General features: G+C 43.6%; 3 protein-coding genes across 3 annotated transcripts in view; 2 read left to right on the forward strand and 1 right to left on the reverse strand.

The window, feature by feature from the left end:
* Window positions 1-4,796: 4,796 nt before the first annotated feature.
* Window positions 4,797-21,561, forward strand: GHITM (growth hormone inducible transmembrane protein). Its single transcript, XM_081953554.1, has 9 exons — window positions 4,797-4,934; window positions 9,602-9,766; window positions 11,700-11,799; window positions 12,575-12,686; window positions 14,103-14,244; window positions 16,316-16,424; window positions 17,492-17,680; window positions 18,512-18,689; window positions 20,604-21,561. The coding sequence occupies exons 2-9, from the start codon at window positions 9,635-9,637 to the stop codon at window positions 20,686-20,688; spliced, it is 1,047 nt and encodes a 348-aa protein (XP_081809680.1). The 5' UTR covers window positions 4,797-4,934; window positions 9,602-9,634; the 3' UTR covers window positions 20,689-21,561.
* Window positions 21,562-56,192: 34,631 nt separating this feature from the next.
* CDHR1 (cadherin related family member 1) lies at window positions 56,193-119,965 on the forward strand. The gene is made up of 17 exons (XM_081954557.1): window positions 56,193-56,290; window positions 57,020-57,115; window positions 63,922-64,067; window positions 65,926-65,976; window positions 74,041-74,130; window positions 74,859-74,945; window positions 77,424-77,540; window positions 77,709-77,852; window positions 87,498-87,576; window positions 89,962-90,062; window positions 91,185-91,388; window positions 92,152-92,304; window positions 101,405-101,569; window positions 102,517-102,584; window positions 104,409-104,637; window positions 105,905-106,159; window positions 119,140-119,965. Exons 1-17 carry the CDS (start codon window positions 56,230-56,232, stop codon window positions 119,698-119,700), a joined length of 2,607 nt encoding a protein of 868 aa, XP_081810683.1. The 5' UTR covers window positions 56,193-56,229; the 3' UTR covers window positions 119,701-119,965.
* A 19,224-nt stretch (window positions 119,966-139,189) lies between these two features.
* The window catches only part of LRIT2 (leucine rich repeat, Ig-like and transmembrane domains 2), a gene marked incomplete at both ends in the record, with an annotated part of 21,674 nt that continues 16,684 nt past the window's right edge, over window positions 139,190-144,179 (reverse strand). Inside the window, one exon of the mRNA XM_081954113.1 lies at window positions 139,190-139,989. Coding sequence (XP_081810239.1) covers window positions 139,190-139,989 — 800 coding nt within the window. The remainder of the gene's footprint in view (window positions 139,990-144,179) is intronic.

Consider the following 144,179-nt stretch of genomic DNA (forward strand, 5'->3'; position numbering starts at 1 on the left):
AAAGAGGCTTCTTTCACTCCTGCTGGCTGTTCTGTTTCCCCCTCCCCCCTGCTACTAAAAAGGATCCTGCCCGATCGCTGAGAGAGCTGCCAGCACGGGGGAGACAAGCGGCAAGGAAAGAGGCTTCTTTCCCCCGTGCTGCCTGCTGTGTTCCCCCCTCCCCCCTGCTAGTAAGGAAAGAAGAAAAGAGGCTTCTTTCATTCAACGTGGCTGCTGTTGCCCTTTTCTCCATTTCAGTGCTAGGGCATCGAGGTTGCCCCACCCACCATCGCCCAGGTCCTCGCTTCTCCCAAACATTTCTTTGCCTACCTGATTTCCAGCTCCATCGCGTTTCTTGCCATCCTGTGCCGAGAAACAAAGTTTGTGGGACTAAAAAAAACTTCAATCAATTACAACTTGGGGAGGGGGAAGAGATCTCGCAAAGTTGGAATTGATTGATTGAAAGGAGGTTTTTTTAGTCCCACAAACTTTGTTTTCCTGTCCAAAACGGCAAGAAACACGATGGAAAAATGCTACGGAGGGGAAATTAAATAGGCAAAGAAATGCTTGGGAGAAGCGAGGACCTGGGCGATGGGGGGTGGGGCAGGCTCCATGGAGTGGTGCTGAAATGGAGAAAAGGGCAACAGAGGAGCCACCTTGAGGGGGGAAAAGCTGCTTTTCCTTATTTCCTTGCTACTTGTCTTTCCCTCATGCAGATTGGTCTCTTCCTCATTTCCCTTTGGATTGCAGGGACCAGGCAGGATCCTCTGTGCTAGCACGGGGGAGGGGGGGAAACAGAGCAGCCACCTTGAGGGGGAAAAGCTGCTTTTTCTTCTTTTCTTGCTGCTTTTCTTTTCCCTGTGCCAGCCGCTCCCTTCCTCATTTGTCTATTGACTGTAGTGCCCAGGATCCTCTTTAATAGAAGGGGAGAATTTAGCAACTGGACTCACACCTGCCATTGTAAAAAGGGCCCAATCTTTACACAGGAGAATGATAAGGGAAGGTTTTTTGACACAGGAGCACACTTGAGCATCCCCCCACCCCACCCCAATCTCTGCCCGTTAGTGGCAGAGCAACTTCTCCCCTCACTGGGTGTTAGCCAAGGGGAAGCAGCCAGAGCAGGGAGTGGCGAGGAAGCCTTGTGCAATAGTGCACGGTCCACACAGGTGAGCAGGGACATTACGTTATGTGGGTCGGCACTCGAGTTCGTGTGATAGCGCGCACGTATGTGCTTTTGGCACCTGAGGCGAAAAAGGTTCGCCATCACTGCCTTATAGGATGCCGACATTGTCAATTTATAATTTTTCCCCATACTTTTTCCCAGTGCTCCAATTCAATATTATACCCGAGGTTTTTAGCCCAAATTATCAGTTTCCTCACTGTTTCCTCCTCCATTTTGAATTTTAAGAGACAATTGTATGTTTTTGTAATCATTTTTTCTTCTGTTCCTGTTACTATTTTGTCCAATTCTTGTTGTTCGTTTTGAAATCCGTACTGTTCTAAGTCCTTTTTGTATCTTGTTTGAATATGTAGGTATGGCCACCAGCCGAATTTTCTTTTGATTTTCATCCATATTTCTATAAGGCCCCTCTTACCTGATGTCTCTGGAAGTATTTATGGGCTTTACTCTTTCCCTCCCAGATAAAAGTATGCCATCCCAGCAGTAAATCATGACCCTCTATCGTCAATATTCTTTTATTTTGAAGTTACTGGTGCTGCCTGATAGTATAGCTCCCAATCTGGGAGGCCAAATCCTCCTTTGATTCTAGAGTCCTTCTTGTAATTTTAATTTTATCCTCGCTTTTTCCCCCAGCCAAATAAATTTTAAAATTATTTTATTTAGTTCTATGAAAAAAAATCCCTAATTTTACTGGTACAGTTTGGAATAGAAATAAAAATTTGGGTAGGATATTCATTTTTATGGTCGCAATTCTTCCAATCATTGTAATTTAGCCCAATTTTCCAAGTCCTTTCGTATTTGTTGTAATAATTTTGAATAATTGTCTTCTTTTATGATAGAGCATTTAACCATTAGCCAGATTCCAAGATATTTTACCTTTTTAACTATTTGCATTTCCAATACTCTAATTCCTCATTTTGCCTTTGTGTAAGATTTTTAGTAATTACCTTTGTCTTATTTTTATTTATTTTTAAGCCTGCAACTTTACCAAATTCCTCTACTTCTTGAATTAATATTTTCCATTTCAAGGGGTTCTTCTATTATAAAAACCATATTGTCCACAAATGCCTGAATGTAGTATTCTTTTTTTAATTTTTAACCCTTTTATTTCTTCTTTTTCCCTAATCCGTTAGTGAAACCTCCAATGAAAGACTAAATAGAAGAGGCAATAGTGGAGATCCTTGTCTGACCCCTTTATTTATATTGACTTTGTCTGTTAGATCTCTATTTACCATTATTTTAGCCATCTGGTTTGAATATATTGCCTTAATCATTCTAATAATTTTTTCTCCAAATTTCATAATGGCTAATCGTGTGATAAGAAACTGCCAATTTAAATTATCAAAAACTTTTTGCATGTCTACCAATACTAATGCTAATTGTTTTTCTGGATGAGCTTCATAGTATTATGAATACATTCATTATAATTCTTGTATTATTTCTTCATTGTCTCTTGGGTAGGAATCCATTTTGATCCGAATGAATAATTTTATTTAATATTTTTAAGTCTTTCCACAATGATCATTATAAATATTTTATAGTCAGCATTTAGCAGTGAGATTGGCCTATAGTTATGGATCAACTGATTGTCTGTTTCTTCTTTTGGAATTAATGTTATAAATGCCAGAGGCCATGAACTGTTCTAGTACTTCGTTGTACAGTTCTAACATGATTAACTCAAAGGTTTCTTGAAATTTTTAATATATCTCTGCGGGAATCCCATCTGATCCTAGTGATTTTTTTTTTGTTTCTTAATTGCCTCCTTTATCTCTGTTAGAATTATTTTCTCATTTAGCATTTCTCTTGCTTCTTCTGAAATACTTGGTAGGTTTCTCTCTCATAAATAATTTTGGATTTCTTTTTTTTGAGATGTTTTCCTGACTGTATAGAGTTTGAAAAAAGTTTTGGATTTTTTTTCTTCTGTCTTATGGAACAAATTCCCATGTTCGTCTTGTAATTGCTGTATTAGCTTTTGGTTTTTTCTTTCTTCAATTTGTGGGTCAGCCATCTACCTGGTTTATTTGCCAGAGTTGTTAAGTGAATCACTGCAGTTGTTAAGTTAGTAACCCTGCCATTAAGTGAATCCGGCTTCCCCTTTGACTTTGCTTATCAGGTCACAAAAGTGAATCACATGATCTCAGGACACTGCAACCGTCATAAATATGAGTCAGTTGCCAAGCATCTGAATTTTGATCACATGACCAGGGGAATGCTGCTTTGGTCGTAAGTTTGAAAAAGAGTCATAAGGCACAGCAATTTTATCTTACAACATCAAGTTTGAAACCAATCATCTTCCAATCTGTTTTGGATTGAATTTCTAGATTTCCAGCTGGTTCTGGATTTCTGGACAGAATTTCATATTATGCTAGTAGACGTGAATATGGAACATTCTCCGCTAGAAGAGGATATTAAGATAAAATGCAGAGGCAGCGTCATTGTATTGGGTTTCTTCAAATGCACGAATCATTTGGTGATTTGAACCCCTCCATCGTTCAGAGTCCAAAGAGACCATCTTTATTGAGGTTTTTGGTCTTGGTTGTTTATTAGAAAACAAAACATTGCATTTCTAGAGCAACAGTAGAATCAACTTCATTTAACGTCAAGGTCCAGCGTAAGATGATCTGGGTCAAAGTCATCAATCATACAGACGGAGCAGAAAAATGCAACTTATATGAAATAGATTGTTTTGTGTGATCATTTCTTGTCATTGTGTTTTAGCCATGCAACCCCTGAAAGAAGTTTCTCTTTGATGAGCCTCAACAAAACAAAACTACGAAATGGAACGCAACAAGGATAGGAGTCCTTCCGGCATATATAATTTTAATAATAATTGTTTTAGGTATTGATTAACTACTTTATTAACTAGCTTTGCCGTAGGCCGCCCAGAGTCACTTGCTTTGCGAGATTCAGAGATGTAGCTTTGCGAGCTATATAAATTTGACCAATACATAACTATAGCCAGAAACAAGACCTACCGTACAATCCTTTTGAGCCAATCTTAGGTTGACTCTCTTTAAATCAGATATGGGCAAGGAGGTCAATACCAAGCATGAGGGCAGCCTCGTCTGAAATTTCCTAACATCCACGCTTAATACACGCAGCAGCCGCAGAATCTGTTTGCATCACAATTTCTCTGGAGATTTTTGGCCTGAATTTTGGGACTGAAAAAAACCAGAATCCGGGCTTCTGCCCATCCTGCCTGGTGCTTGCCTTCCATCTAGTGGCCGAGGCCATGTTTACAGCTGAGCGTCTGATCAGCCTAATTCAATCCAGGCATTAATTAATTAAATGCATGTCATTAATTGCTTTACTTAAGGCTCTTTTTCGTCCTCTCTCTTTCGCAGCCCATCAGATGCACTCCTCGCGAGCAGGGGGTCGGCTACAAGTAAACCGATTTGCGACCGTGTCTAAGCCGCAGAAGGAATCCCAATGGACCGCGGCCGTGCCCGTGCCCGACATGGCAGACGGCTCTTCGGCTGCCCGCTGCAAACATGGCCGCCCTCTCTCGACTTTCCTCCCTTCCAAGCGAGTGGGACTCTCCCCAAAACTTCCGCCCGGCGGCGGCCATTTGGCGAGTGCCTTCGGAAGAAGCGTCCTTTTGCCGTCACTCAAGATGGCCGCAGACGCCTCGCCGACCCACTCGGGGGCGGGGAGGTCAGACCACGTGAATCAGAGAAACCAATGGCAGGGCGGGAAGGGCGGACCGCCCTCTCCTGGCAAGGACGTCACTTCCTGAAGGCAGCTGCGCCATCGGGAGAAGGACGAGCGGCGGGAGGTGAGTCGGTAGCGCCGGCGAGGACAGCGCTTCTCCGGCCTTGGGAAGCTCCTGGGGCCTCTCCTTTCCGCCCCGCCGGAGGGAGGAATGGCGGCGGCCCTCCCTGGCAGAGCTGACTCTGTGGAGGGGGGGAGGTGTCTGCCTGCCTGGGCCTAAATTCCCCCGGGACCCCCAGGGGACTTCTCTATGCTGGAGGAGGGGGTTGGGCGGGGAGACCTCCTTTCTCAGGCTGGCCCACCTGGCAGGACTGCTGTGGCTGGAAGGGCAGCCATGAGGAGCCCTCGGAGGGGGGGGGCAGGAATACATGGTGGCTGCTGCCTCAGTTTCCCCTGCATGAAGACCCCGCCCTCTCCTCCGGCCCCTCGGGCTTCGCCTGGGGAAACTGAGACAGGAGGGCATCGCTGGGCAGCCCCTGGGCAGCCTCCACCCCCTTCGGTGGGCCTGAGAGCGGGAGGGGTGCAGAGAGGGTGGGATGGATGGCCTCTCAGGATCCCTGCCAGGCTGCTTTGCCACTGTGAGGCGGATCCCCAGAGCCTCCCCTGCACTTCATGGGCATTTCTCCCCCCCCCTCCTCCTCCTGCACGTGGCTCTGAGGGGGAAGAGATTTGGTGAATTGGGTGGATGGGAGACCACCATGAGATCATCTGGTGCCGGAAGACTTTGACCAAGGATGACTCAGCCTGGATGGCGGGGGGGTGGGGTGGGGAGGCGAAGGGACGCTTTATGTCCTAACTGAAACTTTTTTCTCTTCCATCCTTTTCTGTGCTATGAAGCTCCAGTCTTTATTTGCTCACCTGGGGGAGAGTCGCCCGTCTTAAAATGACTGAGTGGCTTTCAACTCACAAAATGGCATCAGTTCATATGGGAAGGGAACTTAACCAAAACTGATGCGAGGACAGTTGTGTGTGCAATCCTGACAAACTGGTGTAAAAGCTTTAGGGACCCTTTTAATTACTTAAACTGTATTTCACTCTGGAAAGACCCCACTCTTCCACCCTCCAGGAACCGGGGACTATTAACATCTATCCCACTATCCCTCTTCACTGCCATCTGATGGGGATTTTATCCTGGCTTTCCCCTGATTTAATGTTTTCTCTATTTTTCTGTCCACACGCTCTGCAGCCATGTGTGAGCTGATGCTTTATTTAAACTTATATCTGTGTTTGTGAGCTATTGATATACAGTCAGGTCCAGAAATATTGGGACATCGACACAAGTTTAACATCTTTGGCTCTATATACCACCATGATGGAGTTGGAATGAAGCAAGCACTATGTCCTTTAACTGCAGACTGTCGGCTTTAATTTGTGGGTATGTACATCCAACTCAGGTGAACGTGTAGGACTTACAGCAGTTTGCATATGTGCCTCCCACTTGTTAAGGGACCAAAAGTAATGGGACAATTGGCTTCTCAGCTGTTCCATGGCCAGGTGTATGATATTCCCTCATTACCCCAATTACAATGTGTAGATAAAAGGCCCAGAGTTCATTTCAAGTGTGCTATTTGCAATCTGTTGCTGTCAACTCTCAAGATGAGATCCAAAGAGCTGTCACTATCAGTGAAGCAAGCCATCATTAGGCTGAAGAAACAAAACAAACCTATCAGAGAGATAGCAAGAACATTAGGCGTGGCCAAAACAACTGTTTGGAACATTCTCAAAAAGAAGGAATGAGCTCAGCAACACCAAAAGACCCGGGAGACCACAGAAAACAACTGTGGTGGATGACCGAACAATTCTTTCCCTGGTGAAGAAAACACCCTTCACAACAGTTGGCCAGATCAAGAACACTCTCCAGGAGGTAGGTGTATGTGTGTCAAAGTCAACAATCAAGAGAAGACTTCACCAGAGTGAATAGAGAGGGTTCACCACAAGATGTAAGCCATTGGTGAGCCTCAAAAACAGGAAGGCTAGATTAGAGTTTGCCAAACAACATCTAACAAAGCCTTCACAGTTCTGGAACAAGATCCTATGGACAGATGAGACCAACTTGTACCAGAGTGATGGGAAGAGAAGAATATGGAGAAGGAAAGGAACTGCTCATGATCCTAAGCATACCACCTCATCAATGAAGCATGGTGGTGGCAGTGTCATGGCGTGGGCATGTATGGCTGCCAATGGAACTGGTTCTCTTGTATTTATTGATGATGTGACTGTTGACAAAAGCAGCAGGATGAATTCTGAAGTGCTTCGGGCAATATTATCTGCTCACATTCAGCCAAATGCTGCAGAACTCATTGGACGGCGCTTCACAGTGCAGATGGACAATGACCCAAAGCATACTGCAAAAGCAACCAAAGAGTTTTTGAAGGGACAGAAGTGAAATGTTGTGCAATGGTCAAGTCAATCACCTGACCTGAATCCCATTGAGCATGGATTTCACTTGCTGAAGACAGAACTGAAGGGAAAATGCCCCAAGAACAAGCAGGAACTGAAGAAAGTAGAGGCCTGGCAGAGCATCTCCAGGGATGAAACCCAGTGTCTGGTGATGTCTATGCGTTCCAGACTTCAGGCTGTGATTGACTGCAAAGGATTTGCAACCAAGTATTAAGAAGGGAAAGTTTGATTTATGATTATTATTCTGTCCCATTACTTTTGGTCCCTTAACAAGTGGGAGGCACATATGCAAACTGCTGTAAGTCCTACACCGTTCACCTGAGTTTGATGTACACACCCTCGAATTAAAGCTGACAGTCTGCAGTTAAAGCACATTGTGTTTGTTTCATTCCAACTCCATTGTGGTGGTGTATAGAGCCAAAGATGTTAGAATTGTGTCAATGTCAATATTTCTGGACCTGACTTTAAATACAGAAAGCAGGCTAGTTGCAGCAATACCCTTTCCTATCATGATGGATGGATGTGAGAGTTGGACACTAAGAAGGGCTGATCCTAGAAGAGCGGATGCCTTTGAAGCGTGGTGCTGGCATAAATGATTGTGCATACCGGCTTGGCACGAGAGGCGGCATGTGAGTGGTAGGCACATGCATGTGTGCCCAGCTCCATTGATGTGAGCGGCGGGCACTCCCTCCCTCCCTCCAATTGCCGAATTGAGCCTTGTGCAGGAGTGGAGGGTGCTTGCACGAGTGCATGAAGCTCCCCTCGTGAGCAGAGAGCGCTTGTGCTTGCCCATGAAGCTCCGCTCACACCCTTCACTTGCACAAATGGAACTTTGCACACACTCTTGCCAACCCAGTTTTGAACAGGCCGCGGCCTGGTGGCTGGGGACCCCTGATGTATCAGTTACTGGACAGCCCATATAATGTATTGTGTTAGTGTTCTGTGTCAGTGATTGCATGACTTTAGGTATGCTAAATAAACAACCAGGCAGCAATCCAGCAATTTTGTTATTTATTTAAAAAAAGAATGGATGATTCTGTTTAAAAAACTCTTATGGAATATTAACCATCATAAGGGCAGCACTTTGACCTTCCTCCTGAGTTTCCTTGCCTGTTGCAATAATTGACATTTTAAGGCGAAGAGACTGGGCACATGCCTGCACACACACACAAGACATTACTCTTTGTGACATCATCCAGCTTTTACTCAGCACTTACCAGTTTGCTGTTAAGGACTGATATTGCATGAAATGTTTAATCTCTTGCCTTCTTCCACGGGCAGCTGTGCCTTTTCTTTCAAAAAGTCCAGAAGAATTAGAAGTCGACTCTTGAGACAAAAAGACCCCATGGTCTCTGTCTTGGGCATCCCGCTTTTTTTAAAAAATGGATTATTAATGTGGCCTCATACATTCCTGCTTGGGTGTAAGTGACATAAAACTAAAGCTTGAAAAGAGAATATTGTTCTACGTTTGCCTAGCAGCGAGTGGACGACATTTAAAACCAAATTATTACTGAATACTTTATTTACAAAACAGTGCTACAGAGTTGTTCAAATGGCATATTCGGCTAGTTCTTGTTCAGGAATTATATCCTATATCTCCCTCTGACAGGAGGATTCATTTTATCTCAGTTACTACTGAGGCTCTGGGTAATGTTATCTGTAAGAGGCATTCATATTTCTGTTCTTTCTGTTAAAAGGTTGCAGTTCTACAACATTGCAGGCATTGGGGCATCTAGATGGTTGTTGATTTTCTCCATTTAATGTGAAATGTGTGCTCTGCTAATATCTTTCCAGCTGGATTTTATTTAAAGCTCTATTGGGGACCGATTGTTACTTCTCAGTGAGTGAATCCTAAGCCACTTAGATTCAGTGCTCTGCTATATGTCTCATATTCTAAGAACCAACTGGAAGACATATTTTGTCCAGCCTTAGGCAGTCTTGAAAAGCTAAGGTGGATTGGATCTGGTTTGTAATTGAATGGGAGATTAGTAGGAAATCCTTGGGCAAGGAGCTGCAAAACAATCTTCCGGGGAAAATTTATGTCCTGGGCATGAGGTCCACAGGGGTCGAGTATCCCAGAGTTTTCCAGTGTGGTCCTGGTACCCTTTACATCAGGGGTATCCAACCTTTTGGCCACTTTAAGACTTGTGGACTTAACTCCCAGGTCTTAAAGCGGCCAAGATTGGAGACCCTTGTTTCGCATCATCACACTGTCTACTGCAACCTCTGATTGCCTGCAACTAAAATTGTGTTGTTGTGTAGCTTTGCTTTGCCGAAGTTTCTCCTGCTTTTCTGGATCAGTGAGCACTGACTTCTTTCCTGTTGTTGCAGGCAGCTGTTGTCATTGACTTGGTTCCCGCAGCCATGCTGGCAGCACGATTGGTGTGCCTTCGGGCTCTCCCCGGCAGCAGTCTGCACTCTGCCATCGCTCAGATTTCGCCCACTGTGAGAAATTCCTCCCTCAAGACCAAACAATGGCTCACGCAGCCTTACCAGGTGTGTCTCCCCAAAATCTCATCCTTCCTTTATTGTTTTCCAATTGGTTTCTATGCACGAGTCCTCAGTGGACTTGTGGAACTTGGCTGAGCTTGAAACAGCTAAGCAGGGTCGGCCTGGGAGAGAATTTGGAAGAGAGACCACCAGGAAGTCTACCCTGGAAGCTAGAAAAAGCAAAAAAAGAAGAGGTTGGAAGGTGTTGATGACCTAACTTCCATTCTGTGCTCCAAAGCAGGGCCCACACGTCTCCATATAGACATTAGGAGGTGAACTTGGTCCAAGGAAGTCTTTGCTCTTTCTTTCTTTCTTTCTTTCTTTCTTTCTTTCTTTCTTTCTTTCTTTCTTTCTTTCTTTCTTTCTTTCACATTTATTCAGCTCATTAGTCACCCCTTGGTGTGAACAACTACATACATGGTGTATGTATTTCAATTTAAAAAGGCAGACCAAGGCTCTGAGTCATAACTGGAAGCCTGGCAGGATCAATTGGCCAGCGTGGACTTGGGCGGGGGGGGGGGGGGGATGTCTCTCTGAAATGCAGCAGAAAGAAAGGGCGGGGCAGGTGGTTTGGGGGGTTTGGACTTAATAGAAATGTAGCTTTTTGCAATGTCAGAGGCTCTTCTGTGCTTTGGGGCTCACATGCTCTGCCTTTGATACTTTAAACATAACCACTTTAATCCCAGTTTAATGCCCCAGGGGGCTGTAGTAGGTTTCAAAGGGAACATCTAAAAAGCCACACACAGCAGGCACTATAAATTCCATGCACGCAACAGCCCATGCTTTGCTAGAGAGAAGTTCCCAGATGATGGGCTCCAGCACCAGTCCAAACGCTCGGAAGACAAAACCTCCATTCTCGTTGACCGACCCATGTTGGATCCTGCGACATAATCCTGGGACACGTAGATTCACCTTCATTCGTGAAAGCCTTCTGCCTCTCCTGGTTTGAGAAAGAAAAGGGGCGAAACACTAAATCAAGGTTTGCGCGGGCTCACGTAGGAGCCATGATGGGTCCAGCCAAGAGCCTCTGAAATCCACTAGCGACGTAGGAGGGGCCCTTAATCAGGATGTGAGCCGTGGTCTTCCTTTCGCTCGCCCACCACACGTGGGTGGAGACATGGAGCTCTGCTCTGCCTTGAACTCTCATTGACGTGGAACTCATTTCCTGGGGTGCCACCAGATGGATGCTTGCACAGGGCTGACTCTCCAGACCTCTTGTCTTTCAGGCGGCGAGAGGGGAGAAGCATCATGTCTGCGTCTCGCCTATCCCGGCAGACAGACATTTGCATTGAAGGGGGGGAGGAGATGGGAACGTAAAGGGGGGGGGAGGGAGGGAGGGAAGCTCCAGCCAGCCAAGGTCATTAACCCACCTGCAGAGCTGGGAACCCAGCACCTGTTTCCTGACCAAGAGACGAGCACCTGGTTGGGCCTCTGCGGATGGGATGGCTCGGCTGAGGGCACTTTCCTCTGTGTCGTCTACAGGGAGAAACCTCCCAGTCGGCTGAGGCTTTCTCGCTAGCCTGTTAAGCTCCAGGGAAGGCCACTCTTGGCAAAACCAAATGGCCCTTCCTTTGCTCCATGACTGGAGAGGGGCCGAGGGAGGCTCCGTGCTTCCCCTTGTCAGCTCCTCAAAAGGGATTGTGAGTGTTCGCAGGGGCTGAAAAAGGTACTAGATTTAACTTCCTTGATCATCCAAGTTGCAAAGCCTGGTTTCAAAATTTAATATGATTTAGTTCCTCCGGAATCTGTGGGTTTTGTGTGGCCCCAAGTAGGAGAGTTGTCAGGGATGCCGGTCAGAACATCCCTCTTGGCAAATGAGCCTCAGCCTGATTTCATTTTCCATCAGGGAAAGTAGGAGGCACGGCTCTCGTGTAGCTCTTCCTTCGGGAATTCCTCTAGAATTTACCTTTCCTGCCCGTTCTGTTGTTTTGAACCTTAGGGATATTCCTCCAGGGTTCGGACAGGGATACGCCAAAGGAAAACTGGTCAAGGAGTGAAAGAAGCAGCTTTTGAACCCTCGATGGAAACGGTCTTTAAAAGTAGGTGCCCATCTATGTCCGGGGGGGGGGGGGGGGGGGCTTAACTGCCAGAGTCAGGGCCGGCAGAAGCCAGTGGAGTCCTGTGTTTTTCCACCCTACTTGTTCTAAGTCCTGATTTAAAAGATGTCCACTGTGCAAACAAAGCATGCCATCCGATTGCTGCTTAAACTCTAGACTTCTTGGGCAGGATTCAACTCTGAACCAAGCAAAGGTACTTTGATCCTGGCATGGGCACCCTTCTTTTCCTCCTTAGAGGAGCACACAGTCCTTTCATGAGGTGTGTCAAACACACACAGAAACCTTTGGTCTTTACTAAATGTAAAATTGGCCCTGTGCAGGCCACCTTTAGGGCCGTGATGGCGAACCTATGGCACGCAGAGCCCTCTCTGTGGGCACACACACCATTGCTAGCTGTGCTTCTGGTTTCAGCATGCACATGGGCATCAGCCAGTTGGTCTTCGTGGGCACCGGAAAATGGCCTGGAAGCAGCCTGAAAAATGGTCAAACACCAGGCCTTTTCCTGGCTCTTTTCCGGGCTAAAAATAACCTGAAAACAGCCCCCAAAATGGCAAAAAAACAGGCATGTGCCCGATGGCCAGCTGGTCTTCAGGTTTCCAGTGCTCCGGCACGCACACATGCATGCGCATGCATGGACATTCTGATTTGGGCACATGGTGCCAAAAAGGTTCGCCATCACTGCTTTAGGGAATCGTCTTGGTGCAACCCTTTCTCAAGGAGAGAAACTCCAGTTAATTGCTCTTTTCTCTTTTATCAGTTCACCAGGCAGGACGATGGATCGTGGCCGGGGGCGCTGCTGTCGGTCTCGGTGCTCTCTGTTATTATGGGTTGGGCATGTCCAATGAAATCGGCGCCCTGGAAAAAGCTTTGTAAGCAGTTTATTTCTAATAGGAACCATCTCTGGCCGTACCGGCCTTCGGGAACCTCAGCGGATATGGAGCTATTTAGTGATCCAACAGCTATGTATATGTATATATCCAAGTCCACAAGGGAGAAAACATGGCATATTCATCTTGCAATTAAAGTAATTACAGTAAAATCAATGTATGGATAGTTCTGAGCACACGCTGGAGAAATGTAGTGGAAGGTGATTTGCGATTCAGACCCTAGCAATAATCTATTTTTAAAGATTCACTTAAATTACTTCAGGGGGGGGAGAACACTTCACAAAGCTGTGTAGTGATTTAATCATCATGCCAAGAACTGGGTTTGCTGAGTGGAAAAACCTTGGCAAAAATAAATAAACAAATCTTGATAAAGAGAGCCCTGGCTTGTTTGAAGCTTTCTTGTTTGTTTTGGTTTAGCATATAATGAATGAAAATCCCGAAGGGGCTTTTTCAAAAGGCAACTGAAAACGTTTTGCTTCTCATCCAAGAAGCTTCTGGAGGAACTGAAGAAGCTTCTTGGATGAGAAATGACACGTTTTCAAGGAAAAAACCAAGAAAGTCCAGCTGCCTTTTGAAAAAGCACCTTTGGGACAACCATGAGCTGGAGGACTGAGAATCTCCCTAGACATATGAACAGGGGGTCCTTGTTGAGCGCAAGGGTTGCCATATTCTTCCAAAGGGACTTCCCTTGACTTTTGTGACATCCTAGATTTACCTCAGAAAGATTGAAACCCAGAAAACAGGCTGCAGAAGTTAGAACTTGTGGGTCTTACTGTAATAACACAAATTTGCTTGTAAGAATATTTCAAATGTATTTTATTTTATTGTTTTGCAAAATTTACGGCATCTTTCCACTTGAATGGAGAGCCTCTGTCTACTTGGAAGGCAGTTCGGAGGGAAGAGGCGGTCTTCAGCCCCAAACTGAGAATCTCTGCAATTGCTTTTAAAAAGAGGCATTTCAGGAGGCTCATGCACAAAATGCCTCTCCATGCATGCGTGATGAACTCACATAGTTATTTTGGACCTTTGCTGGAGCGGGGTGGGTGGGGGGGTGGCTGTGTACTTACAGCCCTTAGGGCACAGCCAAGGGCAGCTTTCGTGGACCTAAAGAAAGAGGCGGTTGCTTTAATGATGAAAGAGGAAATGGCATTCCAGTGGGCTCTGTTTTGAAGGGTTTGCATAACCCTGGCATGGTCCCTCGTTGGATTTGAGTCCCAGCACGTGGCTACAGATAGTCCTTGACTTACAGCACTTTGTCTAGTGACTGTTTGGAGTCAGTTGTAAGTCAAGGACTACCTATATGCAACAAGACCGATACGCCATCAGAAAAGGACGGAGGTTCTTGCCCTATCTGTGTAGAGGGAGGCTTACCCTACTTTTTTTCTGTGGTTTTTCCAGGATTTGGCCCCAGTATGTGAAGGACCGGATTCGTTCCACTTACATGTACTTTGCCGGAAGTGTGGGCTTGACTGCCTTGTCTGCAGTGGCCGTCAGCAGAACTCCTGCCATGATGGGGCTGATGATGAAGGGCTCCTGGCTGGTAAGGCTTCCTCTCTCTGCCCTGTGGGGGAGGGGACGGAAGGACACACACCTGACTTATGGGTGCAGATGAGGTGAAACTTGTCTTAGTGCCAATAGCTGCAAGAGGGATCTAGACAATCGCTTAAATATGAGCCAACAGTCAGTAGCAGCCTTAAAAACCCAACGTAATCCTGTTACGCTGTTACCTTCCCACCAATGCAATCCTAGGCTGCATTAACAGAGGGATAGAATCAACATCATGTGAACTTCTAGTGCCACTTTACAAAACCTTAGTGAGACCATGCTTGGAAATGCTGCATCCATTTCTGGGCACCACAATACAAAAAAAAATGTTGAGACTCTGGAAAGTGCAGAGAAGAGCAACAACGATGATTAAAGGCCAGGAGGCTAAAACATACGAAGAACAGTTGCGGGAACTGGGTATGACTAGCTTAAGGAAAAGGAGGACTAGGGGAGATATGATAGCAGTCTTCTAATAATTGAGAGGCTCTTACATAGACGAAGGGGTCAAATTGTTTCCCAAAACACTAAAAGGCAAAATGAGAAACAATGGATGGAAATTGATCAAAGAGAGAAGCAACCTAGAACTTAGAAATTTCCTAACTAGGTGTGCCCTTTTGCTTGCAGCCAGGCAACAGAAGTTGTGATGGTAAAGTGGGAGTGGGGGTGGGACCATTTGTTTACATTTACTTATTTTTGCCTATTTATTGTAATATTGTTGTGCCACCTATCTCTCCTGCAAGGAGACTACACAGCTGCAGTTTATAGAATAGGTAGAAAAAAATCATTAGAATATTCTGCTTAGCTTAGCTGTCGTTTAATCACTTGTTTAGCAATACCTCCAGCAAGGATGATGTTTAGGAAAGAAACACAATCAAACCTCAACTTTTTATTTTTACCTAATAAGATAAACTAGCCATTTCTAGAACAAAAAACCTATCTCATCAGTAAAAAAACCCAAAAATCAAAGTTTCATTTTTGTCTACCTTTGTCTAGCACAAAAGAAGTGCTTTCCAAGTAGAAACAAAAGTAATTGTGGTTCCCTCCCCCCTTTTAATCAAAGCATTCAATTTGCTCATCTCTGCTACCCCTGTCAACCTTTGCAGCTGTTCATCCATTGTGGGAATAAAAGTTGGAATCCTTTCCCTCCTTTATTTTTCATTTGCTTTTGTATTTTTGTATTTCATATTATAAACTAATAAAAACTGTAAACATGGAAGGAAATGGATTAGAAATACCAGACCTGTTTTTTTAATGCTCTTGGCCCTATTTGGCGATCCATCTGTGTCCACAAGAGGGCATGGTAGTTAATTCTAACTGTCATAGTTTCTTTCAATAAATACACATGTTTTTCTGCAATGAAGAGAACACCCAGTCCTGGGGCTCCTAAGCCTTTACTCGAAGTAAGTAGCGTATCCCAAACGGAAATGGGTGCCCCACTTAGTTTCAAAAGAGGGTTTATATCCCTAGAAGCAGTAGATGCCTAAACTCTTCAAAAGTTCAGGAATAACCCAGTCTTTCTCCTATCCCATTTTATGATACAAGGGACATGATGAGTCTGCATTGAATAAGTGCAGTATTTAATAAAGGAGGCTAATTTTAGATTTCTATCTAAAATTATTGTGTATGTCTGGGAGAGACACTAGGCTGGAGACACCAGACCAGAATATCAGAGTTGGAAGGGACCTTGGAGGTCTTCTAATCCAACCCCCTCCTCAAGCAGGAGACCCTCTACCATTCCAGACAAGTGACCATCCAGTCTCTTCTTAAAAGTCTCCAGTGTTGGAGCCCCCACAACTTCTGAAGGGAAGCCATTCCACTGGTTGATTGCTCCCACTCTTGGTAAATTCCTCCTTAGTTCCAGGTTGCTTCTCTTCTTGGTTAGTTTCCATCCATTGTTCTTGTCTTGTGGGGGCAAGTGGGAAATTATTTGGGATGTTCACACTTGAGGTCATGTTCATAGAAAACGCCCCAAAAGCACAGCATAAGAGGCAAGAGTGGCTGGCAAATCGTTGATCCAAACAAAGCGCCTCTTGTTGGCCTTCATGAATGCCATGTGTTGTTTGTAGGCCATCGGTGCCACCTTTGCAGTGATGATTGGAGCTGGCATGTTGGTTCGATCCATAGATTATGAAGAGAGTCCAATCCCCAAACACCTGGCATGGATGCTACACGCAGGTACTTGCCTTTCTGTTTTTTTAAAAACACGCTGACCGCCTAATGCAATGCATTTTGGGAAAATCCCTGCCAGATGCTTTCCTGTATTTTGCCTTTTTAAAGATTTTTTCTGCAGAAGGATCTCATCAAACCTAGCTTATTGAGTTATCAGCTTTGGAAGCTAAGAAATGGGTGTGTGGGTGGAACGGCCTGGAGTCATGGTGTCCCATTGTGTTCAAGGAAAAGTATACCCATCACCTGAACCTCATTTGTCTAGTATAATTGGTAGCTGAGCTGTATAATTTTAGCACCTTGCATTAGAAGTATTTCTGCACACTCTGCCGTATGGTGTATGGATGACCTACAGTAGAAGAAAAATTAAAGGGGGGGGGAGTTTGAAACATGGTGGAAATGGTGGTTTTGAGACTGAATGTTGGATTTAAACCTACAACCACACACATTCCCAATGCCACAAGAGGCATTTTCTAAGGAGCTTCTCCATCATTCAGGCCACGGTTGTCCCAAAGGTACTATTTTTTCAAGAGGCAACTGGACTTTCTGGTTTTTCTTTGAAGACCTTTCGCTTCTCTTCTGAAGAAGAAGCTGCTTGGATGAGAAGCAAAACATTTTGAAGGAAAAACCAGAAAGTCCAGTTGCCTCTTGAAGAAAGCCCCTGCGGTACTTTCATTCATTACCTGCCAAACCAAAACAAACAAACGAATGATTCCCCACCATCCAGTCAGAGCTCAAGAAGCTGCTTGGATGAGAAGCAAAACGTCTTCAAAGAAAAACCAGAAAGTCCAGTTGCCTCTTGAAAAAGCAGCTATTCCTGGGAATATTCTTGTATTCTTTTCTTGTATTAACTTTTTCCCAGAAGAGGAAGGAATGTCTCAGGTTAGATGAAAATTGATGGGCCCCTGTGACAGTCAGGGTTAGGATGCAGGGTCCATTTAGTTTAATACTTTTAAAGAAATCACAATAAAATAATACATGAGTTGAATAAACAAAGCTGCAAGGAGTCAAGATTTCCCCCCCCCCCTTTCCTGCCAAATTCCCACTGGCATCTCTCTCTCTCTCTCTTTGCACAGGCATTATGGGTGCCGTGGTGGCTCCTCTGACTCTCCTTGGCGGCCCCCTCCTCATACGAGCTGCTTGGTACACGGCCGGCATCGTGGGGGGCCTCTCCGCCGTGGCCATGTGCGCCCCCAGTGAGAAGTTTCTGAACATGGGAGCCCCGCTGGGTGTGGGCCTGGGGCTGGTGCTTGTTTCCTCCGTGGGTAAGTGGGTCGGCTCCCCCGAGAGGGGGGGGCAAAGGGCCCTAGGTGCTCCTGGGTCTGGCGGTGGATCAGATGTGCTGTCGGTTCTGAAAACATTTGAGTGTACAGGTAGTCCTTGGCTTATGACCCCAGTTGGGGCCAGAACCTCCCTTGCTAAGCAAGGCACTTATTAAGTTAGTCAGATCTGGAGCGGGGAGGTGTCCTGATCTTTTCTGTCATGGGTGTTCAGTGAATCCCACCGCTTCTCCCCTCAACTTTGCTTGTCAGAATCCAGCTGGGGAAAGAATAAATGGAGATCACATTGCAATGATAGACAAGTAGTCCTCAGCTTACAACAGTTCATTTAGTGACTGTTCGAAGTTGCGGTGGCACTGCAGTGAGAGTTACGGCCCTTTTTCCGCATGACTGTCCATGGTCACCTTTCATCAGAATTGAGATGCTTGGCAACTGGCATGTACTTGTGACTGTTGCAGCCTCCCCCGGGGTCACCAGATCCCCTTTGGCAACCTTCCGACAAGCAAAGTCAGTGGGGCAGCCAGAATCACTTAACAACCAGGGTACTTCACTTAATAGCTGCAAGGATTCATTCAAGAATTGTGGCAAGAAAAGTTGTAAAAACGGCAAAATTAACAGATGACTCCTTTAGCAACAGAAATGTTGGACTCCATTGTGGTCATAAGTCAGGGACTACCAGTAATTAGCTTCAGGGGCAGCCAGAGATCCTGCTGAAGTAACTTGCATGGCATCATTACTACCATTTTGTGGGGTGGGGGGTGGAAAAGGTGGGTCCCCTACTGACTGTTCTGCCCTTGGGGCCTGCTTGTCTTCCAGGATCCATGTTCCTGCCTCCAACTTCCATCTTGGGTGCCGGCATGTACTCAGTGGCTGTTTATGGGGGGTTGGTGCTTTTTAGCCTGTTCCTGCTTAACGACACCCAGCAAGTTATCAAACGTGCGGAGAGTCAACCATACCTGGTGGTCGGAGTGCGGAAATATGATCCTATCAACGCGTAAGTGTTGCTGCTCGATGGATGCAACGTTAGTCGAGCCCCAGCTGAGGATAATGCGGAGCCTGAGGAGAGAGCCACAGCTAGTAAATGGCATGCCATCTTGCTGATGCTGATGCTGATAATAATAACCACAATATAACTCCCATTAAAAACACAGCCTTGGGCACTCAAAAACCTTGCTTGCCCCTATCTTGGATTGGTCATTGAAAACAGGAAGTTTGAAATCTCTTTTCTGGGCATATGACCAGGTATACAGAAAGAGCTGGAAGGGACCTGGGAGGTCTTCTAGTCCTACCCCCTGCTGAAGCAGGAGACCCTATGGCAGCGATGCCGAACCTTTTTTGGCTCGCGTGCCATAAGTGGGAGGAGCGCGGGGGGGGTAGTGTGCGGGCATGCCGCACCCATAATGCAATGTGCAACACACCCCAGTGCGCTGCAGCACTACAGGCGCGACCCCCCATTTTTTGCATGCTTTTTTTGCCCTCCCCAGGCTCCAGAGGCTTTATAGGAGCCTGGGGAGGGCAAAAACAGCCTCCCCTGGAAGCCCTCCGGAGGCTTCAGAGACCTTCCCTGAAGCCTCCGGAGCAGTCAAAACGAACCTCGGTTTGCTCGGAGGGTGGTTTTGAGCACTCCGAAGGCTTTAGGGACCTTCAGGATCCTTCCCTGAAGCCTCCGGAGCATTCAAAACGAACCTCTGAGCAAATCGGAAGTCCATTCCTGAACTTCCGGTTTGCCCATAGGGCCTTTTTTTTGCGCTCCAGAGGCTTCAGGGAAGCTCATGAAGCCTCCGGGGGGGTGGGGTGAGGGAGGCTCTTTTCGCCCTCCCCAAGCTCCTATAAAGCCTCTGGAGCCTGGGGAGGGCGAAAAATGGCTTTTAAAATCAGTTGGCCAGCGCGCACATGCGTGCTGGTCAGCTGACAGGGCAGCGCCTCGCATGCCCTGACAAATGGCTCCGTGTGCCACCTGTGGCACGCGGCCATAGGTTCACCATCACTTCCCTATGCCATTATCAGACAAAATAGCTGTCCAGTCTTTTCTTCAAAACCTCCAGTGATGGAGCGCCCAGAACCTCTGGAGGGAAGCTGCTCCACTGGTTAATGGTTCTCACTGTCAGGAAATTTCTCTTTCGTTCTAGGTAGCTTCTCGTTTCGTTTCCATCCACTGTTTCTTGCCTTCTGAGGCTTCACTCTGAACTCCTTTGCATTTCAGCCTGATTAAATAAGGCCTTCCTGGATACTTTTTAATAGGATTGTACAATACATGTTACTCTAAACTGTTTTCAGCGTAAACATCCTATTTCAAATGTAAATCGGTCATTGTCCAAAGGGGAGGGGGGTCATAGGTTCTTCCACATCATAGCATTTCTGCATAGGAGGGGGCAGAATTTTCTTTCAAAGTTTTGAGAAGTTTCTTGCTTCGTAAAAGCATGAGGTAAACCTCCTGCCTGCCTATTAATGATTGTTATTAATGTATTAATAATTGCATCTTAATGATTGTTCAAAAGTCAGCCTTTTATTGCTTAAAATTTAAATTCAACTCAAACCCAGCAGATTCTGTCTTTAAAGAGCTCAAAGCTCAATATGGACTGTTAAATTGACGGTTTGTAGCAATGTTTCTCAAACTTGGCAATTGGAAGATGTGTGCATGTCAGCTGGGGAATTCTGGGAGTTGAAGTCCACATATATTCAAGCTGCCTTGATTGAGAATAGTAATTTTCAAGTAGGTTTTTCAGAGCTGAAAGAAAACATATGGGCAAGTCAGCTAGTAAAAATAATATTGAGGAGTATGTTGACTTTATTTGCGAAAGAGCAGTTAAGTGGCTTTAGTTGAAAGAATACAAAACAGTCCAACACTCAAATAAATGTTTTATGGCTGAATTCTCTCCAAGGAATCTCCTTGTATTCTCCTTTCCAGGTGCATGGGCATCTATATGGACACCCTCAACATCTTCATCAGAGTGGCTACCATGCTTGCAGGCGGTGGCGGCAGGAAGAAGTAGATGCAGCTGCACTGATGGGTCACCAGTCAGTTTTTCTGCTTAGTGCAAACTCGAATAAAATGTTCGTTGCGTCCAAGCAACTTTCATGTAGAAGTTTGACATTCTAAGCCCTCGGTCTCAAAATTCTTCTTGGTCAGCATGACTTAGGTCTTGGTTTCCAGTTGTAATTTGTAAAGCATCCAGTGGTAACTGGTTTGCACGTGCCACTCAAATCACTTTACTCGGGTTGGAGAGGTTTTTGAAATGGAAGAGAAGTTCATATCAGTAGATTATATCTCTAGCAGTTGCTAAGTTCGCTTCTCCTTTCCAAAGGGGACTCCCTGCCACTCTGCTCAGGCCTTGAAGACCATTTATACTCTTTAGCAAGAGCTGAATTCAGCTGTGGATTCAGAAACTACAAAAATATTATTTCAATGGAAAATCAGGGAGCTACCCAAGCATCATTGCTACCTGTAATTGGCTTCTTTTGGAAGAGGCCTCGTGGTGGGAATAGGATGTAGCGAAGGAGGAGGGTGGAAGCAGAGCAAAGCGTTATTCTGTCCGGGGCTACATTCTGCCCCAAAGTCCGGATGGACCCTCATCTTCAGCCACGTTTTTTCTCAAAATCCTCCGCCTCTGGCTGGTCCTTCCTTTTGACAACTGGATAGGGATTTCTGAAAGAATATTAAGCAGGACTCTTTATTTAATTCCAGAATTGTAGGCTTGGAAAAAATAATTGTACGTAAATCTACAAGGGAGAAAATGAATACAAAATGATGTGAAGCTCCCAGCTTCTGTAATGCTCTCGTTTCTTTCACAGATAACAGCAATTCTGTGGTGTATAGTGTCAATCTATGCTATCGGGTATTACTAAATAAAGTCCTTGCACAACAATTTGTGAGTCTTGTTGCCTTTGTCATCTCACTCTAGAGCACATCTTCTTTTGAGATCCATTGGGAGGGGGACACAGCATCCGAAATTATCCACCGACATGGTCACAATAGTAGATGCAAGGTTAGAAAATATTGCCCTGTCTACACTGTAATTAATTTATAGATGTGATACTACTAAATGGGCCACAGTGAGCTCTAGATCTAACCAGACCTGAGTGTGATAGTCTCGCTCTCTCTGATAAAATTTCCATGGCCATTTGAATCGGATGATTTAAGTTGGCTTACAAAGCGAGCGGTCTCCAAATGGAATCAACAACGGGACCTCCCTCCCTCCATTGTGGAAGCAGGATTTGTGTCTTGGCCCTTCTGACACACCACAAAATGGCTGGTGGGTGTGGTTTTGCTGTCTTGCTATAAAGAAAATAATAGCCTACAGTTAAGACAGCAATGCAAGAGTTCAGGAATAGGAATGCAGCTTGACCCAAAATATATGTTGCTAAGTGAGACATTGATTTCTCCTGTGCGCTGCTTGGGGAATCCAAGCATGGGTTAACTTTGTCCATTAGCCTAGAGACTGAGTTATGTAAATTAGATGACCACGCCTCCTCTGCCTGGAAGATTCAGTTTTTTAACTCAGTCCAGCCTGAACAGACGTACTTCTAATCATCTCTAGACTAATTGACAAGGTAATAAGAAATTTCTGGATTCCTCCATGCCTGGGATTTTTTTTTTCTTGGACCTTTTAGCAATAAAAATAGAACGGGGCGTGCAAACGGCAGCCCAGCGCAAGGCGCTCATCTTCTAATCTCACCAGCAAGGTTTCACAGCAAAGAAACGCTGTTCATCCCTCCGGCTGTACTGAAGGCTGGTTCGCCGCCTCTTTAGCCGCATTGCTGCGCCCAGGGGTCGGTTCGCCGCCCCGCGCCGCGTTGTTATGGGAGCGATCCGCTTTGTGAAACAAGAGCTTTCTCCCGGGCCCGTTGTCATCGTTGCCTGCCGAACTTCGCTGTTCTCCGCTCCTGCTTGCAGGGCGCTGCAGTTCAAGCCGCGTATTTGAAAGTCCCGCCTAAATAGCGGGTGCCATTTTGTTTGCCTTCTTCACGCGCTTTTACAGGGGGAAGGAAGGCGGAGCCTCCTTTCCCGCCTAATCAGCAACGCTGCGTCAACTGCTCTCTCGCATTTTATCTCACTTGCCTGGTTCGCTCGGCTAGAGATAGATCGTTACAGCTGCTTCTCAGTGCTACAGTTTGCCTTCGCTAAAGGTTTTTGTGAGGAGATTGAGCCTTTTCATTTCATCCGGCTTTAGTATGGCAGAATCCACTATTCCGGGAGGTATTGTAAACACCACCAATGTGGCCCAACCTGAATCCAAGGCGGATGTTCCCTCGAGGGTGGGTAGAGCCACAACCAGGGCCTCCACCCATGCTTCCCGGGCTTCATCTGCGGCCCCAGACAGGGCCTATAGGCACAGGGACAAACCCAGGGCAACATCTAAGGCCCCCAGGGTGGCCAATACCTCGCCTCCGGTGCTAGTCCCTCAGGGGCCTACCTCACGCTCCCCCCTGCATCATCCTGGCAATCAGGGCTGGTTTCCGGATCTCCCCTTACCCCAGGCCCTGGCATCTGAGGAGGGGGAATTAGGGGGCCATTCTCCCCCGATTTTATCAGACGTGTGCATGGCTTCGGCCCATGATCCACCCAGCGCTGGGCCTTCTGCAACCTTTACACCCACGGCTGCAGGCCTCAGACCTGTGGAGGCCCAAGAACTGGGCCTTCCCCCAGATTTGTACCGCATGATTTCTGAAGCTATTTCAAAAGGTGTGGATGCAGAGTTGCATCGTAGAACCAACACCCCCAGGGTTCCAATAGCGCCTAGGGATTCTTCTACCTCCCAGGCCCAACCCTCCTCGCCTTTACCCTCAGACTACAGTGAGGAATCGGCCTTGGTGGAGGAGGGTGAGGTGTTGGATATTGAGTTATCTGATGATGAGGGCCTACCATTGGACCAACCTTCCTCGGGGTTATTTCGCCCAACTCTGTTTAAATCCTTATTATTTAAGGCAAAGGCTACCACTAACATGGGTGGTCCCACCACCCAGGATAGTACAGCTGTGGGATTGGATGCCACTGAGCGCCTGTTTGCAGAGCAAGTCTCGGAACAGGAAGTCATTCCCTTTCCCAAACTCTTTATTGACGTTATTCAGAAACAGTGGGCGCAACCCACGGCTGTTGCTCCTCCTAGCAATGGAGACAAAAAATTATATATTTCCACCCTGGAATTGGAAAAGATCCTTCAATTTCCTTCCGTGGATGCGCCCATTGCGGCTCTAGCTTCCCCAGCACTCATTCCTTCGGAGATTTCTGAAGGACTGAAAGCTGAGGACCGCAAGGCCGAACTGGTTATTCGTAAAACTCACCAAGCCGTGGCCTGGGCCCTACGCGCCGCCTCTGTGGCGTCCTTCTTCAACAGGACATCTTTGGTCTGGCTCAGGCAATTACAGTCTAGACTTGCCCCTGAAGACATGAGACTACACCAGGACGTCACTAAATTAATGGCGGCCCTGGAGTTCTCAGCGGATGCCACCCTCAATGCGGCCAAGTTTGCATCCCGAGCTGTAGTTTCTAATGTAGCATCTCGTCGCCTGCTATGGCTTCGCCATTGGCAGGCGGACGTATGTTCCAAGTGGCGCCTGGCTTCCACGCCCTTCAAAGGTGAGGCACTGTTTGGGCCAGTCCTTGACCCTATCCTTATCGAAACAAGGGACAAGCGCAAAGTTCTCCCTTCCACCGCCAGACGTAATGACAGGAGACAACAGCCATATAATAGGCGCCAAAACTTTAGGGCAGGGGACTCAGGTTTTACTACCACTCCATACGTTCCCCAGTATAACAGGAACTTTAACCAGTCTCAGGATAGGAGCCAGGACCGTTTTGGAACTAGGGATAGAGGCCGCCAGCAGAACCAACCACAGGCTCAGGCTAGGCGGCCATTTCGTGGGGGCGGCAACCGGTCCTTTCGGAGGTACCGGTGACTCCCACAGGGAAGGGGCCATAGGCGCTCGGCTTCTGGCCTACGCTCATCAATGGGCGGAGACCACATCTGACGCCTGGGCCCTTCAAGTAGTGAGGCAGGGCCTCACTCTGGAGTTTCTGTCCCTCCCCCCAAGACGCTTTATCCGTTGCCCTGTCCCCAGGTGCCAGGAGAAAAGACGTCTCATGGACGCAGAAATACAGCACCTCCTATCCATTGAGGCAATAGAGCAGGTTCCAAAAGGGCAGGAGGGGCTAGGATTTTATTCAATCTTGTTCCTAGTGTCCAAAAGCTCGGGAGGATGGCGGGCCATCCTCGATCTGAAACGGCTCAATCTATTCATAAAATACCAAAAGTTCAAGATGCAATCCCTCAAGAGCATCTTAGCATCCATACGCCAGGGCGACCTAATGACATCGGTCGATATAAAGGAAGCGTACCTCCATGTCCCAATCCATCAGGCACACAGAAGGTTCCTACGTTTTCACTATGCAGGCCGCCACTTCCAATATCGGGCCCTGCCCTTCGGCCTGTCAACGGCCCCTCGCACGTTTACCAAGCTCCTCGCAGTTGTGGCGGCCTCGCTCCGTACGGTTCCCATACGGGTCAACTGTTATCTGGACGATATCCTTCTTCTTTCAACAACTCATGCCCAGGCGTTACAGGACCTGGCGGTCACGATGGACACTCTGCAATGCCACGGATTTGTCCTGAACCTCGCCAAAAGCCACCTGCAACCGACCACGTCGTTGCTTCACCTGGGCACGATCATCAACTCCAGGACGTGCGAAGTGTTCCTGTCCCAGGACAGACGACAGAGTATTCATGCTCTGGTGAGTCACATATCATCTCAAAGACTCATACCTCTGGCCACTCTCTCCCAATTACTCGGGAAGATGATATCGTGCATCGATGTGGTTCCCTGGGCCCGGTTCCATTCTCGCCCGCTCCAGTGGTTCCTGCTCCCCTTCCAGAGAGCTCACACCAGTCACACCCAGACCAAGGTGCGCTTACCACCCAAACCACTCAGGTCCCTCCGGTGGTGGACTTCCTCCAAACTCCTCAGGGGGAGTCCGTTCAAGGAACCAGACCGCATCCAGGTGACAACGGATGCCAGTCTATTCGGATCCAGAGCTCATGCCCTGGATCGTGTAGCTCAGGACCGGTGGTCGAGTCAGGAACTCAGAAACAGCATCAATTGGCTGGAGTTGTGGGCCATTCGGCTGGCCCTACTGGAATTCAGGGACATTGTGTCACACAGCCACATACTAATTCTGACGGACAATGTGGCATCCAAGGCCCACATAAATCGCCAGGGAGGCATCCGCTCCAAGGACCTCATGTTGGAGGCGGAGAAGTTACATCATTGGGCAGAAGCCAGACTACTCTCACTGAAGGCGGAGCACATTTCGGGGGCCTCCAATACGCAGGCGGATTGGCTGAGCCGGTCGATGGTCGACCAAGCGGAATGGCAGCTCCACCCCACCCTCTTCCGGGAGCTAGCTTGCCGATTCAGCACACCGGAGGTGGATCTTTTTGCCCAGCCCTGCAATGCTCAGACATCTCGTTTCTACACCAGATTCCGGACTCAGGGGGCGGAAGGCACGGATGCTCTACGCAGCCCCTGGCCGCCCGGCCTTCTGTACGCATTCCCGCCTCTACCAATTCTTCCACTGGTCATCCAGAAAATACTCTCGGAACAAGCGGAAGTCCTGCTAGTGGTGCCAATGTGGCCTCGCCATCCCTGGTACGCTGATCTCGTCCATCTGTCAATCGGCCGCCCTTGGAGAATCCCGGACAACCAGATCCAGCTCAACCAGGGGGCTCTCATCCATCCGCACCCCCAGCTGTTGCAGTTAGCTGTGTGGCACGTGAGCGGGCTATGCTAACCGGTCTTCATTTCTCCAACAGAGTTATCGACACCATTCAAGCGGCTCGCAGGCCATCCACCACTCGTATTTACGAGGCCACCTGGCAGGCCTTCTGCAGGTGGTGCCGTTGCAATTCCATCATTCCAGTCAGGGCGTCGGTTCCGCAGGTACTTGAATTCCTGCAAACGGGCCTAGAGAAGGGCTTGGCACCCAACACTCTCCGCCGTCAGGTCGCCGCCCTGTCCACAGTCCTCAGTGGTTGTCGGGCCCGCCCGTTGACTCAACACGCATGGGTCAAGGCCTTCCTGAAGGGCGCTGCTAACATCCGGCCCCAGACCGTTCACCGTTATCCTACCTGGGATCTCCCGTTGGTGCTCAGGGCACTTACATCCTCACCCTTTGAGCCCATCCGCTCTATCAGCCTCCGTCTGCTCACGCTTAAGACGGCATTCCTGGTGGCCATTACGTCAGCCAGGAGAGTCTCCGAACTAGCTGCTTTCTCAATTCGACCTGACCTGTGCATATTTCATCCCAACAGAGTGGTCCTTCGCTTAGACCCGTCCTTCTTGCCCAAGATCAATACCTGGTTTCACAGGGCACAGGAACTTATTCTCCCAGACTTTTGTCCGCATCCCTCCCATCCACAGGAGCGGCAGTGGCATCACCTGGATGTTCGGAGAACTCTTCACCGCTATGTGAAGCGCACGGCTGTATTTCGCAAGTCAGAGGCACTCTTTGTCTCTTTTCAACCTTCCTCCATGTCACAGAAAGTCTCGCCTAACACCATAGGGCGTTGGCTAAAGGCATGCATTGCGCTCGCTTATGACACTCAGTCCCGGCCGGCTCCCAGGCGTATCACTCCCCACTCCACCAGGAGCGCAGCTACAACGGCGGCCTGGGCTACTCAAGCTTCGGTCGAGGACATTTGCAGGGCAGCTACTTGGTCGTCGCCATCTCCATTCATTAGACACTACAAGGTGGACTCACACGCTTCAGCCGAAGCATCCTTGGGCGGCGTGTGCTGCAGCAGGTGCTCGCCTCCTCTGCGGGCCCTGACCAGCCTGCTTCCCACCCTTAGGTCTACTGCTCTGGCATGTCCCATGCTTGGATTCCCCAAGCAGCGCACAGGAGAACGACCGTTGACTTACCTGAACGGTCCTTCTATGTGCGCTGCGAGGGGAATCCAATCCCACCCGCAGTTTCAGCTGGTCCGGGTCTCCCTTGAACTCTGATTCCTGACTGCTCTTTTTTCTGGACGTGACTTTTTGAATACTTTACTCTGGACGTGACTTGTTGATACCTACCAACTGCAGTCGTGATTGACATTTGATTCACATCTCCAATGGCTGTCCTTCGTACAAAACTGAATCTTCCAGGCAGAGGAGGCGTGGTCATCTAATTTACATAACTCAGTCTCTAGGCTAATGGACAAAGTTAACCCATGCTTGGATTCCCCTCGCAGCGCACATAGAAGGACCGTTCAGGTAAGTCAACGGTCGTTTTGCCTCATTTTACAATCTTGTTAAGTGAATCGCTGCAGTTGTTAAGTTAGAAACACGAATGAATCCGGGCTCCCCCCTTGACTTTGCTTGTCAGAAGATGGCAAAAGGGGATCACTTGGCACACACACACACACACACACACACACACACACACACACACCGACAGTGCAACTGTCAAGTCAGTATGTCTGGATTTTGATGACTGCAATAGTCAGAAGTGAAAAATGGTCCGCAGTCCCTTTTTTCAGTGCCGTCGTAATTTCAAACGGTCACTAAATGAACTGTTGTAAATCGACTCACTTGTTATAAAATTAGGGTTTTGTGTCTTAAGTAAGGATGGGAAAGGAGCAGCTTTGACCTCACAGGACCCCCCCCCCTTCCATCCTTTGCCCCTGGGGGGCTCCAACCTCTTGGCCCTGCCCATCTCATGGGTGGGATCAAATCTTTTGGCCCTGCCCCTTTTAGACTGGCCTTCAACTTGCTTTGGAAACAGCGTAGACCTTGAGAGCATAAAGAGCTTCATGGACAATGAGGAAGTGGACACCCCCAGGAGGTCCTGAGGAGCAGGCTGTCTTCTGCCAGGGTCTACCCTCCTCCGAATCCATAAAGGGTTGACCTTGTCACACCTGCACAACCGTGGTGTTCTCAAGGGTGGGTTTGTGTGTGAGTCTCATACTTGGACCCTCAGCCTCACTGCCTACCCTTTACCTTTGCCCCCTTTTCTTTGCCTTCAAGGATTTACAAAGGTTCCCTTCCATAGGAGCCAGAAACGTCTCCCGTGGCTATGTAGGGATCTTCTCGCATAGAATGAATGCCTCAACCCAGTCAACCACTCACCCTGGGAATAGATTCCTGACTCTTGGAAAGGAATAAAAATGCTTTTGTTTCCACCCAGAGACCCCTTCTGAACTCTGTGCTTGAAGTGGAAAAGAATGAAACATTGATTTTGGGTTTTGCCGATTAGACTGATAGATCCTTATAGAAATGACTACTTTCATATTATTATGAAAAAACAAAAAGTGATTTGATGTTAATGCCTTATTTTACTGCAACAGAGAGAGTCAGAAGTCAACACTTCTTTTTCCTAATCCTCACTTTTCTTTCCCCTCTTCCTCCCCACTGTTTTCCTATTTTGTTTTGTATTTTGCATCTTATTTTATCTTATAACTCAATAAAAATGTTAACAGAAGTACCAAGAGATTAGCCATCTTAATGTAACATCACAGCCTTATCAAAGATGGATTGCTTCCCTTTTTCTCTGTGGGAAAAGATTCCAGTCAAAGGGACAGGGAGGATAATTATTTGAGAGCAGCAAAATGTCTGTCGGCCGTCATCACGGGAAGATGGGCCAAAACTGCTGGGACAAACTAAATGGTGAAAAAAGCCCAAATCTTGGCATCAATGGAGGTTCTCACCAGAAAGTCAAAGTTATCTAGTCTGACCCCCTGCTCAAGCACCATTCCGGACAAGTGGCTGTCCAGTATCTTCTTAAGAACCCACAACGTCTGGAGGCAATTGTCCCCAAAGCTGGGCTCTTGCTTGGTGTTGAAGTAGATAAGTCACCGGACACAAGGTGTGATATAGAATCATACTTTTATTTTGGTACCAAGATATAAGGACCCCGGTTTGAAAAGCTAACCAAGGGCCAAGAGTAGAATCTTACAACGGTTTTTATAGTCAAGGGATGGTCGCGTTCAACTCTTTGCCCTTCCCCTAATAATGCATGCATAACAGATAATATTGATTGGTTATTTGGATTTCACGCCACTTGTTTTTTACCCCAGCTCACGGGTATCTTGCAAAGTGTGCCACCTCTATGTGGGTTTGGGGGATTTTCTTATAAGCGAGTTATTTTTGTTCCTAACATCCTGGCTAGTGGTTTTAAGGTGCTAACTTTTGTCTTGCTGTTCATGTGCAGTTCCCCTCCTTCCTATTGTAGAGCAGAGTAAAAGAACAAACAGTTTTATCTGAGGCAGCTACCCTGTGACCCCCACTCCCTCTGCAGTGAGAGAGATAGGAAAGGAGCAAAGTTTGTAATATTCAAGGCAAAGAAATGAAGACAAAAGTAAATGTTTTATCAGAATTCATATTCCTCACTCACATGTCCATTCCATCCACACCTAGGTCTTATCACCACATATGACTCTTCCTCTGATCCCCAAGGCCTCATCAGTGCATACATTCTATCATCTGATCCTTCACAAGCAGTTCCACTGGTTAATTGTTCTTCCTGTCAGGAAATTTCTTCTTAATTCCAGATTCCTTCTTTCCTTAGATTAGTTTCCATCCGTTGCTGCTTCTTTTTTTATTTTATTTTTAAATTTTATTTACAAACGTAAATATACACACACAAAACTTAGACGTATACCACATTTACACAATACAATACGAACAGAAGCTTCCTGTTCTTTTTAATAGCAATTGCCAATTGATATCGCTCACCTTATATTGTTTCCCCTTTTATTATATTTCATTTGTATTTCACCATTCTTAACTCTCTTTATTTTACTCCTCTGTCTGCTATATTGGCTGATTACCTCTAGTAAGTTTAAACCACTTGGATACATATATATGTGTTAATTCTCCTTAACTACTATTTTGGGGCTTTGTTATCTTCCTTCATTGATTCTTGTTTCTTTCCTCCATCCACCTATACCATTTATCCCATATCTGGTAGTATTCTGTTTCTTCTTTTCCCTGGATTTCTTTTGTTAATTTGTCCATTTCAGCACAGTCCATAACCTTTTTTATTATTTCATCTTTGCTTGGAATTAATTTGTTTTTCCATTTCTGGGCAAAGGCAATCCTCGCTTCTGTATGTGTAATATTAAATACTGAATTTCTTTTTTATATTTTGCAGTCATTAGTCCTAATTAAAAAAGACTTCAGGTTTCCATTCTATTTTAACACCTGTTATTACCTCTAGCCACTTTTTGATCCTTTTCCAAAAAAATTTAGCCTCCCCACAAGTCCATCATAAGTGGTAGTATGTTCCATGTATTGATTCACATTTCCAGCATTTTGGGGAGGTATTTGTTGAGATTTTTAGCTAACCTTATTGGTGCCAGGTACCATCAGTAAAACATTTTGTACTGGTTTTCCTTGTATGCAACTGATAGTTTCATTTTTAAGTTTGTTCCCGAAAATTTTTCCCATTTATCCAATTCAATATTATAGCCAAAGTTCTGGACTTCCGCTTCCGGCTACAGTACGCGACGGGCAAGCTTTGCTCGCCCCGCGCACTCCTGGTGGGCTCCCCTTTGATCGGGGGAGCACAGGACGCCCTGGAGAGGCTCCTGCCGAGGGGGCGGCGTAGCGGGGGACCCCCTGTGTTGGCGGCGGCCGGGGGGCTCCCCGCATTGCCCTAGGCACCGGGAGGCAAGAGGGGAGGCGCCGCGGCGTCTTTGCGTTGAGGCAGCTGGAAGAAAACTCAAGATTTGAAGGACGCAGTTGCAGTGCGGTGAGATGGAGATTCCCCCCCCCATTCCCTTTTATGAGTGAAGGAAAACAAAAGACTGTCAGCCTTTTAGAAAAATTTTCAACCTGTTCCTGGGAAGTGTGATTGGAGGGAGGGGGATTCCCCCCCCCTTGGACAAGCGGCTTTAAACTGTTTTGCTCTCTGCCCCCAGAGGAGGGGGGGGAGCCCTGGAATGGAATCACCCTCATAGCAAACAACAGATTTCTTCTACTGCAATTGTGAAATGAGGTGATGATCTGTTTTCTTTGAACTTTGAAAACTTTTGGCTTGTTGTCCTCTAATCCTGGAGCTGGCAGGGCAAGATGGCACACTTCCGTCGTCTTCATGTACTTTGAAACTTGACTCCACCCACAGAAGTTGCTGGCATTTTGTCTTTGTCTCCATGACACTCAGAGAAATCTCGTGTTACATTTTACCCTGGACTTGGAACAAAGGATTTTATTGCTTTATTGCCCGGAGTTAGAACTGAGAAAAGGTCCCTTTCTGCCTAGACTCCTTGCCTCGCGATCTCTCTTGGCTATCCACCTTCCCAATTGTTTCTTCTCTGTACTGACATTGTCATCTTTGAGCTTTGTTTACCACAATGCCACCTAAAAGACCACCACCGGGGAAACCGGGTTTTGCTGGCTCCGCCCCGGCATCTTCGACGTCCAGCCCCAGCGGACAACAGACACCAACTTCTTTGTTCCAGCCTAAGCCCCCTGAGGTGGACTTTCAACAGATGTTTCAACAACTCGTAAAGGGGCAGGAGGACTTAAAAAATCAAAATCACCTGTTCCAATTAGCTGGCCTGGCCTAACCGTAGTTCTAATCTTCAATCCTTCTGGCCGGTATTTTAAATTTTCGGGGGTAGACCTTTTAAGCTGCTTTTTAATTTTTATTATTATTGTACAGGCTTTATATTTAATCTGTTTTTAATGGGTATCTAATATTTTCTACTGTGTATATGGTTTTTTAGCTGCTGTCTGTACACCGCCCCGAGTCCCTTCAGGGAGAGGGGGCGGTCTATAAATTCAATAAAATAAATAAATAAATAAATTGAAGGAAATGAATGAGCAGCTCAGAGAGAATCAAGAACGTGCGATCCAAAACTCACAGAGACTGGAACTTTTGGAGGAGGGGACGGCTGAGATGAGGAGAGAGGTGAAAGGGGTGCAGAGAGGAAATCAAGAACTTGAGAACCACCAGATAAAAACAGAATTTCAAACGGATGTCTTTTTTCCTTAGATTTCAAAATGTAATTGAGGCTGATGATGAAGATTTGAGGGATATTATGACAAATTTATTGGCTGAATATACTAAAAAAGACAGACAACAGATGGGGTGGGACATGGACCTGGTTTATAGAGTAAACTCAGCATATGCCAGAACACACAATGTTCCAAGGGAGGTACACATCAAATTTCTCAGAAAGACCACAAGAGACGAGATTCTGAGTGCACAAAGGGGGCAAGCATTAAAATATAAGGATAGAGAAATAGCCATTCTGAAACAGATCCCAAAGAAAGTTAGAGATAAAAGAAAAAACTATTCGCAGTTAGCGAAGAAATTATACCAGAAAGGGGTGTGGTTTAGATGGCTTTTGCCAGAAAGTATGCTAATATTCTGGGAGGACACGAGAGTTAGAATTAACACAACTATGGAGGCTGAGGCTTTCATGGAAAAAATAAAGCCCTCCTAGATAAACCTGATGACACTACCCCGGACATACAGGACACGGGAGGTGCTGGAGCTCTGCTGGAGGGGGGAGAATAGGCAACATCTAGAAAACTCAGATCACAAAAATGAACTAGAAAATCTGTTTGATATAAAATGATTGAAATTATTTGAAGATAAAAGTTTATATGCTGACAAAATACTATTAAGTAGTAATAATCTAATGTGTTGATAAATGAAAGTTATGAGAATGGGGGAGAGGGCCATTTCCTGCATAATGTAACTGTCAAAATTTGTAACTTTATCCATTACCCCTTTCCTTGACTATTTTTTTTAAAAAACCAATAAAATTTTGTTTAAAAAAATAATAATATTATAGCCAAAGTTCTGTGCCATTTTATCATTTGTTCTTTCACGATTTCCTCTTCCATTTTATGCTTCAGGAGAAATTTATATATTCTCCCTATCATCTTTCTATCTGAGCTGTGTATTATTTTATCTAATTTGTGTGGTTCTGTTTCAATATCATATATTTTAGTATCATTATTGTGTTTAGTTTTGATTTGCAAGTAGGTTAGCTAGTCAACTTTCATGTTTTGTTCTGCCAATTCTTCAATTGTTTTTAAATTTCCCTGTCCATCAATTATGTCTCTGTATCTTAGTATTTTATTCATATCTATAAAATTTGGATGGATCGTCCTGTCGGTGATAGCCAATTCGGGATTTTCACATAGTGGATTTTTTTTTATTTTGAGCCAGTTTTGCAATAACGCTCTTCTAATTAAATGTTTTTGAAAGTATTTGTGCATTTTATTTTTATCATCCCATAGGAATGTATGCCAGCCTGCTTGCAAATCATGGCCTTCTAAGGTCAAAATTCTTTAGCGCTATCCAATCTTTCACCCATGTTATTACTGCTAATGTGTATAATTCCCAATTTGATAATGCTAAACCTCCCCTCTCCTTGCTATCTTGCATTGACTTTAGTTTAATCCTCGCTTTTCATCCTTGCCAAATGAACCTGGCGGTTATTTTGTTTAATTCTTGAAAGAAAGTTTTACCCTGGTTAATAGGTGCGGCTTGCAACAAGAATAAGGTTCTTGGTAAAATATTCATTTTGACTGTGGCTATATGTCCCATTAGTGATGGCTGAATATTTTTCCAGCTTTCTAAATCTTTCTTTATTTGTGTCACTAGTTTATTATAATTATCGTCCTTAATTGTGGAACATTTTGCCAACATCCAGATCCCCAAGTATTTCACTTTCTTAGTTATTTGTATTCTAGTTGCTAATTCCAGTTCCTCTTCTTGCTTTTTTGTCATATTCTTGGTTATCATTTTTGTTTTGCCTTTATTGATTTTTAATCCTGCCACTTCGCCATATTCTTCTAACTTTTTAATTAATTTCAGACTGGATTCTAATGGATCCTCTAGAACAAATACTAAGTCATCAGCATAGGCTTGGGCCTTACATTCTTCGTTTTTGAGTCTCAAACTTTTTATTCCCTGGTCCTTCCTAATTTCATTTAATAAAATTTCCAGGGTTAATATAAACAGCAAAGGAGAGAGGGGACATCCTTGTCTGACTCCCTTTTTTATTTCGATCTTCTCTGTTAGTTCTCAATTCATCAGAACTTTGGCTCTCTGACTGTTATAGTTTTTCTAACATTTTTATAAATTTTCCCCTGAATTTCATCCTGTCTAATAGTGTTATTATAAATTTCCAAATTACATTGTCAAATGCTTTTTGTGCATCAAGGAAAACCAGTACCATTTGTTTTTCTGGATGCGCCTCGTAATATTCTATTAGGATAATAGACATACTCTCGTATTATTTTTAATGTGTCTGTGAGGTAAAAATCCATTTTGGTCCGGGTGTATTCGTTCGTTTAAAACCTGTTTAATTCTTCCTGCCATAATTGCTGCAAATATTTTATAATCGGAATTTAGTAATGAAATTGGTCTGTAGTTTTGGATTTCTTGTAGATTGGTTTCTTCTTTTGGGATTAGCGATATTATTGCTTCCATCCATGATTCAGGCATCTTGGCTTTTCCTAAAACTTCATTAAACATTTCCACTCCTAGTTATTCCAATATTATTTTATTATATTTGTATAGCTCCATCGGTATTCCATCTGGTCCTGGGTTTTTTTCCTGTTTTTTCAGGACTAATTCCACTTCGGCTAAAGTTATTGGCCTGTTTATCGTCTTCCTTTGTTCTTTTGAAATTGATGTTATCTTTTCTGTGTTTAAATAATGTTTTATCTTGATTTCCTCCATACTATCTTGCACTAATAGTTTTATGAAGTATTTATGAGTAATATTCTTCTTTTCTTCCACTTTGTATAGAATTCTTCCCTCATCATCTTTTAATTGGTATATCATCCTTTTTTCTCTTTCATTCTTCAATCTGTATGCCAGCCATCGTCCAGGTTTGTTGGCTTGTTCAAAGTAATTTTGTCTCGCTGCTTTAATTTTCTGTGCTAATTCCTTTTGAGTTATTAAGTTGATCTTATGTTTTATCATCTCTCTTTTTTCTTCTTTAATTTTATTCTTTGGGTCTTTCTGTAGTTCAGCTTTGGCTTCCATAAGATCTTTTTGCATACATTCTTGTTGCTCTTTTTATTTTCTAGTGGGTTTCTCCTACCCGCTGGGGGATTTGCCTTATCACCCCAGCGTCTTCAGAGTTTCCCCCTTAATCTGTCGGTCCCTTCAGGATTCGCAGCGCTCAGAAATGAGCTCAAACAAAGAAGTTAGAGTTAGAGGTTACAAGAACTCCCGTTCCTCAGCTCCAAGCACGATGACGTCACCACAGGAAGTCCTCCATCCATTGCTTCTTGTCCTCCCTTCGGGTACTTTGGAGAATAAGTTGACTCCCTCTTCTTTGTGGCAGCTTCTCAAATATTGGAAGACTATTGGTATCACCCCTCGTCCTTTTCATTACATTAAACATACCCAGTTCCTGCAACCATCCATAGTATGTTTTAGTCTCCAGCCCCCTAATCCTCTTTCTTGCTCTTCTCTGCTCTCTTCCCAGAATCTCAACCACTTTTTTTATATTGTGGTGACCAAAACTGGATGCTTTATTCCATTGCTAAGGCTTTGTTAAGCGGTACCAGTAGTGGGTTTCTACTGGTTTGGATTGTTCGGGTGAACCGGTAGTGGTTTGGCGGCCTGGGTCACTGGAACTGGCAGCGACCCAGGACTGCCAAGCCCTCGAACTGGTTCTCCGAGATGCACCTATGGTGCCGCCATCTTAATTTTTTGCTTTTGCACATGTGCAGAACAATTTTAATTGGACTGTGCATGCACACGCGTGAAATGCATGCGCACACGGTGCGCACACGAGCAAACCAGCAGTAGTGCCTGCTGGAACCCAGCACTGAGCGGTACCGATACTTCATGTGATCTTGATTCCATGCAGCCCAGGATTGCAGTGTTTGTTTTGTATGAAGGGTTTACAGTTGATGGCTGTAAGTTCTTTTCCAAGTCATAAATTCTATAACTTTGTGAGTCATTAAAGCAGAGTCGGACACGATCGAACAGTAGCTATCAGCTCCAAAGTTCCCTTCGCAATGACATTTTTGGCAGATCTCCAGCTCTGAATAGAAGGATGGGTTGGCCCTCTTCCTGTTCTATACCCCAATATAAAAAGAAAGGTTCTTTCCCCCACTTGCAGTCACGCAAGGAGGTTTTATAGGCCGTAAAGATAAACAAAGCCTTGTGTTGAGTCCCTCAGATTTCTTCTAAGGAACAGAAGTTCCCACATTAGCTGAAATCATGAGGATTTGGAATGCTTTTGCCTGGCTGTTCATCTTGATCCTTTGCTTTGGGACTTTCTCAGCTGATGGTGCCGGTAAGCTTTGGCCTCCGCCACATTTCCTTCATAAACCTTTGATTTCCCAGAGGTATGGCAAGCCGAATTGAGAAATGATTTGGATTCCTTTGGCATGCTGGTTCCAATCATGGGACAATTCCTCTGAATGGGAACTTTATCACTTCACATCAGAAATTATGTACTCGAGGTTTGAAAAAATGCTTCAACTTTGTTAGAAAAAAGTATTCAAAAATCCAGATTTCAGTTGCACACAATTGTGTTAGTTATACACAACTAGAGATTAATTTCTGTTTGTAATTGATTCTGCTATTGGTGCTGTTAAATGTTTTTATTGCACTTTTAATTAACATATCTTTTGTTGCAACTTTGATGTATTAGAAAACCCTTGGAGCACAATATGGAAGAAATTCATTTATAAAATAAGCAACATTTTTAAATCAAGTACAATGGGCATTAATGGGTATCAAAGATCTATATCAGCAATGGCGAACCTTTTTTGGCTCGCGTGCCACAAGTGGGGGGAGCGCGGGGGGGCGTGTGCGGGTGTGCCGCACCCATAATGCAATGCACGATCCCCCAGTGCGCATGCACGCACAATGTGCCCCCCCCCAATTTTTACATGCTTTTTTCGCCCACCCCAGGCTCCAGAGGCTTTATAGGAGCCTGGGGAGGGCAAAAAGAGCCTCCCCCACCCCCCCGGAGGCCCTCCAGAGGCTTCAGGGACCGTCCAGAGGCTTCCCTGAAGCCTTCAGAGAGCTTAAAACCACCCTCCGAGCAACCCGGAAGTGACTTCCGGGTTGCTCGGAGGGTCATTTTAAGCGCTCCAAAGGCGTCAGGGAAGCCTCCGGACAGTCCCTGAAGCCTTCGGAGCGCTTAAAACGACTCTCCGAGCAACCCGGAAGTCACTTCCGGTTTGCTCGGAAGGTGGTTTTAAGCACTCTGAAGGCTTCAGGGAAGCCTCCGGACGGCCCCTGAAGCCTCGGGGGGGCAGGGGAGGCTCTTTTCGCCCTCCCCAGGCTCCTATAAAGCCTCTGGAGCCTGGGGAAGGCGAAAAATAGCTTTTAAAAAGGTAAAGTCAGCTGGCCAGCGTGCTCATGCGTGCTGGCCAGCTGACAGGGCAGCGCCTCGCGTGCCCTGACAAATGGCTCCGTGTGCCACAAGTGCCATAGGTTTGCCATCACTGATCTATATCTTAATTGTGGCTTGCAATATCAAGCAAGAGAAAACACATATACAGGAAAATATACTTACAACCACAATTGGGACTGAGACTTTAGTCACTAAGCGAGATGATTGTTAAGTGAGTTGCACCCAATTCTACCACCTTTTGTTGTAAGCAAATCACCCTGGTTGTTAAATAAAACACATCCTTTTCCTTTCTCCTCTTTCTCTTCCTCCCTCTTTATAGGATTCTATTATTATTATTATACAATTGTATCACAGCGGCCAGTTGTTTCGCCGGATTTGGCATTGATTACTAGTCGGGCCCAACCCAGGGGCCTAGGACGTCGTAACGTATTTTCGTAATATACGTGCAGATCCAAGTAGTGCAGCTTTTTGCATTTGACTGATGGTGATTTTGTCAAGTTTTAACTGTTTTAAATGTAATTCCAGTGCTTTTGGAATAGCTCCCAGTGTGCTGATTACCACTGGAATTACCACTGCTGGTTTGTGCCATAATCATTGAATTTCAATTTTTAGGTCCTGGTATTTCGCGATTTTTCATGTTCCTTCTCGTCGACCTTGCTATCACCTGGTATTGCGATGTCTATGATTGTAACCTTATTTTTCTCAACCAGTGTGATGTCTGGTGTGTTATGCGCCGGTATTTTGTCCGTTTGTATACGAAAATCCCATAGGATCTTGACCATCTGATTTTCGGTGACTTTTTAGGCTTATGTTCCCACCAGTTTGTTGTTGTTTTAATATTATAATTTTTGCACAAATTCCAGTGGATCATTTGTGCTACTGAATTGTGCCGCAATTTATAATCAGTCTGCGTGGTTTTTTTACAGCAGCTGAGTATGTGGTCAACAGTTTCACCAACTTCTTTGCAGAGTCTCCATTTGGCATCATCAGAGGATTTTTCGATTTTGGCCTTAATGGCATTTGTTCGGATAGCTTATTCTTGCACAGCCAGGATTAGTGACTCTGTTTCTTTCTTTAATGTACATGTTGTTAACCATAACCAAGTTTTTTCACTGTCCACTTTATCTTTATATTATTATTATTATTATTATTATTATTATTATTATTATTATTATTATTATTATTATTATTATTATTATTATTATTATTATTATTATTATTATTATTAAAGAATTTTATTGGTTTTTAAACATTTATAGGGAAAGATAAAAAAGGTACATAGAAAATTTTGGCAGCTCCCGTGCTAGTGGTAGAAATCCTCCCAAATCTCACAATTTTTACAATGTTAAAAACAACCTATAAAAGATAAGCATAAACAGAATCTTGTTTTACATTATATCAACCATGTGTTCAATCATATCTTTCTTTGACTCTTTCTAGTATATCAACAATTACCATAGTATTTCAAATATATTTATTTTTGCGACCTGAGCCTTTTCGATATTGATCCCTCCTCCCTGTTCCCAGATGGAGCCACAGCCCGCCCCCCCCCTCCTTCATATCTTGCACATTGCTACCTTTTTCACCACCTCCCCTATTTTTGTCCTCTAGGAGAGAACTATGCTTTTTAATGAAGGCTTCTGCCTCCTCCACTGCATTAATTCTAATTCTATTTCCCTCCCAAAAAATCAACATTTCCCTCTGGCAATAACCATCTAAACCAAACTCCTTTATTGTATAATTTCTTTGATAAGGAGAAAAACTTCCTCCTTTTTTCCCTTTTTTTTGGGGGGGGGATTTGCTTAAGAATGGTAATTTCTTTATTTTTATATTTTAGTGGTCCCTCCCTTTGGGCCCCTAGCACCTCATCCCTCGTGGTCCTCCTAAGAAACTTAACATGTACCTCCCTTGGAACATTGTGTGTTCTAGGATATGCTGAATTTATCCTGTAAACCAGATCCATATCCTACCACAACTGTTCTTTATTTCTCTTAATATATTCTGCTAAAATTATACTCACAATATCCTTAAGATCTTCATTTTCTGTCTCTGGTAGGTTCTGGAATCTGAGAAAAAAGGACATTCTTTCAAGTTCTATTTTTGCCATAAAATTTTCCAGTTCTAAATTTCCCTTCCGGACTGCCTTAACCTCCTCCCCCAATCCAGCTGCCCCCTCTTCCAACACCCCAATTCTTTGTTTGTTTTCTGTTATATGATGTTGTACACCTCTGAGTTCATCTTTGAGATCTGTCACCTCTTTTTTCAACTCATTTTGACCCCAAACTAGTACAAGTTTGTTTGTTTTGTTTGTTTTTGTTTTTATTGGATTTATATGCCGCCCTTCTCCCAAAGGACTCAGGGCGGCATACAACATTAAAAAAAAACATCCCAAAAGTTAAAAAGAAATTAAATACATATCCAAAAAAAAAAAAAAACCGAATTTATAAGACAATACATTTAAAAATGAATTAAAATTAACAGGCCAGCTGGCTGGAAAAGCCAACATTTTAGGGCACGTCGGAAGGACCGGAGGTCAGGGATTATGCGAAGCTCCGGGGGCAACTCATTCCAGAGGAAAGGCGCTCCCACAGAGAAGGCTCTCCCCCTAGGGGTCACCAGCCGACACTGTCTGGCCGATGGCACCTGAGGAGGCCAACTCTGTGGGATCGTACTGGATGGTGGGAGGCTACTGGTGGCAGTAGGTGGTCTCGCAGGTACCCTGGGCCTAAGCCATGGAGCACTTTAAAAGTCATAATTAATACCTTGAATTGCACCTGGAAAACAACCGGCAACCAGTGCAGGCTGCCTAAAAGGGGTGTAACATGGGAGCACCTAGGTACCCCCATGACAGCCCATGTGGCTGCTTTCTAAACCAGCTGAAGCCTCCGGGTGCTCTTCAAGGGCAGCCCCATGTAGAGAGCATTGCAGTAGTCCAGGCGAGAAAGGACAACGGCATGAGTGACTGTGCACAGAGCATCCCGATCCAGGAAGGGGCGCAACTGACGTACCAGGCAAACCTGGTGAAAGGCCCCCCTGGTCACGGCCGTCAGGTGTTCTTCTAAACTAAGCCGCATATCCAGGAGGACTCCCAGATTGCGAGCCTTCTCTGAGGGGGCTAAAATTTCTCCCCCTATCGTCAAAGATGGAACAAGATGTACAAATCGGGATGACAGAAACCACAACCACTCAGTCTTGGAAGGATTCAGCTTGAGCCTGTTCCTCCCAATCCAAATCCGCACAGCCTCCAGGCATTGGGACATCATGTCGAGGGCATCATTTGGGTGGTTTGGGGTAGAGATGAAAAGTTGGGTATCATCAGCATGATACCGTACCCCAAAACCACGGATGATCTCGCCCAGCAGTTTCATGTATATGTTGAACAGGAGGGGTGAGAGACCCGACCCCTGGGGCACCCCACAAGTGACGTGCCTGGGGGTCGATCTCTGCCCTCCAGTCAACACAAACTGCGACCGATCCGACAGGTAGGAGGAGAACCACCGTAAAATGGTGCCCCCCACTCCCAACCCCCGAGTCGTCACAGTAGTATACCATGGTCGATGGTATCGAAAGCTGCTGAGAGGTCGAATAGGACCAGGACAGAGGAGCAGCCCCTGTCCCGGGCCCGCCAGAGATCATCGACCAATGCAACCAATGCTGTCTCCGTGCTGTACCCGGGCCTGAAACCTGACTGAAACAGATCCAGATAGACAGCTTCATCCAGGTACTGGGGAAGCTGACATGCTACCACACTCTCGACAACCTTCGCTACAAAGCGAAGGTTGGAGACCGGACGATAGTTGGCAAAAGAAGCTGGGTCCAGGTAAGGCTTCTTAAGGAGGGGCCTCACCACCACCTCCTTCAAGGCGGTGGGAAGGAACCCCTCTCTCAATGAAGTGTTGGTAATCGCCTAGAGCCAGCCTCGTGTCACCTCCCGGGAAGCCGAAACTAACCAAGAGGGACACAGGTCCAGCACACAAGTGGCAGCACTGAGTCTCCCCATAATCCTGTCCATGCCTTCGGGCGTCACAGGGTCAAACTCATCCCAGATTGTCTCCTCAAGATTCATCCCTGTCGGCTCGCCCGAATCTACCCAGTCAGAGTCCAAGCCTGTCCGGATCTGAGCGATTTTATGCTGCAGACACTGAACAAATTCTTCAGCCCTACCCTGCAAGGGATCTTCCGCAGTTCCTTGGTTAAGTAAGGAGCGGGTCACCCTAAACAGGGCGGCTGGACGGTTATCTGCGGACGCAATAAGAGCGGAAAAATATTGCCGTTTGCCGCTTCTATCACCACTAAGTAGGATTTAATATGAATTCTTACTAGTGTTCGATCAGATTCGGACCGGCTGGCCCTCCAGCCACTCTGTAGGCATCTTTTCCAGCGTTTCATCTCCCGGAGCTCCTCGATAAACCAGAGAGCCACCCGGGATCGACACCGGGTCAGAGGCCGCAAAGGCACAATGCGATCCAAGGCCCCAGCGGCAGCCCTATCCCAGGCTTCCACTAGGGCTTCGGCGAGTTGTGAGCAGGTCAACCTTTATTCTCTTTCCATTCCGATATAGAGAGAGATAGTTCAAATGCCTTTGAACTATCTTTGTCCGAGGGGGGGGGGTAAAGAGAAAGAAACACCCCCCTCTAATCTTCCAGTTTCAAATGGATTGAACAAAAACTTACAATAGTCTGCTGCATATGTGTTAACGATGATTAAGGAGATTAGGGTGGATCTCTCCCCACCGGCACTTCAGCCGCTCTTCTTTCGCTTAACTCTTTCCTCCCGGAGCCCATTCGGCAAAAGGGGAGATAGCCAGCAGCTGTTTCATGCCACCCCTCTGCTCCCCGGTTCCTGGGGTGAGGCTGGAAACACCCCCGCCAGCTGCCGCCAAGTCTGGGGGATTCCAGCAAGCCGCCCTGCGGCAGGAGACCCCTCCAGGGCCCCCTGTGCTCCTGAAAGGAGCCCACCGGGGAGACGAGCAGCGGACAACACGTCCGTCACCTACAGGAACCGGAAGTGATCCATTATTATTATTATTATTATTATTATTATTATTATTATTATTATTATTATTATTATTATTATTATTATTATTATTATTGCATCAACAGAATTGTATCAAAGTGGCCAGTTGTTTCACCGGATTTGGCATTAATTACTAGACGGGCCCAACCCAGGGGCCTAGGACGTCGTAACGTATTTTCGTAATATGTGTGTGGATCCAAGCAGTGCGGCCTTTTGCATTTGACTGATGGTGATTTTGTCAATTTTTAACTGTTTTAAATGTAATTCCAGTGCTTTTGGAATAGCACCCAGTGTGCCGATTACCACTGGAATTACCACTGCTGGTTTGTGCCATAATTGTTGAATTTCGATTTTTAAGTCCTGGTATTTCGCGATTTTTTCATATTCCTTCTCCTCGACCCTGCTATCACCTGGTATTGCGATGTCTATGATTGTAACCTTATTTTTCTCAACCAGTGTGATGTCTGGTGTATAATGCGCCAGTATTTTATCCATTTGTATGCAAAAATCCCACAAGATCTTGACCATCTGACCCTCGACGACTTTTTCAGCCTTATGTTGCCACCAGTTTGTTGCTGTTTTAATATTATAATTTTTGCACAAATTCCAGTGGATCATTTGTGCCACTGAATTGTGCCACCTTTTATAGTCAGTCTGCGTGATTTTTTTACAGCAGCTGAGTATGTGGTCAACAGTTTCATCAGCCTCTTTGCAAAGTCTACATTTGGCATCATCAGAGGTTTTTCGATTTTGGCCTTAATGGCATTTGTGCGGATAGCTTGTTCTTGCGCAGCCAGGATTAGTGACTCTGTTTCTTTCTTTAATGTACCTGCTGTTAACCATAACCAAGTTTTTTCACTGTCCACTTTATCTTTTATGTTTTCCAGAAATTGGCCATGCAATGCTTTGTTCTGCCAACTCTCCATTCTTAATTTTATCACATCTTTTCTGTATTCTTGTTTCGTCTGTTGGGCCTTCAATAGATTTTTGTTCTTTACTTCGATTAATAGATGTTCTTGACTTTCTTTTAAATAATCAGCCAGTGCATGTTTTTCTTCTTCAACTATTTGCTTCACTTGTAATAATCCTCTGCCACCTGATTTTCGGGGTAGGTATAGTCTATCAATATCGCCACGCGGATGTAAACTGTAGTGCATTGTCATTAGTTTCCTGGTTTTTTGGTCCAAAATGTCCAAATCAGCTTGTGTCCAGTTAACTATACCAGCTGTGTATCTTATAACTGGTATTGCCCAGGTGTTTATGGCCTTGATTGTATTTCCACCATTCAATTTAGATTTCAAAATTTTCCTAACTCTGTTGATGTACTCTCCCCTGACAATAGTTTTTGCTTCTCCATGCTTGATGTTATCCAACTGCAGAATGCCTAAGTATTTGTAGGCTTCATTTTCATTGCATTTAATTAGTTGGCCATTGGGCATTTCAATTCCCTCATATGCAGTGATTTTTCCCCTTTTTATGGATACAGTGGCACATTTTTCCATGCCAAACTGCATTGAAATATTGGTGCTGAATACTCGGACTGTGTTTGTCAGTGATTGGATTTCTATTTCTGACGTTCCATAGAGTTTCAAATCATCCATATATAATAAATGCGAACTTTTTCGGCTTCTTTGGCTGTTTGGTAGCCTAGTTTCATTTTTTTTTAAGATTACTGATAGTGGGATCATCGCGATGATGAAGAGAAGAGGTGAAAGTGAATCACCCTGGAAAATTTCTCGCTTGATATTAACCATTCCGTAGTTCTCATTCCCTACTGCCAACTCGGTTCTCCATTGTTTCATCGCCTTTTCAGTAAAGGATGTAATATTTTTGCTAATGCCAGTTGTTTCTAAGCATTTTATGATCCAGCTATGTGGCAATGAGTCGAATGCCTTTTTGTAATCAATCCAGACTATATTCAAGTTTGTTTTTCTGTTCTTACAATTTTCTAATATCATTTTATCAATTAGGAGTTGATCTTTTGTGCCCCTGCTCCTTCTTTTGTTGCCTTTCTCCTCTACTGGCAAGATGTTGTTTGTTTCCAAATAATCCATAATGTTATCTGCAATAATGCCTGTGAGTAATCTGAAGGTTGTTGGCAAGCATATTATTGGTCTGTAGTTTTCAGGTATTGTTCCTTTAGTTGCATCTTTCTGAATCAAGTATGTTTTTCCAGTTGTCAACCATTCATCAATTTGGCCATATTATTATTATTATTATTATTATTATTATTATTATTATTATTATTATTATTATTATTATTATTATTATGTTAATCTTTGGTGAGATACACAGCCTTTGGGGCTGGTTGGTAGCCTAACAGCTCGAGTCCTAACCAAGGACCTAGGAACTGTTAAGGTAATGTCGGAGGATATAAGTTGTTCCAAATAGGGTAGTTTTTTGTAGAGTCAGAATGTTCAAGTCAGGTAAATTTAGAATTTTCAAATAGCGAGGTAGCCCTTTAGGTATTACTCCAAGAGCTCCAATTACAATTGGGACAACACATGATTTCTTTTTCCACAGTCGCTCAGCCTCGATTTGCAAGTCCCGGTATTTTGTGATTTTTTTTTTTTTGCTGTTTATCTTCAATTCGTGCATCACCAGGTATTGCAATGTCAATGAACCATACTTTTTTCTTTTCAATTATTGTTATGTCAGGTGTGTTGTAGGCTAAGTGCCTGTCTGTCTGGATTCTGAAGTCCCACAAGATCTTGCCTTTCTCATTCTCTAAAACCTTCTCAACCTGATGGTCCCAGTCGTTTTTGCTGTACTCAAATCCAAACTTTTGGCACAATTTCCAGTGAATAATCTTAGCAACGCGGTCATGGCATTGTAGGTAGTCAGTTTGTGAAATTTTGCTGCACCCGCTGATCAAGTGGTCGACTGTCTCATATTTCTCATTACACAGGCGACATTTGCTGTTGGTGGTAACATGTTGAATTTTTGCCTTCATGCAGTTTGTGGCTAAGGCTTGTTCTTGAGCTGCCAAAATAAAGCCTTCTGTTTCTTTTTTCAGTACTCCTGATCTTAACCAGTTCCAAGTTAGTTTTTGGTCAGCTTTGCCTTTAATACTTTTCAAGTATTGGCAATGCATAGCTTTGCTTTTCCAGTTTTCAGCTCACTTCTCAATTACTTCTTTCTTATATTCAGTTTTTAACTTAGTTGTCTTCAAAAGGCCTCCTTTATTTACAGAACTTCCTTAATCATTGGTTCTTCACTTTTCTGGATGTAATCATTCAAGCTGTGTCTTTCTTCTTCCACAGTCTGCTTTACTTGTAGGAGTCCTCAACCACCCTCTGCTCTTGATAGATACAATCAGTCAACGTCACTTTTAGGGTGCAAAGCATGATTCATTGTCATAAGCTTCCTTGTTTTTCTGTCCAAATTGTCCAACTCTATCTGGGTCCAGTCAATTATTCCTGCAGAGTATCGAATTACAGGTATAGCCCAGGTATTTATGACTTTTATGATGTTTCCTCCACTCAGTTTGGACTTTAATATCTTGCAAATTCGTCAAATGTACTTGGCTGAGGTTAATTCCTTGTCTTTATTATGCATTAAGTCAGAGGCCTCTAAAATCCCCAAGTACTTGTAGCCTTCTTCTGGTTTTACTGCCTTTATCATTTCTTCATTCTCAAGTTGTATTCCATCATCTTCTAGGACCTTGCCTGCCTTGGTTGCCATTGTTGCACATTTGTCAATTCCAAACTGCATATCAATGTCTTGACTAAATTATTTTGTACTTTCAATTAATAAATTCAATTCAGCTTTTGTTTTAGCATACAGCTTCAAATCATCCATGTACACCAAGTGTGAATAATTTTATTATTATTATCATTATCATTATCATTATCATTATCATCATCATCATCATCATCATCATCATCATCATCATCATCATCATCATTATCATTATTATTATACGATTGTATCACAGCAGCCAGTTGTTTTGCCGGATTTGGCATTGATTACTAGTCGGGCCCCACCCAGGGGCCTAGGACATCGTAACGTATTTTCGTAATATACGTGCAGATCCAAGCAGTGCAGCTTTTTGCATTTGACTGATGGTGATTTTGTCAAGTTTTAACTGTTTTAAATGTAATTCCAGTGCTTTTGGAATAGCACCCAGTGTGCCGATTACCACTGGAATTACCACTGCTGGTTTGTGCCATAATCGTTGAATTTCGATTTTTAAGTCCTGGTATTTCGCGACATTTTCATGTTCCTTCTCCTCGACCCTGCTATCACCTGGTATTGCGATGTCTATTATTGTAACCTTCTTTTTCTCAACCAATGTGATGTCTGGTGTGTTATGCGCTAGTATTTTGTCTGTTTGTATACGAAAATCCCACAGGATCTTGACCATCTGATTTTCGGTGACTTTTTCAGTCTTATGTTGCCACCAGTTTGTTGTTGTTTTAATATTATAATTTTTGCACAAATTCCAGTGGATCATTTGTGCTACTGAATTGTGCCGCAATTTATAATCAGTCTGCGTGATTTTTTTACAGCAGCTGAGTATGTGGTCAACAGTTTCATCAACTTCTTTGCAGAGTCTGCATTTGGCATCATCAGAGGATTTTTCGATTTTGGCCTTAATGGCATTTGTTCGGATAGCTTGTTCTTGCGCAGCCAGGATTAGTGACTCTGTTTCTTTCTTTAATGTACCTGTTGTTAACCATAACCAAGTTTTTTCACTGTCCACTTTATCTTTTATTTTTTCCAGAAATTGACCATGTAAGGTTTTGTTCTGCCAACTCTCCATTCTTGATTTTATCACATCTTTTCTGTATTCTTGTTTCGTCTGTTGGGCCTTCAATAGATTTTTGTTCTTTACTTCGATTAATAGATGTTCTTGACTTTCTTTTAAATAATCAGCCAGTGCATGTTTTTCTTCTTCAACTATTTGCTTCACTTATAATAATCCTCTGCCACCTGATTTTCGGGGTAGGTATAGTCTATCAGTGTCACCGCGTGGATGTAAACTGTAGTGCATTGTCATTAGTTTCCTGGTTTTTCAGTCCAAAATGTCCAAATCAGCTTGTGTCCAGTTAACTATACCAGCTGTGTATCTTATAACTGGTATTGCCCAGGTATTTATGGCCTTGATTGTATTTCCACCATTTAATTTAGATTTCAAAATTTTCCTAACTCTGTTGGTGTACTCTCCCCTGACAATAGTTTTTACTTCTCCATGTTTGATGTTATCCAACTGCAAAATGCCTAAGTATTTGTAGGCTTCATTTTCGTTGCATTTAATTAGTTGGCCATTAGGCATTTCAATTCCCTCACATGTAGTGATTTTTCCCCTTTTTATGGATACAGTGGCACATTTTTCCATGCCAAACTGCATTGAAATATCGGTGCTGAATACTCGGACTGTGTTTGTCAGTGATTGGATTTCTATTTCTGACTTTCCATAGAGTTTCAAATCATCCATATATAATAAATGTGAAATTTTTTCAGCTTCTTTGGCTGTTTGGTAGCCTAATTTCATTTTTTTTTTAAGATTACTGATAGTGGGATCATCGCGATGATGAAGAGAAGAGGTGAAAGTGAATCACCCTGGAAAATTTCTCGCTTGATATTAACCATTCCGTAGTTCTCATTCCCTACTGCCAACTCGGTTCTCCATTGTTTCATCGCCTTTTCAGTGAAAGATGTAATATTTTTACTAATGCCAGTTGTTTCTAAGCATTTTATGATCCAACTATGTGGCAATGAGTCGAATGCTTTTTTATAATCAATCCAGACCATACTCAAGTTTGTTTTTCTTTTCTTACAATTTTCTAATATCATTTTATCAATTAGGAGCTGATCTTTTGTGCCCCTACTCCTTCTTTTGTTGCCTTTTTGCTCTACTGGCAAGATGTTGTTTGTTTCCAAATAATCCATAATGTTATCTGAAATAATGCCTGTGAGTAATTTAAAGGTTGTTGGTAAGCATGTTATTGGTCTGTAGTTTTCAGGTATTGTTCCTTTAGTTGCATCTTTCTGAATCAAGTATGTTTTTCCAGTTGTCAACCATTCATCAATTTGACCATTTTGTAATATTTCATTCAGTTGCCTGGCCAACATTGCATGTAAACTGGTCAGATATTTGAGCCAGAAACCATGTAATTGGTCATTTCCAGGTGATGTCCAATTCTTTACTTTTTTTACTCAATTTTTGACCATCTCAGTTGTTATTTCTAATACTTGCATTTGTTTGTTACCAATGCTTTCCTCAAAGTCATGTATCCATTTTGCTTCCTTATTGTAGTCCTTTGCATTTTCCCACAATTCTTTCCAGAATTCAGCTGTGGCCTGCTTTTCTGGTTTTTCACTTTTGGTGTCACCGTTCACATTAAGACTTTGATAAAAACACCGTTGGTCTGATCGAAATTGTTGATTTTGTTTGTATTGGATGATTCGTGCTTCATATCTCTCAATTTTTCTAGCTGTTGCTGTTATCTGCTGTTTTACAATCTCTACAGCTTCATTGATGTTTCTTGTATCCAATCTATATGTTCTGATTAGCTGATCTATGAATTTTCTGTTTTTAAGCCGTTGCTCATGCATGTTCTTTAAGTTGCTAGCATCTGCCCATAATTTTTTGACTTTTTGTTCCAATCAGATTTTCCACTTTGGCTTTGATGCTTTTTCCATTGTGTGATTAGGTACTTTGATTTTAATGCCTAGTTCATTAGTGACTATTACAGCTGCACTGTACATTAACTGATTCATTTCCAAGATGGATCCCGATTCAATTGTTGAAAGCACTGCATTAACCATTTTCATGATAGGACCCAAAATTTTCTTAGGGACAGTTTTTAATGATGGTAAACGTTGCCTTTCCTCCCTAGCCAGAAAATGCTCCATGATCTTGTCCTTCAGTTCATTTTTGTTTTTGAGTTGGTTCATCAGTTGGTTCAATGGTAACTGGTTCTGGTGGTAGTGTTGTTATTTCCTCTCTGGCATCTTCCTCTGGGAGTTCTCCTATGATTTCTTTAGTTGTGTCATGAGTATCAGTTATTTCCTCTTGTGATGCTTTTTTTTTTTTTTTTTTTGCAATTTGCCTGAATTTCCTCAAGTTCAACTTGGCTAAACACTTTATTCCGTATAATAAATCGCCTTTGATCTGCTAGTCGTTGTTCACTAAAATTTGAATCTGGATATTGTTGTTTCCATAAATCATACATTCGCTTTAAATAGCCTCTTTTTTTTGGCTCTGAGTTGTAATAGAAGGTCATTATGTCACGATTTTCATCTGCACTATGTTTCTGTGGTTTTGTTGGCTGGTCCACTTGTAGCCCACTTGTCGATGGATGTCCAGGGACCTCAACATCCGCCGCGGCCCTTGTTAACCCGCGCGACGACCGATGCGGTATAGAATTTTTATTCATTTCTTTCACCATGTTGTATGGGTTGGTGAGGTTTTTTTATGGGGCCAGGTTGCCAACCTGACCCCAACCCTCCTCCTTTCTCATCCGGGCTTGGGACCGGCAACGGCGGAGTTATTGTTGTTGTTGTTGTTGTTCTTGTTGTTGTTGTTGTTGTTATTATTATTATTATTATTATTATTATTATTATTATTATTATTATTATTATTATTATTATTATTATTATTTAGGGTCAAGATTGAGAAGAAAATGCTTGTGCAAAATGAAGAAACACCTGCCTGTGATGGACAGAAGTATGTTTGCTGTCAAATCTCCTTGTTTTAGAACTTTGAATGCTTTGAGTATTTTTTGAAATAATTGCTTTGGACCTCAGGTGACCTCAATACCTCCCACTCCCAATCATTAAAGCAGCCCCTCTTTCTTTCAAGCTTCCAAGCAAGTCTGAGAAAATATACAACTGCTTTAAGAGACGCAATATTTTTTATTCATTGATTTCCCAAAGCAGAGTTAGAAATCACCTTGGAGGTCTTCTAGTCCAACCCTCTGCTCAAACAGGTGACCTTATAGTATTTCAGACAGGTGGCTGTCCAGTCTCTTCTTAAAAGCCTCCAGTGATGGAACACCCACAATTTCTGAAGGCAAGTTCTGTTTCACTGTGTTCTGACCGAGGCTTCCCAAGAGCATGAAGCAAACTCCTAGTCCTGCAAAAACCCCTTTTATTAATTTGCTGTGAATTCTGCTCATTCTCGTCCATCAAAGTCTTTTAAGTGAGGATTTACAGTCACAGACCTTATCTGGCTTGGAGGGGTGACATGCCGTTATCTGCAAAACTTGGCAAGGAGTCTCGAAGAGCCATAAACTAATGAAGTGAACTAATTGTCTCCTGCAAACTCCACTCCCCTTTCGCTCCTCCTTTATTTCCTCGGGAGGGGCCATTCATCATCCACCTGTGGCATTACTCCCAAGTCAACCCCTGTTCTTTAGCTGTTCCCTTCGTCTGTCAACTCTGCACACGTGCACACTGGGAACAGGTTCCAGCTGTTCATCTGCCTCACTGATGTCTGACTCCGAAGGCAGCTGATAACTGTCAGATGGCTCTGGCTTTCTCTCTGCCTCCGACACAGCCCTCATCTGAGCCTTCTCCAGACTCCAGGACTGGCCCATGTTCCTCCCCAACCTCTTCACTCTCCGAATCTGCTGCCAGCTCCACTGGCCGCTGGCAGGCACAACACATTGATTAATTGTCCTCACTGTTTCTCCTTAGTTCCTCAAGGTTGCTTCTCTCCTTGATTAGTTTCCATCCATTGTTTCATTTCATTCCATGTAGCCATTTCAGACAAGTGGCTGTCCAGTCTCTCTTCTTAAAAGAGCTGGATATTTCGTCTGCTTGGTGTCAATCTCTGGGGAAAAGAGGGCCTGTTTTAATGAGCAGCAAAAAGGTGTCAGACGGTCCATACATGAAGGTCCAGTCAAACTGATTTGTTGCTAACAGCCTATGGGCAGGAATCTTCTCAACCAATAGGTAGCACTTGCTTGGGGTTAAATATGGGTTAATGGCATTTGGGGGAGGTAGGGGGGTTGCTTTTAGTCTGGCTGTGTACCTGAATAGGTATTCTAGGCTGATCCCTCTTTTAACTCTGCCCCGAGTTCTGCCCCTGGTATTTGAAACCACAGCCTATCCTGAGATGAGTGTTATTTGTTATTTGGGAGGGAGGGAGGGAGGGAGGGAGGGAGGGAGGGAGGGAGGGAGGGAGGGAGAGAGAGAGAGAGAGAGAGAGAGAGAGAGAGAGAGAGATTTTTTAAATATGATTCTCGAAAGCTGTTAATTGATAGATATTTGTGCACCTAATATTATTTCAATTAAGTTTATTCTCTCTCTTTTTGTCTTACAGAGATTGTCGGACAACACAAGAAATGTTTCTGTAAACCTCACAAAACAAGAAAACGTCCCAATTATTTTTTTGTTCCTGGACCGCTGCCTCAAGTGTGAAGGGAAGGCTTAAACACAGTACCAGCTGCAAATTAGCTTGTTGTTGTTGTTGTTGTCATTATTCTGGTCTCATGATTTTTGGTTTCTGTCAAGAGTTCGGTCCTTCTGAAGCGTGTCACTTTGGGGAAAACTGTGTCGAGAGAGAGAGATATATATGCTGCAATCCTCCTAAATATAATCTGGTTGCCAAACTCACGGATTCTACAAATTTTCCCCCTTTTCACCCCCCCCTCCACACAATATAAATCTCATACAAATCCAAACTCACGGATTCTGATCATGTGACCCCCTGGGGTGATGTGATGATTGTCATCATATATGTGCAAGAACTGATCGTAGGTTGCTTGTTTCAGCCCTGTCATAACTTTGGATGGTCGCTAAATGAATGGTTGTAAGTTAAGTCTGACTCCAAGCTGAGCTATCTGACTCTTCCATAACTTGGAAGCCTTGAACCCGGTTTCCCTTCGGGCGAGGGGGGAAGACGCAAGGCTGGTTTCTCAGGATCAGTCCTGCCTTCAATGCTGGGAAAGGGACCCATCCCCCGCTCCCCCCCACACACATTTTGACGGGGGTTCCTGTGAGCAGTGGGGAAAGTTTAAATTGGACTAACAATCATTGGCAGAAAGACATTCAAAATTCAAAACATACATCAGCATCATAAAAGATTCTCAACTTAGAACTAGACAAATTCTGCCTGCTATCATAATGTTAAATTTGCACATTTCTTGCACTCTGTGTGTGTGTGTGTGTGTGTGTGTGTGTGTGTGTGTATACATATATACATATATAGCAATAGCCCTTAGACTTATGTACCACTTCACAGTGCTTTACAGCCCTCTCTAAGCGATTTACAGTCAGCCTATTGCCCCCAATAATCTGGGCCTTCAATTTACCCACCTCAGAAGGATGGAAAGCTGAGTCAACCTTTTGCTGATGAAAATCAAACTGCTAAATTGCAGACAGCCAGCAGCAGAGGTAGCCTGAATTTTTCAATAGCATTATAAAAAAAGGGTGAACTCTTGAGTTCTGACAAGTGTTAAAAGCAATAGCTCTTCATTCATGCACTTCAGGTCGTTGCATCCTTTTCGAGTGAAATTTTCTTTCTTCCAGAATTCCTCAGAGTGATCAGAAATACATAATTGGAATATAAGATTCAACCTTCTGTGTTCATCTTTTTATCTGGAAGTTTCTGGTTTGGATCATTCACAATTTTGTTTAAGCCCACACTAGTTTTCTGACCTGATGGGGGGAGGGAGTGCTTTGGGACTTTGGAATTGGATAGGTCTAGTTTAATGAAAAGAAGGACCAGGGGAGACATGATAGCAGTGTTCCAATATCTCAGTGGATGCCACGAAGAAGCAGGAGTCACGCTATTCTCCAAAGCACCTGAGGGCAGGACAAGAAACAATGGATGGAAACTAAGTACAGAAGCAACCTAGAACTATAAGAGAGTAATTTCCTGACATTGAGAACAATTAATCAATGAAACGACTGGCCTGTAGAAGTTGTAGGCATTACAACATTGGAGATTTTTAAGAAGAGATTGGTCAACCATCTGTTTGAAATGGCCCGGGTCTCCGGTTTGAGCAGAGGGGTTGGGCTAGAAGCTTCCAAGGTCCCTTCCAACTTCATTATTCTGATCTGATCCAATTTGTATCTATGATTCAACGTAATAAATTGTGGTGGTTCAGACAGAGTGAACCTTCTATCAAGAACAGGGTATATGTGTCTATCCAACCTGAGGGGCTTTAATACCTCAGCATCTATTTCCACTATTAAATGCAACTGTCAAAGCTTTCTAAGAAACCCTCCCTTCCCCTCCCCTGCCCTGGGTCCACTCGATTCAGCATCCATCTCCAGCAACCCCAAAGTCAAGAGACCTGTCTCTTGTCATTCCGTGGTTCCTATTGGCACAGAACAACATAATTCCTCTATTGACACTTTGGCCTGGGGGACAGATGGCGCTGGGCTTCTGAGGAGGATTAGCAGGCATCACTGAAGGTTCTTATCCAGTCCGAGCCAGAAGAGGTATTTAAATTTAAAAAAAATAGGAGCACTAATCTTTTGCACCTGACAATATTATCTTAAGTGCATAAGGAAATAGAAGTTGAACAGTGGGGTAAGGGACAACGTCTGCTCTGAATTTCTTATTTTATATCATGATTTTAGACCTGTCTTTTCAACAATTGCTGATGGAGGACCGTGTTCTCCTCCTCTTCTTCATAGCTTGCCTCTAGATTAATATTTCTCAATCGTGACAACTTTAAAAAGTGTGGACTTCAACTTCCAACATTGACATCCTTTCTAACTCATTCCTGCATTAGCTGGGTTATTATTATTGTAAAAATAGCATCTACTATTCCACATTTATTTTCATAACAAGTTTCCTCCTCAAATATGCATTTTTCTATCTCAATTTCCCTGAAATATCATTTTTTGTCCTAATTTCTTACTGAACTGTAGAGAAATTAGAGAAATGTATGGCCCAGAACATTTCTCCTGAAGTGACTGGAGCTAATGAATTTATTCTTCATGACAACACAATGTTTTCTTGATACAAACCACACTTTCTGGTGATAAGACCACAGACCATTACAATTATTCTACTAATATGGTTTCTAATTTGAGGTTGGTGCTGAGATCGCTAAGTGTCTCATGTTTGACTCCTATCCACTAAATAGTATTTATCTTAGGGCAAAGCACATTCCAGAAAGTCTTTGTTAAAAAAAGATTTATTTAAGAATCTTTCTGATGATTTCCAATAAATACATATTTAGATTAATAGTTTGTCGGTTATATTTTCAAAATAAAAATACAGTTTAGACTTCTCTGTTTACCTGTGATTCCCCTGATTCAGTTAAAAATTGTCGTTAAATAAGAAAAATAAAATTATTTAGTCATTTGTGAAGATGTTTTCTCTCCAAACTATAAATTCCAGAATAAGTTGACTTCGTGACAATGAATTCCCCATTTTAAAAAATGGGTTTATCTCAATCATGAGATTCCAAAATATCCATTTCTTTAAAAGAAAAAAATAGAAAGCCAAAAATGAATTTAGGAATAAAAGCCTTGCTTAAATCATCATTGAAGAGATCAATTTTGATTTGTATTCTTACAGCTCTCTGTGCTAATGGAATGCTTTGTTGTCTTTTCAATGAAGGATTAAAGTTAAAAAAGGATCTCCTTATTAACAAAATAATTCTAAATAGTGAGCCTCTTGATCAATTCCGAATTGGCTGCCTTTACTTCACGTTCAATGTATTAATTTCCTCATCCTGGAAAACAAAATATTATGTACAGCTGCTAATTCAAGAATATCAAGATGAAATTCATTTAGTCCTGAGAAATGACTCCTTAGGTGTTTTGGTGAGGAAAAAAATGCAAAACACCCTGTCAGTTGTTAAACTTTTTAAAATTTATTTAGAAGAAGTATGGGTGGCGTTGGGAAGAAGAAAAGCGAAAGCACCAGGGGGAAAAAGAGAAGTTAAGGAGGGTTTCTTTGGACAATTGCAAGCACGCTGCTGAGCAGAGCTTGCTCCAAGCAACGGAGATGCTGAATGCTTGCAAATAAATCTCCCATTGCTGGCAGAATAATTGGACTAATTAAGTCGAAGGCAGGAACGCCTTTCAGTGCTTCCAAAATTAAGTCTGGTCATCCGCTTAACATCTTAGCAACTATTCCTGCCACTCTGCCAGATTCCTCATTCCCCCCCCCCAACTTCTGAAGAAGGTTTCAAGCAGGGAATTGGAAGGGTATTTCTCCTACCCCTCCTTTCCCCAAAATTAAGAAGAAACGGATCCTCTCTCTGAGGGGGAATGAAGCAAGAACGACATTTGCCAACCTCGTTGTTTCTCAATCTGGTGCACGTTTGCCTGGGTAAGTAGAGCCAAATCTCTCAAAACTATGCAGGTTGGAGCTGAGGCAAATGTTTAAAATTTCGGGGTGTGTGGGTGTCTTCCTGCTAATAGCGACTTTCAACTCAAGAATGGCATAAATAGAAGATGATTTACTCATTCCCATCTTTTCTTTTCTACCTTTTGGCTGTTGATGTATTTGCAACCTCAAATGGGCTATTTAAAAAAACAAACAAACTTAAGGATGGAATGATATCTAATGGGTCTTTCCTTTTTTTCTCCCTCCCCCTTGGGTTCTGCTCTTCTCTTGTAGCAAGTAAGTAATTGTTTTCTTAAAGATTTGGGGGGTAGGCGTCCCTTTCAAAATTCAGGAGGCATCGTTTAAATCGCTTAGGAATTCCTTGGAGGTTGAATGGAATATGGGACCCTGGTGCAGTTCAGGGGGATTTGATGAATTTTAATTAGCAAACATTTTTGGGGGATAGATTAGATTTCCCTTATTTTCTTTCCTGTGCCTAAATTAAATTCTGTTTGAATTTAAAACATTGCCAGATTTGTAGCAATTTGTATGGTTAATGGCATAGTGGTTTTTTGAAATGTTCAGAGTTTTCTCAGATACGAAGGGGTGAATTAGACCTACAGACCTGAGGGGTTGAACTGGGCTTTGTGTACAGACGAAAAGAAGTCCATTCACTAACTTTCCACTTATTGAATGCTTCTCTCTTGAATTCTGCTTTCTCTTAACTTACAGTTCAAGCAAATTATGCACCCTATTTCTTTGACAATGGAGCCAGCAGCAATAATGGGAATATGGCCCTCTTCAGCCTCTCGGAAGATACAGCTGTGGGTCAGTGTTGTGATCTTATGCCTCTCTGGGTGTTTAAAAACAGAAATGTTGAGATTTTGTTGGGGCTGTAATGGCATCCTCTCCAAGTTGGGATCCTCTGGGTATTTGATGCTATTTTATCGATTCATACTGACTTTTCTTTGGGGACTCATTCATATGAAGATTTTCCTTCATTTTATCCCCACAATAACACCTCTGAGTTAGATTGGACTGAAATTCACACCAGAAGTTTCCAGGATGGACTGAAATATAACTCCCTGGTCCTACTCCAATCCTTTAACATCTACATAGAATATATCTTCCAAGAGATTTGTTGCCAATCTAGAGAAGCTCCGTAGAGTTATTGATCCTTTTGCCTTCTATACTGAAGACCCCTTGATGGTGGCCAATTTAGGTAGCCTAGCGTTCTGTCTGTACGCAAAACTGGTAGGTTTACATTACCTTTCAATGTGGTCATTGATAGGTCTGTGATTTCTGGATAAAGTTACTGCTGGGATTCACACATTCTTTTGTGGAACAACCTATCCTGATCTGGATAAATTATTCTAGAACTCTTTTTCAGTTTTCACATCGGAACAGCTGACTTCAGATACAGTGCTAAAACACAACTAATCATCCGAACCTCATGCATGAACCTAGTCTTTCTGTATTTCTCTGGATCGATATATTAGAGAAAAATTTAAGGGTGTTTTTGCTAAATATTAGGGCTGTGTGAAGTTTCAGAGGAGGGCTTCATTTAGATAAAAATTCTTCAAGCAAAGCATTTTTTTCAAATGTACTCCATGAAGCACTGGCTGTTTCTTGACTTTTTAGAGCAAAGCAATCATTTTTCTTCCTATTCAGAAGGCATCTTCCAGGCTTGGAGGGTCCAGCTATGAAGTGTAGACACTTCTGGACAGCTCACTCAGCTGAGGCTGGGCAGTTTTATGGAAAAGCTTCTTCCATGCCTCTGAGTTCTTCTAACTCTTCTCCACTGCCCTCATTTAGAAGACATGGGTGGAGAAGGACTTTTCTTCTCTCTCTCAGTGACCACCTATTATCAGGAGGTCAGGTGTGGGAAAGGAATAAGAGAACTTTTTTAGGGAGTGCTGCAAGGAAAAAAATGGGAGAGTTCATTTTCCAACAGGGTTAGCGAAAGTGCTTCTAGGCTGATAGATTGTAAAGATTTCCCAGCCTGGAGATCCCTCAGTCTGGAATCCTTTAGCATGAAGGACATCCAAGTGAAGTCAGTTTGCTTTCCTGGTGTCTCCTAACATTGGTCCATAGGACTCTGAGGAATCCACATGGCTTTGTCACAATGAATTCGATGTGCCGCTTCATGTCAACAAAGTAAATCAGGGTCCAAACATCTATAGAGATTTTCAATCACCCACATCACGGTTGTCCCAAAGATGCTTTTCCAAAAGGCAACTGGACTTTCTTATGTGCTTTTTTATTTTGAAACCTTTTGCTTCTCATCCAAAAAGTTTCTTAAGTCCAGAGACGAAATTGCTTTATTGAAGTGTAATTTCATACAGGTGTAAATTCACAGAGAATGCAGTGATTTTTGCCATAGACATGCAGTTGACTCTGGAACAAAGCAAAGGATTTTCTTGCAGTGGTAAAAGTCTTCTTCAAGTCAAGCTAAAATCCAGTTGCGTACACGGATATTTGGCTTCCCTGACCACATTGTATAAACCCGTGATGGCGAACCTACGGCACACATGCCACAAGTGGCACGCGGAGCCATTTGTCAGGGCACGCGAGGCGCTGCCCTGTCAGCTGGCTAGTGCGCAAGCGCGCGCTGGCCAGCTGAGTTCACCTTTTTAAAAGCTATTTTTCACCTTCCCCAGGCTCCAGAGGCTTTATAGGAGCCTGGGGAGGGCGAAAAGAGCTTCCCCCGCCCCCCCCAGAGGCTTCAAGGACCGTCCGGAGGCTTCCCTGAAGCCTTCGGAGCGCTTAAAACCACCCTCCGAGCAAACCGGAGTGACTTCCGGGTTGCTCAAAGGGTTGTTTTAAGCGTTCCGAAGGCTTCAGGGACCGTCTGGACGGCGGAGGGAGGGGGGACTCTATAGCCTTCCTGCCATGCGTCCCGCACAGGAATCCGTCCCCTCGGGGCGTTGCGCGGGCATCGCAAGGATTAAGCCAAAAGGGAGGGGGACAGGGAAAGCGAAGGGGGCTTTGTTGTCCTCCTTCTCCTTCTCCTCCTTTCCCCCTCCGGCTCGAACGCGGCGCCGGGGCCCAGCAGGCAGCGAACGAGTCGGAGCCTGCTGACTGGAGGAAGAGGGTGAGAGGCGGGTCCTGTGAACGGCGGCAGCAGCGGTGGCAATAGTTGCAACTCGGGGGCGGGCCGCCCCGGCTGGGAGACAAAGGAGGGGAAAGGCGGCAGGCAGCAGAGTTGCGACTATTGAGCGCGGCGTGGCGCCGCCTGAGGCCGGGATCGAGGCGGCTGCGCGGCCTGCCTGGCATGGCGCGGCTAGAGGAGGAGGAGGAGGAGGCGAGGGCGGCGCAGCCGAGGCCTGACGGACTTCTCTTCGGCCGAGCCAGTCCTGGTGGCAGCGGCGGCGGCAGTGGCAGCGATGTGAAGGCTGGGCCCTGGCGAGCGCGCAGAGGCTGGGCGGAGCGGCGCAAGAACGTGGAGGTGGAGGTGATCCGGGCCCGGGCGATGGAGACGCACGTCTCGTGCCTGTTCAGGGACCGTCCCGAGGCTTCCCTGAAACCTTCAGAGCGCTTAAAACGCTCGGAGGGTGGTTTTAAGCGTCCGAAGGCTTCAGGGAAGCCTCCGGATGTTCCCTGAAGCCTCCGGAGGGCCTCCGGGGGCCGGGGGAGGCTCTTTTCGCCCTCCCCAGGCTCCTATAAAGCCTCTGGAGCCTGGGGAGGGCGAAAAAAGCATGCAAAAATGGGCGCGTTGTGCGCGCATGCGCACTGGGGGGGCGCGTTGCATTATGGGTGCAGCACGCCCACACACAACCCCCCTGCGCTCCCCCCACTTGTGGCACGCGAGCCAAAAAAGGTTCGCCATCGCTGGTATAAACCTTTTTGGAAGTGGCTTGTTCTTACCTCCTTCTTGAGGCTGAGAGAGTATGATTGACCCAAAGATACTCAGTTGGGTTTGTCCCTAAAGTAGAACTAGAATTTCTGCTCTCCTGGCTTCTAGCCTGACACCTTTAACTATTACACCAAATGGCTTCTGTTCCTTTTGGTAGCCTTTACCTTCGTCTGAGCTTCAAAGCCATGCCTAGCCATTAGCTGCTGTCAATCTCTGTTACCATTTGCTAGTGTCTGGTACCAGAAGATAGAAGGATTCTACGTCCACATTCTGGACCAAGAGGACCACTGATTTGAAAGAGGGGTCAAAGAGGCCATCTACATTAAGACTGAAAAGCCCCCCCCTCTCTCAACAGAGGGGCAGGGATATGATTCCACCTATCTCCTGTTTACAATACAGTCCATCCAGCCTATCCAAGAAGATCCCTCACCCATTTGCACTATTCAGGTGACCCTGAGGGCACAGATAAACCTCCAAGTGGCCTCAATGACTCTCAGAAAGAAAGATGAGAAGACTGCAAGGAACATAAATCCTTCCATCCTCCACCATTTAATCAGAACCGAAGAAGCTTCTTGGATAAGAAGTGAAATGCCTTCAAGGAAAAAACAAAGTCCAGTTGCCTTTCAAAAAAGCACCTTTGAAATAATATAGAATGTTTTTTTCCAAAGAAAAAGTCAGGAAGATATACATGTTCTATATCTCCTAGAAAAATAAACTCATCCGAACGAGGTTTGATAAAGCAGTTTTGATATCCTTTAATGTAGTAGGAGAAAAATCTTTTTGAGTTTAGGAATTTTCAAGCCAGGCAGGCGGCTTCTGGGAACAGATGTAGATGGTGCAAAGCTACCAGCTTCTTAGCCTGTGGCAGTCTACATTTTTTTCCAAGATGGAAGGACCTGTGGTTTCTAAAAACACTTTATGCATTTCTTCCACCCTTTATTGGATCCTTTATAGCTTGCTACATTGGGAATGTGGGTGAATTTACACCATTAAATCTTCATTGATGGACAAGGGAGAAAAGTTCTCTGCTCCATTGGTGAAGACTTTTTCGTGAACATTTTTCTCCAGGAGTCTCACTTGGACTCATAAAGATAAGCCTTAATTTTGATTTTCTCTTCTTTTCAGCAACAGCTGCCAAGGATATATTTTAATTGGTGTTAATTCCATGCAGGAAAATGTTCTCAGAGTGTTAATGATATGGAGAGTCGGTGCTGAGAGGGTGTAAAAATTATCAGCCAGACACGTCTGATCTAGAAATAGAGAAATCAACCTTTCCAGTTTTATTAACGTTCTGATTGCATGTAGCCAGTCTAACATCAAGTGCAGGAGGTCACTTTAGCAAAACCAGTGGATTTCATTGGGCTGTAATTGAAGAACAATTTCCTTTTTTGTGTGTGTGAAAGAGGTCACGCAGATTAACCTTTCATATGCTCCCGTAGTTTTCATCACGTTGCTAAGCAAACCCCTTCAATGCAGTGAAGGTAAAATATTTCTGCTTCCCTGTGAGTATTAGGGTCATTCAATCAATCAATCAATAATCAGAATAGAGCTGGAAGAGATCTTGGTGGTCTTCTATCCAACCTCCTCCTCAAGCAGGAGATCCTATACCATTTCAGACAAGTGATTGTCCAATTTCTTATTAAAAACCTCCAGTGATGAAGCACCCACGACTTGTGGAGGCAACCTGTTCCACTGGTTAAATGTTCTCACTGTCAGGAAATTTCTCCTTAGTTAAAATTTGCTTCTCTCCTTGGTTAGTTTCTATTCATTGTTTCTTGTCCTGCCCTCTGGTGCTTTGAAGAATAATTTGACCATTTCTTCTTTGTGGCAGCCCCTCAAATACTGGAAGACTGCAATCATGTCTCCTCTGATGTCTCCATGAGGGCCAAACCGAGACTGAGTCTAAAAAGCTTCTCACCATGCTTGAACTACACTTTTTGATACATACCTCGATTTATCTCTTACAACATTTTTCTGCCCCATAACAATACAATACAATACAATACAATACAATACAATACAATAGGAGAGTTGGAAGGGACCTTGGAGGTCTTCTAGTCCAACCCCCTGCCTAGGCAGGAAACCCTATACCATTTCAGACATGTTGGCTATCCAACATCTTCTTAAAGACTTCCAGTGTTGGGGCATTCACAACTTCTGGAGGCAAGCTGTTCCACTGACGAATTGTTCTAACTGTCAGGAAATTTCTCCTCAGTTCTAAGTTGCTTCTCTCCTTGATTAGTTTCCACCCATTGCTTCTTGTTCTACCCTCAGGTGCCTTGGAGAATAGTTTGACTCCCTCTTCTTTGGGGCAGCCCCTGAGATATTGGAACACTGCTATCATATCTCCTCTAGTCCTTCTTTCTCTTAAGCTAAACATAACCAGTTCCTGCAACAGTTCTTCATATGTTTTAGTCTCCAGTCCCATAATCATCTTTGTTGCTCTTCTCTGCACTCTTTCTAGAGTCTCCACATCTTTTTTACATCGTGGCGACCAGAATTGAATGCAGTATTCCAAGTGTGGCCTTACCAAGGCATTATAAAGTGGTATTAACACTTCACGTGATCTTGATTCTATCCCTCTATTTATGCAGCCTAGAACTGTGTTGGCTTTTTGGCAGCTGCTGCAAACTGCTGGCTCATATTTAAATGGTTGTCCACTAGGACTCCAAGATCCCTTTCACAGTTATTACTACTGAGCAAGGTACCATCTATACTGTACCTGTGCATTCCGTTTTTGTTGCCTAAATGTAGAACCTTACTCTTTTCACCATTGAATTTCATTGTCATAGTGCCCAATGTTCAAGTTTGTCAAGATCCTTTGAAGGTTCTGAAACCTTTCTTTGTCAAGTGGAAAGAAATTATGCTTGGATAATTTGGATGGAAGTGTCTTTCTCCAAAGAGCCAGCTGACCACAAGGAGTTCATCAAATAACTGAGGAACCATTTCAACTGGCCTCAATTATCTGGGAGATAATTTCTTATGAAGACACAATTCCTCTCATTTTGAATGTTCTGATCCAGCTTTATTTTTACTCATTGTTTTTTTTAAAAAATAATAATAGGCAATTCCAGACTGAGCCATTAGAAGACGGGAGCAGGAGAATCAGTGTGGTGTAGTGATCAAGATTCGGACTCTCACCCCAGAGAGTGGAAACCTACTCTGAGATATGGAAGCTCTCTCTCTCAGTCCAACCTATCTCAGATAATGATTGTTGCAAGTAAAACTTTGAGGAATGAGTTCCACCTTGAGTTCCATCTAAATACTAACCAGTCATGGCCTTGTTTAGCTTTTCTGTGGTCAGTCAAGTTCAGTTGGCCGATGGAACCAGTGAAGGCAGTTTGGTGCAGTGACTAAGGTGTCAAGCTAAAAACTGGGACACTGTGAGTTCTAGTCCCATCCTAGACAGAAAGCCAGCTGGGTGGCCTTGAACCAGCCATACTCTCTCAGCCCTAGGAAGGAGGAAATGGCCAATCCCTTCTGAGATCTTGCCAAAAAAAACCTGCAGAGATCTTTTCAGAGAGTTGCCAGGAGTCAAATCAGACTCTATGGCAGAGAAAGATGCACCTGGTCAATTAAGTGCTACAGAAATAATCCAAAATAGATGGAGAACTTCAGAACTGACTTTCCAGAGTGATGGACATTACAAATTAGTGATTAGCATAATTTCCATAATAGCTGTCTTAACAATAATAATGTCAATTCATAACCAAAAGATTTGAAAAACCTTTGAGAAGCTGTACAATGAAAATAACAATCAAAAATGTTCCTGTTGTAGGCACACATGTTTATACACTAAATGGAACAGATCCAGAAGGAGATACGGTAACCTATGGCGTTACCTTCGATGCCGGAGCAAGAAAATACTTTTCCGTGGATGAAAACTATGGAAATGTTACCCTGATTGCAGAGCTTGATCGGGAGGTATGGCCCAGAAGAATCTTTTTCAAAATCTTATTTTCCCATGGCTGCGGTAGGGATCTTGGTGTGAATTAGGCTATTTAACATTCAAAAAGGGATGGAGCTGAGGAAATCAGATTTCCTGTTGTTTGAAAGAAGTTCCAGAGCTGCAGTCTAGAACTCTTCTCCCTGTTACATTCACAGGCATCATCCTTGCTGGAGGAGAGGAATGCTCAGTCAATCTCCTGTCTCGAGGGGTTTGAGCCAAATGTACCTTCGTTGCTAAAATAAATACTCAAATGTCTTTTCCCCATTATTGAGCCCTGGGCATCCTCACTTCCACTGCTATCCACAGATGAATCTATGGTAATGATACCCCCAGCATCCACAGATCCTCCTTATGACAAAAATTTGTGCTATTTTTCATGGCTGCCTCCTTTTGTGGAGTAATTTTGTGGAGTAAAACAAGGGAGTCCTTGTAGTTTGGTTAGTGACTGTTGGAAGTTACAGCAGCCCTAAAAAAAGGGACAGGACAGAAGTTCCCACTTACAACCCTTGCAGAATCCCCAGGGCCACGTGATCAAAATTCAGATGTTGGGCAACTGACTCATATTTATGACGGTTGAAATGTCCCGAGATTGTATGATCTCCTTTTACAACCTTAAAGGGGAAACCAGATTCATTTAACATCTTATCTTAACTTAACAACTGCAATGATTCCCTTAATGACTGGGGCAAGAAAGGTCACAAAATGGGGCCAAACTCACTTAACAAATGTCTCACTTAATAACAGAAATTTCAGGCTCAATCATGGTTGTAAGTTGAGGACTACTCGTATGGAGATATTTGCCTAGAAGTAAGATTAGATGGATTTTTCTGTTTTCTGTCAGGACCTGCTTCTCCTCCTTTCCCAAAAAAGAGTGGACTCTTGAAAACGTGGTATTTCAGAAGGAGCCTTTTATTGAGAAGAAAGGATAGCAGGACAGGTTAAGCAGACTCTAAATTCCCTGCACAGTTAGAAATAGGGCCTTAGAATCCCTCCCTCCAGGCCGGATGGGGATTCAGCCAATCCACGGGTGTGAAGATGTTTTTGTAATGGCGGTCCTGAGAAACAGATAAGGAGCCCTTCCCTGAATCTTCTTCCGCTTTCAACTAGGCTGTGCCAGGGGGCGACGCCGGGGGGAAGGGCCTTCTCTGTGATGGGCCCGACCCTCTGGAATGACCTTCCCCCTGATATTAGAACAACCACGGACCTCCGCTCCTTCCGTAAGAAGCTCAAAACCCACCTGTTTAATCTAGCCAGCTTGGCCTAATTCCAGCTCTCCCACCTCAGTCTGTATTTTTAAATTTTGGTCTTAGGCTAAGTTTTTAATTTTTATAAATTTGTACAGGGGTTTAAAGTTTAATTAGATTTTAACTATATTTATGATTATTTGTAAGGTTTTTAATTTGGTACCTGTACACCGCCCCGAGTCCCTTCGGGGAGAGGGGGCGGTCTAGAAATCGAATAAAATAAATAAATAAATAAAATAACAGCCTGAAACAATCCACATGCCTCCCCCTCCTTATCACATTCCAAAGAAAGTGAGAACCCTGCAGGGGGCTCAGGCGCCAGGAAAAGGGTTAAAAAATAAAGCTTATCCCCATGCTCCTCCCTCCCTCCATCTGAATGGCAGGATCAGGTCAGGGATCTGAAAGCCCTGTTGAACTTCCAGGGCTTGGTTCTGGGGAGACACTCAGACACTCCTGTTGTGAATTTGCACTGTAGCATTTATGTTGCGGGATCGCATTGCCTATTTTTTATTAAATCCAAAGTGAAGAGAAATCAGGTGTTTGTATGTTATGAACAATTGCTAAAATACACCCTTCTTTACATCCTCAGACACAAGATGAGATCGAAGTGGTTGTTAATATTTCTGATGGATTAAGCACAGTGAGTATAACAAGAGAAATGGGCTTTCAATCATTACAGACATTCCATTTCATAGAGATGAAAGTCTGCTTCATACCTAAGCTACTAAACAACCAAGACGATTAAAGCACAGGAAGAACGGTTGCATGAATTGGGTCTGGCTAGTCTGGAGAAAAGAAGGACCAGGGGGGACATGATAGCAGGTATTCCAGTATTTGAGGGGTTGCCACGAAGTGGCTCAACTTATTTTCCAAAACATCTGAAGGCAGGACAAGAAACAATAGATGGAAACTAATCAGGGAGAGAAGCAACCTTGAACTGAAGAGAAACTTCCTAACAGTGAGGACAATTAATGTGTAGAACAGCTTCCCTTCAGAAGTTGTGGCTGCTCCATCACTGGAGGTTTTTAAAAAGAGACTGGACAGCCATTTGTCCAGAATGGTATTCCTGCTTGAGCAGTGGGTTGGACTAGAAGACCTCCAAGGTCCCTTCCAGCTCTACTCTGATTGATTGACCTTAAGCCCTGTTCTAAGATGACTAAGGTCTGAGTCTGGTCCCAGCCTTTTTTTCACCTAGCCTCGCTCCATCTTCACTGGGTCACACATCTGCTTGGGCTGCTGTTCTGAAACTGCAAATTGAATCATCCCGTATCTATTTTCAAATCTGGGTGACAATGAATCCTTGTTTTGCTACCTGGATCATTGCCAGGATAAATCTCTTAAAAGCCGATTCCATAGTTATAAATTCAGTCCAGCTTCTGATTATCAGACAGAAGCCAAACATTCACATTAGAAGATCTTTGTGACAAGAAGCTGTTTTACTCAAGGAATGAAAGAAGATCATTAGAGGGTAACATGGTTCAGGCAATGTCTCCACACAATCCAAAATTCTTTGAATTTGTTGATACGTATCTCTTTGGGTGAACATGAGACTATCCTGAAAATTCAACGCCTTATGTCCATCCGATCTCATGCTCTTTAATCCACTCGTTCATTTGGTCTTCAAAACTATTAAGAATCTAAATTTATTTTTTGCATATATGCATATTGGAGTGTGTGGACCATGGGTGAAGAACCTGGAGTTTTCCCGAATCCTTATTGAGCTACTTTCTGACTTCACCTGGAAACCCAGTACTAACTGGGTTGCAGTGACGTGCGGTCAGGGGAGGCAGGGGAGGCAGAGCCTCACTGCTCTCATCATAAAAAGAAAAAATGGGGGGGGAAAGGTCCCCTTCATGTTGATTTGGGCTCCGGTCCAGCTACCACCAACCAACGCCTGGAAAACACAGCTCCTCGGAGCTCCTCTATGCAGCCACCACCCGCCCTCGCTGTCCTTTTCGTTGCTTTCCCATTCAGGCAGCTGCGCTTTCACCCTGCTCAAGCCTTGCCGCCTGCAGCCACCGCCCGCCCTTGCTGTCCCTTTTGTTGCTTTCCCATTCAGGGAGGAGGAGGAGGAGCTTCCGGTGATGGCGGTCGCCTCCTGAGCTCCGGGAACGCCGAGGAGCTCCCGATGGAGGAAGGGGCTGCAGCCGGCCCTCGTTCCATCTGAGGGCCGAAAGTCAGGCAGCACGACCACCCTGGCTTGCTTTGGACCTATTTTGGTCCGCCAGGGTGGTCGGGAGGCCGGTGGAAAGGCCGGAGGAAAGGCAGAGTGCGGAGCAGAAAGCGATGCGGGGAGAGGCCGGTAATGGCGATGGCGGCGGTGCGCAGCATGCGACGTAGAGAGAGAGAGGCTGCGGCGACGCAGAGAGAGAGAGGCTGGCAAGAGAGGCTGGCAATGGCGACACAAATGGGGGCGACGGCGACGGCGGCAGTAGGAAGAGTGAGAGGAGCGACGCCGCTGCCAGGGGGCTCCGCTGCGGTTCTGACATCTCCCGGCAGCTCCTGTGCCCTCAGGCCCGCCGGCGCCAGCAGGAGACGTTGAAAGAATTGCTATGGACGTCAGGGTCACCAGGACGCTGAGTGAGAGCCAGGAACACCAGGATTTTGGGTGAGAGCCATGAGAGAGCCATGGGAGAGCAGGAAAACGTGTAATAGAGGCTGGGGGAGGCCTAGAACACCGGAGGCCGCCGGAAGCCCTGTATTAGGGCCATGGTTAGGCCGGAGCGGCGGCTGGACCAAGAACACCTGCCCCCACCCAACGAGGACTCCAGATTACCACCCAATGAGGACTCCAGATTACTCCAGATTACCATCTATGAACTCCCACCCACCCAGGATCATCTAGGACTGCCACCCACCCTTTGCCATCTCCCCACTACTTGGACATTCGATCACTTTCCACCCCCCTTTACCCAAGTATAATCAGGACAATGCCTTCTACCTTCTGCCGAGACCCTGACCTACTGACTGACCACTTACCATCTGCGGCACCTTGACTCCACCGTGTCTTTTAACAATATTTATGTGAGGTCAGACCTGCTCCGCCTGCGGGAGTCCCCTCTCTCGCAGGCATGGCCCTTGGCTCTTGCAAGGGCCCGCCTTGATGACGGGTTTTTGAACCCCGAGAGGTGGAGGAAGCGGAAGCTAAGGGGATGTTTAACAAAATGTTTTTTATCTTTTTTAGGGGGTTCCAGGGGGGGTTCCAGGGTGGGGGGGGGTTAATCAGGCCAGGAGGGGGGCCAGTGCCAGGCGAACAGGTGAGTCCAGGAGGGAAGTGAGTGTGGTGGAGGGGGGGAGGGAAAATGATACTTCAACAGAGGGTTGCCTTATTACAACGGTCGCGGGGAGGGGGGATGCGAGGACAGGAGAAGATCACAAGGTCGGTTGGGAGACCGTGGCTGTTGGATACGCCCGGTTGTTTGTACCAACCCCCGCAGTCTAGGTGGTCAGGAACTACAGAGCCAGGGCCTGAGGCTGATGCTTTGCAATGCAAGGTCCGTGACCAACAAGGCCCCCCTCATTAATGAGTTGATCTCAGAGGGGGAGCTGGACCTTGCAGGGATAACGGAGACCTGGCTGGGCCACGAGGGTGGTTTACCCCTCGTGGAAATGTGCCCACCGGGTTTCCGTGCATTCCATCAGCCCCGGGCCCTGGGTAAGGGTGGTGGGGTGGCGGTAGTTATACGGGAATGCTTAGAGCCGAGGGAGTTCACTGTACCTCAGATACCCGGGTGTGAGTCCCTTGGTGTGAAATGGGGCCCAGGGAGGCAGTGGGGTCTGCTGATTGTATACTTGGCTCCTCGCTATGCATCAGCAGCCCTGCCCGAGCTCCTCGAGCTGATCTCAGAAACGGCAGTTGAGATCCCCAAACTTGTGGTTATGGGGGATTTCAACTTGCTGTCGACGGGGGAAGCATCCGAGGTAGCTCGGGAGTTCATGGCTTCCATGACAGCCATGGACCTGACCCAATTAATTCAGGGCCCCACACACGAAGGTGGCCACACTCTGGACCTTGTTTTTGTATCTGAGCAGTGGACGAGTGATCTGGGAATAGGGGATTTAGTTATCACTCCCCTGTCATGGTCAGATCACTCATCTCTCCGGCTGGACTTCCCTGGCGCTACCCCCCACCGCGAGGAGGCGGAAACAGACTGTCCAAGTTGGTACCGCCCCAGGCGCCTGATGGAACCGGACAGGTTCCAGACGGAGCTTGGGCCATTCCCTGTAACCCTGACCCGCTCTCGGTCGGAGGACCTAGTGGCCGCCTGGAATAGGGCGGCCGCTGGGGCCTTGGACCGGGTTGCGCCTTTGCGGCCTCTCCTGCGGCGACGACCCACCCGGTCTCCTTGGTTTACCGAAGACCTGAGAGTGATGAAGCGCCATAGGAGACGCCTAGAGAGCAGGTGGAGGTCCTCACGCTCCGAATCTGATCGAACACAGGTAAGAGCCTATTCACGGACCTACCTTGTGGCATTAAGAGCGGCAAAACGTAGACACTGTGCCGCTCTTATTGCGTCCGCCGATAACCGCCCTGCCGCCCTGTTTCGGGTAACCCGCTCCCTCTTATCACAGAGGACGCGGGAAGCCCCCTTGCAGGGCAGAGCAGAGGAGTTTGGGGAATATCTGCAGGACAAAGTCGCTCAGATCCAGAGCGGATGGGCCCCCTTCAGTGGACCAGAGGAGCCGTCAACAGTGAGTCTTGTGAGACCATTCTGGGAGGAGTTTGATTCTGTTGCCCCCGAGGATTTGGACAGGTTGCGTGGACGGCTGCGACCCACCACATGTTTAATGGACCTGTGTCCTTCCTGGCTGGTACTGGCATCCTGGGAAGTGACACGAGGCTGGCTCCTGGGCCTGGTGAACGCCTCGTTGGGTGAGGGGTCCTTACCTGCTGCCTTGAAAGAGGCGGTGGTGAGGCCCTTACTCAAGAGGCCTTCCCTCGACCCGATGGAGCTAGCTAATTATCGTCCAGTCTCCAACCTTCCCTTTTTAGCGAAGGTTGTAGAAAATGTGGTGGCACAGCAGTTTCCGCAACACCTTGAGGAATCCGAATATCTAGACCCACGCCAGTCTGGCTTCCGACCTGGGCACAGCACGGAGACGGCCTTGGTCGCGTTGGTTGATGATCTCTGGAGGGCCAGAGATAGGGGTTGTTCCTCTATCCTGGTCCTATTAGATCTGTCAGCAGCTTTTGATACCATCGACCATGGTATCCTATTGCGCCGGCTGGAGGGGATGGGAGTCGGAGGCACCGTTTTGCGGTGGTTCGGCTCCTACCTCTCCGACTGGACGCAATGTGTGTTGGCAGGGGGGCAGAGGTCCACCCTGAGGCCACTCACCTGTGGGGTGCCACAGGGGTCGGTCCTCTCGCCCCTTCTGTTCAACGCATATGTGAAGCCGCTGGGGGAGATCATCCGTGGTTTTGGGGTTGAGTATCATCTGTACGCTGATGATACTCAGCTGTACATTTCCACCCCAAACCACCCCAACGAGGCTGTCGAAATGATGTCCCGGTGTTTGGAAGCCGTCGGGGTCTGGATGGGGGACAACAGACTCAAGCTCAACCCCTCCAAGACTGAGTGGCTGTGGCTACCGGCACCTCGGTTCAGCCAGTTGACACCATCACTGGCCATAGGGGGCGAGCAATTGCCCCCTGTGGAACGGGCGCGCAATTTGGGCATCCTCCTAGATGCCCGGCTGTCGATGGATGACCATGTGGCAGCCGTGGCAAGGGGGGCGTTCCACCAGGTTCGCCTGGTGCGCCAATTGCGCCCCTTACTGGAACGGGATGCCCTACGCACGGTCACTCATGCGCTGGTGACGTCTCGTCTGGACTACTGCAATGCCCTCTACATGAGGCTTCCCTTGGGACGCGCCCGAAGACTACAGCTAGTCCAGAATGCAGCCGCGCGGGCCATCATGGGGAGTACTAGGTACTCCCACATAAAACCTCTCCTGCGCGAGCTGCACTGGCTGCCTGTGGTTTTTCGGGTGCGTTTCAAGGTGTTGATTACCATCTTTAAAGGGCTCCATGGCACAGGACCTAGCTACTTGCGGGATCGCATCCTACCGCACACATCCCTGCGACCAATTCGCTCTCACAGGGAGGGACTCCTCCTGGTGCCGTCCACCAAGCAATGCCAACGGGCGGCACCTAGGAGTAGAGCCTTCTCTGTGATGGGCCCAACCCTCTGAAATGACCTCCCCCCCGACATCAGAACCACCACCAACTTCCGCTCCTTCCGTCAAAAACTAAAGTCTCACCTGTTTCGACTAGCCGGCTTGGCCCATTCATAGTTTTATCTTACCTCCTGGCAGATATTTTTTAATTGGGAATTTCTAGGTCATTATTTTAACTTTAACTTTTTGGGGTATTTTTAGGGGTTATTTTTTAATACTGTTTTTTTAATCGCTTTACTTTAAGATACAGTTTTTATAGCCTCCTCATCTAAGTATTTAAGGATCTGTGTATTTATATATTTATTCTTATGTATTCCTTGTGTTTTAATTTGACTGTACACTGCCCCGAGTCCCTTTCGGGAGAGGGGGCGGTCTAGAAATTTAAAATAAAGTAAAGTAAAAAGGCGGCTGCGCTTTCACCCCGCTCAAGCCTTGCCGCCTGCAGCCACCGCTCACCCTCGCTGTCCTTTTCGTTGCTTTCCAATTCAGGTGGCTGCGCTTTCACCCCGCTCAAGCCTTGCCGCCTGCAGCCACCGCCCGCCCTTGCTGTCCCTTTTGTTGCTTTCCCATTCAGGCGGCTGCGCTTTCACCCTGCTCAAGCCTTGCCGCCTGCAGCCATCACCCGCCCTCGCTGTCCCTTTCGTTGCTTTCCCATTCAGGTGGCTGCGCTTTCACCCCGCTCAAGCCTTGCCGCCTGCAGCCACCACCCACCCTCGCTGCCCCTTTCGTTGCTTTCCCAGCCGCCTGAATGGGAAAGCAACGAAAGAGGCAGCAAGGGCGGGTGGTGGCTGCAGGCGGCAAGGCTTGAGCAGGGTGAGGCTTTCCCATTCAGGCGGCTGCGCTTTCACCCCGCTCAAGCCTTGCCGCCGGGCCCTGCGGAGCCTTTTTTCCTGGGCAGCGATTGGTGAAGCCTCTTGACAACCACACAGCTGGCCTGCTGCCTCTCAGGTCTTTAGGAAGTAAACGCAAAGGAACCCACCGCCACGGGCCCGTGTTTGTTGGCGCTGGTGGCTGCAAGCCTTGGACGGGCTCTTCTTCTTCCTCCTCCTCTCCCACACCCCTGGGAAGTCCTGCCCCCATTTTGTGCATCTCTCTCCCTCACCCCGATTTTTTTCTCCCAGTCGGCAGCTCGGGAAAGGCCCGCCCTGTAGGTGAGTCGCTCGTTTGATGTGGGGCCATTCCCAGGAGCCGGCGGGTCTTTTGCTGGCTGCCAAGGGCTTCGCTGAGGTGACGACGCTGAAGAAGCCATGCAGGAGGACTTAGCGGGATGCAGAAGGCCTGAGAGAGGCCTCTGGGGATCAGGCTTTGGGTTGTTGAGAGACCTTGAAGGAGTGGGGGGGGGGAAAGGACTGGCGCCGGTGGAGGAAGCAACGCTACGCGGATCAGTGCACTCCACGGTCCCCTTAATGTTCACTCAGGAAGGTGGGGAATGGTACCATGTGTGCTGGAGGCTGAGGCTGCCTCAGCCTCCTGCACACGTGGTCCCATTCCCCGCCTTCCTGATGATGTCACCAGCCTCACCAGCCATAACCCTCACCGCACGTCACTGCTGGGTTGTGTCCTTACATTCTTGTTCAAATAAATGTTGCACAAGGTGTCATGTGGTTGGTTTAATTTTGGCTTTGCTATGAGCTGTGAAGTCAGCCATTGCCATTTTCCAGTTGCGATTTCTAGCTTAGTATTGGGTGTGACTATGCTCTGATGGCTTTGACGATAGTCTAGTTAAAACCAGCTTTAGCTCAGCATGATCAATACAACTCTATGTTTCACATATTGGAAGAAATGAGAAGGTCTCTCACACAGAGTTTAGCTGAGGTATTTTGCACTGAATTGTCTAAAATCTCAGAAATCTTTCAGACTTTGCTGCCTGATCTGAAACTCCTCTAAGATGTTTGCTATTCAGCTATTCTCTCTTTTAAAAGGAAATGTTCAGTGTTTTTTTTAAAAAAGCCATTGATTTGAATTTTTCTCTTTTGTTCTGAACATAATTAACTTCCTTGAATGTAACCAATAAGATCTTCGGAAGACTCACTGCTGCTACTATCCTGATCGCTTAAATCTCCAGGGTGTATTTTTCCATCTTTATACCATAGTCAGGGCCGGATTTAGATGAAAAGAGGCCCTAAGCTATTCCACTTATGGGGCCCTTTCACCTCCCATTTTTAAGTTTGTAAATTACATGAGAGATAATAAAATACATCATTACTGTGATATATATATCAATATATTAAATGAAACATGTTGTAATTGGTACTAACCTTTATAAAAAATGTGGCACGGATAATAAATTGTAATTTTAATTTTGCTAACAATTTGAATGTAGGCCCCTCTTGATCTTGAGGCCCTAGGCTGAAGCCTAGTTAGCCTATAGGAAAATCCGGCCCTGACCGTAGTCCTTTGTTACTGCCGTATTTCTTTCTTCCATTATCAGTAGATTAGGATGCAATAAGCAAGAAAGCATGCACAGGACTGTGTGTCAGTCACACTGCCTGCCTGCCTGAACTGTTCACATGTTCAACTTTAGGTGGCGGAAAAGGTCAGAATCGTTATAACAGACGCAAATGACGAGAGGCCGGAATTCATCAACACTCCTTACATCGTTCAAGTCCAAGAGGTTGGTGGGTTTTCCTTGGGTTCTTGGGTGGCTGGAATGACAAAGCTTCATGAAGGACAAAGCTTTCACACTCATATGTTAGCCACTTTGGTTAGTGGTAAGATGCTGATCTAGAAACCAGGAGATTGTAAGCTCTAGCCTTGTCATAGCAATGAATGCCAGCTGGGTGGCATTGGAGCAGTTGCTCTCACTCTTTCTCTCATCCCAACTCACCTCACCTGGTTATTAGGAAGCAGGTATGTCCACTACCTTGAATTATATAGAACAAAAGTGGGGGGAGGGGATAGAGATAGGGATGGGGGGAGGGGGAGGAGCTGTGTGATTGGGTTTGTATTAACCAACATATACATGTATTTGAGAAGGTCCAGTTCTACAGGTCATTTCTATCAAATGTTACATAATTATCATATGTGATTTTTCTTGGGAAATCTACAACTAACAGATTGCTTTCTTATTTCCTCCTTTCATCACTGTGAAGGTAGTGGGGATGGAGAAGACAATACATTCCTTGCATTTGTTTGTTGGTTTCATCTCAGTAGGGCCTCTCATGGTTTCCTTCTCTAGTGCACTCTCATTTAGGTAGTGTGGTCTTCTCCTCTATTAGTCACTTCTTCTCACCTACTTTTTCTCCGACCTGGCCACCTTCGGCCACTCTATTCTTGCATCCCATCTCTTGCTATTGCCGTTCTTGCTTTCAAGCCCAATTCAACTCTTTTCTGGATTTTCAGAACATGCCGGTTGGGAGCAGCATCTTCAAAATCGAAGCAGTGGACAGAGACACAGGCTCAGGAGGCAGCATTAACTATTTCCTGCAGGTAAAGCTAAAGCTTAAAAGACACAGAGTATTTGGGCTGTTTGGCTTTTATTCCACTTAGAAGGGGACCAACCATTCCTGATGGCTTGCGGGTTTTAAATAGTAAAGAACAAAAAGATAAAAAAGAAACAGATTCTGCAGCTCTGGAAGAAACAGATGCACAACTTTGGGCTCATGACGCTCCACTCTGGGACCTGGGAGAACAGTCAGGTTTTGAGAGATGGTTAGAAGATGATCAGGGAGGAAACCAGAGAGATGCTGTTCTAGAGAGGAAGGGCCATGAGAGAGAGAGAGAGAGAGAGGGAGGGAGGGAGGGAGGGAGGGATGGATGGATGGATAGTAGGGACTCAGCTCCTCACATTCAGATTTCTGATCAGGAGCTGAGCTCCTCTGATTCTGACTTAAGAGCAATGTGTCTGAAAACACAGGAATATATTGGGAGTGCATGGAGGTTAGAGGTAGCCTTCCCCCCACCTCCTCATTTTGGACCCTAATGGATCAATACAAATCTAGGTATTTGGCTTCAGTTTTTTCAAAAGGAAAGGTAATTGGAAAGCTTTTGCAGTGTCCACTCATACAAATCACTCAGTCCTTCCTTCCTTCCTTCCATTCATTCTTCCATTCATTCAAGGTAGGAAGCTAAAGAGGTAAAGAGACGAGCCAAACTGATTTTTTTTTTTGCATGATGTGGGATGAAAGCATTTTTATTATTTTTAGCCCTGGAGCCGCTCACATTTATTGTTTTTAATGGTGGGGGAGTTCATTTTTGAAGGAGGGACCACAAAGATGAGTTTATTCATTGCCAAAACTAAAAATCCAAATAAAATAAAGTTGGTTGTTATCTAAACCAGTACAATTTACAAGTAAAAAGAAAATATAATGGCAGAATAATGTTGTTCCTTGCCTAATTTAAAGACTTAGGAAATGTCAAGAAACCAATTATTGTAGCATGGGAGCAGATCTAGGGCAATTGATCTAGCTTCTTTTGAAAGCACACAGATTTAAGGAGGATTAATTGTAATCTGCTTAATAGGAGCAGCATGCAAGCTAAGCCCAATTTTGTTCATGGCCGAGATAGAGAGGAAGACGATTCATTCCTTCTTGAAGGAGGCTCCAGGGGTTCTGGATTTTTATTCTTCTTCTGTTGAAACAGAGCCCTCCTCACAAGTTCATCCTGATGTTTAAGTTCATATTTATTTTGCAAGGTCTCTACTACCACCTTAGGAGATCTCCGCTTCTTTGAATTTTTTTGAAAAATGTTGTTTGGTTTTGCTTAACACTGGGATTTTCTCTCCTTCTTACTGGTTGTATTGTAAGTTAAATTTAAAATCTGAATTACTATGTTGTGTTGTATCTTGCTTTGTTTTTGATGAGCTGAACAGGAATAGAAGGAGAAAATTATAAAATTAGGAAATCCATGTTTTAATACATACAAAATAGCCCACAGTCCTCTGCCACCCAAAAGTCCTTGGACATGGGAAATTATCTTGTGGGGGTAAGGAATCTAAACCATTGTTCTCCCTCTAATGTTCTCCATGGATGTTGAAAGGAGTTTTGGGGTGAACTTGTCATTTAAGAAAGGATTAGGGATTCAGGGTTGGATTAGATATGCAAGCATTTCCCACCTTTTTCTGTTTCTTCTATTATATTTGAAAGAAAATAAAAGAAAATCACCCAACTGAAAATGGTCCCTTTTGAATCTCAGGGTGCTTGGAGAACACCTGAGAGCTACACAGCCTTTTTTACATTGTTAGAGCCACTAACGTTAGAGGTCACCAATCCTTTCTTCCTACATTTAGATCTTAGAAAATTTGTCCAGGGTGTTGGGGCTGCACACAAGCATTAGGAAAGGGACGACAAAAAGAACCGGTAAACATTTCATCAATTGGTATCTACAGAGGTTCTTGGTCATCCAGCTCATGGTTGTCCCAAAGAACAACCATTGTTCTGAAGAAGAACTGAAGAAGCAAAATGTCTTCAAGGAAAAACAAAGAAAGTCCAGTTGCCTTTTGAAAAAGCACCTTTGAGGCCTTCAGTTGGTTTCATAAATAGAAGGCTCTCTCTGAAATATCACCAATCGATGCTGTTTACAAAAGATCCTTGAACTCTCAATGTCTCTCCTGCAGAAGGAAAGAACATGCCTTGCATCTAATGTAGTGGAGAGCAGTGAAAAGATGGTGGGACATGTCCCACTTCCTGGTCCTTGGGATTTGTTTTTGCCAAATAGAAGATGGGCAGGGTAGAGATGGTCAACGTTTCCTCCTAAAGGGCTTTGCCAGATCCTTTTCCTTTGCCTGCCCAAAATGACTGTCTTAATGATGTCTTTGAAAGCCAAGTTCAACTTGAGAGAGTCTTATCTTGAAAAACCAGTTGATTATAGCCAGTGCAATATTGCCTGCCTTCCTTTCTTTCTTTATTCCTTTCTTCCTCCCACCTTTCCTTCCTTCCTTCCCCTTCTTTTTTTCTTTCTTTCTTTCAGAATATCCATACAAATAAATTTACCATAGATCGTCACAGCGGCATCCTTCGCATCAAAACAGGGACCAACCTCGACTACGAAAGAGCAAGAACTTTTTTCGTGACTGCAGTGGCTAAGGTAAAATAGATTCCTCAAAGGGGTAAACTCATAATGGCAAACCAGGTGTGCAGATCATGGGAAATGGTACAATTTCTAATGATAAACTGGTGATCACTTAGTGATCCTATATCAATTGTGGGTTGATCCAGTGGTTTATAACAATCTTGGAATTATTTTGCCTCCCAGGATGGTGGGGGAAAGCTCCGTGGAAATCACAAGGTGTTTTCAGTCACAACTACCATCACAATCAATGTTGAGGATATTCAAGACACGCCACCAATTTTTGTGGGCACACCCTACTATGGGTATGTGTATGAGGACACACTGGTGGTGAGTATTACGGGGATCCCGTTTACCCCACCCAAACAGTATGGATTCCAAGGGGCCCTCGGTTCTCTCTGAGCTTGATGGTTTTCTTGCAGACATTTCATTACAAAAGTAGGTAACTTGAACAGTGCTAGAGGGGTGGGGAGTTTGGGAGGAGGGAGGAAGAGAGGAGGGGGAGGGAGGGAGGGAGGAGGATGATTGTGGGTCCTTGATGCTCCATGAGCTTTGTTGTTTTCTTACAGACATTTCATTATCCAACTAGGTAACAGCATCAAGGCTAGAGGGAAGTGGGGTAGAGGAAACAAAGATTTATCAACTGAGACAAACAAGCTAATCATAAACAATAGCCTAATTCAGCAACTGCCAAGACCACTCCCACCAATACTGACAGAGCAAGCCACTTGTACATAAACAGAGAATAAATCCCATTCCCATTGAGCACTGATGATGTTACTTAGTTTGGTAATGTAATGTCGGCAAGGTAAACCACCAAACTCAGAGAGCGAAAAGAAGCCCACAGTTCAACCCTGAGCTATAAATATTCTCGTCTGTTTGGATTCTGGAAGGGGAACTCAAAGCAAAATGGCTGAGATGTAAAGAGGTCTGTATTTGCAGAATGTCCACACAATGCCGGCTGATGTCCCTTTAATTCCGTTGTACCATGTGCAATGACAATAAAGTAAACTAAAATTCCCACCACTTCTTTCAGCTTGCTGCTTCAGCAGATCTGTAGAAACAACAGAAGAGCACAGGGAGATTCTGCTAGAACAGGAGTTGGAAAACCATTGAGCCATTGTATTGCAATTCAGAAATGACCTTGATATGAAAGAACCATTGAAGAGGGACTTAGGGAAGCTATTGCGGTATATAATCCATGGTTGTCCCAAGCATGAAAAAGAGACAAGTATACAGAATAACAGAGTTGGAAGAGACCTTGGAGGTCTTCTAGTCCATCCCCTTGCTCAAGCAGGAGACCCTATAGAGTTTCACACAAGTGGTTGTCCAGTCTCTTCTTAAAAGGCTCCAATGATGGAGTATCCACAACTTCTGAAGGCAATTTCTGTTCCACCCAGTTAGGAAGTTTCTCCTTAGTTCCAGGTTGCTTCCCTCTTTGATCAGTTTCCGTCTGTTCTTTCTTGTCTTGCCTTTGGGTGCTTTAGAAAATAAGTTGACTCCCTCTTCTTTGGGGCAGCCCCTCAAATATTGGACTACATTTTCTAATCCCCCCTGGACAATTTTACATTTAAACTAACTGATTTTTTGGGTATTTTAATTGTTTTAAATTTTATTGTGTTGTTTTTAACTTATGATTATTTATTTATGAATTGTACAATGTTTTGATTACCTCCTCCTTGTCATTTATTTGTATATTGAGTTGTACGCCGCCCCGAGTCCCTTGGTGGAGAGGGTGCGGCCTATAAATTGAATTAATAAAATAATAAATAAATAAAATAATAAATAAATAAATAAATAAATAAATAAATAAATAAATAAATAAATAAGACTGCTATCATGTCACCCCTAGTCTTTCTTTTCTCTAGAGTAGCCAAACCCAATTTCTGCAATCGATTGTCATCCGTTTTAGTCTCCAGGCCCTTAATCATCTTGGTTGCTCTTCTCTCCACTCTTTCCAAAGCCTCAACATCTTTTTTATAATGTAGTGACCAAAACTGGATGCAATATTCCAAGTGTGGTCTTACTAAGGCTTTAATGCTACTGGGGAATTTTGGGAGTTGAAGTCTTAAACTTGCCAAGTTTGAAAAAACTCTCAGCTAGACAATAGAAACAGAAGGGAGATGATAAAAATGGTATTTAAAAAGTTGCCTCTTTCTGCAATGAATTCACATTGCTATAATACATGCAATATACATGGATACAATGCAAGAATGTAATTTTATGTTTACTTCCAAGGACAATCCTCCATGCTACTACAAGTGCCAAACTGGAAAAGAGAACAAATAATCCAGTCCAACTGCAGGATTTAGTCTCCAATTTATCACTGCCTATGAGATTTTGGTTAATCCTGTTTTAATTTGCAAGATTACAAATGGATTTAAAATCAACCAAGAGTCCAGGCCAGTGTGTGAATTGGCTCTGGAGTTTGCCACCCAACTTTTATTTATAGCTGATTCCTCTTCCTACTTTTTCTTATCTTGTGTTGCAGACGTTTCTATTTTGTGGCACTATATTTTACCGTACATATTTAGATAGTTTTGCCAATCAGATGGCAAATTTCTGGGAATACTGAAGGTGTCTTTCTTCCACTTTGTAATTGTGGCAATAAAATGTTGAAAGATAATAATTAACTTAATATAACCATTAACCAGTGATCTGGAAACACCCTAATAATGAAATAGAGGACTTTGACATGGAAACCACTGAAGAAAACAATGCAATTAAGCATTAATGACCTCTGAGGAAAAATATGTTTATTATCTATTGATAAGATGTGAATACCGGGGTGCTGATACCTCCAGGACAAGCAGGTTAGGCAGTCATGTTTCCTTGTCACATATTTCAGAAACAAATAAGTCATCATCATGTGTGTAATGAAGAGCAGTTAATCAGATGCAGGCTGAACATACATGAGAATCAAGGATTGACTATTTAGAGAAGAATAACCTCTACAAAAACACACCCTTTCCAGTGTTGATCTGTTCTTTCTTTTTCTTTTTTTTAAACAAAGTTTTATTGGTTTTTTTGAAAAATAGCAAGGAAAAGGGTGGTGGAAAGGTTACAAATTTTGGCAGTTGCGATGTGCGGTAGGTGCCCCCTCCCTCCATACTCATAGTATACATTTACACAAAATTCATTACAAAATAGCAATATATAGTCAGCATATGAGTTCAATTAATAATTTCGATCAATTTATATCAAGCAAATTTTCTTGTTCATTTTTAAGATCTGAGTTTTCTTGGTATTGCCCCATATCCCCCTGCCAGCAGAGCTCCGGCCCCTCCCGTGTCCTGTATGTCTGTTATAGGGTCATCTGGTTTATCTAGGAGTGCTTAATTTTTTTCCATAAAGGCCGGCGCCTCTATGGGTGTATTAATTCTAACCCTTGTGTCCTCCCAGAATATTAGCATCCCTTCAGGTATCAACCATCTGAACCACACCCCCTTCTGGTATAGTTTCTTTGCTAATTGCGAATAGCCTTTTCTTTTCTCCCTCATTTTCTTGGGGATCTGTTTCAGAATGGTTATTTCCCTATCTTGATATTTCAAAACTTGCCCCCTTTGTGCACTCAGAATTTCATCTCTTGTGGCTTTTCTAAGAAATTTAATGTGGACCTCCCTGGGTACATTGTGCATTCTGGCATATGCTGAGTTCACCCTATATACCAAATCTAGTTCCCACCCCATCTGTTGTTTCTCTTTCTGAATATATTCAGCCAAAATGTTTGTCATGATGTCCCTTATATCTTCATCATCTGTCTCTACCACATTTTGAAATCTAAGATAAAAGGACATTCTCTCAAATTCTATTTTCATCTGTTGGGTCTCAAGTTCTTTGTTCCCCTTCTGCACCCCTTCCATCCCCTCCCTCATCTCAGCTGTTCCCCCCTCCAAAAGATCCAGTCTCTGTGAGTTCTTGTTGATTTGGGCCTGGTTCTCTTTAATTTCTTCTTTCATCTCTTTCAATTGTCTTTTTATTTCCTCTTGTCCCTGTAGAAGTTGTTGAAACATTTGTTGCATCAAAGCTGTTATCGTTGATTGTGTACTGGGACTGGCTGTAGATGTCGTGACAGTGGCAGCAAAGCCAGGCTTCCCAGGAGGTGGTTTTTTACATGACATTGTTTGTGAAATAAAGAGTTCAGTCAATGCAGAGAATGATCAGTCAGAGAGGCAGAGCAGCCAGGAGAGTCCAGGAGATTAAAGGTCCAGGCAGACGGTGATTTTTCTAGTTAGACTGGCAATAAGGTGAGGTTTTTCACACAATGGAGTCCAAAGAATAACAAACAGCAAGAGATTTGTCTGAGTAGCACGGAGACAAAGACCGGATGCCTGAAGTTTTAAAGGTGGAGTCAATTTTCACAGTTCATAAAGACAACGGAAGTGTGCCATCTTGTCCTGCCAGCTTCAGGTTTAGAGGCATAACAAAGTTTTCAAAGTTCAAAGTTTCCAAGATTTCCAGATCCTCATTGCATTATAAGGTTAAATCCAAAATTTGCTTTTAGTAAGAGCGTGACATCATTGGTTGGCTCTCTCCCTCCTCCTCTCCCTTGGGCTGAGAGCAAAATTGTTTCCAGCCGCCTGTCCGAGGGGGGGGGGGAAATCCCCCTCCCTCCAGCCGCGCTTCTTCAAGCCAAGCCAAAAAAGAGTTTTTAAACTGCTGGCAATTTCTCCAAGTTAGAAAAGGGAATGGAAGGGAGTTTTCACCTCACCGCACCGCAGCCGCATCCTTCTGCTCGCTTATTCTCCGCACAGCCTCGCAGCGAAGACGCCGGAGCGTCTCCCCATCATGCTCCCCAGTGCCTGGAGCGAGGCGGGGGGCCCCTCACCAGCCACCGCCGATCCAGGGGATCCCCCGCGGTGCTGCCCCTCTGGCAGGAGCCTCTACGGGGCATCCTGTGCCCCCCAAGGAGTGGGGAGCCCACCGGGGAAGCGCGGGGCGAGCAAAGCTTGCCCGTCGCCGTCAGCCGCCGGAACCGGAAGTATGGTGTTCACGCAGCTGTGTGGCTCTTAGATAAATCTCATCTCCAGCCTAGGCAGAAGGACTAAACCATCTCCAATTTCCACTTCAGTATTTGGATAGTTTCCATATTAAAACATAATCAGGCAAGAAGACACCAGAAGCCATCCACGTTTCTTTTTAGACAAATAGTTTTTAGACAAAAGTAATTCAGTTGCCTAAGCATGTCAGGAATCTTAAGGTTTCCAGGATTTCATGGTTAGGTCTTCAAGACAAAGCAGAGGAGATGTTTTATGTCCACATAGACCCTTCTACATGATCCTGGACCTTCAGATGTCTCAACTGGAGTTCCATCTCATGTAGAATCTGATGGTCCCATGTTGGACTGAACATTGAAAGCTAACATCTCAACTGAGTTAAAAGTAGCCTAGACATATATAGAAATATTGATAGTTATCTTGAAACCCAAAGATCAGGACATTGACCTTTGGGCTTCAGTACAATACAACTCATAGAGCCCAGACTGCCCAACGATCTCCTGAGACAATTCTACAAAGGAATCATTGAGTCTGTCATTTATGCCTCTGTAACTGTCTGGTTTGGCACAGCAACCAAACAGGACAGGCACAGCCTTCAAGGGATAGTTAGAACTGCAGAAAAAACAATGGCTACCAGCCTGCCTTCCATTGAGGACCTGTATACTGCACAAGCCAAAAAGAGAGTTGAGAAAATATCTACAGACATTTTCTGGACATAAACTGTTTCAACTGCTCCCCTCAGGATGCTGCTACAGGGCATTGCATGCCAAAACAACATGCACAAAGATAACTCCCCCCCCCCCCACCGTGCCATCATTGTGCTGAACACCTAGATCCCACAGTACTGTCTTTTTTATTTTTATTGTCCAAATTTTATTGATTTTACAAATTTTACAGGGAAAAAGGGTTAAAAGGTTATAGAACATTTTGACAGCTACATCGCGCGGGGGGGAGCAGCCCCCCCCAAGTCTCACAACTTTTACAAACAAGAATAGAAAAATATCAACATTTGCATAAGTATTAGCAGTTTTGAGTTTAACACTAAATTCTCAGTATGTTTCAATCATTTTGTTTTGTATCACTTCCATAAAGGTACATTATAACAACAATTGCAATAATGTTTCAAATCACTTCTTGTTTCTTGTGTAACATCCCCCATTTCATCTAAGAGAGCACTGTGTTTTTTAGTGAAAGGCTCCGCTTCCACAACTGTGTTGATTCTAATTCTACTGCCCTCCCAGAAAATCAACATGCCTTCTGGTAGCAGCCACCTAAACCAGACCCCATTATTATATAATTTTTTTGCTAAGAAGGAATATTTCCTCCTCTTATCTCTTACTTTCTTTGGGATCTGTTTAAGAATGGCTATTTCTTTATCCTTATATTTTAGTAGTCCTCCCCTTTGAGCTCCTAGAACCTCATCTCTTGTGGTCTTTCTAAGAAATTTAACATGAACTTCCCTTGGAACATTGTGCGTTCTTGCATAGGCTGAATTAATCCTATAGATCAGGTCAATATCCCACCAAAGCTGTGGTTTATCTCTATTAATGTATTCTGCTAGTATTGTGGTCATAATCTCCTTAAGATCTTCGTTCTCAACTTCTGGCAAATTTTGGAACCTAAGGAAAAAAGACATCCTTTCAAATTCCATTTTTATCATGTGATTTTTAAATTCTACATTCCCCCTTTGGATTGTCTTGACGTGGAAGATGTCGGGGCCGATGAGGCCTTGCCAAGTGGTAACTTCTTTGGACCCATCATGAAGCTCAGAGATAGTTATTGGTCTATACCAGTGGTAGTCAACCTTTTTCTACCTACCGCCCACTAATGGATCTTTCTTGATGGAAAAATTTCCTTACCGCCCACCAGTTTTTGCGCAAGTGCGGAATATTTTTTAGAAAGGAGGGTGTTTTTAAAAAAAAGAAATGTACATACATTTATCTTTTTATTTCTACTTTATGCATGTTTATAATGTTTTTAACTTTATAAAGTTTAATTAGAAAACAATAAAGTAAATTGAAATTAGCTTTACTAGTGATTAATGAAATCTTTGAGGCTGATGCTGTGAGACTAAATATTTGATATCTGGTTCGATTTTCGTAAGGAACAAACGAAGGTCTCCTCTTTCGGTGCTTTTCCTTTTTATCTCCTTTTTTTAAATCTTCCTTAGGGCTATGTACAAAAGTAATGCTGAGCTAGTTAGCCCACTTATTATTATTAGTCAACAACAATTCTCTCCTGCCTTTTCTTTCTCCTATTTTGCAATTGCTCTGCTCCACTTCTGCCTGTCCCTGCTATCAGTTTCTACTTGACTTCTCCTCCTCCTTTCCCCACAACCCCACTCCCTTCTAGCAGTGATGATGTTACCTAGTTTGGTAATGAAATGTCTGTAAGAAAACCACCAAGCTCAGAAAGCAGCAAGGATCCCCTATCCCCCACCTCCTCTTTCTCCCTTTCATTCTCCTTTTTGTCTTTTCTGCTCCTTCCCCCCCCCCCCCCAGCCCCTTCTAGTACTGATGATGTTACCTAGTTTGGTAATGAAATGTCTGTAAGAAAACCACCAAGCTCAGAAAGCAGCAAGGATCCCCTATCCCCCACCTCCTCTTTCTCCCTTTCATTCTCCTTTTTGTCTTTTCTGCTCCTTCCCCCCCCCCCAGCCCCTTCTAGTACTGATGATGTTACCTAGTTTGGTAATGAAATGTCTGTAAGAAAACCACCAAGCTCAGAAAGCAGCAAGGATCCCCTATCCCCCACCTCCTCTTTCTCCCTTTCATTCTCCTTTTTGTCTTTTCTGCTCCTTCCCCCCCCCCCAAGCTCAGAAAGCAGCAAGGATCCCACTATCCCCCACCTCCTCTTTCTCCCTTTCATTCTCCTTTTTGTCTTTTCTGCTCCTTCTCCCCCACCCCCCCCACCCCCTTCTAGCACTTCACCAACTCAGGCGCGACCGGAGAAGTTTCTCTTCTCAGAAATGTCTTCAGTGGAGCGGTGAGGAGCTGAATAAACTTCTCCGGTCGCGCCTGAGCTGGTGAAGTGCAGGCAAGCGCCGTCCCATCGCCAGGGAAACAGTGAGTGAGGTGAATCGCGTGGTTGCTCAGATCACACGGGCACAGCCCGACCGGAGAAGTTTCTCTTCTCAGAAATGTCTTCTCGGGCTGCGCCCGTGTGATCTGAGCAACCACGTGATTCACCTCACTCACTGTTTCCCTGGCGACGGGACGGCGCTTCTCACGCGCGTTAGTTCAAAAGGAGGTTTTAACCTCCGAAATCCCCACCGCCCACCTGGAATCCCAAAATGCCCACTAGTGGGTGGTAGGGACCAGATTGACGACCCATGGTCTATACAAAGAAATGGTGTCTGTGGGAGAGCACAGCCGGTAGAGATCACCAGGCAAGCAAATCCAAAAGAGAGTAAATCCTCTAATACAAAACTAGAACAGGTAGGTGTGTCAAAATATTCCAAATCCAGGGGAAAAACGTATTTGAAGAGGCTCATGGAGATCTCTGGGGTGGAAATTAGTTCAGAGCCATAAGGTTTTCCAAGGGAGGAGTCTCATTCATAAAGACAAAGAAGAAAGAGGAAGTTGGCCATCTTGGCTCAGCCAGTACAGGTGGTCAGGAAACAACAAGATCAAAGTTCCCATACATAGTTTAGAGAAGAATCAGTTTAACCATCCTTTCTCTTGCAGTTGTGGTCAGAAAAGAAAAAAAATTCCCATTATTTAAGGGAAGTGAAAGTAGATTTTAAACTTTCTCTCTCTCCCATAGAAGGAAGAGATTTTCCAAGTGCCGCTTTTCCAAGGGGGGTGGAAATTCCCCCCCCCTCCAATCTTAACTCCTCCAAAGGTTGAAACAGAGTCTCAAAAAAAAACCTGCAGATCAGTCAATAGAATAAAACAGTAAAAGACCTGGGGAGACCTCTAACCTCACCGCACTTCAGCTGTATCTTTCAAATTGGTCATTTCCTTCCAGGCTCCGTTCGGCGAAAGCGCGCGGTGGCATTCCGCGCACCCCCTACGCTTTCCGGCTCCTGGGGCAAAGCTGGAGACCCCCCCCCCGCGGCCGCCGCCGTTCCAGGAGGTCCCAGCAAGCCGCCCCTATGGCAGGGCCCCCCTAGACTTCCCCCTAGAAACAGCGAAAAGCAAACGCCTTCGGCTGCCGGAAGACGTCTCCCCACAGTACTGTCTTATGCCAAAGGATATTTAACCATGTAGCAGGCTGTGTTGTTATTATCCTTGTCGTCTTTTCATCATTCTCATATTCTTATTTTTCACTTGCTGTTCGTATCTTATGATTATAATTGTATCTTGTGATTTATGATCTATGACGTATCACTTTGTTGCTTGTATGTACACTGAGAGCTTATGCACCAGAGACAAAGTCCTTAGGTGTCCAATCACACTTGGCCAATAAAGAAGTCTAGTCTGGTCTAGTCTAGTCTCATTTGCAAGTTTCCCCTACCACTATGATGTCCCATCTCATCTCCTCAAAATAACACTTCACATTCTTTTTACTTCACTAGTGTCAGACCTGCCCCCAAACCATCATTTAGGAAAGCAAACTCTTTACTCCAGTTGATGGAAGCAAAAAAACACTTTTACCAAAGATGTTGGTTGCAGGAAAGTGAAGGCAAATCTGAAGTTCCTGCTCACTGACACAAAGAGCCAAACCCATGGCCACCCAATCCCTGCAATGTTGTGGGAAACTCTGGGTTGTTTAGGCTGGTGGAATTTCACACCCAGGGTAAGTAGCCTTGAAGATGCCCAACATAACCAGTATAAACAGCTCTGGACTTCTTCACATGTCAGGACCCCCTCCCCATTTTCCACGAATAGATACACATGTGTGGATTTTCCCAAATGCCTCCCCCTCCCTTCCCCTTTGATAGAGGGATGCCAGGAAAGTACCAGGCTGACAAGGGAGATCCTGACAATTAGGCCTCTCGATATAAAGATTTTTTTCCCTTCCCTTTTCTCCCTAGGGATCGGAAGTTATAACTGTTGTTGCCATTGACGGAGACAGGGGAATACCTAATGATATATATTACAGCATTGTGAATGGTAAGTGGTGTAACTGGGAAGACATAACTGAGCTAGGTAGAGGAAAGAAGAGAACCTTGACGATACCTATCAGAATGATTTCCTAGGGCAACTGCTGTAAAATATTCTGAAAATGTTTATGTATGCACTTCCAATTTGCACCTGCCCAACATTTGACCTCATATGATTCACCAAATCCCCTGCATTGGTGGTTGTGTTGCTTTAAGCTTGTTGTTGAATCACAAACTCTGGAAAAATGAAACCACTTGCTCCTAAAAGCAACTGTTGTTTGCAAGAGAGTTTAACTTTCTGACTCCTATCCCTTCACATGTTGGTTGGTTTGGGGCAAATTAGAAGACATTCATACTTGACATAAGGATGATTTCAAATTGTTGCAAAAAGTGTGTGACAAAGTATGTGTTTTTCCCCCTCCAGAAATATGCACAGCAAATGAAACTTGTGAAAGTTAAATCTTCTCACTTATAATTATTACGAGAGATGTTCTCATGGCTGGGAGGTATAATTATACATCTGCTAATTAAAAATGTTCTCTCTTTTTAATCAGCTTATGCTTCATATAGCCAATACTTTGGCATTCCGAGGTAGCGCCTGGATCCTTAGAGTGGGTTTATAGAGAGATCCAGGACAGTTTTATCCACAAATTCTGCTTTTCTAGACTTCTGTTGTTACTGTTCAGGAGGAGCAGGTGATTTGTGATTTTTCATCCTTCAGTGAAAATTGGACAATCTTCAATGCTAGGAATATGCCTAATTCCCACATTTCAGGTTTCCCCTCAGAAACCTTACTACTGAATGGCCCAGTTCCTGAAAACCATCAGTGCAGTGTCTCGCCTTTTTAAGCTTGACTCACTAGAAAAATGTGTTTCATAGCAAAATGAACTTAACATCATCAAAACTATAACCACTCCCCAACTCCAGCCCCAACTGGGCCGGTGGGGAGATGGAAAATCACAGCTCTTCCTGTGTGTGAATCAGTCTAGGTTTTTTTTGTCTCACTGCTCCCATTTTCCCAAAACAGTTAATTCAGTCTCTGTCCACCAGACTGCTGATTCTTTGGGGACTCTGCTAGGCACAAAAATACATGTCCCAATTCTCCTCCAAACACATTGGCACATTTTCTAACCTGTAGTTGATGCTACATAACCTCCCTACTACCAATTTGGTATTCTTGCATGAGAATGTAAAAAACAACTATGTCTAGTCTAATGAAAAGAAAGACTGAAGTGATGTTTGGTTTCACAAAGAAGAGGGGGGAGGTCTATTATCTATTATCCAAAGCACTTGAAAGCAGGAGATGAAACAATGGATGGAAAGTAATCAAGGTGAGAGGCAACCTAGAACTAAGGTGAAAATTCCTGACAATGAGAACAATCAACCAATGGAACGATTTCCCTCAAGAAGTTGTGGGTGCTCCAATACTGCAGGTTTTTAGGAAAACCATTTGTCTAAGATGGTGTAGGGACTCCTTTTTGAGCAAAGAGTTGGATTAGAAGACCTCCAAGATCCATTCCAGCTCTGTTATTTTGTTTTTGGGCCCTTTCTCTGGGAAGAATAAGAAAATTATCGATTTCCCCTTCTGAGCAAAAGCCACTGTCTCTTGCTGATTTAGGGCCTGGTCCATCTCTCCTCCAACCTAACTGAAGCTCTCTGGGAGAGAAAGAAACAGGGTTTATCATTCATAGTCTCCATTTTGTTTGAGAAAAATTATTATATCTATCCTAAATTGGGTTTTTAGAGATAATTTTGCTTATTGCTCTTCAGGGTCCTGAAATCTCTTCCCTTTGGCTTACTGAAATTTAAAATGTATATTTTAAAAATACACATATCTTCTGCTTTTCTCAGAAAGACATTGAGCAGAAAAATGTTTTTCAAAGAATAAGGAATGAAAGGCATGACCATTTCATCACAATAAACTGAATGAGGATGCAATTATGTTTTTAGCTGAGAGGAACACGATCTAATTCATTTGTAGCCATCTTGAAGCCTATTTATTTTAGCAGATCTGCTCAAATGATCTCTATGTTATGTCCAAACCAATATTTCTTAAAAATCTAAGACTATTTTCATGCCTGTTTTCAGAAACCAAGAAAACTATCTGAATACAGATTACCTCTTGGATTCTGCTCACCTTTCAGATTTAATGGAGGGATGATCTTCTCCCTTGACACAGACATTAGATAACTTCTGGGATCCATTCCAATTCTCCAAACAGGAAGGCCTTTGGGGAAATCCACATAACTTCATTGTTCTGTGGTATGACCCCCATCCAAGGTCAATAGCTGCTGGATTCAACTAGTTGCATCATGACAACAGGATTGTGTGGCTCTTCTTTCCAGAGAACTAAAATTTCCACAGGGCTAACCTTGCATTTCTCTGTTTTTCACAGGAAGTGAAGATTCATTTGAAATAAATAATGCAACGGGAGCTATTTCTGTTGTTAAAAACCCAACTAAACTGAAGAAAGAAGTATATGAACTGAAAGTCCAGGTACCTTGTCTTACTTTCTCACCATAAACTTTTAGTCTTGCCATGATTATGATGGATTTATACTGTGCAGATTTCAACATCTGTAAAAATAGCACACACTTTTTCCCAGAGAACTGAAGCATCAAGAACATCAGTCTCTAATGCCTCCACCATAAAGATCATTGGCACAACAGAACCCTGATGTTATTTAATCATGACCCCCAAAATTATGGAATAAATAGGGAATGTGTAGTCAGAGCACACGTTGAGGTAATGAGATATCTATTTTGCATCTTTAACAACTTTCAACTTAAACAACATGTGTGATTTTGAGTCAAAAGAAGAGGAAAGAACACGAAAGAGACTTTGTGTGTGAAACAGAAAATAATGATAGGTGTGATTATTAGAAAAAACAGCAGACAGGGGAAAATATGAACGTTATCTTCTAACCATAGCGTAAGAGGTCAAATTAAATTTCTGCTTACAAGTTATAGAAGAAAACTGGAAGTCATTTCTTATTTATTTTTTTCTGCATTCTCGGCTTCCTTCCCTCCCTCCCTCCCTCCCTCCCTTCTTTCTCTATTTTTCTTTCTTTCCTTCTTCTTTCCTTCCTTCTTCCCTCCCTCTCTCCCTCCCTCCCTCCCTCCTCACTTTCTTAATTATTATACTCTATAGCTTTTATCTTTCTGGCTTAAAATTTTAATAATTATTTTAAAAAGAAAGGGGGTTAACCAAAAGCAGAAGAAAGATTTTATTAGAGCTTTATTTTTTAAAGAAAACTATCTTCATGTGATTGTTGAGTAATTAATCTGTTCTCATCCAAATTTATCTGGTTTCATGGCATCTGCAAGCGGCAGAAAGCAGCCTTTATATATTTATTAAATGTATATGCCGCCTGTCTCACTATCCAATATTATGCATGTTATGACACAATTGCAAAAATGATACATTTAACATCATTGTGGGTTCTAACTGCTGCCTCACACCATTTCCTACTTGGCTTCCCAAATAAATTCTACTATTGCTATTACTATTGTCACAGAGGTCTTGCAGAAGGAACAGCATCCACAAGGCAACACAAGACCACAAGGGGCATAGAGAGGGCAAGATTCCTCATCCTTTTTTCTTTCCTGTTTGCCGTAGGCTTCCGAAATTGGTTCAGAAGAGAATGAAACTGCTCATGCGTCCACCACAGTCATCATCAGAATGGTAGACCTTAACAATCACCCACCAACCTTCTATGGAGAAAGTGGGCCACAGAACCAATTTGAGCTGACCATCTATGAGCACCCATTGGAAGGTGAAACCTTGAGGGGCCTCAAAATTATGGTCAACGATTCAGATCAGGTCAGTAGGTATCCAACTTCTATCTTCCTGCTCCTAGTATCAGGACTGGGTTCACACAACATGCTACATGCTAAAGTCTAGTTTGCAAAACCAAAGGATCCCATCTCACATAAGCATGTGAACATAATGCTGTGATTCACACAGTCCTAAGATGCTATCTGGGTCCAAAAGCACAAGAAAATCAGTTAAATAAACAGGCCATCAAGCATGTAGAATCTGAAATCATCAAAACCATTTTAGCAATTGAAAAAAATCCAACTTAAAAAAACATATCACTACAAATAAACCACTGTTTAAGGGCATTGCTTGCTTTCCAAACATGACCATCCATGCAATGAGAATCATGTTACTAAAAACTCATTATGATGTCACTGTACAAGCTCCACCCCTTGCATGTTTGCATGGCAATGTCACAGGCTACAGGATGGAATAGCAGAATAACAGAGGTGGAAGGGACCTTGGAGATCTTCTAATCCAACCCCCTGCTTGAGCTGGAAACCCTTCGTGAAAACCTCCAATGATGGAGTACCCAAAACCTCTGGAGGCAAGTCATTCCACTGGTTAATTGTTCTCATGGTCAGGAAATTTCTCCTTAGGTCTAGAAATTTGGAAAGAAATTTGAGTGAGGTGGCCATTGCACATGGGAATGAAGTATAAAGAGAGCAGACCTTATTTATGGACAAATACTGCATGAGAAGTGGAGCAATGCTCTTTCATGCCACCATAACCAGAACTAAATTCTTTTCATGGCTTTTCTTCACAGGGAGCAAATGCTAAATTTAACCTCCACCTTGTTGGGCCTGGAGAAATTTTCCGTGTTGTCCCTCAAACAGTTCTAAATGAAGCCCAAGTCACAATAATAGTGGAAAATTCTGCTGCCATTGATTACGAAAAGTTCCAGGAGTTAACCTTCAAGGTATTGTAATGACTTTTACTTTCTTCAGTTCAAGCTTGAATTAAAAAGAGGGAATGGACTCTGTTTTTGCTCTTCTGACTTCATCCAGGTCACAGTTGTCCCAAAGATGCTTTTCCCCTGGATGTTTTTTCCCCTTGAAAACATTTTGCTTCTCATCTAATAATCTTCTTCAGTTCTGAAGCTTCTTGAATAAGAAGTGAAATACTGTCAAGGAAAAAACCGAATGCAATTGCCAATTGGGAAAGCACTTTAGGGACTGCTTTGAGTTCAGAACTTCAAACCTTTTAGAGAAGAACAACAGGAATAACAAAGATTAAAACACTTGAAAGATTCTGAAATGCTCATTGACCAGATCCACATGTTAAATTTTACATGGAAAATATGAATATCTCTGAAATGGTGGGACCTTGTATTTCTTTTTTTAAAAAAGATTTTTATTGGTTTTTACAAATATTTATAGGAAAGGGTAAATAGGTACCAGAAAATTTTGACAGCTACATCATGCAAAAGGTAAAAATCCCCCCGAATCTCACAACTTTTACAGAAAAAAAAGAATCAAAAATTAAGAAATAAACATTGGCAGCTTTTTGTTTTGCATTCAATCATCTTTTATGTCACTTCCAACAATTACATTATAACAACAATTGCAATAATGTTTCAAACTCATTTTTGTGACCTGAGTCTTTTCACTATTGCTTCCTCCCCCCTGTCTTCTGGCAGAGCCATGGCCCCTCCCCACCTCATATCTTGTGTACTGTCCCCTCTTCCATCTAGAAAGGCACTGTATTTTTCAATGAAAGCCTCTGCCTCCACTACTATATTAATTCTAATTCTAGTGCCCTCCCAGAAAATCACCATTCCTTCTGGCAATAACCATCTGAACCAAACTCCTTTATTATATAATTTTTTTGATAAAGAGGAATATTTCTTCTTCTTATCTCTTACTTTTTTTGGAATTTGTTTAAGGATGGTTATTTCTTTGTCTTTATATTTTAGTGGTCCCACCCTTTGAGCTCCTAAGACCTCATCTCTTGTAGTCTTTCTAAGAAATTTAACATGTATTTCCCTTGGAACATTGTGTGTTCTAGCGTATGCAGAATTGATCCTATAAATCAAATCAATATCCCACCATAGCTGTTGTTTATCTCTTTTAATATATTCTGCTAAAATTGTGGTCATGATCTCCTTAAGGTCTTCATTTTCTGTTTCTGGTAAGTTTTGAAATCTAAGGAAAAAAAGACATTCTTTCAAATTCCATTTTTATCATATGATTTTCAAATTCTCTATTCCCCTTCTGGACAATCTTAACCTCCTCCCTCAGCCCAGTCGTGTCTTCCTCCAGTACACCTATTCTCTGTTTATTTTGTGTTGCTTGTTGTTGCGTTTCTCTGAGCTGATCATTTAAGTCTGCCAGTTGTTTTTTCAGTTCGTCTTGTCCCTTCATAATAATTTGAAACATTTGGGCAACAGATACGTCCTTTGAACTCTCTTCAGTTGTTTTAGGTTGTAGAAATTAGGCCATTTGTGTCTGTTGAGTAATCGGGCTAGACGTAGAAGATGTTGGGGCCGAGGATTCCTTTGCCAGGTGGTGACTTTTTAGGACCCATGTTAAGTTCAGAGATAGCTGTAAGTCTTATACAGAAGAAATGGTGTCTGTGGAATGCACAGCTGGGAGAGATTGTGAGGCAAACAAGCCCAGAATTGAAAGTTAGTCTTCCTATACAGCTCCAAGCCAAAAAATAAGAATCAAATGTTCCAAATCCAAGGGGACCACATAAGAAGAGACGCTCCAGGAGATCCCTGGGGTGTAGGGTAATATAAAGCCAGAAATCCTTTCAAAGGGGAAACTTCATTCGTAAAAGCAAAGAAGAAGGAGGAAGTTGGCCATCTTGGCTCCGCCTTCACAGGGGATCAGAAAGCAACATATCCATATTTCTTTTATTATTATTATTATTATTATTCGATTGTATCACAGCAGCCAGTTGATTCGCCGGATTTGGCATTGATTACTAGTCGGGCCCCACCCAGGGGCCTAGGACGTCGTAACGTATTTTCTTAATATACGTGCAGATCCAAGCAGTGCGGCCTTTTGCATTTGACTGATGGTGATTTTGTCAAGTTTTAACTGTTTTAAATGTAATCCCAGTGCTTTTGGAATAGCACCCAGTGTGCCGATTACCACTGGAATTACCACTGCTGGTTTGTGCCATAATCGTTGGATTTCAATTTTTAAGTCCTGGTATTTCGCGACTTTTTCATGTTCCTTCTCCTCAACCCTGCTATCACCTGGTATTGCGATGTCTATGATTGTAACCTTCTTTTTCTCAACCAGTGTGATGTCTGGTGTGTTATGCGCTAGTATTTTGTCTGTTTGTATACGAAAATCCCACAGGATCTTGACCATCTGATTTTCGGTGACTTTTTCAGGCTTATGTTCCCACCAGTTTGTTGTTGTTTTAATATTATAATTTTTGCACAAATTCCAGTGGATCATTTGTGCTACTGAATTGTGCCGCATTTTATAGTCAGTCTGCGTGATTTTTTTACAGCAGCTGAGTATGTGGTCAACAGTTTCATCAACTTCTTTGCAGAGTCTGCATTTGGCATCATCAGAGGATTGTTATTATTATTATTATTATTATTATTATTATTATTATTATTATTATTATTATTATTATTATTATTCTTAGAATTTTAATAAGTTTTACAATTATTACCCCCCCCCTTGGCCTTCCCTCTTCCCCCATCCCTACCCCTCTTTCCTCCCTCCCTCCCCCCGACCTCCCAGAGCAAAATACAGGGTATAAACATTTAACAACCATACGCTAACATAAGCTAACTAATTTTAACATGTTACTATTCTTGTGCTTTAACTCCCCCTTTATTAAACTAGCTTTGAATAAATTGTAGCATTCCTTATGCCTTCATTCATAAACTAACTGAATTTTTTTAGTCCGGTATTTGTTTTGAATATAGTCACTCCATCTTCTCCAGTCCAGCTTGTACTTCTCATCTGAGTGGTCCTTCAGATACGCTGAAATTTTGGCCATCTCTGCCAAGTTTACTACTTTTAATGTCCATTCTTGGATAGTGGGCAACTCTTCCTTCTTCCAATATTGTGCCACCAACAATCTTGCTGCCGTCGTTAGGTTCAAAATCAAATTAGTCTCTATAACAGTACAATCTGAAACTATACAACTGGGAAAAACAACTGGGATGTGAACTTTATCCTCTTTTTCCAAATATTTTGAATAACCCACCATATTTTTAACCAAAATGCTTTAACTTTTTTACAAGTCCACCAAATATGGTAATATGTGGCACCAACACAGTAACATCTCCAACATTTAGATTGTAGATTCAGATACATACAGGCTAGCCTTTTTGGATCTAAATGCCATCTGTACAGCATCTTGTAAAAATTCTCTCTCAAGTTCTGAGCTTGTGTAAATTTCACATTTCTTACCCAAATCTCTTCCCATGTTTCCATCACTATTTGTTCTTCAAAATTTTGCGCCCATTTTATCATACAATCTTTAACTAATTCTGTTTCTGAGTCTATTTCTATCAATACATTATACAACCTTTTTATGTGCATTTGACCCTGGTCCCTAATTTGTTTTATCAAATTATCCTCATTTTGGATAATACCAGATTTCTGGTCTTTTTTCCATCTAGCCTGTAACTGACCATACTGAAACCAGGTTTGAATTACCCTTTCGTCTCTTAATGCATTCAACAATTTTAACTGTGGTACACCTCTATCCATACCAAGAAGTTCTGCATATGTAGATACATCTTGTTTTTGTTCTATACTTATGTTCTCTGTAGCGTGTCTGGGCACCCTCCACATAGGTATCTTGTCATTTAGCCTGTATTGATATTTTTTCCAGACATGCAGTAAAGCATTCCTTAAAATATGACTTAAAAATCTTGTTGGCCTTCTTGTCATATATTAGATAGGCATGCCAGCCATATACCAGATCATAACCTTCAATATTCAATATTCTATCCTCTGATAGGTTAATCCAATCGCTAATTGTTGTTAAAACTGCTGCTTCATAGTATAATTTTAAGTTTAAGCTTCATAGTATAATTTTAAGTTTAAGCCTCCTCTTTCACGTATATCTTGCATTATTTTAAGTTTTATTCTCGGTTTCTTTCCTGCCCAAACAAAGTTGTTAATACCTTTCTGCCATTCTTCCAAATTTGCATCTTTTTAAAGTATTGGAATCATTTGAAAGAAGAATAGAAACGTGGGCAAAACATTCATTTTAACTGCTGCTATCCTTCCCAACAAAGACAATTGTAGTTTTTTCCATTTATTCATTTATATCTGTATTTTATGCCATAATGGTTCATAATTGTACTTATATAATTTCCCACTTGAGGTTTAATATAAATTCCTAAATATTTAACCTTTTTTACTATCTCACATCCTGTTACTCTTTCTAATTCTTTTTTTTTGTTCGTAGCCATATTTTTAGCTATCATCTTTGTCTTCCCTAGATTTACTTTGAACCCAGATACTTGACAATATTGATTAATTATATTCATTAAACCTGTAACTGATTCCCCCGGCTGGGTTAAAGTTACAACCAAGTCATCTGCAAATGCTCTTACTCTGTATTCGTAGTGCCTAATCTTAATTCCTTGTAATTCGTCAGACCCACATATTCTGCTCAATAACAATTCCAGGGTTAAAATAAACAATAATGGAGACAAGGGACACCCCTGTCTTGTTCCTTTTTCAATTTTAAAAGATTCTGTTAAGCCTCCATTAACTATAATTTGTGCTGTCTGTTTCTGGTATATTGCTTTGATAGGTTGAATGAAATGCTCTCCGAACTGCATCTTTTGTAATATTTTTATTAAAAATTGCCAATTGACTTGATCAAATGCTTTCTCCGCATCTAAGAATAAAAGCACTGCCAGGACTTGGTTATACTTTCCCAAATATTCCATTATATTGATGATTTGTCTTACATTACTTTTCATTTGTCTCCCCTGTATAAAACCAGACTGATCATTGTGAATCGTTTGTTGCACAATTGGCATTAACCTGTTTACCAATATTTTAGCAAAAATTTTATAATCTGTATTAAGTAATGAAATAGGCCTGTAGTTTTTTGGCTGGGTAGGATCCTGATCTTCTTTTGGAATCAATGAAATAAAAGCTGTTTTCAAGGATGGTGGAACCCTGCCTTCCATTTGGATTTTATTAAATAGTTCCCTAAGAGGTTCCATCATATCTAGTTGTAACTTTTTATAATAAACTGCTGTCAAGCCATCTGTGCCAGGAGCTTTGCCGATTTTTAACTGCTTAATTGCCAGGAAGATTTCCTCTGTAGTTACAAGTTGATTCAATCTTCCCCTTTGCTCATCTGTAAGTATAGGAATTTTCTCTTTCTCCAAATATCGGTCTATGACTGACCCTTGTATTTTGTCACCAGCATACAATCTGGTGTAAAATTCTAAAAAAAGTCTTTTTAATCATATCCTGTTGAAAAACTTCTTTCCCTTTGTATTCTACTTTCTCTATATTACGAGATCTTTGTTTTTTCCTTAACATATATGCTAACCATCTACCTGGTTTATTGGCATTGCAAAAAGTGTTATGTTTAGCATATAGAAGATTAGTGGCTATCTGGTCCGACATTAACATATTACACTGCCCTCGCAATAAAGTAATTACCTCTTTTGTCTTCTTATCATCTGGTTTAGACATTAACTCCTGCTCTTTTTTTAATCTCTTCCTCTAATTCCCTTTGTTTCTCCCTTTGTCTGCGCCTATAAACATTATTCAAATTTATTAAAACACCTCTCATGTATGCTTTACTTGCGTCCCAAACCATTTCCATAGATATCCCCTTATGCATATTAAAAGCAAAATATTCTTTCAATAGTTTTTTACATTCTGTAACATTTTTCTCATATCTAAATAGATTTTCATTTAATCTCCAAGACCTCCTAGGTCGGTCTCCATATTCAAATTCCATCCAAACCGGGTTGTGATCAGTTAAAGTTCTCAGGCATATCTTAGTCTTCTTCATCCTGGAAAAAAGTCATTTGTAATTAGTATAAAATCAATTCTAGAAAGGGATTGGAGCCTATCAGAAAAGAAAGTGAAATCCTGTTCTTTAACATTCCGTTCTCTCCAGATATCTCTCAGTTTAAAGTCATCCATCATATCAAAAAAGGATTTAGGTAATCTTGTTCGTGTTTGGGTATTTTGCAAAAGCCTCTTCTTGTCTTGAACGGGATCCAGTACTCCATTCCAATCGCCCACTAAAACGCAGGATCTGTAACCCCATTGTGTTAATTTAGTGTGAAGCAACTTATAAAATTTTTCTTGTTGTTGATTGGGAGCATATACTCCTGTTAAGAATATTTTCTTTCCTTCCATTAATAGTTCAATTGCAATATATCTACCTTGAGGATCTGCTTCAATTAATTCAGCCTTTAAGTCTTTTCTTAAATATATGACTATACCGTTTTTCTTCTCCGGAGCAGATGCTACAAAATGCAATCCCAGTCTTGCGTTCATCAAGTATTTCTGATCCTGTGTTCTAATGTGTGTTTCTTGTAAGCAAATTACATCATTTTTAAATTGTTTCAAATAGTGAAATATTTTTTTCCTTTTTTGTGGTGAGTTTAAGCCATTGATGTTCCAAGTTAGAAATTTAATTGTCATCTTCAGCACGCTAAAGCTTTCAAAGAGCTGCCTGGAAATCTTGCTGGGATTTCACCTTCGGTCTAGCTCCTCCCACTGCTTCTGTGCTCGTGTTTATATTATCTTGGACTATCATCTGGGTTTGTTGAGACTTTGATTCTTGTTCTTTACGTTTAGTAGCCGCACGGGTTTGTCTCTGTTCCATAATTTCTTCTGTTTCCTGCAATAAACTCACAACCCCAGTTTGTGCCTGATTATCTTGCTGCTGGGGTCCTCTGTCTCTTTTCTTTCTTTGGGACCTGGAGATGGGGGGGCGTCCTGCCTTTAATACTGTGCTATAAAAATCTTTTGCCTTCCAGACAGAGTTGAGACAATGTCTTTCTCCCAGGTAGTTCACCACCAATCCGGCTGGGGTCTCCCATCTGTATTGAATCTGGCGCTTTCTAAGTTCATCCACTAGAAATGCATAGTCCTTTCTAGATCTCAACATTTTGGGGGGGGGATTTCCTTCAATACTATCACATCTTCACCTGCCACTTGCAATTTGTTTTTATAGGTTGCTTGCAATATTTCATTCCTAATTTGCCTGGTGATAAAATTGATTACAATATCTCTTGGCAGTTGTCTTTGTCTGGCAATCCATGAATTAACGTGGTAAATTTTGTTGATTTGCCAGGCACATTCGGCCTTTGATTCCCCAGTTAATTGAGCGAAAGCGTCTGCAAAAATCTCTCTTAAATTTTCTTGGTTATGTCCTTTCAAACCCCTTATCCTCAGGGCAAATTCCATTGTTCTATATTGTATCATTGTAAGCTCCGCCTCTGACTTATCAATTTTACTTTGTGCCTCCATAAATTTATTGTCCAACTTTGTATTAGACTCATTAATTTCTTCCACCTTCTCATCGAGAGATGTTAGGTAACCAAATAATCCTTTAAGTGCCTCAACTATATCCTCCCTTATCTCTTGGTTACGTGTTTGGATTAAATCCTTAATTCCAGATATTTCATCAGAGACATCTTTAAAGGCACTTGCAATTTTCCCCTCCAAGACAACTGCCTGTTCTTTTAATGCATTTTGTAAATTATTTTGTAGACCCTCCAGTGTCAGGGTTTGTGATTGTGTTTCCACCGGAGGTAGTAAAGACGGCAACTTTTGTGACTGTGCTGGCGAACTACCAGCACTTTTTGAAACATTGAATTTTGCCTGCTTTGAAGTCATTTCAAAGTATTCAAATCAAGCTTTTAAGCAACCAATTTGTTCAGTCCAGAAAATCCACCTATTCTCTCAAGTCTTCCAGCAGCACTAACAAGCACTTAACAAGTGCTAATCAGCTTTCCGCTTCACTTTCGTTTTCAACACACCCTTTATTATTCTGGTGCCATTTTTTTTAAAGTTCCCTTTAAGTTTACAGAAGGAGATATAATCTATGGAGTTAAGGCTTGTACTTGCGATATATTGAACTCCTGATTTGCTCCGCCTGCATCTTGTTCAGATGTAGAATAAGCATTGAAACAGCAGGGGTGGACGCTGCCTTTTGTTTCTGCAACGGCAGAAGCGTCCCAAGATAAGGAGATTGTCGGGCTTCCTGGGGAGTTCACACCCTTCATGCCACAGAATTGCTTCTGGGGCCGCTGGGGGCCTCTATCCTATGCCAGACAGCTCACTTCCCCCTCTTTTCCCGAGGGGTTTTTTTTCAAACCGCTGGACAGCTGATTTATGCTTTCCTAGCAGCTTGTTACTCAAACACGGGGCTGGCATTCCTGAGGGAGCATCCTCCAAGGCCAGCAGCACCACCGGAAGAGCCATGGGACCTCGTATTTCTAATACACTTAACCTGTAAGTTTTCATCAGAGAATGCCAAGGTAATTCATTACCAGATTCTTAGGGAGAGACTATTGCAAGGATATTTTAATTTGGATTTCTCTGAGGAAAGAACTCTTAGCCATGATCGTTTTCAAAACAGAATTGATTTGGTCAGCTGAGAGGGCAAACTTCCCAAATAGAAGCAGGCCAGACATTAGGTGATTTTTGATGCACTTTTACATGCTACTACACACTTGCACTTTCAAGCTTCTTTTTTAACAACTCTTGGAAACATTTCTTTATCTGTTTCTTTTACCATATAACACGATGGTGCTTAAAAGCTGGCACAACTGTTTGACATTTTCAATATTTCTGCATAAATCTGGCCTAAAATGTGACCTGCTTTGCGCACAAGTCCTACAATTGAATAAATGAGGTCCCAGTATGAGTCAAAAACATTATACGGGTCCATTTATTTATGGAGAAAAATGATCCAAAGCATGACAATGAATGATGGCTTTTCCTTATAACCATTTGAACACCAATGTTAATCTATTAAAAAGGAAAGCCTTTCATATGTTTTAAAAAAGTAAATTCTTACTTCTCTGTTTACTGCCTTAGCTTCTTGCAGTAGAAGTGAACACACCTGAGAAATTTAGTTCAACGGCCGATATTGTGATCCATCTCTTGGACACGAATGATAACATCCCCCAATTTTCATCTGATTACTACATCGCCAAGATCCCAGAGAATTCTCCCGGGGGTTCCAATGTAGTTGCTGTAACTGTAAGTACATGTCATTCTTTAAAAGCCTTACAACTTCCTTAATACTCTACCTATTAATTCATGATACACAATAGATGTTAAGACCCTAGAAAGCATGCTGAGTGGAGCAATAAAGATGACAAGAGGTCTGGAGGCCAAACCATATTCTGAACAATCGAAGGAACTGGGTATGTCTAGACTTAACAAAGAGAAGGACAAGGGGTGACATGATAGCAGTCTTCCAATATTTGAGGGGCTGTCATGGAAAACTAGGGGTCCACCTATTCTCCTGAAGACAGGAACAAGAAATAACAGATGGAAGATTATTAAAGAGAGATCCAACCTGGAAATAAGGAAATTTTTCCTCACAGTGAGAACAATTAATCAGTGGAACAGCTTGCCTCCAGAAGTTGTGCGTGCTCCATCAGTGGAGGTTTTTAAGACTAAACAGAATGGACTAGGGTCTCCTGCTTGAGCAGGAGATTGGACTAGAAGACCTCCAAGGTCCCTTCCTACCCTATCATTTTGATTTCTGTGTTCTAACCTACTTGGTAGTGTAGCTGTTTGGCATCATTCTCTTCAAAAGTGTCATCCTTTGTTATATTTATCAACACATCTAAATCAATGAGCATAGACATTAATCAGATCCAGCACCTCCTATATTTTAGAAGGCATGGTAACGTTCCACAAATTGCAAAAAGAAGCAGATACATTAAGCAGACTCCTCCTCTTTCCCCAAGGATAGATTATAGTGATGATTTGGGTTGAAGAAGTAGCAGAAAGAAAAGTTTCTACCCCAAAATTGTTCATCCCTGAAAATAGCCATTTTAATACCTTACACTTACATGTAAACCGATATTGAATCTTTAGTATGATCTGTTCCGCAGTAAGGTATGGAACAATTTTCAGAACTGTATAATATGAATCTCAAGAACTTCCCATCACAATCATTTTATTTTCTTCCTCAGGCAACTGATCCAGATTCAGGCCTCTGGGGTGAATTAAAATACTCAATTTATGGAACAGGAGCAGATCTGTAAGTTTGCAATATGCCTGTTTGCCAGCATACACTCATATAAATATATACAATTTTAATATAAACAGGATATTTTAAGGGAAAATGCATCAATGCATATGTGAGGAGTACTGAAAGGAAAGAAAATTGCTCATCATATTCAAGCAGGAAAATTTGCATCCCTCTTTCTTTCCAATCTCATTCTAATTTGGGCAAGGAACAAGGAAGGAACAAAGTGTTCCTGGTTCCCTTCTCCTGCTCAGATCAAATGTCTATATCAAAGTCTATTATAAACCTATTATTTGAAATGAAAGGGTGAACTGCTGAAAGAGTTTTTCTGAACTGCAATCTCCAGAGTGGAGCAGATACAGAGGAGAGTCTGAAAGACATTAAATGCAAAACCTGCTTGCAAAACCTGCTAGAGCGAGAACAATCAGTAAGAAATAGTCTTCTTCGCCCTTTCATTCTGTAATCTGTAGATCTGATGAACTTCATGATTCATGCTGCAATTCTCAGTGTTTATTGCTACCATTCTGAATGTCTCCATTCCGAGTATTGAAAGAAAGAGTGAGGGGGGAGGGGGAGAGAGAGAGAGAGAGAGAGCTCCTTAACATACAACTCAAGATGTGTTTGTTGTGTGAAGATTTGGTGTACATGACATTTCTGTGACAGAATTTCTTCCCATAAACTATCAGAGGGGGAGAGGGCGAGGGAGAGGGAGAGAAAGATATATAGGCAGACACATATAGTTACATAGATATAGAAGATAAAATAGATAGCTAGATAGACAGAGAAGATAAATGGAATGGAATAGGAATAGAATGGAATAGAATGGAATAGAATGGAATAGAATGGAATAGAATGGAATGGAATGGAATGGAATGGAATAGAATAGAATAGAATAGAATAGAATAGAATAGAATAGAATAGAATAGAATAGAATAATTCTATCCAGGATCATACTATTTAACTGGTAACCAAATCTGAGTAGATTATGGACTAGATTGTCACTGTGGTCCTTGCCAACTCCACCATATTATGAAGTTTTTCTCCTCAAGTCAGTCAATCCAGCTCTTCAACTGGGCTATCCTGTGTCTTTCCATTTTAAAAATGGATTTTGTAATTCCTAAAAATAGCCTCAGTGAGTCTCAAATCTGAAAGAGTAACTTTATTGTAGTGGTCCTGAAGGATTTGTAGAATAAGAAATCCTGTAAAAAAGTTAATCGTATGTTGTTTTGAATATGCTGAAAAATAATTAAAGGGTTATGCAACTAAATTGGTTAATAGATCATCTCTAACCTATAATAATGTTGACAGTAGTGATTCTGAGCTATAGGATGCTTGTCAGAGTCCCTAAAAGTGATACTGCCATTCAATTGGGAGGAGGGGGGGCTTGGAGTCAATTTATTGGCAGTGACTGTGACAACCGATATTTTACAACTGGTTTCTTGGCACCAAAATGCCTGAGATCCCATCACCTTTTGGGGGAACGTTTATGATGGCCATCTGGGACATTGCACTTTACTGTGTAATGGAAGATAACCATGGGAATATATGTTTATTCGGCTCTCAGGGCAGTTGATAAAGGAAACATCTTCACACTTGTGTATTGGCTAGAATCTACATTCTAACAAATGGGAGGGGTCTCTACTGTTTAATTCTACTTGCATTGTCTAAGGGGGCTCAGATGTTGCTTTGACTTTAATGACTTCCATTCTTCTTAATAAAAGGTTCCTTTTGAAATACTCCATTTCAAGACTCTTCACTTTCTTAAGTTAGGAGAGGTTACAGTGCTTCTTTGTCTATATAGTTGAGCAGAATAAATCTCCCCCATTTCCTCCCCAGCTTTCTGATTCATCCATCTACTGGGATTATCTACACCCAGCCATGGGCCAATTTAGATGCAGAAATGAGCTCTAAGTACCATTTTTTCGTGAAAGCAGAAGATATAGAAGGAAAGCATAGTTTGGCCGAAGTCTTCATCACTGTCCTTGATGTCAATGATCATTCTCCAGAGTTCAGTGAGAACATTCAGGAAAAAACTATGATTATTGGATCCCCAGTAAAAGTTGAGGTGGGTCCAAATATTGTTGCTCTCTGAGATGTGATGGTTCGTGATAATAATAAGATGAAAAGCTAAATAAAAGGGGCTGTGTGGGGCTTTGGGTTCCTCCTCGGAATCCGGTGGTTTGGAGAACAACATGGAAGTAACACTTCTCTGAAACTCTTGAAAGCAGCAACATCTTTTCCTAGGATCACCATTTATCCATGATCCTGAGGGGGAAAAATGAAGTGACTTTCAAAGGCACTTTTTTGGAAATGAATCCAAAGTGCTCTGCAGCTAAGCTAAATATTGTCATATTTCCAAAAGGCGATATTATTTTTTAAGCTACAGAATTAGATGGATGAGAATGGAAGTCATTCTTCTCAATGAGTCGTATCAGTGAGAGCCCAGGTCAAGTGTCACTTCATTCCTAAAAATACTTTAAAAGATAGTTTGTACTTTTGTATAGATGTGAATACGTTGGAAAATACTTATGAAAGCAGAAAATCCTAAGCATGAAGGTGAAAAGAAAAACAAAAGGCCATCTCTAAAAAGAAGTGCAGAAAGATTTTTTAAAAAATGCTTTCTAAAAAGGAATAAAGGACACAGCAGAGCATTGAGAAGGTTCTGCAACTCAACAGTGAAGAAATAGTTGAGAAATCTCTGTCTCTATATCTATCTATCTATCATCTATCTATCTATCTATCTATCTATCTATCTATCTATCTATCTCTATCTGTCTATATCACTCTTTTTCTCTTAGAATTTTGAGATATATCTGGTGGACCTTATTTGGTGGGATTGGTTTATCATGAAATATAAATCAAATAGTATTTATTTTTTAAAGCTTTATGTTCCTTCCAGTCTCTCCCCCACCCCCATCTCCTCGAATTTATAATGATGGAATGGTTCCATTTCACCATAATAATTATTCATCATTGCCACCCCCATCTCCTCGAATTTATAATGATGGAATGGTTCCATTTCACCATAATAATTATTCATCATTGCCATCACCATCCATTTTGTGAGAGAAAAAATTGGCAGGAATACAGTAGCTACATTTTGAAAAGAAAATGTGATTTCAAAATTCTAATAGTTAAGCTTACTTCCAGAAACCAATTTGATCCATAATCTATGTTATACTATGTTCCACTGTATAATCTGAAATCCAGGGGCCATATTGGGGACACAGTAAATAGACATTTAGTGAATTTTTCTTGCCTTCTTTAAAATAGATGAACATTTATTAAATGATGATTTTTCATTGATCTAAAACAAAACCCTACTAAAACAGGCAATAGATCAAGATGCAGAAGAACCCAATAACATTGTGGACTACGCCATTATGCAGACTGATCCGGCCGATGTGTTTGATATTGATCAAAGCTCTGGAGAAATTAAACTGAAATCTTACATACGATCCTTGGACATCATTCACAACATCACCAACAACAAAGATTGCATTTGGTCAGTGATCATCCAAGCGAAGGATCGTGGGTCTCCATCGTTTAGCACCACAGCTGTTCTGAAACTTGGCATCAGAGAAGAGGTAAGAAGAGAAAATTGATGAAATAAGGGGGCAATTAAGGGAGAGGGCTGAAAAACAACAGTGTGTCTACTAACTGCAGTTGCGTAACACCTTGTGGTATAATCCAATGGAAACTTTTTATAGGGGACAACCAGGCTAAGCCCAAGGGAGGAGGTCAAATGCATCATCAATCATGAGTCCCTGTGTGCCCACAAGAGATCTGAGTCAGCCCACCTTGAATGCCTTTCTTATCTTGACCATTGACTCTCTTGAATTGGGGGTTCTCTTCGGGGAGGAGAACTGGAATCACCTCTGTTCCTGGACACGATTGCCAATGTTCCCTCTAAGGTGCGCGACTGCGTGGCTGCGCGGCAGCGCACGTGGCAAGAAAACACCACGCAGCAGTTTTCAACTGCCGCGCAGTGATTTCTATTGCCACAGGCTCCGGAAGCTGGGGAGGTCCTTTGCAGGCAACTAGAACGGGCCGCCCGCAAAGGACTTCCCCGGACTTGCTTTGATGAGCACGAGGCAACTGAGGGTAGTTGTGAAGCCCCCAAGCCCCCGCTGCCACCAGAATAACTGCTGCCACCTCCTCCTCCTCTAACAGCACTGCGGGATTTGCTGCCCGGCGCGGCTGAGATGAAGCCGCCAAAGCTCCAGCCGGCATCCCCGCATGTGGCAGCAGCGCCTCCCCTCCGCTCGGAGCACCTGAGCTCAGCGCCGCGTTACCACTGCCCCCTCCTCCTCCACCACCGCGCTTTTGAGGAGCCATGAGGCTGCGGGAGCCAGTAGGAAGGTGGAGGGGAGCAGGGGGGAAAAAGCCTCGTGGCTCCTCAAAAGCACGGCGGAGGAGGAGGGGGCAGGGTTAACGCAGCGCTGAGCTCAGGTGCAAATGTGGTGGTGCTGTTGGAGGAGGAGGAGGTAGCAGCAGTTATTCTGGTGGCAGCTCGTTGGCATCTTCAGCAACAGCCCTGCCTACGATGAAGAAACCAAAGATGGAGCAGATCCACGCAGATGATGTCGCTGCAACATGACTGGAGGAGGAATTCTGGGAGTTGAAGTCCACAAGTCTTAAAGCTGTCAGGTTTGAAGACCTCTGCATTTTTTTCTAAAGGGTTAGGGGAGCAAGGGTCTTGCAACTTGACAGCTTTAAGACTTGCACACTTCAAATGCCAGAGTTTCTCTTTTTTTTTTAGTTTCCTTTTTTTTTAAAACAAAGTTTTATTGGTTTTTTTGAAAAATAGCAAGGAAAAGGGTGGTGGAAAGGTTACAAATTTTGGCAGTTGTGAAGTGCGGTAGGTGCCCCCTCCCTCCATACTCATAGTATACATTAACACAAAATTCATTACTAAATAGCAATATATAGTCAGCATATAAATTCAATTAATAATTTCGATCAATTAATGTCAAGCAAATTTTCTTGTTCATTTTTGAGATCTGAGTTTTCTTGGTATTGCCCCATATCCCCCCGCCAGCAGAGCTCCAGCCCCTCCCGTGTCCTGTATGTCTGTTGTAGGGTCATCTGGTTTATCTAGGAGTGCTTTATTTTTTTCCATAAAGGCCTGCGCCTCTATGGGTGTATTAATTCTGACTCTTGAGTCCTCCCAAAATATTAGCATACCTTCAGGCATCAACCATCTGAACCACACCCCCTTCTAGTATAATTTCTTCGCTAATTGCGAATAGCTTTTTCTTTTCTCCCTCCCTTTCTTGGGGATCTGTTTCAGAATGGTTATTTCCCTATCTTGATATTTCAAAGCTTGCCCCCTTTGTGCACTCAGAATTTCATCTCTTGTGGCTTTTCTAAGAAATTTAATGTGAACCTCCCTGGGTACATTATGTGTTCTGGCATATGCTGAGTTCACCCTATAAACCAAATCTAGTTCCCACCCCATCTGTTGTTTCTCTTTCTGGATGTATTCGGCCAAAATGTTTGTCATGATGTCCCTTATATCTTCATCATCTGTCTCTACCACATTTTGAAATCTAAGATAAAAGGACATTCTCTCAAATTCTATTTTCATCTGTTGGGTCTCAAGTTCTTTGTTCCCCTTCTGCACCCCTTCCATCCCCTCCCTCATCTCAGCCATTCCCCCCTCCAAAAGATCCAATCTCTGTGAGTTCTTGTTAATTTGGGCCTGGTTCTCTTTAATTTCTTCTTTCATCTCTTTTAATTGTCTTTTTATTTCCTCTTGTCCCTGTAGGAGTTGTTGAAACATTTGTTGAAATTCACTCTCCGTGGTTCTAGGTTGCATACATTGTGAAATGTTTCACAAACATTTTTGCTAATTCGTTTGCGGATGGCAATCCTGAGCAAGCAATGAAGTGTGCCTGCTTAGACACCAAATCATTAACAGTCCAAATTACTCTGTTCCCACTGCTGTCTGGGAGTTCCACAATGAAGTCCATTGCAACCTCTTCCCATGGCCATTTAGGGCTCTCTGCTGCAGGTGCTGTAGGTTCTGGGCTCTTGGATTCAATCATCCACGGCTGGCCCTTTTCCCCCTCCGAGGCCTCCCCCTTGGTAGGACTCTTCGTCACCTTAAGTTGGGGATGCTCTTCCAGAGGTTGTTGGCCCAGATTACTCTTCTGTGGTGGGCATCTGGGACCCCCTCTTTACCGCTGTGGTGGTTGGGTGTACGTTTGTGGCATTGGGGCTGGAGCCAAGCACTCTGATGCTCTGTGGTCAAGTTGACAACAATGGTGGCATTTAATTGGCCCCCACGAGGAATGGAACCTAGTTACATCTCTAAACTTAGGAACCGTTTCATCACATTGGCTTGCTCTCCAACTTGCAGCTTTCCCCTTGGTAAACCCTTCTTCCATGGTGGAGATTGCTTCTCTGTAGGAAGGTGGGGTAAGAACCTTTTGGGGCATTGCAGATGCACCTTGTCCCGCTTCCCATCCTGCAGGCCTCTCTTTGGTAATCCCTTCTTCCATGTTGGAGATTGCTACTCTGTAGGAAGGTGGGGTAAGAATCACTTGGGGCCTTGCAGGTGCACATTTTCCCGCCATCCATCCCACAGGCTTCCCTTTGATAAAACCTTCTTCCATGGAGATTTCTTCTCTGTAGGAAGGTCTGGTAAGAACCTTTTGGGGCCTTGCAGGGGAGACTGGAACCGGTAGGGAGGTCAATCCCTCGGTTGGCCACTGCCCAGCTTTCTGCCATGGTGCCATCTGCTGAGGGAGGCTGGCTAGGGGGGTTTATGTGCCAAGGACCCTCCTGCTGGCTTGGAGGAGTTATGGGCCAAGTAGGTGCCCTCTGCTGGCTTGGAGCATTTTCCCATGCTGATGGCAAAGGAGGTGGCCAGTGGCATCTCATCCATCCAAAATCTGGGAAGAAAACCCAATCTGGTTTTTCTTCATTTACTGGTTGCAGCCCCATTTGTGGTGGCTGGCAAGTGAAAGATGCTGGGCAAATCCCTTTTTCCTGCCTGGGTTGAAATTCCCATTTTGAAAGGGAATCTGTCTCCTAGTTAGATGCAGGGTAATAAGCCATTTCATTTATTGCCATCTGGAAGGAGTCCAAACCTCCGTTCTAGTGGTTTTTTTCCTCCAAGCCTTGCTTCCAAGGCGGGGGGGGGGGAAGGAGGGAGAGCATGCACTCACGGTTAGTTGTTCGAAAGGTCCGGGAAGCCCCATTAGAGATGATTGCATGGGGATGGCTTGAATCTCCATTCCTTTCATCTTCTAACTGGGTGTAGAAAAGTCTTTTCCAGCCCCCTCCGTCCTCTTGCCAGATGCAATAAAACTGGAAGCAGCATTCCATTGCCTTTGAAGTTCCGGCACTCAGCTTCTTGTCACCAAAAGCTTTCTCATTATTTCTTCGCTGATATTTTAGGCTGTCCCGGTCAGCGTTGGGAATGCAGCACCCCCCATCACCACCACCACCCTGTGAGGGGGGGTGCTAGTGAATTCTTTTTAAAGAGAGCGTTGGAATAATGTTAGCATTCTAAATACCATGCAGAATTAAATCATTGTCCAAGGCAAAGTTATCCTTAAAGGTCCAATTTATTCATACAGGCAAGTTAGCACGTCTATGGAATTCCAACACTGATTTTCTTCTTGGAATTCCACCCAGTTGAAAGTTCATGATCTATCCCCACACTCCATAATCCATCACATGTTCCAATCATCATCTTCCATGCTGGCAACTACACCCCTCTGCTTCCGGTCAGGTGTCGAGGTGCGGAGACAAAAGATGACCTTGGCTTCTATAAAAGAATGTCAACAATACATGCCAAAATCCTACTCCTTTCTATTTCCCCCTCCCAACTACTACACTAATGAAACAGCATAGAAAATTATAAGAAAGTGTGGCAGGCCAAAGATCCTAAAAAGAACATAACTACAGGCCTGACACCTAACCACAGTCCTGAAACTGGGGATCAGAGCAAAAAGACTGGCCCACCTGATCCAGTTCGAACAGGTCAATGGGTCCCTAATGGGGGGAGCCTCTGCCACCCATCTGACTGAACCAGTGGCTAGTGGATCACTGGGAAGTAATTTAATTCATAATAGCCCCCAAAATGGCAGACGCAGGCATACTGGGACTTTCCTGGCTAGACAAGTGGGGACCGACCATCTGGTGGCAAGGGGGTACCCACAGACCATCTGGTGGCAAGGGGGCCCCCAACCCCTCCCACACCAGCAAGCAGAAATACTACCCACACAGGAAACCCCCCAAAAGAGCCCACCAGAACAACTACAACCATATCCGACAAAACCCCAAAGGCCGAACAGATTCTGAGGGAATATCAGGACCTCGCAGAAGTATTCAGCGAGGCTGAGTCCCCACTGTGAGGCAGACTGTGCCATCGAAATCATCCCTGGGGTAAAACTACCCAAGCCCAAACTGTATGCCATGCCAGGAAATGCAAGAGATGCACAAATACATAGACAAAAACCTAGCAAGGGGGTTCATTGAGCCAGCCAAGCCACAGGTCGCGGCGCCAGTCCTCTTCAAAGAGAAAAAAGATGGAACTATGAGATTGTGGGTGGACTATCAAGGGATAAATGGGGTGTGCTTACACAACCTATACCAGTGATGGTGAACCTATGGCACGTGTGTGCGCGCTGGCCAGCTGAGTTCACCCTTTTTTAAAGACATTTTTTGCCCTCCCCAGGCTCCAGAGGCTTTATAAGAGCCTGGGAAGGGCAAAAAGAGCCTCTCCCTCCCCACCCAGAGGCCCACTGGAGGCTTCATGAACTTCCCTGAAGCCTCCAGAGCGCAAAAACCCAGCCCTATGGGCAAACTGGAAGTTTGGGAACGGACTTCTGGTTTGCTCGGAGGTTAGTTTTGACTGCTCTGGAGGCTTCAGGGAAGCATCCTGAAGGTCCCTGAAGCCTTCGGAGCGCTCAAAGCGACCCTCCGAGCAAACTGGAAGTGACTTCCGGTTTGCTCAGAGGTTCATTTTGACTGCTCCGGAGGCTTCAGGGAAGCCTCCTGAAGGTTCCGGAAGGCTTCCGGGGGGCGGGGGATGCTGTTTTTGCCCTCCCCAGGCTCCTATAAAACCTCTGGAGCCTGGGGAGGTCGAAAAAAGCATGCAAAAAATGGGGGGGTCGCGCCTGTAGTGTGCGCATGTGCACTGGGGGGTTGCACATTGCATTATGTGTGTGGCACGCCCACACATGACCCCCCTGCGATCCCCCCACTTATGGCACACGAGCCAAAAAAGGTTCGCCATCGCTGACCTATATCCACTCCCCCTCATGAAGGGGGAGATGCTATCTCATCTGGCCAAGGGAAAAGTCTTCACCAAACTAGACCTCAGAGAAGCATACTACCGAGTGAGTACATATCAGAGAGGGAGATGAGTGGAAAACAGTATTCAACTGACCGCTAGGGAGCTTTCAATTCAAATTGATGCCCTTCTGACTGCAGGGGGCCTTAGCAGTATTCATGCAGTTAATAAATGAGGCGCTGCATGAGCACCTCTACAAAGGGGTCCTTGTCTACCTGAATGACATCCTTATCTACACTGAGACCATGGACGACCACATACCCCTGGCCCCCCAAATACTGGAAAAACTTCTGGCAGCCAACCTGTATGTCAAGGTATCAAAATGTGAATTCCACCGTGCACAGTTAGACTACCTGGATTACCGAGTGTCAAATGAGGGAATAGAGATGGACCCAGACAAAGTACAAGCCATACTTTAGGTTGGCAACTCCCTCACACCTGCAGACAGCTACAAAGCTTCATAGGGTTCGCGAGCTTTTACAGGCAATTCATTCCCTCATTTGTGAAGATTGCCAAACCCCTGACAGACCTCCTGAAGACAGGGAGCCCAGGAATAAAACCTCACCTGGGACAACCTCTATAGTGGGACCTAATCTGCCAAGAGGTGTTTGAAACACTAAAAGAAATGTTTGCAAAGGAGATGTTGCTGAAGCATCCTGACCCCGAGCAATCCTTCATGATCCAGGCAGATGCCAGCGATATGGCAGTGGGAGCGGTGCTACTCCAAAGAAACAACCAAGGAAACTTACAACCCTGTGCCTACACCTCCTGCAAGCTCACAGACACAGAGAGACGATGGGCCGCATGGGAAAAAGAGGCTTTCACAGTGAGATGGGCACTGCTAACCTGGAGACACCTGTTAGAAGGGAGCCAGAAACCGTTTGAAGTCTGGACTGACCACAAAAATCTGGAGGCACTTAGGACCCCATGGAAACTATCACCCAAACAAGTCCGATGGGCTCAATACTTCAACCATTTCAATTTTGTTTTAAAGCACATCCAAGAGGGGAGGAATTTTCTAGCTGACACCCTCTCCCGCATGCCCCAGTACAAATGCAAACAGGAGCAGGTGGTGGACAGTATCATTCCCTCTACTCAAATAGCTGCCCAAGTGACCACCAGGCGGCAACACTATGATCAGCAAGACCAACCCACAAATGACCTAACCACAAAACTCAAAACCAAACTGCTAACAGACCCCTAGTTCCGAAACAACCTACACATCTTGACAAAAAGAGATGACCTCACATGGAAGGGGACGAAACTCTATGTCCCGGAATCCCTACACACCCTAATTCTCCATAGAAGCCACAACGTCAAACCGGCAGGCCACTTTGGGTTCCTAAAGACTTTACACTTAGTCTGAAGGCAGTTCTGTTGGCCTAGCATAAAGAAAGATGTGGATAGTTATGTGAAAAGTTGCACCATCTGCGCCACAATGAAGAAACGACCAGGAATACCACCACCCCGGACTTCTGCAACTAGTAGCAGAGCCAACGAGGCTATGGGAGGAGATTGCAATGGACTTTATAGTAGAGTTGCCAAAAAGTGGGGGAAACATGTTGATTTGGACAGTAGTAGACCTGTTCTCCAAACAGGTACACTTCATACCCTGCAGCAGACTACCCTCGGCTCACAAGCTTGCCAAACTGTTCGTGAAGCACATCTACAGCTTTCATGGAGTACCTCAAAGAATTATCTCAGACAGAGGGGTCCAATTCATGGCTAAGTTCTGGAGGGAGTTCTTGCGGGCCATTGGGTCATCCCAGGGTCTTAGCTCAGCTTGTCATCTGAGCACCAATGGGGCAGCAGAGAGACTGAACGCCATGGTAGAGCAGTACCTGAGGTGCTACGTGAACTATTAGCAGTCCAATTGGGCAGATCTCTTATCTTTTGCTGAGGTCACGTAAAATAATGCTGCCCACAATAGCACAGGACTAATGTCGTTCAAAGTAGTGAGTGGCATGGACTTCATCCCAATGCCTGGGTATCCAAGGGATCCCCCCTCCTCAGTTGACTGATTGGCTGTCGATGCTGAAAGCAACCTGGGAAAATGTCAAGAAAGTGCTAGCTAAAGCGGCACAAACCTACAAGAAACAGGCAGATAAACACCAGGCTCTGCAATAGCCATTCCAGGTGGGTGAGAAGGTTTACCTTTCCACAAAATATTTGAGATTAAAACTCCCTAGCAAGAAACTGGGACCAAAGTTTATGGGACCACTTGCCATAGTAAAGATCATCAACCCAGTCAGTGCAATTGAAACTGCCTCGATTGCTGGGGAAGATACACCTGGTGTTCCATAGTAGCTTCTTAAAACTCATGATCAGATCCACTCTGAGACCATTACCCCAGGAGCCCCCAGGCCTGTTGTCATAGGGGGCCAAACCATTATGAGGTTCAATGAGTCCTTGATTTGAGGTGGCACAGGAGACTCCAATACTTAATCAAGTGGAAGGGCTACCCCTTATCAGAGGAATCTTGGGTAAAAAGTAGAAATATCCAGGCTGATCGCCTTATAGCAAAATTCCATGCAGAAAATCCAGGCAAGCCTGGGGGAGGGGTGCATCCCTAAATTATACACCTGCACTCAAAAAAAATTGTTTTCACACAGGTCCCTTTCAGGAAGTGGGGAGCCTATGGTCAACTTGTAAAATGTTTCCATGACTATCAAACTGACATGGAAAAGGGAGGGAGAATTCTTTTTTTTTAAAGAATTTTATTGGTTTTTAAACATGGGAAAAGGTAAAGGGGTGCATAGAAAATTTTGGCAGCTCCCACGCTAGTGGTAGAAATCCCTCCAAATCTCACAATTTTTACAATATTAAAAACAAGATATAAAAGATAAGCAAAAAACAGAATCTGATTCTACATTGTATCATCCATGTGTTCAATCATTTTTCCTTTGTCACCTTCTAGTATATCAACAATTACAAATATTTCAAATACTTTTATTTTTGTGACCTGAGCCTTTTCGATATTGCTCCTTCCTCCCTGTCCCCAGGTGGAGCCACAGCCCCCCCCTTCATATCTTGTACCTTGCTACCCTTTTTCACTACCTTCCCTGTGTTCGTCCTCTAGGAGAGAGAAATGTTTTTTAATGAAGGCTTCAGCCTCCTGCACTGTATTAATTCTAATCCTATTTCCCTCCCAAAAGATCAACATTCCCTCTGGCAATAACCATCTAAACCAAACTCCTTTATTGTATAATTTCTTTGATAAGGAGGAATACTTCCTCCTTCTTTCTCTTATCTTTTTTGGAATCTGCTTAAGAATGGTGATTTCTTCATCTTTATATTTTAGTGGTCCCTCCCTTTGGGCCCCAAGCACCTCATCCCTTGTGGTCCTCCTGAGAAATTTAACATGTACCTCCCTTGGAATATTATGACTTCTAGCATATGCTGAATTAATCCTATAAACCAGGTCCATATCCCACCACAACTGTTCTTTGTCTCTCTTAATATATTCTGCTAAGATTGTACTCATAATATCCTTAAGATCTTCATTTTCTGTCTCTGGTAGGTTCTGGAATCTGAGAAAAAAGGACATTCTTTCAAATTCTATTTTTGCCATGAAGTTTTCCGATTCTACATTTCCCTTCCGGACTGCTTTAAACTCCTCCACTAGCCCAGCTGTCCCCTCCTCCAACACCATAATTCTCTGTTTGTTTTCTGAGATATAGTGTTGAACACCTCTGAGTTCATCTTTAAGATCTGTCACCTCTTTTTTCAACTCATTTTGACCCCTCATAATTTCTTGAAACATTTGGGTAACAGATAGCTCTTTCGGGCTCTCTCCAGACCCTTCTTGTTGTAACAATGAGGTAATTTTCATTTGCTGCATGCTTGGACTGGAGGTGGCAGACACAGGAGCCGAAAATGACTTGCCCGTTGGTGGTTTCTTAGGCCCCATTTGTCTAAGTTCAGAGATGTATATAAGTTTTTTACAAAGAAATTGCGCAGCTGTGCCGGTCCAAGGAGGCAGGCAAATCCGAAAGCGAAGAGTTAATTCTCCTTCACTGTTCCAAGATACCGAGGCACAGCAGAAAGGGGAAAGTCAAGTAAACAAAGTCCAGGTAGACCATGTAACAGGAGAGTCTCCCTCAGAGATGGTATTAAAACAATACCAGAGGTTTTTTTTTTCGAAGGTAGTTTCAAAAGGCAGACTTCATTAGTAAGTGCAGAAACAAAGACGGAAGGGAGCCATCTTAGCTCCTCCTTTCACAGGGAGAAGAACAGAGGTTTCCATAAGATTTGTTTTAAAAAGACAGCTCAGCAATAATCACTTGCAATTGTGATAGCGATCTTTCTCACATAGTTCAAGTGACGAGTCAGCCTTTGTTCTCTCTCCATTCCAATAGAAAGAGAGATAGTTCAAATGCCGCTTAATCCGAGGGGGGGGGGGAGAGAAGAAACACCCCCCTCTAATCTTCAGTTTCAAATAAGTTGAACACGAACTTACAGTAGTCTGCTGCTTATCCTTTAATGACGATTAAGGAGATCAGGGTGGCTCCCACACCACCAGCATTCAGCCGCTCTTCCTTGGATAACCTCCTTCCTCCCAGAGCCCATTCGGTGAAAGGGCGGACAGCCCAAAGCTGTCCCAACCCCCCCCCCTTCAGCGAGCTGCCCTTCAGCAGGGGACCCCTCCAAGGCCCCCTGTGCTCCTTATGGAGCCAACCGAGGAGACGAGCGGCAGACAGCATGTCCGTCGCCAGCAGGATCTCTCAGGGAGGGGGGGAATTCTATGCATACCTTCGACCAGGGTCGGATCTCAGATTTTTACAGCAAGCATGTGAGGTGCAAAAGTTCACAGCCTGCCGCAGAACCTCGTTAGTGGATATGATTTATAACACAGACTGAGGGGAGGGGAGACACAGGGGTAAAATTCAGACACCATTAACCGGAAATCAGATTTGGCTCCGCAGAAGAACATGCCAAAATATTGCTCCTAATAAATGACTGGATTTCTTTTGAACTTTGTCTCGAGGCTCGTAAATTAATTAGGGCATCTTTTGAGAACTTCACACCCATGCTGGCTGCTAGTTATTACTTCACTTGTTTCTCGATGTTGGCAGATCTATTTTTTTATTATCTTTTCCAGTATTTTCTCGGGTATTGATGTTAGGCTGATTGGTCTGTAGTTTCTTGGGTCTGTTTTTTTTTCCTTTCTTTTTTGATGATCCTGACTGGCTCAAGGGTTGACTCAGCCTTCCATCCTTCTGAGGTCAGTAAAACGAGTACCCAGATTGTTGAGGGCAATGTCTCTGAAAACTGCTTAGAGGGGGCTGCAAAGCCCTGTGAAGTGGCTTTGTGATAAGTCTAAGGGATTTTCCTATTCCTATTTGGGCCATTTCTGGGGCTGGGAACCTTCAACCTTTGTCTCCACTATAGCTGATAAGGATTTATTTTCCCCTTGTTTATATCCTTATTTCTATGGCGAGACTTTATCCCATTTGTGAATATGCCCAGACTTTATGCATTGAACCATCTTACAGGTAATCCTCAACTTACAACAATTCATTTAGGGACCATTTGAAGTTACAGCAGCACTGAAAAAAGTGACTTATGACCATTTTTGACAATTACAACCATTGCAGCATCCCAGTGGTCACATGATCAAGATTTGGATGCTTGGCAATTTACTTTTATTTATGATGGTTGCAAAAGGGTCACGTGATCCCCTTTTGCAACCTTCTGACAAGCAAAGTCAATGGGGAAGCCAGATTCACTTAACAACCTGGTTATAACTTAACAATTGCAGTGATTTACTTAACAACTGAGACAAAAAAGTCATAAAATGGGGCAAATGTCTCATTTAGCAAAAGAAATTTTGGGCTCAGTTGTGGTCGTAAATTGAGGACTATCTGTGTTTTGCTCTCAAACCAAATGAAAGATAAAATCTAAATTTTAGACCTGTAGAAACATCCGTGGAGAGAGCATGTGCAATCTGCATGAATGACTTCCTTTCTACCATTTCTCTAATGTGATGATCTCTGCTGCCATCTACAGGAATAGACTGAAAGCCTCCAGGCTACATCCTGAGAGCCAAATCCAGGAAATGATTCAGAGAGCACCACAACACTGTCTGTGTTAAATTGCTAAACAAACGGTTCATTCATTTGTGTTTAATACAATATCTTGAGAGACTATAGTGCATATTTTCTTGACTTGGGTGTTTGCCATAGGAAAAAGCTCTGCCTCTTCAACTAAAATGGATTATCTCAGTGTGAAGGTGCTTTGTTTTAGATTTGTCAGGGTCTATAAAAGACTGCTAGGAAAACAGAACATGCTCAATTTCAGCCACTGAAAATTGATTTGAGACCCTCAAAGTATAATTGATACGGAAAATTCAGCAATGTGCTTAGCAAATCCTCTTCACTGTTGCTCTAAAAACATTGTTTTGTTTTCTGGAGATTTAAAACTCTTGAGAGGATGAGTACCTTCTAGATATGAAATTATCTCACTTTGAGCCTGGTTTGTGATGGAATTCCACCAAGAGTCCAAGGAAATATAATCAACTGATATTGAACCATTTTTGTGGAATATCATTCCCCTGCCCCTCAAAACTCCAGCTTCTTTGGGCTAATGTGCAGAGTACCATAAGTGGCCAGGTGGTCACCCCTTTCAAGAATTTTCATGGAATATTTCCATTTGCAATTAACAAAAACTACCAGCATTGCATGGCAAAGAACAGAGTGCTACAATTGCATCCTGGGTGAATTGCTTCATTATATAATTGCTACCCTAATGCTGCCAGGATTCTCTTTGGGCTTGTGGGAAGTTTTCTATCACTTCCACACCCGGGACAAGCTTCCCTATGAAACGACGTCTCCATCCTCATGGTCTTTGCAGCTGCCTCTAAAGGCAAACCCTTGGCTTTAGGGAAGGAATATTTCACCTTTCCTCACAGCTGTCTGGATTTCATTTTTAGTTTTTCCAGCTCAAGTTGGAAACCCAAATTAATTCTTCTGACAGGCTTTTAAATCTTTAAATCTGACTGTCAAAAATCAAAATGGTTTAGATCATGGCTGTCAAACCCACCACGTGACTTTGCCACATGACATATTGCAACATTGTTCCCTTCGCAGAGCTGGAGTGGTTGTGGGGCATGAGGCATCCAGCCCACGGGCCGCCAGTTTGACACTCCTGGTTTAGATTGTTGGTCCATTCTAGTTGTTAGGTGTTTAGGACCAATGAAAGTGGAATCTCCACCCTGGTCTGGAGGATATCATTTCTTCCCTTTGTGCTTTTTTGCAGACTCTTCACACAGGACCAATGGCCGCCTTTCTGATGAAGACTAAAGACAACCCAATGAAGGCCATAGGAGTCCTGGCAGGCCTGATTGGGATCATGGTGATGGTCATCCTTTTCATCTCCACTGCCATGTTCTGGCGCAATAAAAGGTCTCCCAGGATCATGCCAGCACGACGGATCATCAAAAAGAGGCCGAATTATCAACCTCGTACCATTAGGATGGAGTGGTTGAGCTTCAAGAAGTCCTCTAGCAATGCGGCAGAGAAATTTACAGTCAAGGAAGACACCATCAGCTTGCAGAATGAGAACAGCAATAACAGTTCCCAGATTCCCTCTCTGCCGCCCCCACCACCCTCTGTGCTGATCCCATTGCATGCCCCTCTCTTCAAGATCCAGGAACCCACCTGGAAATTGTCCACGGTTTCAGGATCCCTGAGCCCTAAGTTCGTAAATAAGCAGGCAAGGGAAAAGGGAGCTCTCCTCGGAGCCGACACAGCTCTGGTATCTGAGCTCAAGCAGAGATTGGAGATGAGAAATTCAGTGATCAGCCAGCCTCACATTTAACACAAAGTGGTGTGGGACATACAACTTTGTGTATTATTCCAAGACCATGGTGTGACTTGTTACTTTGCATTCTGTACTGTTTTCCCACTGACCTGGAAGCTCTAAGCCCTGGTGATGTTGCACTTCGATCTTATTGGATTGCATGCCATGCCTTATCCTCTTTGCTTTGCAATTGTTTCTCCTTTTAAAGGTTGTGATAGTGTCTCATGTAGACTTGTTACCTTTTTCAATCCAAATTATCCAATAAAAAATTTTTTTTTGCTGCACCCAGAGAAATGTATGCAGATTCTGGCCAATCGTGTTTAGGGTTTTCCAGTGATATAAAAAAATCAGTTTGAAAGATGCATAAAAACTAATTTCATCTTAAGAATGTCTTGCATGCTATATGACTTCCTCTGAAATTTGGTGAGTCCTGAGTCCATTTGTGTGATTGGCCTGACCCAGTCAGATTGGGGCATGATTTGGCACTATCCATAATTATGTGCATGTCAAGAAATATACTTGCATACATCATACATTTATTTCTTTTGTTCACACAATTCTCAAGAGACTGCCTGAAAAAGTCCCTGCAGTTTTCTTGATAAGATTTTTCAGAAGGATTCCCCATTGCCTAGGGCTGAGAGAAAATGACTGGCCCAAGGTCACCCGACTTATCTTTATGCCTAAGACGGAGCTACAACAAGTCATGATTTCCAAGTTTCTAGCCGAATGACTACATCAAAGGTGTGTGGGTGTGTTTGTGTGTTTAATCTACCACATAGTAAAGTGTGAACATCTATATAGATTCTCAATTGTCACACTTGTTCCAGAGGTGTTTTTTCCAAAAGGGCTTCCTTGATTTTTTTCTTTGAAAACATTTGCAGAAGAAGCTTCTTGAATGAAAAGCAAAAAGGTTTTTAAAAGGGGAAGTCCAGTTGCCTTTTGGAAAAAGCAGCTTTGGGGTAATCTGCTTTCCCCCAAGTTCTCAAAGATAAGTTTTGAATGTAGAAGGTGAGGAACCACTACAGAAAGTGAGAGGCAGTGATAGAGCCAGAATAAAAGCCACAAGAGACATCATCATGGACCATATGAAATGGAATAGGATGCAATGATGATTTGAAGAGCAAGAGATGGTGGTGTTTACAGAAATGATGAAGAAGATGAAGATGGTGATGATTTATACAGCTCAGAAGCCACCTGACCCCTAATGACTTTGGGCAGTTTATGGTTCAAAAGTAAAATGGAAAGAAAAAAAAAACATACAAGAAACCATAAGCATCCCAAAGATTAAAAAAAAAAACTCCATCCAGATGCAACCTTCAATCTGCCCCAAAGTCTTGGACAATGGCCAGGTCTTTCATAACTTCCTGGTAGGTTTCTATGGAGATTCTGAATCATCCAGGTGATGGTTGTTCCCAGTGGTGGGCTTCAGCCAGTTCGCACCACTTTGGGAAAACTGTTAATTTTATTAACTTTCTGAGCAGTTTGATGAACTGGTGTTAGAAGAAATCATTAGGGCAGAGAACCGGTTGTTAAATTATTTGAATCCCACCACTGGTTGTTCCAAAGATGACTTTTCAAGAGGCAACTGGACTTTCTGGTTTTTCTTTGAAGATGTTTTGCTTCTCATCCAAGAAGCTTTTTCAGCTTGTCTTCAAAGAAAAACCAGAAAGTCTAATTGCCTCTTAAAAAGTTACCTTTGGGACATCCTTGGTAGGTTCTTGATTAGGACATTGTTTCTTGGTTGAAAACAAAGACCTAATCAATATAATCTAAAGCAAACAAACCAACAAGCTCAGACAGGACCAAGGACTCCACAGCTGAAACTATATTCTCTTCTCTTGGAACCTCCTGAACATCATCAGGGTGGGAACCATCCAGACCTCTGGAAGGAGAAAGCAGGGATCCCAACTGAGAAGGCCTTCATCCTGGGTCTCACAAGATGCACCTGCTTCATTATTGGGACCCAGAACATGCTCATGTGAGATGTGTCTGATCTCACCAGATGGGCAGGAATATTTGGAGAGAGATGATCCCGCAAATTAAAACAAGGCTTTATGCCACAAAGGACTTTATACTATGAACTGCGCCAGTAACGGTAAACAGAACAAATCCCAGAGCAATAGTGTTCATCAGAAGGCATGTCCACCATTGCAACAACCACACCACTGTATTCTAGACCAGCTGTATCTGCCTACATTAAAGGGACAGGAGGACTTGAGTTCATCAGGAGGTCACCAGATGCTGAAAGACCCTCCATTTCAAAGCAAGACTGTCATTTCAGTGCAAGAAAAGATAACCTGCCAAGGAGATGGGTCTATAATCCTAGAAAAATGGCAGTATTTCCATAAATGGTGGCTGGTGTTGCTGGTTCTACTAAAGTGGATTTAGCAGATGATTTATCTGCCACCCTAAGTGAACTTCCTTAGATCGATCTCCCTCCCTCTCTCTCTCTCCCTCCCTCTTTCTCCCCTGCTCTCTCTCTCCCTCCCTCCTCCCTCCCTCTCTCTCCCCTCTCTCCCCCCCTCTCTCTACTGTTACTCCCTGGGAAGGAGAGAGACAGGGACTTGTTATTTATTGCTAGAGGTAGCATATATTTTCAACATAGTCCTTATCTACTTGTTCATAAACAATGTTATTTATGGATTAAATTTATATGCCCACCCCGAGAAGGTGAATCTGGGTGACTCACAGATTATTGCCAAAGAAAATTCTGTTTTGGCTCATGTACTCCAAACACTTCAGTGCAGACTTGTTTCTATCCATAGTGTTGCTCCAAACACGTGACATAAAGTGTTTACAAAACCAAATTCTTTGTCTTCCTTTTTTTTAAAAAAAAATGCTTCTTCCCTGTACATATCAGCAAAAGGGAGATTATAGCCCAACCCATTGAATGGGCAGTAGTTATTCCAACTTCCCACCCACAAATGTCTGTGTCAGCGAAACAGCTATGAATAGTTTTTATTAAAATTCTACTTAGGGAATTATTCAATTTATTTTATTAATTGGGCCTGGAAGTAGAAATTTAAGGTATTTTACAGAAAGGGCTCAAAAGGTTCTCTAATGCTAAACCACTACAAATGGGGAAAAGAAAATTCTGTTGGAAAAGCATTGGTAGAAGGTTGACTTAGAGTGGAGACTTAAATACAGAGTTGGAAGGGACCTTGGAGGTCTTGTAGTCCTATCCTCTGCTCAGGCAAGACATCCTACACCATTTCAGACAAATGGTTGTCCAATCTCTTCTTAAAAACTTCCAGTATTGGAATATTCACAACTTCTGGAGACAAGTTGTTCCACTGATTAATTGTTCTGACTGTCAGGAAATTTCTCCTTAGTTTCAGTTTGCTTCTCTCCTTGATTAGTTTCCATCTGTTGTTTCTTCAGGTGCTTTGAAGAATAGGTTGTCCCCCTCTTCTTTGTGGAAGCCCCTGAAATATTGGAAGACTGCTATCATGTCTCCGCTGGTCCTTCTCTTCACTAGACTAGCCATGCCCAGTTCCTGCAATTGTTCTCCATCTTTTTAGCCTTCAGCCCACCCCCAATCATCTTTGTCGTTCTTCTCTGCACTCTTTCCAGAGTCTCAACAACTTTTTTTATATTGTGCTGACCAAAACTGGATGCAACATTCCAAATGTGGTCTTACTAAGTCATGCAGTTAAAATCTGTATATTGGAGAAGAAGAAGAAAATATGTTTTTTCCATACAATTTTTTTGCAGGTTGAAGAAGTAAGTGGCACCAGTGAAAGTCTCCACTGACTTCACTGACAAGCCAAGTGCTTGGCATCTTCAAAGCTCCTGCCATGCCAAATATATGCTGTGTCATTACATACACAGGACACCAAAACAGCAGAATATTCTGCATTCTGACTACAGTTCATTCTCAATGTACAACAGTTCATTTAATGATGGTTTGAAATTACAACAGTACTGGGAAAAATAGGTATGACCATTTTTCACACTTACAACCGTTGTGGCATCCCCAGGGTGACATGCTCAAAATTCAGATACTTGGCAACTGATTCATAGTTATGTTGGTGTCCTGGGGCCATGTGGTCATTCTTTGCAGCCTTCTGACAAGCAAAGTCAGTGGGGAAGCCAGATTCACTTAACAACCATGTTACTAAGTTGAGTCATCACTTAGAAGGCATAGAAGGCAAGAGATGATCACATGCTAACATCTTCTGTTGAGCACCTCTTCCACTCTCACATGTATGAAAACCCGTATTTATTTGTGCAACTTGTAAATTAGGTATCAAGTCTGGGATGTTTAGATGCAGTCTGAACATCTCAGTAGTTTAAGCAAAATCAAGGTAAATTTTTGACGCTGGAGAATAGAAGAAAATGAAGAGGGATGAATGACATCCAAGCATTTTTAGTTGGGCAAATCCATCATCTTTTATCCTTTTTTAAAATCCTAAAATTCTAATCCAAGCCCTGCTCAAGGAGGAGACCTTATACCATTCAGGGAAATGGTTGTCCAATCTCTTCTTTAAAACCCTCCACCCAGAACCTCTGAAGGCAATTCATCCCACTGGTTAATTCTATTTATGTATTTATTTTATTTATTTATTTTGTCAAGCATGTATAAGGTAACAGATATAAGTTATAACAGATACTGTATAAGTGGATAGGAATTAGTGGGGACAGTAGGACAGGGACAGTAGGCATGCTGGTACGCTTATGCACGCCCCTACTAACCTCTTAGGAATGGGGTGAGGTCAACAGTAGACAGTTTAAGGTTGAAGCCATGGTGAGTCTCCGAAGTGAGGTGTGGGAGGAGTCACGAATGGGTATTAACACAGTCCTTTTGCCCTGGAGACTGAGGTAAATCCTTAGGTCGTACCTCCTTCTGATCTCCCAGATTAACCTCAGTCTCCGGCCCAGAAGGAGTGTTTACCTGACTCTCCCTCACTTCGAAGACTTCTAGGTTTTTTCCAGAAATTTAGGATTTTTCTTACCTTCGGATTCCTATCTCCTCTCCTCATCCGTGCTCAGCGCTGTTGGCATCTAAGCTTCGCCGCTTGCCAGCGCGAGCCCCAGGCGGGCGGGCAGACGCATAAGAGGGGATAGAAGCCGCTGATAGATTTCATGATTGGGAGTTATATTATCAAGCAACAAACCTGATGTGGATTAAGGAGTGGGTAACACTAAAAAATTCCAGATTATTGAATGTAGAGGGTCATGATTTATTGTTGGGATGGCATGCTTTTTTATGGTATAAGGCAGTGGTGGGCAACCTTTTTTTTCAACTGAGCCAAATCTCGCCAAAACCACGATTGAAATTTATTTGGAGAGCCGCATTTTTAAAACCGAAAATACATAGGATGGTATACTGTTTTTAGTTTCAATAAGTTTTTATTGAGAATATTCTGCATGCAAGTATCCACATAGGTCGGGAGGATACAAATAACACAACTAATAAAACAAAAACTTTAGAATGATATTATTTATTGATAACATTAAATTCCATAAAATTTGCCTTACAATGTAGAGAAAATTACATCCTGACAATGACTGACAAAGTCACAACCACTAATGTGAACATTGGCCTTGCATTTCCTTGGATAGTTTGAGTAAGTCAGGTTTGTATGTTGTTTTTAATTTCATCTCTCTCTCCCACTTTCTTTCTTTTTTCTTTTTCTTTCTCTCTCTCTCTCTGGCTCTTTGACTCTCTCTCCCTCCCTCCCTCTCTGTCTCCCTCTGTCATTTTCTCTGGGTGTCTATCTGTCTGTCTCTCTCTCTGTATCTCTCTCTCTCTCCTCCTTCCCCCATCTCTGTCACTCTGTGTGTGTGTGTGTCTGTCTGTCTGTCTCTCACTCACTCTGTGTGTGTGTGTGTCTGTCTCTGTCTCTCCCTCTGTCTCTCTCCCCTCCCTTCCTCTCTCTCTGTCACTCTGTGTATGTGGGTGTGTCTGTCTCTCACTCATTCACTTAATCACTCACTCTGTGTGTGTGTCTCTCTCTGTCTGTCTATCTTTCTCTCCCTCCCTCCCCCTCTCTGTCTCTGTGTGTGTGTGTGTGTGTGTCTGTCAGTCTCTCTCTGATTCCCTCCCTCACTCCCTCTCTCTGTTCCTCTCTCTGTCTGTCTCTCTGTCTCATTCACACACACACACACACTTGGAACACTCAACAAGGTGACCACAGTGTGTGTGTGTGTGTGTGTGTGTGTGTGTGAATGAGACAGAAAGACAGAGAGAGGAACAGAGAGAGGGAGTGAGGGAGGGAATCAGAGAGAGACTGACAGAGATGAATCAGAGACGTACTTTTAACTACCTGGCAGCGGCGTTTTGCCTTGGGGGGCTCCTCAGAACTTCCCAAGACTTCGGAGGGAAGTTTACAGCCCTCCCTCGGAACGCTTCGGAGGGAAGCTTCTGCAAAAGCCCGTGTTAGATATTAGCATATATCGGGATAAGTCTTCCCTCAGGTCCGCTCCTACAGCGGGAAACAGGTATTCCTCTGATTGGTCAATGGGCGTGCCTCATCCCTATAAAAGGGGAACCCTCCGACCACAGAGTAAGCTGGATCACTACTATTACTAATAAAGAGCTGTTAAGTCACGTCGTGTCCGCAGTCTGTCTCTCGTTGCCCAGATCTAACATTGGCGACGAAGGTGGGATTGAGAGACAGATAGGACGAAGAACGCTACTTCAAGAATCTCCGGATTTGATCCAGCCCAGGAATTCGGCAGAAATTCCGGCAGCCATCTCAGATCACCGCAGCGCGGCAAATTCAAACTGAGAAGATGGCGATGCATGCTCCCCCCGCTCCTTTCGACCCAGCAACCGACGAATGGGAAGCCTTCATGATTCGCTTCGAGTGTTTCCTCGAAGCAAATGAGTACACGGGGATCACCGATGCAAGAAAGAAAAATATCTTCCTCGGCTACTGCGGAAAGGAAGTCTTCAATACGGCCAGAGACCTCACCGCGCCTACTCCAATACAAGCAGTACCATGGGCGACGCTGAAACAAGCCTTGGAAACACATTACGCGCCAAAACCGTCCCGCCATGTCAGCCGCAAAGAGTTCAACATGAGGACTCAAAAGGCGGGAGAATCCATTAACCAATTTGTTGCAGCTCTACGAAGAATAGCAGCCCACTGTGAATACAGGGATTTGGAAGAGCATATCTTAGAGCAATTCATCTGTGGGGTAAGAGACATTTCGTTGCAAAAGAAACTGTTAGCCAACCCGAATCTAACCCTACAGTCAGCATTGAACAAAGCAAGAGCGTCGGAATCAGCGGAGAAATCAGCAGTGACCATACAACGAAGGGTCAACGAAACCCAGCCAGCACCGAGACAAACCAGAGTCCACTACGAAGACGCAAGCCCCGACTACGTGGATCCCGAGTTCGAGGACAGTCACCTAATGCAGAGCAGTCACTGGAGGCCTGGGGGGAAACCCGGATCCCGTTTGCCGCCCTGCGCAAGCTGCGGAGGGAATCACCCCAGGTCTACTTGCAGGTTCAGGAACGTTGTTTGTTCGCACTGCAACAAACTTGGGCACATCGCACGAGTGTGCCGGAGCGGAGTCCCTGCCTCACGGCAGCCACCCATGTACCGCCAACAGAAGCCCAACCCAGGGGCTTGGCGAAATCAAAAAGGGCGCCCAGAGAAAAATCCACAAGTGTTTACCCAGAGAGAAACTCCCCAAAGAGCTGAACGAGCGTATTCCCAGAGAGATTACTCACAAGAAAGTGAGCGAGCGTATCCCCAGAGAGAATTCACACAGAGAGCCGAAAGAGCGTTCTACCAAGACGCTCAACGAGAGTATTTTCAGGATATAGACGATGAGATAGAGTTGACCCAGAGAGAGGAGTTGCGAACGTATCTCACCACGATACATCAGGTCCGCCCTAAGCGGCCCAAAAGGCTGAAAGTCACAGTCCTCTTGGAGGGCTCACCCTGCGAGCTGGAGGTTGACACAGGATCAACCCTGACGATCATTTCATGGGCATCCATGAAACAGGCCATTCCCAGCCTCAGAAAGAGCCAACTGCGCGCTCCTGACGTCCTGCTACGAGACTACCAGGGGAACCAAGTCCCCATCGTGGGCCAAGGCACATTCCACATCCAGTTTAAGGACATCGAAGCCCAGCTGCCCGTGACCATCTCCAGCGCGCCATTGCAGAACCTCCTGGGGCTTGATTGGTTTGAAGCCCTGGGATTAGAAGTCACCGGAATCAACGCCGTGAGAAACAGCAGCGCTGAAAAGATCTTTAAGGAGTTCGAGGATGTGTTCAGCTCCGGTCTTGGTAAGTATGTGGGCAAACCAATATCGTTCAATTTAGATCCAAATGTGGCGCCAATCCGGCTTAAACCGAGACGAGTGCCTTTTGCACTCCGCCCAAAAATAGATAAAGAGATAGATAAGTTAGTGGAACAAGGAATCCTGGAGCCGGTAGATCACGCGCGTTGGGAGACACCTATCGTGACCCCAGTTAAGTCAGACGGATCAGTCCGCTTGTGCGCAGACTATAAATGCACAATTAATGTCGCGCTACAACAGAGCGCATATCCGGTGCCCGTAGTACAGCACCTATTGCACTCATTGGGGCCAGGAAAAGTTTTCGCTAAATTAGATATGGCACAAGCTTACCAGCAACTGCCAGTAGATAGCGCCACAGCGGAGGCCCAGACTATAGTGACGCACAGAGGAGCGTTTAAATGCAACCGGCTACAATTCGGCGTAAGTATTGCTCCAGGATTGTTCCAGAGCGTCATGGAACGACTGTTGCAAGGGATACCGGGAGTCGTCCCATATTTTGACGATATCTTGGTGTCCGCTGCAAACGAGGAGCAACTAAACAAAAGAGTCAGATCGGTTTTGGCCAGAATCAGAGAGAAGGGTCTCCGCCTGAAAAAAGAAAAATGCCAAATTAACGTGCCTAGCGTAGAATTCCTGGGTTATAGAATTGATGGTCAGGGAATTCACCCCACTGAAAAGAAAATTAAGGCGATCCAGGACGCCCCCACACCACGAAATCAAACCGAGTTGCAGGCCTTCCTCGGACTACTTAATTTCTACAGCGTTTTTCTGAGACAGAAGGCGACCGTTGCTGAGCCACTACACCGTCTACTCCAGAGGAACGCACCATGGAGATGGGGACGAGCAGAAGCTGCAGCATTCGCCGGGGTAAAGCGCCTGCTCACCACTGACTCACTACTTGTACAATACAGTCAGACCCTCCCGCTGGTATTGACCTGCGACGCATCGCCGTTCGGGGTTGGAGCAGTCCTCAGCCACAGGATGCCCGACGGGAAAGAAGCACCCATTGCTTTCTACTCCAGAACTCTTTCATCGGCCGAAAGGAACTACAGCCAAATGGACAGAGAAGCATTGGCTGCCGTTGCAGGTGTGAAACGTTTCCATGAATACCTCTACGGCCGCGATTTTGAACTCATTACTGATCACAAACCGCTGTTAGGACTTTTGGCGGGAAATCGCCCCACTCCGGTCTCCCTTTCTCCACGTATGACCAGGTGGACTGTTTTCCTGGCTGCGTACTCTTACAAGTTAATTCATCGACCGGGCTCCACTCTAGGGCACGCAGATGCGCTCAGCCGTTGCCCATTACCAGACATTTTGCCAGACCCCACTCCAGAAGTACCGGTATTGCTCATTGACTGTTTGGATTCGGGACCGGTTTCTTCTTACGACGTTGCAAGGTTCTCCTCGAAGGACAATTTAATAAAACAAGTGCAAACTTGGGTATGGAGGGGGTGGCCAAAGGGAAATGTGGGCCCGGAATTCAAAATGTTTTGGTCTAAACGGGACGAACTCTCCGTGTTACAGGGATGTTTGTTGTGGGGGGATCGAGTTGTTATTCCTTTTGCGCTACGGAAAAAGGTATTGAATGCTTTACATATGGGGCATCCGGGGATCGTGAGAATGAAAGCGTTAGCGAGAAGTTATGTGTGGTGGCCCAATATGGACAAAGAAATAGAGGAGTGGGTGGCCACTTGCGATCCATGCCAGGAGTCGAGACCAGCACCCCCGGAAGCGCCCGCCACAGAATGGGAGAAACCCAAGGCACCCTGGTCACGCATTCATATTGATTTTGCAGGGCCATTCCAGGGTCAAACCTTCCTCATAGTTGTAGATGCTTATTCTAAATGGTTGGATGTAGTCCTAATGACATCAACCACGGCAGAGGCAGTTATAAAGGTTCTTAGGCGGCTTTTCGCCACCCATGGTCTACCAGATCTGTTAGTATCGGACAACGGGCCCCAATTCACGGCCATGCAGTTCGAAACATTTTTAGCAGGGTTGGGAATCAGACACGCCCTCATCGCGCCATTCCATCCAGCGTCCAATGGTCAGGCAGAAAGAATGGTGCGGTTCGCGAAAGAGGCCCTCGCCAGGATGGGCCCGGGGGATTGGCAAACACGCATTGACCATTACCTCCTCATTCAACACATTACCCCGAGCGCAACGACGGGTAGAAGCCCCGCTGAACTACTAATGGGTCGCCGCCTACGATCTCACCTGGACAGGCTCCACCCGAATTATTCTACCTCGGCTCCCCCAGACTCTACAAGTAAGGTCAGATCTTTTAGAGAAGGAGACACTGTTTATGCTCAAAATTACACAGGGGGGACATTGTGGATACCGGCAAGGGTCATTGGCATCATGGGCCCTCGATCGTATTTGTTAGAGCTTGAAGATGGGCGGAATTGGAGAAGGCACATCGATCAGCTTCGAGGTCGCCTAGCACACTCCAACTTAAGGGATGAGGGCGAAAGTTTCCTGTCCACAGAAAGACAACCGCAGGGAAACTTCATCCCAGGAAACGACGACACCGGCGAGCTAAGCGGGGGACAGGACATCACGCACGCAGCTGAGCAACCCCCCGTCATCACAGCCGCTGAGCAAACCCCCGTCATCGCAGCCGAACAAGATACCAGGGAAAAGAGCATCGAAAACGCAAGACCTCCAGAAACAGAAAAAGCACCCGATCCTGCAACTACTTCAACCCAACAGGAAACCAATCCTGCAAGTACTTCAACACAACCTGAACTCCGACGTTCCTCCCGAGCAAGACAAACACCCACCTACCTAAAGGACTATGTCACCTACCGCAACGTCCCATCTAGGAGGGGAGGGGTGTTAGATATTAGCATATATCGGGATAAGTCTTCCCTCAGGTCCGCTCCTACAGCGGGAAACAGGTATTCCTCTGATTGGTCAATGGGCGTGCCTCATCCCTATAAAAGGGGAACCCTCCGACCACAGAGTAAGCTGGATCACTACTATTACTAATAAAGAGCTGTTAAGTCACGTCGTGTCCGCAGTCTGTCTCTCGTTGCCCAGATCTAACAGCCCGGGCGAGTGACAACAAGTCTCCCAGGCTGTAATTTTCCGAGCTGTGCGCACGCGCCTGTTTTCCACGGCGTGGAGCAGCGGCGAGATTCTGCGCGGCGAGCGATGATTCCAGGGGCCATCCGGGAAGATGAGGAACGCGAGGGGGGACCCTGCCCCCCCACTGATGGCCCCCGGAATCATCGCTCGCTGCGCAGAATCTCGCCGCTGCTCCACGCCGTGGAAAACAGGCGCGCGTGTACAGCTCGGCAAATTACAGCCTGGGAGACTTGTCACTCGCCCGGGCTTTTGAAGAAGCTTCCCTCCGAAGCCCGAGAGGAAGGAGGGGTGCGGGCGCCCGGCACACAGAAGAGCTGCATTAAAATGTGTAAAGAGCCGCATTTGGCTCGCGAGCCGCGGCTTGCCGACCACTGGTATAAGGGAACTAAAGCACATGGTTATTTTAGAAGACATTATATAAGGGAGGCCTTGTTATTAAATTGGGAAAAGGTTAAAAGATTACATTACTTAAAAACTCCAGCCTGGATATCAACTATTGGAGCATTTTCATATCCAATAATATATAAAAAGGAACAAACAGTTAGATATGTTGAAATATTGAATACAGAGGGTGAACTCAAATCTATTCAAGAAACAAGAAGGAATAGAAATGAATTGGTATTCATATTTACAGATACAATCTAGATATAATGAAGATAGAAAATAAAAAGGTCTTTACAATGAAATGACTGAGTTAGATAAAAATTTAACAGGTACTGATGAAAAAGTAATTAAAAATTATATGGATATTTATTAGAGACTAAATTACAAGAGGAACAAGTTAAAGAAACTATGATAGCTTGGGGGGAAAACTTTGGGCATGGGATAGATTTAGAGAAATGGCAGAAATTGTGGTCTCAAAATTATAAAATGACAATACCAACTGCATATAGAGAAAATTTGTATAAGATGTTTTACAGGTGACATCAACCCCCAATAAGAATTGCAAGAATGTCCAAGAATAAATCGGAAAAGTGCTGGAAATGTCATCAGATAGCGGGTTCATACTACCACATGTGGTGGACTTTTATTGAAGCTAAAAGATACCCGACTAAAATCCACATGTGATTGGAGAAAATGATACACAAACACATAGACCTTAAACCAGAGATCTTTTTATTGGGAATCATACCAGAAATTTATAATAAAGACTTAAAATATTTGATTGTAAACGTTTTAACAGCAGCTAGAATTGTATTTGCAAAAAAACTGGAAAAATGAAATGATACCAAAACAGGAAGAAGTTATTCGAAAGATAATGGAGTGTGCTGAAATGAGCAAATTGACATTTGAAATTAGAGAACAGGAAGATGAGCAATATTATAAGATATGGGATTTGTTTTATCAGTGGCTAGAAAAAAGAATCTGGAAATGAAAAATGTTTTACTTATGTTTTAATTGAAGGAGAAAAGTGAGAACACAATAATGTTGTTAAATAGACTAATAACGATACAATGTTTTAATTGAAGGAGAAAAGTGAGAATACAATAATGTTGTTAAATAGACTAATAATGATACAATGAAACATTGACATATATATGAATAATTTAGAATATTTTGTTATAAAATGAAGGACAAAGATATTAATAAATTTATGTACATTTGATAGAGGATTGGTAATATAATGTATAAATCTAAGTGCATACTATAAAGATATCCTGTTGAAAATAGTGATAGATATATAAATATAAACACTTGGTAAATTCTTTTATACTGTAAAAATATTTAAAATGAGACAATGATTACATAAAGGTATGTTGTTATTAAGCAGACAATCAAGAATGTAAGAGAATTAAGTTTATTGAAAAGAAAGAAATATCAATTGTAACTGAATATATGCTGTATAATGAAAGTGAGGTTTTTGGTTATATTAGATGGAAAATCTGTGATTGTATATGTAATTGAAAATATGGATGCAAAAACACTTGTAACCAAACAACATGCTGTATGTAATGGATGAAATTTTTTTAATGTTGTCTTTTATGTTTAAAAATAAAAAAATGTGGAAAAAAAATCCAACCAAGGCTGATGAAGTCGGGGCGGCTCCAAAACGGAAGGATACAGAAAGAGAAAGTGTTGCCAGCTGGTGAGGAATTTTTGTGGTTTTAAAAGAAACTGCCTATAAAAAACTTAAAATTAATTTAAATTGGAGAACAGAAGAAATAAGCGGTGGAATTAAGCTTTGAATGGTTTTGGACAGTGGGTTATCTTACTTTTTAAATGCTATGTTCATGGATGGAATTTATGCAAGCCTTTTAAAATGAATGGATTAAGTTTTCTTCTATTTTTTTCTTTTATTATTCTTTGCAACCTATGGACTAAAATTTTCCTCTTTCATTACTGTGGGTGTTTTTCTAACATTCAAGAATTGGACCTTTTAAAACTTGGAATATAAAAAAGAAACAAAAAGAAACAAAGAAAATTGTAACAATAAACAATGCTATTCGGAGGCTGGAGGTTTGTGTATTGGAAATGAAACACTTTTACTTTCCTTACTGATTATCCTGGCTTGGCACTCCAAGGTCTCACTGCTTGTTTATAGAAAGTGATAAGAAGAAAAGCATACAGATGTCCCTTTGAAGTATATCTTTAACCAGAGAAAAGTGAAAATAAAACTTTATTGTGAATTTATGCTTAATCTTGTAAAAACCTTCCAAGCCAGAGCAGCAGTGTTTGTTAGCTGGAGATAATGGCGCAACTTCAACAGCAGAAAGAAACTTTAAGCCTGCAAAAGATATTTTTAAAAATTCAGAAATTATCAAACACATTTGAGAGAATGGAGAAGTTGAAGACTTAGAGCATCTAACACAGTGGTGGGTTTCTGGTTCGGGCGAACCAGATCGTGAACGGACCGAGAAGTAACCGGACCCAGAAGTAACTTCTGGGAACCGGAACCGGCCCTGTCGCTCAATCGCCCTTGCCATTCCGACGCAGCTCGCTCGCTCCCCTGCCCGTCCACACGAAACTAGGCTAGCCCAGCCCACCGCTCACTGATTGGCTGGAGTCCAGCCAATCAGTGAGCAGGCTGGAGGCGACCCTTTTAAAAGCGGGTCCATCTTTTCAAAACTCCCTTCCCTTTGCCTTCCAGGTAAGCAACTAAGCGCAAGGGGGGCAGCAGGAAGCTAGCTTCTGCGACGGAAGGCCTTCGGGCCTTCCCTCGCTGAAGCAGTGGGCTGGTGGGGGCAGCGGGGGCGGCAGGAGCCAAGCTTCCATGAGGGAAGTCCTTCGGGCCTTCCCTCGCTGAAGTGGCGGGCTGGCAGGGGCAGCGCGGGCAGCGGGCGGCAAGCTTCCATGAGGGAAGGCCAAAAGCCCCCCACCCCCCTCTCCAGCCTCGCCTGGCTGGCTAAGCTGCCAGGCGACCTGCTTAGTGACAGTCTTACCTGTCCTGCTGCCTCTCTGCCTGTCTGCTGCCTGTTGCATCCATCCATCGCATCGGAGTGCTGCTGATTCTGCCTGCTGGTAAGTAACCTGGGTTTTTTTCTTTTCTTTTTTTAATGTATTTTACAATAATATTTTATTTATTGTGCATAGAATTTTTTAAAATAATTGTACTTAAAAGTATTGAGTATAGAATATTTTAAAATGGCTTACTTCAATTTATTGTGTGTGGATTCTTTTTTTAAATTGTCTTAGACTATTTTAAAAAAGATTCTATCCAAAATAAATTAAAATAAACCATTTTAAAATAATCTATACTCAATACTTTAAAATGTATTGTGCATAGAATTGTTTTAAATCATTTTATTGTAATTTATTGTGTATGGAATATTTTTAATGGTTTCATTTTAAATTATTGTGTGTGGAATAGTTTGAAATGGTTACAATATAAATTATTGCTGGTGGAATACTTAACAATGGTTTTTAAGGATTTTTTTTATTTATAGAATATCTTTTTTAAATTATTTTTTGGGAATTTTTATTTTTTAATTGTTTATAAAATATATTTACTACAAGAAATGTTATTCCTTTTTGCAAATGTTTTCTTTGTGATGCAATATGTTGCTTAAAAGTGTTCACGCCAGGTTTATGTATCTCAAAGTGGCTGCTTTTCTATGGGCAGCCAGGTTGGTGCAAGGCAGCTTTGCCAGATTTTGCGTGTTTCACCCTCGTTGTTTAGGTAATTCTGAGGTGGTTGATGGTTCTGTGAGCTTCCTGGCACTGTCCTTTATAGTTTCCCACAATGCCTTGATGGTTTTTATTCCAGTGGCTTTGTCTTTCCTGTCCTTAGGGTTAGGAAGAAAAAAACTGGTTTCATTTGCAGTCTTTTGGGGGGGGGATTCTTATTTTTTGGTGTTTTCCTGGCACTGTCATAGTTTGTGTGGGTGTGGGTGTGTAATGTCCCGCAGTTATCTACGCATTAATAATGATCTAGTAATATTTCCTTATACATTTTAGGGACCTTTCCTTACATAATTGGTGTTTTCTTTCATACTTTTGGATTTCTAATTTCTGTTTCCATTAGTTAGCAATTGCTAAAACAAATCCCACGTGAAAAAGTATTCAAAGCGTTCTTGATTTTAATTGTCAATTTATTTATTCCTGCACATTGTAATATTTATTCATTTTCATATCTCTGTTTTTCCACTGTTGTGCAAACACAATTCCAGCAGCTGCTAACATGTGTAAAATTAAATATATATTGTACTCCCTTTCAAATAGCCAACAAAAATATTTCTGGTTTTAATTCCATATCTTGCTTTACCATTGCTTCTAATCACTAACTTCTGAATAGCTACTTGGACTGACCTAAGTACTGAACCTAATTCATATATTCCTGTTTTTTGGAACTGAGAACTAAATTTCAGAAAAAGGAAATCTGTATTGCTCTGGGAATATGACATTCATTCTTGAACTATCTTCTTGGATGAAAGACTATATCTTTCCTGTTTGTTGGGGGACATCCTTCCTGAAAAGACTGTACACTGTTGGGTGAAAACAGAGGTCCCTTCTGTTACCTGTAGTGTAGTCCTCAGCTTACAACCACAATTGAGTCCAATATTGTTTTAGTTCTTCTGCAGTTAGTATTATTTAACAGGATGAAGAGGCAACAGAGTATGACTGCTAGGACAGTCATCTTTCCTATGTAAGTAGCTGTTTTATTGCTTTGTGTGCTTGTTTCATCCTTAATATAGTAGTGCAAGCAATTAAAGTCTTGCTTTCTGTATCTGTCCTTTGTGCAGTTTTTTTGAGCAAAGTAAATCAATAAGGTGGTGTGCAGAAGACCGGCAAGCCAGGAATCCTTCCTCTGTAAGTAGCTGTCTTTATTGCTGGGTGTGGTGTGGTCTGTGCTGTGTTCATCCTTGAGATAGTGAAGTGCAAGCAATTAAAGTCTTGCTTTCTGTGTCTCTCCTTTGTGCAGGTTGTTGAAGCAAGGTGGTGAGATGGTGGTGCAGAAGACGCAAAAAAGGAGAGTAATTTTCCTTTTCTATTACTTTGTATGCTTGTTTCATCCTAATGCAGTGCATGCAATTAAAGTCTTGCTTTCTGTGTCTCTCCTTTGTGCAGGTTGTTGGAGCAAGGTGGTGAGGTGGTCGTGCAGAAGACGCAAAAAAGGAGAGTAATTTTCCTTTTCTATTATTTTGTGTGCTTGTTTCATCCTAATGCAGTGCATGCAATTAAAGTCTTGCTTTCTGTGTCTCTCCTTTGTGCAGGTTGTTGGAGCAAGGTGGTGAGGTGGTCGTGCAGAAGACGCAAAAAAGGAGAGTAATTTTCCTTTTCTATTATTTTGTGTGCTGGTTTCATCCCAATGCAGTGCATGCAATGAAAGAGTTCATTTCTGTGTCTCTTCTTTGTGCAGCCCATTCATTGGAGTCCGTGATACTGAAGACTGGCAAGAACAGTCATCTTCCTTCTGTAAGTAGCTCTTTTATTGTTTTTGTACTTATTTTAATCTTATTGTAGTTCATCCATTGGGGCAAAGAATTCAGTGACATTGTCTTGGCCACTCCCACCCAGTCACATGGCCGGCAAACCACTCCCACCCAGTCACATGGCTGGCAAGCCACTCCCACCAGGCAAGACATGGCCGGCAAGCCACTCCCACAAAGGAGGCCACACCCACAGAGTAGGTTCCAAAAAATTTTGAAACCCGCCACTGATCTAACAGTAAAATATGATGAAGAAGTTGGAGATGTTTATCAAGTGGAAAAAGTGGAGGTTAGAATCCTAAAAACCGAAGAGGAAAATGACCATAAAGAAATTAAATCTGCTGATATTTATGGTGATTGCTTTGTGTCTGGAAATGGAAAGAGTGAAATACTGAAAGAGGAATTAAATGGAAGGGAACTCTACCCCAGATGGCAAGACACAGAAGAAGAAAAAGTTTTGCTACTGGAAAGATACAGTTTGATAGATGGAAGTGTATAATTTAAAACTAGTTAAACTTAGTGAAATTTAGTGACAATAGATATAGTTAAATAAATAATTGATAATGATAATAATGTATACATGTGTAGTGTTATGATAAGAAATAATTGGACATGAATATTGAATGGTACCCATGAAAGGAAGATTAGAAATCTTTTTGATTATATATAAAGGTTAATAAAAAAGAACTAAGTTAGATTCAGTTAAGTCTTGATTATTAGGGGGAAAATGTTATGATACAGGATATAGTCAAATAAAGGAGGGATAATGATAACAACGTATATATATGTATGGGTACAACATAAGGAAACTGGATGTAAATTACAAACAGTGATTTGGAAAGGAGGATTAGAAAATTTTGTTACTAAATATTATGGATGTTTAGCTAGAATAGGACATAAGGATTCAGTGTTATTGGAGGATTTTAGAAATAGTAACAGTATGTGGTTATGTATTAAATCTTGGTATATTTTATGATGAAGGACGTTTAAACAATTATAGTCAAATGAAAATGGAGGTATGATGATGGTATAAATATCTGAGTTAAAATACTTGAGTTAATATGAATTATGGTTGATGACTGTGGAAGAGATGCACAAAAGTCTTTTGTAACCAACTGATACACTTTCTACAGTATGTAAAGAAGGAAGATTCTTTGTGTTGTGTTTGTTTTGAAAAGTAAAAAAAAATTACTTAAAAAAAAGTCACAAGTGAGCTAGCTCTCCAAAGAGTTGACTTGAACCTATTGTAGATCTTCTCGTTCCTAGTTCAATAACTACACCACATTACAGTCATTCCTTTTATAGTTCTATAGTTTTTGGAACTTGTATGTCATTGTATGTCAATACCATTGTCATTCTTACTCGCTGATCTAGGTCTCATCTGCTCCTTCCAGGCCTCACCATATTTTGGGACCTGGAAACTAAGCCTCCCTCTTTGATTTCAACTACAAAACTGAATCTCTTGTAAATCCATACAACCTTCAATCTCTCAATTCTTTCAAAACCTGGCTATTCCAACTGACCCGACGTTGGTTTCATGTTTTATGATTTGTTAATGGACTTTGTTTGGTTCTTCCCAAATGTGTTGTTGGATATTATTATTATGGGTGGTCACCTCATCAGCCAGATACAGCAGACAGGATTTCTATGGGATGTGGTATTCTTACCCGCCTATCGAGTGCTTCCCAGGGATCTGGGACAGGCAAGATGTTCTTGTTTGATGGTGTTAAAGGTATCATCACAGGATATAAGCTGTTCCAAGTGAAGTCACCTTTTGTAATTGATGGATGGTGATTTGGTCAACAGTGTTCAAGTGGTGCTCCTGGTGGACTGGGATTTCACCCAAGACACCATCACTGTTGGTGCTATCTTTGATCGCTTTTGCCACAATCATTCTACTTCTATTTGTGGATCTTTGTATTTTGTGACTTTCTATTCTATTGTCTCCAGATAGCGTTCACATCCACTATCCAAAATGTTTGTCTGCTATAAACAATTGTTAAATCTGGAATGTTCCTCCTGCCCCCTTCTCTTCTTCTTCTCTTCCTCCACCTCCTGCATCTCCTCTTCCTCCTTCTCTCCTTCTTCCTTCCCTTCTTCCTTCTCTTCTCTTTCTTCTCCTCTTCTTCTTTCTCCTCCTCCTCCTCTTCCTCCTCCTGCTTCTCCTTCTCCTGCTGCTGCCTGATTGAGGTGGCACACAAGTTAAATTGATCCATCAGTCAATCTAACTATCTATCTACTGATTCGTCTGGCTTCCACATCTCTTCCTGGATGGATAATAGCTAATAGAGATCAGCACTGTTTCGACCCTCTGCCATCTGCTTCTTTGCTTTCTCCTCCTTCTCTTTGCTTTCCTTCTGCTCCATCTGTTCATCACTGGAATCTTGGCGACACAGTCCTTCTTCACTGCCTCCTGGCAAACTATCAAATTTGCTCTTTGTAGGCACATCTTTGATGTTTGTGCTCCATTTCTTGATACAGCAGCTGGTGCATTTCTCTTTGCAGCTGCACCTGGCCTCGGTGGTGCATAGGTACATCCCAGCAGGGACCACCAACACCATGGCACATATAACAACAATGATATGGATCATCTGCCCTCTCTGTTCCAATTCACTGACATCACTTCCTGTCACAAACACAATACACTGGCTCTTTGGGGGCACCTGTTTCCTCAGACCTATGCACACTTTGTACTTGGTAGCAGGGAGTAAATTGTTAATGGAGTACGTGTTGATCCCAGGCCCAATGTAAACCATGTCTTTCTTAGCCTCATCGTATTTGCCAAAATAGAGGGTATACCAGGTTTCCTCCAGATTTTTAGACACGGTATACCATTCCAGAGTAATCCCATAGACCATCTGCTTGGCAATATGCATGTCGATGTAGGCCTTGTCATCTATGATGGAGGAAGAATAAGAGGATGTTGCTAGTTGAGGAGCCAGAATGTCCAGCATTGTGATAGCCGAGGCGTTGCCAAGGAAGTTGGTAGCTGTACATGTATAATTCCCCTCATCCATAAAATGGGCTGAAGGAATCACCAGTTCTGATTTGAAAGACTCTTCGCTCATGTGAGCAGTAGAAACTAGAGAAAGAAAGAGAAAGAGAGTGGAAACAAGCAATGCAATTTTCTATGTTCAGCTATAACAACCCTACAAAATGAATGGTAGCCATCTTCAAAATTGGTTTGGGATTGGGAAAAGAACCAACATGAAGATATTTGAAGGGTCCTTGGTGCTCTCTGAGCTTGGCTGTTTTCTTGCAGCTATTTCCTTCCCAAACTGGGTAACATCATAAGTGTTAGATGAATATGTTTATTTCTCAAGTATATTTATTTTTAGATATTCATTTAGATGAATATGTTTATTTTCCAAGTATATTAGATGTGTTATTAGATTATATATTATCTAATACATCTAATATATATTAGATGTATTAGATAACTACCTGACTGTAAACAAGCAGCCATTTTTGAAAGCCAGATTGCTTGGTAGAGAGAGAGACAGCATACAAATGTAATAAATAAATAACCAATAAACAAAGGAAAGAAAAAACCCCAACCACAACAACTTTCAGAGTATGGTGCAACTTGATTGAGTTTTTTGTGAAAAATGAAGGCTTTTGTTTTGTTTTGTTTGGTGCCAAAATCTCTATGCTACTCTTTTCCAACTAACTCTGACTGCTGGACTATATATATGCTGGTCTTGTTGTATTCAGGTCTTTTCCCATGTAAGATTGAGATTGTGTTTCGGTGAGGTCTCACTCGCCATCCTCAGGCTGGTGTTTTCTACTTTAAGCCAAAAACACCAGCTTGAGGATGGCGAGTGAGACCTCACCGAAACGTTGCCAAGACAATCTCAATCTTACACGGGAGTAGACCCGAATACAACAAGACCAGCATACCTACACCCTTGAAAATCTACGAAAATAAATAAATATACGGGAAAAGACCCGAATACAACAAGACCAGTGTATGTATATATGTATGTATGTATGTATGTATGTATGTATGTATGTATGTATGTATGTGTATACATACATACATATACATATACACATACATATATACATATATATATACACATCTATATATACACACATATATATACATATATATACACTATATACACATACATACACACACACACACACATATATATATATACATACACACGCACACGCACACACACACACACACACACAAATGAGAGGGAACCATTACGTGGCTACAGACTCCCGGGCAAATAGGAATATCTCAAAAAAATGGCTCCCAAGTAGTCTGTCTCTTCCAAACCTTTTTGTATGGCACATTTCATTCTACATTTATTAAATTCTTAATTAGAATTAAGTAGCCTGAGGCGATTCGTAGGAACTGATATTTATTTAAGACACAAGTAAGCAACTAGCATAACAGAACAGTGAACTCCGGTTTGACAGCTATTTATACAGCTGCTGTCAAACCGGCAACCAATCAGGAATAGGTTAGCTCCCTCTGGTGACGCCTACTGGTATTGACCAATCTGGTAGGTGTTGAGTGACAGCTTGTGCTTGCTGGCTTTGGACACAACACTGCTTCCCCCCACGTTCGCGCAGGCGTAGTCCGATAGGTAGGCTGGACGCCTACGGATTCTTCCTGAACGCCGCAAGCCCTCTGGTGTCGCTGGGGGTAGTGCAGCTGGTAAATCGGCCTTCTCAGTTCATGTGCGTCCCTCGGCAGGTGGTGGAGATGTCGTCCTGTGTTGACGTCGGTTTTCTACAGGTAGGCGGAGCGTCTCTGGATGCGGATTGGTAGGCGCGGTGACAGAGGGAGGTGAGCATGGCATGACAGGTGGGTGCGTGAACGGGTTGGGCCGGCAGGCGGCCAAGGAACTGTCCTCAATCGGCAAAGACTCAGAACGCTGGTCGATCGGGGCTTCACGGCGGCGCAGCTGGTCGATGTGACGCCGCCATTGCCTTCCGTCATTCAAGAGGACCCTATAAGAACAGGGCCCTGTTACCTCGAGTATGGTTGCAGGAACCCACTTGGTATGGCCCCCGAAGTTTTGGGCAAAGACCCAGTCCCCACAATTGAAAGACCTAGTTTGGTAAGTTCTAGGAACGGGTGGAATTTCATTATATTCCGGATGCAACCAATCAAGGGTGGTTCTAAGTCTCCTGCCCATTAGGAGTTCCGCTGGACTAAAATTGGTTAATGGACAGGGAGTGGAGTGCTGAACAAGTAAATATTGCTGAATTTTGTCATATAATGTGCCCTGTGTCATTCTGGTGAGGGCTTCCTTAACTGATCGGACCGCGCGTTCCGCTCGGCCATTGCTAGCCGGGTGGAACGGGGCCGTCAGTACCTGCCGGATTCCTAATACGGCTAAGAAAGCTTGGAAAGAGGCCGAAGTCCACTGAGGGCCATTATCTGATACAATAACATCTGGCAGCCCGTGGCAAGCAAAAATCCATTTAAGGACCCTAATAGCTACGTCAGCTGTTATAGTGGACATGGGTATTACTTCCACCCATTTGGACTAGGCGTCAACAATAACCATCAGGTTGAAACCTTGTATAGGGCCAGCAAAATCTACGTGCAGCCTAGACCATGGACCCTTTGGTGTCTCCCATTCCCTGGGCTCCGCCGTTGCTGGAGTGGGTCGCGCGGCTTGGCAATTAGGACAGCTGTTTACCCAAGCAGTAATGGCTTCATCAAGGCCAGGCCACCATACATAACTTCGGCCAAGGGTCTTCATATACACGATTCCCGGATGACCTTCATGCAGTCTTTGCAATATTTTAGTTTGCAGAGATTTAGGGACTACCACCCGATGACCCCAAAGCAGACAGCCCTGCACTATGGATAATTCTAAACGCCTTCTACCATAAGGCAAAAAATTTCCAGTCAACCCTTCGTCTGGCCACCCCCTGCGAACCCATTCTAAAATCTTAGAAAGGATAGGATCCCGGCGGGAATGGGCTGCAATGTCTGTGGAGGTAATGGGTAGCTGGAGTTCCTCAACAGCTAGAACAGGGCAAATAGGAGCCGGGTCCATAGCCTTTAACGGCAGTGGGCAGCGGCTAAGCGCGTCCGCGTGTCCTACCTGTTTTCCTGGGCGATGCTCCAACCTGTAGGAATAAGCGGCCAAAAATTCGGACCATCTCAGCATTCTTGGAGATAATATGTGGGGAGTGGGACGATCACCAGCTAATATCCCCAGTAAGGGTTTGTGATCAGTCACCAGGAGGAATTGGTGGCCGTACAGGTAATCATGAAAGCGTTTAACACCTGCCACAGCCGCCAGAGCCTCTTTATCTAATTGGCTGTAATTACGCTCAGTAGATGATAGCGTACGAGAAAAAAATGCAATAGGGGCTTCTTGACCTGAAGGCAACAGGTGAGCAAGGACAGCCCCAATCCCATAAGGGGAAGCATCGCAAGTGAGGGTTAATGGCAGCTTGGAATTAAATTGTATGAGAACAGCTGAAGATGTGAGAAGTTTTTTAACTCCTTCGAAAGCTTTGGCCTCCCTGGGGCCCCAATGCCAAACTGTGGAATTATCTAATAGTCTATGCAATGGTTCTGCAACAGAAGCCTTGTGAGGCAGAAACATTGCATAAAAATTTAAGAGTCCCAAAAAGGCTTGCAACTCCAGTTTTGAAGTAGGGGTTGGAGCCCGATGTATGGCTTCAACTTTACTGGGAGTGGGATGGATACCCTTTCCATCAATTAAGAACCCTAAGAATTCTACGGAAGATACTCCCATATGACATTTTGAACGTTTGAGCTTAAGGCCAGCAGATCTGAAACGAGATAAGATGTTCCGTATTTTGACGATGAGGTCATGTTTGCTGTTGGCAGCAACTAAGACATCGTCAAAATACGGAACCACTCCCTCCAACCCTTGGAGCAGTCGTTCAATAAGTCGTTGAAAAATGCCAGGTGCGACTGAAATGCCAAATTGAAGTCTGGTGCAGCGAAAAGCCCCCTTATGAGTCACAATAGTCTGGGCATCAGCAGATGCCTGGTCCACAGGCAACTGCTGATACGCCTGAGCCATATCTAATTTAGCAAAGATGCACCCTCTCCCCAGAGAATGCAACAAATGTTGAACGACAGGAACGGGGTATGGGTTCGAATCCAGCGCCCTATTAACTGTTGATTTATAGTCCCCACATATGCGTATAGACCCATCAGGCTTAATGGGGACAACAATAGGGGTTTCCCATGTGCCATATTCAACTGGCTCAAGAATTCCCTGAGTCACTAATTTGTTGAGCTCAGCCTCTACCTTA

The sequence above is a fragment of the Natrix helvetica genome (assembly GCF_964273705.1).
Source record: "Natrix helvetica genome assembly, chromosome: 5".
Classification (NCBI taxonomy): domain Eukaryota; kingdom Metazoa; phylum Chordata; class Lepidosauria; order Squamata; family Natricidae; genus Natrix; species Natrix helvetica.

Excerpts from the sequence above, each read along its gene's own strand:
- GHITM (XM_081953554.1), top strand. The coding sequence starts at position 9,635 with ATGCTGGCAGCACGATTGGTGTGCCTTCGGGCTCTCCCCGGCAGCAGT. Across the intron at positions 14,245-16,315 it reads TGATGAAGGGCTCCTGGCTG|GCCATCGGTGCCACCTTTGC; the intron begins GTAAGGCTTCCT and ends TGTTGTTTGTAG. Across the intron at positions 17,681-18,511 it reads GGTGCTTGTTTCCTCCGTGG|GATCCATGTTCCTGCCTCCA; the intron begins GTAAGTGGGTCG and ends CTTGTCTTCCAG.
- CDHR1 (XM_081954557.1), top strand. The coding sequence starts at position 56,230 with ATGAAGCAAGAACGACATTTGCCAACCTCGTTGTTTCTCAATCTGGTG. Across the intron at positions 56,291-57,019 it reads TCTGGTGCACGTTTGCCTGG|TTCAAGCAAATTATGCACCC; the intron begins GTAAGTAGAGCC and ends CTTAACTTACAG. Across the intron at positions 57,116-63,921 it reads CTCGGAAGATACAGCTGTGG|GCACACATGTTTATACACTA; the intron begins GTCAGTGTTGTG and ends TTCCTGTTGTAG.